The following is a 130,186-nucleotide window of genomic DNA, read 5'->3' as shown; positions in this document are numbered from 1 at the left end:
CAGCTTTGAGTGTCCTATGGACATGAACCCCAAGATCTCTCAGATCCTCCACATTGCCAAGTGACTTACCATTAATATTATATAGTATTCTCTCTTCAAATTTTACCGACCAAAATGAATCACTTCACACTTATCTGGGTTGAACTCCATTAGCCACTTCTCAGCCCAGTTCTGTGTCCTTTCAATGTCCCGCTGTTACCTCTGACAACCCTCCAGGCTATCTACAGTACCTCAAACTTTTGTGTGATCATCAAACTTACTAACCCACCCTTCTACTTCTTCAACCAGGACATTTATAAAAATCACAAAGAGGAGGGGTCCCAGAACAGATCCCTGAGGTACACCACTGGTCACCGACCTCCATGCAGAATACTAACCATCCACAACCACCCTTTGTAATCTGTGGTCATGCCAGTTCTGGATCCACAATGCAATAGTGTCACGCTAGCTGCTATGCTTGTTGCTGTTGTCCCATGCCTCATTACTTTCTGAATGAGCCTCTCATGGGGAACTTTATCAAATGCCTTACTGAAATCCATATACACTACATCCACTGCTCTACCTTCATCAATGTGTTTTGTTACATCCTCCAAGAATTCAATCAGGTCCATAAGGCATGACCTGCCCTTGACAAAGCCATGCTGACTATCCCTAATCAGATTATGTCTCTCCAAATGCTCATAAATTCTTCCTCTCAGGATCTTCTCCAACAACTAGCCCACCACTGAAGTAAGACTCAATGGTTTATAATTTCCTGAGTTATCTCTACTCCCTTTCTTGAACAAGGGAACAATGTTTGCAACCTTCCAATCCTCTGGTATTTCTCCCATCTTTATTGACGTTGTGAGTATCTCTTGTCTGGTCCCGGCGACTTATCAAACTTAACACCTTTCAAAAGCTGCAGCACATCCTCTTTCTTAAATTCTATACAGTCAAGCATTTCAATCTGCTGTAGGACATCCCCACAATTGCCAAGGTCCTTTTCACTGATGAATACTGAAGCAAAGTGTTCATTAGGTACCTCCACTACCTCCATGCACATGTTTCCACTATTGCACCTGATTGGTCCTATTCTCACACGGCTCATCCTCTTGCTCTTCACATACTTGTAGAATGTCTTTGGGGTTTTCCTTAATCCTGCTCACCTGGGCCTTTTCATGACCCCTTCTAGCTCTCCTAATTTCATCTTGAGCTCCTTCCTGGCACCCTTGTAATTTTCTAGAGATCTAATGGTACCTAGTTTCTTGAACCTTTTGTAATCTTTTCTTTTCTTCTTAATTAGATTTTCTACATCCTTTGTAGACCATGGTTTTTTTTACCCTACCATCCTTTCCCTGTCTCAATGGAACATACCTGTGCAGAACACCATGCAGATGTTCTCTGAACATTTGCCACATTTCTGCTGTGCATTTCCCTGAGAACACCTGCTCCCAATTTATGTTCCCAAGCTCCTGCCTAATAGCACCATAATTTCCCCTTACCCCAATTAAACATTTTCCCAAATTGTCTGTTCCTATCCCTCTCCAATGCTATGGTAAAGGAGAGAGAGTTGTGATCATTATCTCCAAAATGCTCTCCCACTGAGACATCTGGTTCATTTCCCTAACCAGATCAAGTACAGCCTCTCCTCTAGTTGGCTTATCTACATATTGCGTCAGGAAACCTTCTTGAATACTCTTAACAAACTCCACCCCATCTAAACCTCTCACTGATGGATACGCGGTGCACCCTGCATGGCCTCCCCCGTAACTCAGCAAGAACAACCTCTGTGGCACTTAGAGTATAACAATATTGTAATGAAATGCCAGAGGCTGATAGTGCAGCCATTAAACTGCTGCACTGGCATGGGACCTGAAGATCTAAGAAAGCTACTTAAAATTTCATTACAGTAGCTGGTGAACTTAAGCTTTAGAGTCAGATTTACACTCAATTGATACTTACTTAGGTATAGGTGTGGTCTTCTGCTGTTGTAGCCCATCCACTTCCTGGTTTGCCATGCTGTGCATCCAGCAATAATCTTCTGCACACCACTGTTGTAACGTGTGGTTATTTGAGTTACTGTCACCTTCTTGTCAGCTTCAACCAGTCTGGCCATTCTCCTCTGACCTCTCTCATTAATAGGGCATTTTTGCTCAAAGAACTGCCTTTCACTGATTTTTTTTTTTGTGTTTCACACCATTCTCTAGAGTCAGTTGTGTGTGAAAATCGCAGGATGATCAGCAGTTTCTGAGATACTCAAACCATCCCATCTGGCACCAGCAATCATTCCACTATCAAAGTCACTTAGGTGAGACCACACCTGGAGTATTGTGTGCAGTTTTGGTCCGCTAATCTGAGGAAAGACATTCTTGCCATAGAGGGAGTACAAAGAAGGTTCACCAGATTGATTCCTGGGATGGCAGGATTTTCATATGATGAAAGACTGGATCGACTAGGCTTATACTCGCTGGAATTTAGAAGATTGAGGGGGCATCTGATTGAAACGTATAAAATTCTAAAGAGATTGGACAGGCTAGATGCAGGAAGATTGTTCCCGATGTTGGGGAAGTCCAGAACGAGGGGTCACAGTTTGAGGATAAAGGGGAAGCCTTTTAGGACCGAGATGAGGAAAAACTTCTTCACACAGAGAGTGGTGAATCTGTGGAATTCTCCGCCACAGGAAACAGTTGAGGCCAGTTCATTGGCTATATTTAAGAGGGAGTTAGATATGGCCCTTGTGGCTAAAGGGATCAGGGGGTATGGAGGGAAGACTGGTGCAGGGTTCTAAGTTGGATGATCAGCCATGATCGTACTGAATGGTGGTGCAGGCTCGAAGGGCCGAATGGCCTACTTCTGCATCTATTTTCTATGTTTCTATGTTTCTAGATCACATTCCTTCCCCATTTTGATGTTTGGCCGGAACAAATAATGCACCACTTGGCCATGTATGCTCGCTTTTATGCATTGAGTTGCTGCCATGATTGAGTTGCATTAACGAGTAGGCAATGTAGCTAATAAAGTAGCTATTGACTGGATTTATTACACGTACATCAAAACTATTGCTCCATCTCTTCCCATCTATGCTGGCTGTCTCCCTTCCACCTTTCAGACTAGATGAAGAGACACAACAAGAAGTGCCACCTACCCATTTCTCTTTACAGATGCTGTGAACTATCACTGGTGGATTGCCTCCATGCAGTTTCTCCAGAAAACCCCCGAGCTGTGACTGAATCTCTTGTGCTTGTCATTGCAGCTGTGATCTTTTCAAAGATATTAAAGTCCATTCTGCTTTCTCTCCTTCAAATAATCAATTGTCATCTCACGATCAATATCCCAACCATATTCCATTGTCTCCATCAGCAGAAGCTGATGCTCAGTATGATAAACATTTTCTGTTCATATAAAAGCTCAATTTTTAAACAATTGGTCATTTAAAAGAAGGCACAACAGTGCCTCAACTTTCTTAGAAGTACACAATGATTTGGCATGCCATTTAAAACTGACAGACTTCTATAGACGTACGGTGGAGAGTATATTGACTGGATACATCATGGCCTGGTATGGGAACACCAATGCCCTTGAATGGAAATGCCTAAAAAATGTAGTGGATATGACCTAGTCCATCATTGGAATATGCCTCCCCACCATCACACACATCTGTAAGAAAGACCCCCACCATCCAGGCTATGCTCTCTTCTTGCTGCTGCCATCAGGAAGGAGGTACGGGAGCCTGAAGTCCCACAGCCACCAGATTCAGGAACAGTTTTGACCCCTCAACGATCAGGCTCCTTAACTAGAGGGAATGACTTCATTCACCCCAACACTGAATGATTCCACAGCCTAAGGACTCACCTCAAAGACACTACAACTCATGTTCTCAATCTGATTTATTTATCTGATATTATTATTTTGTTTTTCATTTTGTATTTGCATAATATGCTATCTTATGCCCATTGGTTGTTTGTTCACCCTTGACTGTGTGTAGTTTTCATTGATTCAATTATATTTACTGCGAATGCCCACCAGAAAATTAATTTCAGGGTAATATATGGCGACATATAAGGTAGGTATTTTGATAATAAATTTACATTGATGTTTGAATTTTGAAGTTACAATGTAGTAATGATAATTCAATGGTCATTCCTCATTCCAATGATGTTTATCATTGCCTTACAGCCACTTGGTGCTCTCTTTAGAAAATGTCCAATTATTTATTTTCTTCCATTAATGTCATTTTTATGTTTCATACATATTACAATTTATTATATTTATACAGAAATCTTAAGGAAACAAATAGCACTATCATTTAAGAACATAGAACATTACAGCACAGTACAGGCCCTTTGGCCTACAATATGCCAAACTTTTAACCTACTGCAAGATCAATCTAACCCTTCCCTCCCATATAGCCCTCCATTTTCCTTTCAACCATATGCCCATCTAAGAGTTTCTTAAATGCCCCTTATGTATCTGCATCTACCACCACCCCTGGCAGGACGTTCCATGCACTCACCACTCACTGTGTTAAAAAAAAACTAACTCTAGGAAAAAGTCTCTGGCTGTTCTTTCACTCTGTCTATGCCTCTTGCACACCTCTAACATGTCACCTCTCATTGTCCTTTGCTCCAAAGAGAAAAGCTCTCGCTCACTCAACCTATCCTTATAAGACATGCTCTCTAATCCAGGCAGCATCCTGGTAAATCTCCTCTGCACCCTCTCTAAAGCTTCCACATTCTCCCTATATGAATTTTGTTGACCTGCAACATTTCACCATGACTCTTCATCATCCTTTTCGTGTCTATTCAAAATTTCAAGAGCCACCACAGTCAGAGTGAATTCTAAATCTGGGTATTCTTCACCGAATTTGCCACGGTAGTGTAGTGGTTAGCATGACACTGTTACTGCTCGGGGCGGCAGAGTTTACAGTTCAACTCCAGTGTTATTTGTAAGGCGTTCTCCCTGTGGGACGCCTGGATTTTCTTTGGGTCCTCTGGCTTGCTCCAACAGTCCAAAAGACGTATGGTTAGTAGGTTAATTAGTCATTGTAAATTGTCCTGTGATTAGGCTAGTGTTACATCAGGTGGGGGGGAGGGGGCCGCGGGGCACAGCAACTTGAAGGACTGGAATAGTCTATTCCGTGCTGTATTTCTTTTTTTTAATACTTTATTTTCAAATTTTTCACAAAAAAACAGTGAAATCAACAAGAACATACCAGCTCAGACATGTATAAAAATGAAATAAGCAAAAAAAAAGGGACATAACATTAGAGGGATGCTTATTGTACAAAGTGCTCAAAAATACTAAAAATTAAATCTCAAATGAGGGCCATGAGAAATCAGCTGGGGGGAAATTGCTCATCCACCCCCGGCCTCGTCCAGGTAGGCAAGAAATGGATCCCAGATAGCCGAAATTTTTTTAATTGAATTGGTTCTCGAGAACCTAAGTTTCTCCATCTGTATGACTGAGATCATATCAGCCATCCATCTCTGAAAGGAAGGGGGAGAAGGTGATTTCCATTCCCTCAAGATAAGTCTTTTGGCAACAGTCATCCCCAGCATATTTCTAAATTAAATAAATTCAGCAGATATTCTCTGGTGCACATATGTGGCTAATTTTTCGTATCAGTTTATTATTGTCGCACCTCCTAATATAAAATGAAAAGTGTGCCTTCCAGATGGATCGTGCCAAACTCATTACATCAAGGTAGTAAAAAGAAAACACACTGCAAAATTATACTGTTGCAGCTACAGAGAAAGTGCTGTGCAGGTAGACCAATACAGTGTGAGAGCCATGATGAGATCAATTGGAAGATCAAGATTGCAAATGGCATCCTAATGTCATGAACCCTGCAGGCCTGTGCACCTGTATTTGTTAATTGTTGTTTCATGTAGTGTTGTTAAGCCCCTGTGCTTTCTCTTTAATCATGTCAAGTTTATTTTGACTGGCATGGGTTTTCCACATTCTGCAATTATTTAAAGCAGACTCCCAATTAGCACCTATCGCGGGGTCCTTGTGTTTCGAGAATGGTTCACCTCGCAGTATCACTCGGTCAAGCCACTGCTGTTCAGCTGGAATTCCTATGAATAAACTCTTGCTTCTGTCTCAACATGAGAGTCTGTCATTCCTCCACACCTGGGTTCGGTCATCTGTCAGCGCACACTCTGACATAAATGACACAGTGTGCATGTTCAGTGTTTAGGTCTTCATCTATAAGTAATGCCAAGCCTTCCATTCTCTGTCCTTAAAAGTATTAACCTATGCTGCTGCGTGGTTCACTGGTCACGTGGTCCTCCCCAAGTTTACTGATGAGCATTTAAAGCAAACATAGAATAGTACACAGGAACAGGCCCTTCAGCCCACAATGTTGTGCTGGACCAATTAAACGGGTATTCAAATTGACAACTAAACTGCCTACACAATGGCACATCCTTCCATGGTCATTAACATGAACGTTACCAATCAAGCACCCTGCATTGTGACTTGAAGCAAGTTAAGCAGCTGTACACGGCGTTGGTACGGCCACATGTGGAGTACTGCGTACTGTTCTACTGCTATTGTGTATTTAAACTAGAAAGGGTGCAGTGAGGATACACAAAATGTTAGTGGTACTGGACGGGTTTTGTTCGAAGAGCCTGGATAGACCAGAGATTTTTTCCATTGGAGCTGGAGCTAGATGGCTGGGGTAGGGGTGGGGGGGTAACCTTACAGAAGCTTATAAAATCATTAAGGGCATAAATATTCATTTTCACAGTGCCACACACCACAGAAGCTGGCCTTTCGGCCCACCGTGCGCATGTCGCCCATGTACCCATTACACATTCCATATGCCCACATTGTTTTCTGCTTTACCCTCTTCACGCTACCTGGTCCAGTTCCAATTCCCACGCTCTCCCCGCTTCAACCTGCAGCCCATCGCCCTGTCCATTCATGCTCCGGGCTCATCTTCAACAGCCCGGTAACCCTTTCAGGTACGCCTGAGCCGAGGCCCGCCTTTAACCCTTTCGGTCCGCTTCAGCATCACCCTGCCGCAGTTCACCAGATCCAGTCCAATCTACCCTGCTGCCTCTGCCCTTGTCCCTGCCGCCTGCTACCTTTCCTTTCACGATGCATCACCCGAACTCGGCTGCGCTTGGCTTGTCGCCTTGCGCGTCTTCACTTTGCCCGGTTCATGTACTGTAACAGTAACAGTACTCCTGCTACTGCTGCGCATTCCTTGGTTTGTTGCCCCCTCATTCTGTCCACCCCTGCTGCTGCTTCATCCTCCGTCTCTCTTCAGTCGGTTTGAACTCTACCCACCCTGCCGTTCCTCTTTCAGGACTGCCTGAACCACAAACTCCGACTTCTCCATTTCAGGTCCTTCTCACTTCCGCCCTGTCACGACCGCAATCAATCGGCAGATCTCTCCAGGGTCATCCTGACCGCCCGCTATCTTCGTGCCCTCATGACCTTACTCCCGCTCCATTCTGCCTTCAAAACAAGGCGGGTGCATGCTTCACCCGAATTGGCGAGCTAGCTCGTCGCCCGGCACCTCTTCGCATTTCACGCCCCACCTCCAGTCAGCCCGCTCATCCTCGATCACTTTGCGCCTCCCTTGGTTTGTGCTTCAAGCGTGCCCTACGTGGCGCGCTGGGCTGCCATGCTTTCACATGTGTGTGTGTTTTGGCGTCTTCATTTCAGGCAATAGTCAGAGGGCATTACAGCCCTTAAGAAGCAGACCTTGCGGACCATATAGTTGGCGCCGAACTAGTATTACGTTGGCTCCTGGACCGTAGCCCTACGTAACACACCTATCCATGTATTTATCCAAACTTCTCTTAAAAGTTGCCATGGAACCCGCATCCACCACTTCCGTTGGCAGCACGTTCCACACTCTGAGTGAAGAAGTTCCCTTTCAGGTTCCCCTTAAATATTTCACCTTTCATCCTCAACCTCTGAACTCTGGTTCTAGTCTCACCCAATTTCAATGGAAAAAGCTGGCTTGCATTAACTCTATCTTTACCTCTCATAATTACCTACACTCAGTGGCCAGTTTATTGGGTTCTTCCTTTACCTAACAAAGTGGCCACTTATTGTATGTTTCTCTTCTTCTGATAAGGTGTGGATCCTCCACTTCAAAGGTTGACATACTGTGCATTCAGGGGTGCTCTTCTGCACACCACTGTTGTAATATGTGGTTATTTGAGTTACTGTCACCTTCCTGTCAGCCTGAGCCAGTCTGGCTATTCTCCTCTGACCTCTCTCATTAACAAGGCATGTTCACCTGTTTGCTCCTTGGCCTTGCCCACTCATGGTGAAGGATGTTCACAGCATGTATTTTGCTTTTCACACCATTCTCTGTAAACTCTGGAGACTGGTGTGCATGAAAATCCCGGCGATAAGCGGTTTCTGAGATACTCAAACCACTCCATCTGGCACCAACAATCATTCCACAGTCAAAGTCACTTAGTTCACATTTCTTCCCCATTCTGATGTTCAGTTTGCTCAACAACTGAACCTCTTGGCCATGATTTCTGTATAAATTTTATGCATTGAGTAGCTGCCATGCAATTGGTTGATGAGATATTTGCATTAACGAACGGGTATAGCTAATAAATTGGCCACTAAGTTATATCTTGATCAACTCTCCCCTCACTCTGCTATGCTCCAGGGGGGGAAAAAAAACATCAAAGTTCAAAGTAAAATTCATTATCAGAGTACATACATGTCACCACATAAAACCCTGAGATTATTTTTCTGTAGGCATGCTTAGCAAATCTATAGAATAGTAATTGTAAACAGGAACAATGAACAACTGTGCAAATGCAAATATAAGTAAATGGCAGTAAGCAGCAAAAGCATGAAATAACAAGGTAAAGAGTCCTTAAATTGCGGCCATTGGTTGTGGGAACATCAGAAATAGTATGAGTCCCCTTATCCCCTTTTGTTCAACAGCCTGATGATTGAAGGGTAGTAACTGTTCTTGAACTTGCTGGTGTGAGTCCAGGTACCTTCCACCTGAGGCCAGAAGCGAGAAAAGAGCATGGCCAGGGTGGTGAGGATCTTTGATGATGGATGTTGCTTTTCTACGACAACACCCCGGTCAAAATTTCTGTTACTGTGAATAGTTAAGTGAGTAGAAGGTGAACTGATCTCCAAAAGTCATAAAGTTAAGGATGACAGCAACACACATCAAAGTTGCTGGTGAACGCAGCAGGCCAGGCAGCATCTCTAGGAAGAGGTGCAGTCGACGTTTCAGGCCGAGACACTTTAGGACGAAGGGTCTCGGCCTGAAACGTCGACTGCACCTCTTCCTAGAGGTGCTGCCTGGCCTGCTTCGTTCACCAGCAACTTTTATGTGTGTTGCTTGAATTTCCAGCATCTGCAGAATTCCTGTTGTTTAAGTTAAGGATGAAACATTCTCTTCAACATTTTAAGCAAGATTAGTGTATTATGATCCTCTCATATCCCTTTTGCCAATCACCTGTCCGGCTCTTGACTCCATCCCTCCCCCTCCTGTCTTCTCCTATCATTTTGGATCTCCCCCTCCCCCTCCCACTTTCAAGTCTCTTACTATCCCTTCTTTCAGTTAGTCCTGACGAAGGGTCTCGGCCCGAAATGTCGACTGTACCTCTTCCTATAGATGCTGCCTGGCCTGCTGCGTTCACCAGCAATTTTTATGTGTGTTGCTAACCTATTAAACATTTCCTTATAACTCAAGTCTTCAAGTCCCCACAATATCCTTGTGAATTTTATCTATGTAGACAGAAAATCCAAGGACAGGGTTAAAAAACATGCAGCAGAATAGCAAGTGGAACTTTTAAATAGTCAATTTATTTTTTGTCAGAGTTAAGTGACACATATTTCATTCTGTCTACCTCTTGTTGTAGCTTTCAATAAGACATTTAATAAGAAACATAATTACATTCCGGAGACAAGGTTCCTTAAGTTTGTTATAGCCGGTGAGGGCCTAGTGGGGATAAGCTCCTCCTACCTATTAAATGCTCCCAATGGCGTACGCCTCAACTAGCCTCTGACAACCAAGTGCAGCTCCTCGCCTTCACATGTGGCTTATGTACTAAACCTGGTGGAACCATTTCTATTAACAGAAGAGCAAAAGGCAGATTACTGGCACCAGTCACTTCAGTCAGATAGGGCTCGTCATCGTGGTTGGCAACTCATCTAGGAGAAGGAAAGCTCTGATCTCAAGACTCTGCTGCCTTGCAGCGATACCCACTTATGGGGAAGTAAGGGAATCTTTGGGGAAGAAATCCAGAGTTGGGTGCTTATGGCAGTCCTACGTTGAGTTCAATGCTGACTGGCAACCCCTGACACGCCGCTGGTGTCATACTGTATCAGTCTCCGCTGTTCCTTTGGGTTCATCAGCTGCATGGAGAGGGGGAGGGGAGTCTGCTGCATGGGCAACAGCTTGCTCTTCATAGCGTACTGCCCAGGCTTGCATGTCATGTAGACAGCTGAGACACAACATATATGGTTCATCCTGATCAAAAGAGGGCCATGGTTAGAAACATGAAATTCTCTGACATCTTTCAGCCCTCCCAGCTAAAATAAATATCATCTAATGAAATACTACCTTGTATTTGTCAATTAAATTCCAATGATGCAAGTTCTTAATCAAGTCAAGTCAAGTCACCATTTTTTTGTCATTTCAACCATAACTGCTGGTACAGTACACAGTAAAAACGAGACGTTTTTCAGGACCATGGTGCTACATGAAACAATACAAAAACTACACTGAACTACGAAAAACAACACAAAAACTACACTAGACTACAGACCTACCCAGGACTCATAAGTGCACAAAACAGTGCAGGCATTACAATAAATAATAAACAAGACAATAGGCACAGTAGAGGGCAGCAGGTTGGTGTCAGACTAGACTCTAGGTATTGAAGAGCCTGATGGCTTGGGGGAAGAAACTGTTCCATAGTCTGGTCGTGAGAGCCCGAATGCTTCGGTGCCTTTTGCCAGATGGCAGGAGGGAGAAGAGTTTGTAAGAGGGGTGCGTGGGGTCCTTCATAATGCTGTTTGCTTTATGGATGCAGCGTGTGGTGTAAATGTCTCTAATGGCGGGAAGAGAGACCCTGATGATCTTCTCAGCTGACTTCACTATCCGCTGCAGGGTCTTGCGATCCGAGATGGTGCAATTTCTGAACCAGGCAGTGATGTGCCTCTCTGTAAGCAGACAAGTCTCAAGGCTGTATAATTTATACATTCTTTGATAATAAATGTACTTTGGATCTTTAATGCTGCTGCAAAACAACAAATTCCATGAGATAGGTGAGTCAGTAATAATAAACCTGATTCTTTGCGTATTTTGTAGTTTGTATGTCTTCAGTTGAAACATATCTAATCTGCCAGTAAACATATCAAAATGGGATTGGAAAATACAAGGCAATAATTCCACTGAGAATGTGTTTAGCAGCCCACTGAAATCTCATCTCTTTTTTAACTTTAATGTTAACTCTGCTGTATTTCTGCAAGGTCATGTCTAAGATGCCCGCAAGAGAGAGTAGACAGGGGCGTGATGTCACGTTCATTGTGAAAGATGGCACCAATTGGAGGCAAAATCAGCTGCTATTATTCATCTGTCAATCATTGCACCACAGCCTACACAAACCATGAATATCATGCAGTTCCTTCTGCTATCAAGCGGCTCACTCCCTGTTCTCAATAATTACTTTCAAGAAGTTGTTCCACTGGAGCTGAGATCTGAAATTGATCCAAACAGTTTGTAATAGGAGAAGCAACAAGCCAATGTTTTACAGGAAGCACATTTATTTGCTTGACGGCTTTAAATTTGTTGCATTATTTGCTCTCCTGTCGAGCTTTGAAGCTGTCACAGTCTAATTCGACCAGACAACTGCCAGGTGTGATGCTTCTGCCCCATGGGATGTATCTGTCTCTGTGGGCTGGAAAAATACTTTATCCTTTATAGTCGCCAAACAGTTGATACTAGAGCGTACAATCATCACAGCGATATTTGATTCTGCTCTTCGTGCTCCCTGGAGTACAAATCAATAGTAAATATTAAAAATTGAAATTATAAATCATAAATAGAAAATAGAAAAGGGAAAGTAAGGTAGTGCAAAAAAAAATGAGAAGCAAGTCCAGATATTTGGAGGGTACGGCCCAGATCTGGGTCAGGATCCGTTCAGCAGCCTTATCACAGTTGGAATGAAGCTGTTCCCAAATCTGGAGTCTTCAAGCTCCTGAGCCTTCTCCCGGAGGGAAGAGGGACAAAAAGTGTGTTGGCTGGGTGGGTCGTGTCCTTGATTATCCTGGCAGCACTGCTCCGACAGCTTGCGGTGTAGAGTGAGTCCAAGGATGGAAGATTGGTTTGTGTGATGTGCTGGGCTGTGTTCACGATACACTGTGATCCAATGTGGGATGGATGTTTCATATTTGTTTTCATTTAGAGATACAACACAGTAAAAGGCCCTTCCAGTTCAACGAGCATGTACCACCCAACCACACCCAAGTGACAAATTAACCTACTAACCCGTACGGCTCTGGGATGTGGGAGGAAACGGAACACCCAGAGGAAACCCACACAGACATGGGGTGAATGTGCAAACTCCTTACAGAGAGCGGCAGAAACTGAACCTGGGTCACTGCGGCTCTGTAACGGTGTTACACTAACCGCCACGCAACCGTGCTGCTATCGAGATGAAGTCATTCGAGAGGCACCGAAGCTAATGGATATGAAAGAGTTTTATTCAACAAAAATGAGCAGCAGGCGTCATATTGAGACCCTTTCGGAGGAAGAGGTCTGTTTGACCTAATTTTCACACCTCCTTCGCACCCACACTCCAGAACAGAAAATGAATATAAATCAGTATTATCTGGTTTTTCAATTAACTGCTGTCCACAGCTCCAGGAAACAGGGCTGCATTTTAAATTTAATCTTTGATCCACATTCAGGTCTAAATATTGGTTGCTGAAATTAATGTTTGCTGCAGATCCAAATTCCAGAATATGCCCTGACGTTCACATCCATATTTTTATTTATTTGGATATTGGAATGAATTTGGTTTACAACTGCTTCAGACGATGAAGTTCAGCCTTTCACTCCAACATTTCCATACCAATTCACTTAATTCAGGGGAAGGCAAATGAGATATCAGATAATGGACACAGTGCTAACTCTCTCCATACTGTCAGCTCCATTTAACCAAACGGCAAACAGAAATGAACAGAAATTCAGGGAAGAATTTTTGCCAAACTTAATTTTCTTGCATTTTTCTTGTTGTCGGGAACACATCTAATAAATGAGTATGACAAATGGTGTTTGCACACCATTCTAGTCCAACTTCACTCTAAATCAGTTACGGTATTTTATACTCAGTGTGGCCAGGTGGTTTATGTGGGGAGATTAAGAGCATGTAAAGAATCTGGACAGATTAAATGAATGGGAAAAGGAATAGGAGGTGATTATAAATTGATAAATGATGATAGAGCAAGCATCTGACACAAGAATACAGACATTCAGTTTCACGTTGGAGAACTTGAGGCTGCCCTTCAGTAACAGTGGGAGAGAAAAACTACTTGCATTACTCCCTGCAAGTTCTTCACAGGCACTTCCCCCAAAGTCATGGACACTGCCATTCCACTTTTTTGGAGACTGAGGTAACTAATCAGACCAACTTCCACACACCTCCACAGGTGGGTGGGAGGAGGGCCAGTGGAATGGCACTTGGACACTTTTTGCGAGGGTGTGGTCTTCCTACTGCTTGCCTCAGTTTGACCTGGTGCGTACACAATCGATCCCTTCTCCACTTTGAATGGCATTGGTCAGAGGATCCCCGGAGGTGTGCTTGATGTCTCTGCAGTTGTACTAGATGGAGCTCAGAAGGATAGGCCAACACAGTCTTGTCGCAGTTAGAGTAATACTCTTACAGTGTCAGCAACCCAGGTTCATTTCTGCTGCTGTCTGTAAGGAGTTTGCATGTTCTCCCAGTAACCATGTGGGTTTCCGCCCAATGCCCTGGTTTCCTCACATGTTCCAAAGACATATGGGTTAGTAGATTAATTGGTCACATGGATGTAATTGGGTGGTGCGGGCTCAATGAATGTAGAGGCCAGTTACCGTGTTGTATCTCTAAATAAATTAAATACTATTGTAACCTGCCGAATTCTAAAAGGCCTAAATAGAGTGAACATGGAGAGGATGTTTCCATTTGTACATTTGTAGGAGAGTCCAGAATCCATGGAATGAGGAGACGTCCATTTAGAATTGAGATGAGGGGAATTATTTTCAGCCAAAGGATGGTGAATCTGTGGAATTCATCGCCACAGATGGCTGTGGAGACCAAGTCATAGGGTGCATTTAAGGCTGGGTTCTTGGTCGGTAAAAAAGCTACAGGGAGAAGACAGGAGACTGGATTTGAAGAAAGTCACACAAAATGCTGGAGGAACTCAGTAGGTCAGGCAGCATCTATGGAAATGAATAAGCAGTCGATGTTTCGAGCTGAGACACTTCTTCAGGACTCGAAATATAAATGATAAATTTCCATAGAATCCCGAACCTGCTAAGTTTCTCTAGAAATTTGTGTGTGTTGGTTTGGATTTCCAGTATCTCCACACCTTCTCGTGTTTTTGAAGAAAATCAGCTATCAATGAATGACTGGACAGATTCCACAGTCTAATTCTGCTCGTACGATGGTCTCATAGAGACATAGTCATACAGAACAGAAAGGGGCCCAACTTGTTCATGCTGAGCAGTTGCCAACATGATCTTCGTTTGCTTCATCCATCCAAACCAGAGTGGATGTTGCATTTCTTCATAGAGATTTTGACCATGTCCTTGACTCTTTTCTTCTGTCCTGCTGCTAGTCACTTCCTGTGACGGAGTAGAATGATTGTTAACAATAAGTTTAATCAAAGATGGAAATAACTTCAAGTATTTTTGAGCCATTGTGTAAACTGAGGCTAAACTTCTAACTGCTGCTTGCAGTGGGAAGGTATTCGTCCATGTGATGAAGGTCTTTGTAGACAAAGACTGAGGCAGCACGGTAGGGTAGCGGTTAGCATAATGCTTTACAGCACCAGTGACTGGGGTTCAACCCCCACCACCGTCTGTAAGGAGGTTGTTTGTTCTCCCTGTGGCCATGTAGGTTTTCTCCAGGTGCTCTGGTTTCCTCCCACGTTCCAGAGATTTACTAGTTAGTGTTAATAAGTTGGGGCATGCTATGTTGGTGCCAGAAGCATGGCAACATTTGCACCTGCCCCCAACACATTCATGGATTGTGTTGGTTGTTAACACAAATGACACATTTCACTGTATGTTTCAATGTTTCATTAAACGTGGGACAAATAAATAAAATCTCATATAAACATAATCTGTTTTGAAAAGATCACTTCAGTTTTTGATTGTCCTTGTTTATGTCAGGTTCACCTCAACTGTGTATTCTATACTGAGCCCTGTCATGTAAAAATATTACCATGCAGAGGGGGAAATGATTCAAGTGTCTGATCACTCCCATCAATTGGACAGACAGAACATTTCCATGCTACATTGAAGAACATTTAGTCCTGTGATCAAGTTTATCGCTCAGGGAGATCACATACTTCCAGAACGCCAAGGGCGACTCGTGTAGCAGCAGAACTCTCAATGGATGCGGTTAAGTATTCTCATTTCAGCCTGATACAGATAAAAACCACAACTGCTTCCAAGGTCAGTACAGTCAACAAAGATGTCTTAATGCATTTAAATGAACTATTGCTACTTAGAACTGATGGAAACAATGCTGATTGGGGACGGATTCCTCGCAGGATTCCACGCAGGAAGCATGGCTGCAGATCGGGGTTACATGTGCGTTTAAGGAAACAGGGTTTTAAACTCCCAATACCGACTATCTTGCTGGTAAACCTGCAGTCTTTGATGAATAAAATCGATGATATTAGAGCTAGGGTGCTGAATCAGAGGGACATTAGGACCACGTGTGTCCTTTGTTCCACAGAATCCTGGTACCGGACGCAGTGATTCGGATCGACAGTTGACTATACGCCATCAGGATAGATCTATAGAGTCTCTCAAAAGCAGAGGTGGAGGAGTATGCCTCATGATCAACTCTTCTTGGTGCACAAATATATCGGTGCTGTCCCAATTCTGCTCACCAGACCGGGAATATCTAGCAGTTAACTGCCATCCTTTTTACCTACCGTGGGAGATTACCGGGAACACTTTGGTAGCGGTATACGTTCCACCTCAGTCCAATGTCAATCAGGCTTTAGATGATCTGAGCAATCGGATCAACATGCACGAAACAGCACACCCTAACACCTTCACCATCACTATGGGCGATTTTAACCAGGCCAGTCTGGAAAAATCACTAAGCAATTACTATCAACAGATCACTTGCAATACCAGAAGAAACAACACACTGGACCATTGCTACACCACCATCAAGAATGCCTACCGTGCTATTCCACTCCCTCACTTCGGGAAGTCTGATCACCTGGCTGTACTTCTACTCCCTGAGTATAGGCAGAGACTGAAGACTGCAGCACCAGTAGTGAGGACTAAGAAGGTATGGACAAGGGAAGCACAAGTCCGCCTACAGGACTGCTTTGAAGTAGTGGACTGGACTGTATTCAGGGTTCATCTTCGAACCTGCATGAGAATGCTGCAGTTGTTACTGACTTCATTAAACCCTGTGTGGGTGAGTGTGTGCCTACAAAGACTTACTGTACATTCCCAAACCAAAAGCCGTGGATGAACCAGGAGGTACGTCGCCTGCTGAAGGCTAGATCTGTGGTATTCAAGTCTGGTGACCCAGGCCTGTACCAGAAAACCAGGTATGATTTGCGGAGGGCTATTTCAAGGGTGAAGAGACAATTTCAAACGAGGTTGGAGGCGACATTGGATGTACGACAACTCTGACAGGGTCTGTAAGACATTACTTCCTACAAAGTGAAACCCAATAGCATGAACAGCAGCGATGCTTCACTACCAGATGAACTCAATGCATTCTATGCATGCTTTGAAAGGGAGAACACAACTACAGCTGTGAAGATCCCTGCTGCACCCAGTGACCCTGTGATCTCTATCTTGGAGGCCAATGTGAGGCTGTCTTTAAAGAGGGTGAATCCTCACAAGGTGGAAGGTCCTGATGGAGTACCTGGTAAGGCTCTGAAGACCTGTGCCAACCAACTGGCGGGAGTATTCAAGGACATTTTCAACCTCTCACTGCTATGGGAAGAAGTTCCCACTTGCTTCAAAAAGGCAACAATTAAACCAGTGCCTAAGAAGAATCATGTGAGCTGCCTTAATGACTATCGCCCGGTAGCACTCACAATTACAGTGATGAAACGCTTTGAGAGTTTAGTCATGACTAGACTGAACTCCTGTCTCAGCAAGGACCTGGACCCATTGCAATTTGCTATCACCACAATAGGTCAACGGCTGACGCAATCTCAATGGCTCTCCACACAGCTTTAGACCACCTGGACAACACAAACACCTATGTCAGGATGCTGTTTATCAACTATGGCTCAGCATTTAATATCATTATTCCCACAATCCTGATGGAGAAGTTACAGAACCTGGGCCTCTGTATCTCACTCTGCAATTGGACCCTTGACTTCCTAACCAGAAGACCACAATCTGTGCAGATTGGTGATAACTATAAGACCATAAAACATAGGAGCAGAATTAGGCCATCTGGTCCATCGAGTCTGCTCTGCCATTCAATCATGGCTGATCCTTTTTTTTAAATCTCCTCCTCAACCCCAGTTCCCAGCCTTCTCCCCATAACATTTAATACAATGTCCAATCAAGAACCCATCAATCTCTGCCTTAAATACACCCAACAACCTGGCCTCCACAGCTGCATGTGGCAACAAATTTCACAAATTCACCACCCTTTGGTTAAAGAAATTTCTCTGCATCTCTGTTTTGAAAGGGCGCCTCTCTATCCTGAGGCTGTGCCCTCTTGTCCTAGACTCTTCCACCACGGAAAACAACCTTTCCACGTCAACTCAGTCCAGGCCTTTCAACATTCGAAAGATTTCAATGAGATCCCCCCTCATCCACACTTGAGGACTGGGAGAAATTCAGAGTCCAGCAGAGGAGGACAAAGGGCTTAATTAGGAAAGGGAAAAAAAGATTATGAGAGAAAACTGGCAGGGAACATAAAAACTGACTGTAAAAGCTTTTATAGATATATGAAAAGAAAAAGACTGGCTAAGACAAATGTTAGGTCCCTTACAGTCAGAAACAGGTGAATTGATCATGGGGAACAAGGACATGGCAGACCAATTGAATAACTACTTTGGTTCTGTCTTTACTAAGGAGGACATAAATAATCTTCCAGAAATAATAGGGGACTGCGGGTCTAGTGAGATGGAGGAACTGGAGGAACTGAGGGAAATACATGTTAGTAGGGAAGTGGTGTTAGGTAAATTGAAGGGATTAAAGGCAGATAAATCTCCAGGGTCAGATGGTCTGCATCCCAGAGTGCTTAAGGAAGTAGCCCAAGAAATAGTGGATGCATTAGTGATAATTTTTCAAAACTCTTTAGATTCTGGACTAGTTCCTGAGGATTGGAGGGTGGCTAATGTAACCCCGCTTCTTAAAAAAGGAGGGAGAGAGAAACCGTGGAATTATAGACTGCTTAGCCTAACATCGGTGGTGGGGAAAATGCTAGAGTCAGTTATCAAAGATGTGATAACAGCACATTTGGAAAGCGGTGAAATCATCGGACAAAGTCAGCATTGATTTGTGAAAGGAAAATCATGTCTGACGAATCTCAGAATTTTTTGAGGATGTAACTAGTAGAGTGGATAGGGGAGAACCAGTGGATGTGGTATATTTGGATTTTCTAAAGGCTTTTGACAAGGTCCCACACAGGAGATTAGTGTGCAAATTTAAAGCACATGGTATTGGGGGTAAGGTATTGATGTGGATAGAGAATTGGTTGGCAGACAGGAAGCAAAGAGTGGGAATAAGCGGGACCTTTTCAGAATGGCAGGCGGTGACTAGTAGGGTACCGCAAGGCTCAGTGCTGGGACCCCAGTTGTTTACAATATATATTAATGACTTAGATGAGGGAATTAAATGCAGCATCTCCAAGTTTGTGGATGACACGAAGCTGGGCAGCAGTGTTAACTGTGAGGAGGATGCTAAGAGGACGCAGGGTGACTTGGATAGGTTAGGTGAGTGGACAAATTCATGGCAGATGCAATTTAATGTGGAAAAATATGAGGTTATCCACTTTGGTGGCAAAAACAGGAAAACAGATTATTATCTGGATGCTGGCCGATTAGGAAAAGGGGAGGTGCAATCAGACCTGGGTGTCATTATACACCAGTCATTGAAAGTGGGCATGCAGGTACAGCAGGCGGTGAAAAAGGTGAATGGTATGCTGGCATTCATAGTAAGAGGATTCGAGTACAGGGACAGGGAGGTACTACTGCAGTTGTACAAGGCCTTGGTGAGACCACACCTGGAGAATTGTGTGCAGTTTTGGTCCCCTAATCTGAGGAAAGACATTCTTGCCATAGAGGGAGTACAAAGAAGATTTCACCAGATTGATTCCTGGGATGGCAGGACTTTCATATGATGAAAGGCTGGATCGACTAGGCTTATACTTGCTGGAATTTAGAAGATTGAAGGGGGATCTTATTGAAATATATAAAGTTCTAAAAGGGTTGGACAGGCTAGATGCAGGAAGATTGTTGCCGATGTTGGGGAAGTCCAGAATGAGGGGTCACAGTTTAAGGATAAAGGGGAAGCCTTTTAGGACTGAGATGAGGAGAAACTTCTTCACACAGAGAGTGGTGAATCTGTGGAATTCTCTGCCACAGGAAGCAGTTGAGGCCAGTTCATTGGCTATACTTAAGGGGGAGTTAGATATGGCCCCTGTAGCTAAAGGGATCAGGGGGTATGGAGAGAAGGCAGGAACAGGGTTCTGAGTTGGATGATCAGCCATGATCATACTGAAAGGCGGTGCAGGCTCGAAGGGCTGAATGGCCTACTCCTGCACCTATTTTCTATGTTTCTATGTTTCTGAATTCCAGTGAGTACAGACCAGAGCCATCAAACGTTCCTCATATGATAACTCTTTCATTCCTGGAATCATCCTTGTGAATCTCCTCTAGACCCTCTCCAATGCCAGCACATCTTTTCTAAGATGAGGGTCCCAAAACTGTTCACAATATTCAAGGTAAGGCCTCACCAGTGCCTTATAAAGCCTCGATATCACATCCTTGCTCTTGTATCCTAGACCTCTTGAAATGAATGCTAACATGGCACTTGCTTTCCTCCCCACCAACTCAACCCACAAGTTAACCTTCAGGATGTTCTGCACAAGGACTCCCAAGTCCCACTGCATCTCAGATTCCTGGATTTTCTCCCCGTTTAGAAAATACTCCGCACATTTATTTCTACTACCAAACTGCATGACCATGCATTTTCCAATATTTCATTTGCCACTTTCTTGCCCATTTTCCTAATCCGTCTAAGTTCTTATGCATCCTACCTGTTTCCTCAACACTGCCTGCCCCTCCACCAATCTTTGTAACTTGGTAATCTGCAAACTTGGTAACAAAGCCATCTAGTTCATCATTTAAATGATTGATATACAGCCTAAAAAAAAGTGGTCCCAACACCGGCCCCTGAGGAACACCACAAGTCACTGGCAACCAACCAGAAAAGGATCATTTTATTCGTACTCACTGCCTCCGTCCAATCAACCAATGCTCTAACCATGTTAGTAATTTTCCTGTAACACCATGGGCTCTTAACTTGGTAAGCAGCCTCATGGCTGGCACCTTGTCAAAGGCCTTCTGAAAGTCCAAACATACAACATCCACTGCATCCCCTTTATCTATCCTACTTGTAATCTCCTCAAAGAATTCCAACAGGTTTGTCAGGCAGGATTTTCCCTGAAGGAAACCATGCTGACTTCATACTATCTTGTCCTGTGTCACCAAGTACTCCATCACCTCATCCTTAACAATTGGCTCTAAGATCTTCCCAACCACTGAGGTCAAGCTAATTGGTCTATAATTTCCTTTCTGCTGCCTTTCCTCCTTTTTTAAAGAGTGGAGTGACACTTGTAATTTTCCAGTCCTCTGGCACCATGCCAGAGTCCAATGATTTTTGAAAGATCATTCCTAATGCCACCACAATCTCTAACACTACCTCTTTCAGAACCCTAGGGTGCAGTTCATCTGGTCTGAGTGGCTTATGTACCTTTAGGTCTTTCAGCATTTTGAGCACCTTGTAACAGTAACTGCATCCACTTCTCTTCCTTCACACACTACAACATCAGGCATACTGCTAGTGTCTTCCACAGTGAAGACTGACACAAAATACTCATTTATTTCATCGGCCATCTCCTTGTCCCCTGTTATTATTTCTCCTGCCTCATTTTCTAGCGATTATATATCCACACTCATTTCTCTTTTATTTTAACTTGAAAATAAAATTACTGTCCACTTTGATATTATTTGCTAGCTTGCTTTCATATTTCATCTTTTCCCTTCTAATGATTTTTTTAGTTGCTCTCTGTAGGTTTATAAAAACTTCCCAGTCCTCTGTCTTCCCACTAATTTTTGCTTTGTTACATGCTCTTTCTTTTGTTTTTACAATTGCTTTGACTTCCCTTATCAGCCTAGGTTGTGCTATTTTACTATTTGTGTATTTCTTCATTTTTGGAATACACGTTCTTCATTTTTCCCAGAAACACATGCCATTGCTGCTCTGCTGACATGCCTGCCAGCATCTCATTCCCATTTACTTTGTTCAACTCCTCTCTCATACCATTGTAATTTCCCTTACTCCACTGAAATACTGCTACATTAGACTTTACTTTTTCCCTATCAAATTTCAAATTGGACACAATCATATCGTGATCGCTGTGTCCTAAAGGTTCTTTTACCTTAAGCTCCCCAGTCGCCTCCAGTTCATTACATAACACCCAATCCAGTATAGCTGATCCCCAATTAAGCTCAACAACAAAACACTAAAAAGCCAAGTTTCAGGCATTCAACAAACTCACTCTCTTAAGATTCTTTACCAACCTGATTTTCCCAATTAACCCGCATGTTAAAATCTCCCGTAACTACATAACATTGCCCTTTTGACTCGCCTTTTCTACTACCTGTTGTAACCTGTGGTCCACTTCCCAGCCACTGTTGGGAGCCCTGTATATATCTACCATCAACGTTCTTTTACCATTGCAGATTCTTAACTCAACCAACAAGGATTCAACATCTTCCGATCCTATGTCACATCTTTCTACTGATTTAGTGCCATTCTTTACCAGTAGAGCCACACCACCCTCTCTGCCTACCTTCCTATCTCTCCGATATAACCCGTAACCTCAGACATTCAACTTCCAACTACAACCATCCTTCAGCCCCAATTCAGTGATGGCCACAACATCATACCTAGTAAACATCTCCTCCTTGCTGACGATCAACACTGGTGCACCTCAGGGGTGTGTGCCTAGCCCACTGCTCCACTCTCTCTATACCTATAACTGTGTGGCTAGGCATAACTCAAATACCATCTTTAAACTTGTTGATGATACAACTATTGTTGGTAGAATCTCAGATGGTGACGAGAGGGTGTACAGGAGCGAGATATGTCATTTAGTGGAGTGGTGTCACAGCAACAACCTGGCATTCAACGTCAGTAAGACAAAAGAATTGATTGTGGACTTTAGGAAGGGTAAGACGAAGGAACACATACCAATTCTCATAGAGGGGTCAGAAGTGGAGAGAGTGACCAGTTTCAAGTTCCTGGGTGTCAAGATCTTTGAGGAACTAACCTGGTCCCAACATATCGATACAGTTATAAAGAAGGCAACACCGCGACTATACTTCATTAGGGGTTTGAAGAGATTTTGTATGTCATCAAATACACTCAAAAACTTCTATTGATATATTCTGGAGAGAATTCTGACAGGCTGCATCACTGTCTGGTATGGGGGCGTTGGGTGGCTACTGCACAGGATCGAAAGAAGCTGCAGAAGGTTGTAAATCTAGTCAGCTCCATCTTGGGTACTAGCCTACAAAGTACCCAGGACATCTTCAAGGAGCGGTGTTTCAGAAAGGCAGCGTCCATTATTAAGGACCTCCAGCACCCAGGGCATGCCCTTTTCTCACTGTTACCATCAGGTAGGAGGTACAGAAGCCTGAAGGCACACACTCAGCGATTCAGGAACAGCTTCTTCCCCTCCGCCATCCGATTCCTAAATGGACATTGAACCCTTGAAACTGTAAAAGAGGGAAATAAAAAAAGTTTTCTTGCTTAAAATATTAAAGAAATGTGTCATCTTTAACTTTATGCCTTTTGGAAATCGGTTCATCTTTTACCCGCTTAGCTATTCACAGTAACAGACATTTTGACCAGGGGTGCCCAAACTTTTGCATGCCACTGTATATAGAACAGTTTCTATTATGAACAATATATGCCATTTGTCACCCACTATATTACCCTACAAGTTCATTTATCCGGCCGTAGTGTAGTGGCATTGGCACCAGACTTCCATGTGAGCAGTCCCGGGTTCGAATCCAGCCAGCTCCTTGTGCGCTTTTCGTTCATGCTGAGTTGAGTTGGCAACTCAGCCTGGTAAAAAAAAACAGACGAATGCTAAAGAAACAGCAAGATTGCTGACCAATGTGCCACAAGGCATGAAGAGGCACAACACGTTCTTTTTCGCGTGCCCCCTTCACGCACCACCACAGCTGCTACTCGACCCACTGAGTTCCTCCAGCAGATTGTGCGTTGCTCCGGATTCCAGCGGCTGCCATCTCTCGTGTCTCCTCTAGCACATTGCTGTTTGGCATGGGTCCATCTGTGCTGTGTGAGGCATGACAATCGTACTGAAGGAACTCCAGGAGCTTCATAGGAACGCCATCAAAAAAAAACCTGGCACTTGGCTACATAGGTTAGGGCAGGTAAACAAAACTAGCTCAAAAAAGTGAGATTTAAGGATTGTCTTAAAGTAGAGGACGGTAGAGATGTAGTGAGACAAACGAAGACCTTAAGGTTGAAAATTCAGTATGCGGGTTTGAATTGCAGTATGCTAGCTAATTTAACTTGATGGACAGACAGATCAATGCTGAATCAAGATCTCTATTAAGCTCAGGATTACTGACTTTACCATAGGATTATAAGCTATCTTTTATCTATTGACTGCGGGCTGCTGGTAAATTAACTCGACTGTGCTCCTCTAATGGATCATCTTTGTGTTTATATAAATATCTCTGAACTGCTTTCCCTAGGATTTATTTTGAAGCCGGAAGAAAGAAAACAAAGATTATTTCTGTCTTCAGCGTAACATGTAACCCTGAGGTGGCAGTTAGAAGATTTCTCATTAAGCAATTAATTGCAAATTGTGAGATAAAGTTGCCCTATGATAAAATAGGGAAGAAATCTGACCCAGTGTAAATGACTGAAGTTTCTAAGTCATGAATGGGATGTGAGGAACTTGGAAAAGTACATGTTGCCATGACATTTCTGGTCATCTTATTTTCTTTACTTCTTATTTTATTTTCCCGAAAATGCCTGCAAGAAAATTGATCAAGGTCAATAATGGTGTGATCACTCCCAAGTTGAGTTTGATCTTCTCCTAAGGGGGTAGTCTAAGGTGGATTCCTTTAATGGAGAATGCCTGTGCGTGACTTTGTTTAACGTAGAGAGACTGATGAATGGGCAGCCATCACACATAACAGATTGGGGTCAGACTCCTGTGACATGGAATGCAAGATGACTGGGGACCCTTCACTGTTGCAGCCTTCCTCTGTCTTGACTGCCGTTGTGATGTGTCATTATCTTCCACTGGCTCCATCACTGAGGTAATGTTTGGGTCATTCTTTGTCTGGAACCTCACCCTTGACCTTACCACCATGGGTGACCCTACCACGAGCTAAGCTTCATGTTGCATTGCTCTCGAGATTTCAGGAACTCACAAGCCTGTCCACAGTGAAAAGGAGACAACCCTCAGAGAAGATAGTATATGGTGAGCTCTACATACTGTACTTAGATAATAAATTTACTTTGCCTTTGACTTTAACTGCACTTTTTTTTTTAGTAGATACACGGCCTGGAGACTGTGGCACCATGGCACTGTCTCACAGCTGCAGTGACCCTCCAGGGTCATCTGTGTGGAGCTCTCTGCCTATAACTCATAGGTATATCCTGCTGGCTCTGATTTCCTCCCACAAATAAGGAAGGAGGATGAAAGCTGACTTGATAGAGGTGTACAAGATCATATGACAGAGTGGACAGCCAAAATCGTTTTTTTTTCAGGATGGAAATGGCTAATATGAGGAGGCATGACTTTCAGGAAATTATGGAATTTGGAGGAAAGTTATGGGGGGGGGGGGGTGTTGTCAAATATGCAAGTTTTAATTAAGTAATTAATCTTAAAGTCCCCAGCTGTGCAAAAGTCTTAGAAACATATAAAAAACCTGTAAAGTCAAAGAAAATATTCTGTCAGATAAAATGAAACCACAAGTTTCTAAATACTGAAAAGTTTACTAAAACAAGCCATAAACTGTAAAAGAACTAAATCAAATCAATATTTGGAGTGACCACCTTCAAAACTGCATCAATTCTCTTAGGTACACTGTCGTGCAGTTTTATAAGAAAATAGGCTGGTCAATTGTTCCATGTATCTTCCGCAAACTTTGGCTGCCTCACTTGCTTCTGTCTCTCCAGGTAATCTCAGACAGCCTCAATAATGTTGAGATCAAGGCTCTGTCGAAGCCATACCATTTGAAACCATATGAAAAATCGCAGGTCCCTAAATCTTTTGCACAGTACTGTAGGATTTAAACTCATGCCTTCTGGATTAATAATCCAGAACTCTGGTGATTTAACTCTTATGTATACCCCTAATAAAAAGGGGAGATTTGATAGAGGTTTGCAAAATCATGAGGGGAATAGATAGAGTAAGTGCAAGCAGGCTTTTTCCACCGAGGTTGACTACAACTAGAGGTCATGGGTTAAAGGTGAAAGGTGAAAAGTTTAAGGGGAAAATAAAGGAAAACTTCTTCCCTCGGAGAGTGGTGGGAGTGTGGAACGAGCTGCCAGTGCACATGGTGGATACGAGCTCAATTTCAACACTAAAGGGAAATTTGAATAGGTACATCAATGGTAGGGGCATGGAAGGCTATGGACCAGGTGCCAGTTGATGGAAGAAGGCAGTTTAAATGGCTTGGCACTGACAAGATGAGCTGAAGGGCCTATTTCTGTGCTGTACTTTTCTATGACTCTACGATTCTAACTGATTCTATGAGTTAACACCAAGGAAAATTTGAAAGCAATACTTTCAGTCAGAAGGGAATGCCCCTAGTGCACTAAATATATAATTTGTATTTTTATATTATCTTTAAAATTGTAAAATATCCCTAAACATATCACAGAGTGGATGAGCAGGTAAAAACTGACAATCTGTCAGAAGGAGATTTTCTTTGGTTGGGAGGTTCAGGAAGTCATAAGACCATAAGATATAGGAGCAGAAGTAGGCCATTCAGCCCATCGAGTCTGCTCCACTATTCAGTCATTGGCTGATCCAATTCTTCCAGTCATCCCCACTTCCCTGCCTTCTCCCCACACCCTTTGATAACCTGTCTAATCAAGAATCTCTGCCTTAAATACACCCAATGAATTGGCCTGTATTGCTGCTTGTGGCAATAAATTCCACAGATTTACCGCCCTCTGACTAAAGTAATTTCTCTGCATCCCTGTTCTAAATGGACGCTCTTCAATCCTGAAGTCGTGCCCTCTTGTCCTGGGCTCCCCTAGCATGGGAAATAACTTTACCATATCTAATCTGTTCAGGCTTTTTAACATTCAGAATGTTTCTATGAGATCCCCCCTCATTCTCCTGAACTCCAGGGAATACAGCCCAAGAGCTGCCATATACGATAGCTCATTTCCTCATACGGCAACACTTTCATTTCTGGAATCTTTCTCGTGAATCTTCTCTGAACCCTCTCCAATGTCAGTATACCCTTTCTAAAATAAGGAGCCCAAAACTGCACACAATACTCCATGTGGTTTCATGAGTGCCTTATAGAGCCTCAACATCACATCCCTGCTCTTATATTCTATACCTCCAGAAATGAACGCCAACATTGCATTCACCTTCTTCATCACTGACTCAACCTGGAGGTTAACCTTGAGGGTATCCTGCACAAGGACTCCCAAATCCCTTTGCATCTAAGCATTTTGAATTCTCTCCCCATCTAAATAATAGTCTGCCCATTTATTTCTTCCACCATACACTTTCCAACATTGTATTTCATTTGCCACTTCTTTGCTCATTCCCCCAAACTATCTAAGTTTCTCTGCAGGCTCTGTGTTTCCTCAACACTACCTGCTCCTCCACCTATCTTTGTATCGTCATCAAATTTAGCCACAAATCCATTAATCCCATAGTTCAAATCATTGACATACATCGTAAAAAGCAGCGGTCCCAATACCGACCCCTATGGAATTCCACTGGTAACCAGCAGCCAGCCAGAATAGGATCCCTTTATTCCCACTCTCTGTTGTCTGCCAATCAGCCAGTGCAGAGTCATACAACGTGGAAAGGAACCTTTAGCCCAACAAGTTGGCCCTGATCGTCGAACACCCCTTCACACAAATCCAAATTTTATCAAACGAAAGTTTGTTCAATTGGATTTTAGGTGATTAGAAGTAAAGATTAGCTTTATTTGTCACATGTAATTAAAACTTGAAATATGTCATTTTGCATCAACAGCCAACACAGTACTAAGATTGTGACAGGGGTAACCCACAAGTGTCACCATGCTTCCAGTGCCAATAACTGATTAAAAAAAGTAAAGGCATCCGTTAGTCTTGCGAGACCATGGATCTGCGCCTGGAAAGTCTTCACTCTCCAGGGCGCAGGCCTGGGCAAGGTTGTATGGAAGACCAGCAGTTGCCCATGCTGCAAGTCTCCCCTCTCCACGACACCGATGTTGTCCAAGGGAAGAACATTAGGACCCATACAGCTTGGCACCAGTGTCGTCGCAGAGCAATGTGTGATTAAGTTCCTTGCTCAAGGACACAACACGTTGCCTCGGCTGGGGCTCGAACTCACGACCTTCAGGTCGCTAGTCCAATGTCTTAACCACTTGGCCACGTGCCCACTGATTAACTCTAATGCTAACCGTACATCTTTGGAATTTGGGAGGAAACCCAGAAAACAATCCATGCGGTCACAGGAGAGGGTACAAACTCGTTACAGATAGTGGTGGAAATTGAACCCCTAATGGCGATTGCTGGTGTTGAGAAGTCCTGTGCTACCATGCCTCCCCTTGGGATAGAGAGAGACAGAGTGGGAGAGAGTGGACCCTAAAAGATCTGAAAGAGGAGAGGAAGCTCACTAGCTAGCAACCAACTTCTTGTGGGTGTGCACTCCCAATGATTTATGATACCTTTTCACGTGAAGGCATTCTATAATTGAGCTCTTGATTAAACCCTCACTTTTGTCATCATCAGTAAGATGGGTCCAGCATCAGTAGAAAAGCCATTTGAATGATGACCAATCTGCAAACCTGCATTAGAGCAGACAAGACAGAAAGTACATTGTACAAAAATACGTTCCACCACACTATCATTCCTCATGACAGTCTGTGATTGGGAACGAGGGTAAAAGTGTTTTGGAGACCACAGTGTTCAGTTGCATTTACTCAGTCATTAATTAGACCACACAAACAGTATAACTTGTAAAAATAAACGTTTTTGTACAGACTTTTCTGCAGATAGTAATATGGGATGTCAACCCAACTAATCACCACAACTGCAAAATTGACTCAAACTTCCACTTGGTTATGAAAGACTTGGCCTTTTGTACAAAGGTCATCCTGTCTTTGACAAGCTAATTCATCTCCCATTTCTCTTGCCAGTGTCAGCCTTAAATTTTATAGTGTTATTACTATTGAATGCTTTCCCCCACCTATCAAATTAACCGTAAACTTGCTCGAGAGATAATTGTTGGTTGTTAGGCATAATTTCCAATTAGTAATGTCAATAGCATGGAAGGTAGGACAGAACTTCTATTCCACACATTTAAACTTTGATTAATGGGACCCTTCCAGAGACCAGATATTTCATTTGGTGAGGGGTCAGTGAGATCCTGTTTCAGTGTTTGTTTCATTCAACAGAATCTTTATATACCAGTCTCAGGATTACAGTTTTAACACCCCACATTGCATCCTGAAGAAAAGAATACCTGAAAGCAATAAAACTATCTTAAACTATGAAGGAGAAGTTCTACGGACCCCAGCAAAAGGGAAATAAACTAGGATTGTTTTTCTTAGAACTCAGAAAGACTTAGGGGTAGAATTAATCGAGGTTTTAAAAGTCAGGTGAGGTTTCAGTAGACTGTTTGCTTGTTTAGCATATGCAATATGACTGAGACCTTTCTTGGATTCATTCTTCTGGTTGGATGATTTGTTTCCCTCTGCACCTGCCGCTTGTAGGTGGTCTCCCATACAAGTGCTGATGGGGCTGACTCTGCTCAGCTGGGCACTCAGAGGGAGCAAGATGAGAGGGCTGGTCCACAGTAGAGTAAATAATTTAGCCTATGAACCCAGCAAACCATTAAACCAAGCCATGGAAGAGACTTGAATCTTTAAACTATTCCTCATGCTTCTTTTTGCTTAAGTAACTTTTTATCATCTTATCCCTCACCCTTTCTGGTGCTGACTCAAAAACAGATGGTTCTTGCTAACATCAGCTCTATTATAACATTTCGGCAACATTATATCTTTATTTGAAACACATACACCGAAATATACAGTGATAGGCGTCATTTGTGTCTGATCAAGTCAGCGAGGATTGTGCTGGCGACAGTCCGCAAATGCTGCCACACTTCTGGTGTCTTCATGACTCACTAAGCCTAGCCGGTACATCTTTGGAATGAGGGAGGAAACTGGAAGACCCAAAGGAAACCTGTCACGAGGAGAACGTACAAACTCCTTGCTGACAGTGGTGGAATCAAGCCCCGATCTTTCAAAGAAGGGTTAGTGTAAGTTGAGGCTCAAGGTTGGCATGAGACCATAAGACATAAGACAAAGAGCAGAATACAGCCATTCGGCCCATCAAGTCTGCTGTGCCATTCCATCATGGCCGATTTAGTATCTGCTTAATTCTATTCTCATTCCTTCTTTCTGTACTCTTCAACACCCTGATTAATCAAGAACCTAGCAACCTTCGCTATAAATATACCCAATGACTTGGACTTCACAGCCAGCTGTGACAAAGAATTCCACAGATTTACCACCCTCTGGCTAAAGAAATTCCTCCTCATCTCTGTTCTAAGTGACTTCTCTCTATTCTGAGGCTGTTCCCTCTGGTCCTATACTCAATGGACCGAAAAGCCATCTTTTTCCATTTTCTATGACATTATGGCTTCATTTTGGCAATCATCTTTTACTGCTAATTAATTTCATTATTAATATTTATGTCCTAAAATATGATTCTTCTGTCAATGAAAATTGTTAGTTTATGATTCTGTTGCTTTGCTCTTAGTTTTATAATTAAGCACCATGCAATTAATAATCACCCTGACTGTGCTAAGGTTAGTGAATGCTAAAAATAGTGTGCATTTATTGAAATTAAAAAGTGTTTTGACATCACATTTGTAGCACTTGTACAGGGATTTCATTTCTGTGGAGAGAGAGCAGCTAAAGTCATTCAGAACAGAGAAGGTTAAGTGGAAATCTTACTGGAGAGTTCTGGTCACAAATGGGTTTAACAGAATAAACAAGAAGTCCAGTTAGAGAGTCTCAACCCAAAACATCGACTGTCTATTTCATGTTTGATTTATCAATTTACCTGAAAAATCCCTTGCATTTTATTTGTCCCCTATACTCTGCATTCTGTTTTTTTTATATGTACTATAATTGGGTGGCGGGGTGGAGATATGTTTCTACCAAAGAGACGTAAGGTGCTCCTTCCCTCTGCTAGTCTGCAGGTCACCCTTGGGCAAGGGGTGGCACCTGCTTAGCCCCAATCAGGGTCTAAGTGCATATGGTGCACATCACCAGTCCTGGTTATGCGACCACTGACGCCAAGGAGACAGTCTCTGATAATGACTAAGGTCACCTGTCTTGTAGAGACACTGCCCATAGGAAGGCAAAAGCAAACTGCTTTCGTAGATAAGTTTGCCAAGAACAGTCATAATCATGGAAAGACTACAATCGCCCATGTCATAAGTACGACTACTTTAACGTACTTATGAACAGGATGATCTGTCTGGATCGCATGTACAGCTTTTCACTGTATAAAACATAGCATGTAGAACATTACAGCACAGTACAACCCTTTGGCCCAAGATGTTACACTGACCTGTTAGCCTGTTCTAAGATCAATATAACTCTTATCTTCTACATAGCTCTCCATATTTCTATCATCCATGTGCCTATCTGAGAGTTTATCAATGCCCCTAACATATCTGCCTCTGCCGCCACCCCAAGCACAGCATATCTTTGCATATTTGACAATAATAAACCAATTACCCTCCAAACCTGCTGCCTGTCCTGTTATGTTCCTCCCATATATTTTTTCTCTTGTCTTAAACAATAAAAACTGATTCAAATAGGAGAAAGGTCTTATCAGAGTAGTATTTAAAGGTCTTGGGAAAACAACACGAGAACCCTATTCATTTACACAACAAATAGTTTAGAGACTAATTCAACAGTAACCTTGAAAGAAAAGTGGCAAAAAGATTTGAAGGGGAAATTGGCGGCAGAGCTGTAGGGAAAATGTGGGGTGGACTAGAATCAGATGGATAGCTCTTTCAAAAGACCAGTGCAGCAGATAATATTTGTCAAAGTTCAAAATGAACTTATTATCTAAGCATGTACTGTATACCATTAACAACCTTAAGGTTCATTTTCTTGCAGGCACCCACAGGAAAACAGAGGTCCAATAGAAAGCATGAAAAGCCAAAGACTAACAAGCATCCAATTGTGCAAATAATAATATAAAAGTGAACTAATAAAAGTGATAACATAAGCTGCAGAGCCCCGAAATTGAGTCCACAGGCCACAGGATCAGTTCAGCACTGTGGTGAGTGAAGCCAGTCCAGGTGCCCGATGGCTGCAAGGCAATAACTGTTCCTGAACCGAGTGGCTGGCGTGAGACCCACTCCCGTCCAATGGGAGTAGTGAGGAGAGAGGAAGGCAGCTCAAATGCAGGTAAGCGGGTTGGGCTCAGGTGAGGGATCTTGGCTGGCACAGAGTAGTGGTGCTCTCGAGCCTCAACATTTTAATCTGGCTTGAAGTCCACCCTAGCTCTCTCTCTTCCAGCAATGGCCAATCTTCATTTGCTTCAAGGTGCCGTGCCTGCATTCCTGAGAGCCAAGTTCACCAAATCTTTCAGGAGATCATAAAATCGCTAGTTCATTCAGGCCTGTGGTTCCCAAACTTTTTTGGGGTTACCGCCTCCTTGGCTTTAAAACTACAACCCCAGCACACCCCCTTCCTTTCTGGCCATTACATAAAAACTATAAAGAATTTTGATTTATGATGCACTGTGATAGATAATAGAACTGCAAATCCAAATAATTGCAAAAAGCTATTCAAATCTATTTAAAACTACAAAATAAAATAGAAGAATGAGGGGAGACCTCATAGAAACATTTCAAATAGAAGAATGAGGGAAGACCTCAGAGAAACATTTCGAATGTTGAAAGGCATGGACAGAGTGGATGTGGCAAAGTTGTTTCCCATGATGGGGGAGTCTAGTACGAGAGGGCATGACTTAAGGATTGAAGGGCACCCATTCAGAACAGAAATGCGAAGAAATTTTTTGAGTCAGAGGGTGGTGAATCTATGGAATTTGTTGCCACGGGCAGCAGTGGAGGCCAAGTCATTGGGTGTATTTAAGGCAGAGATTGATAGGTATCTGAGTAGCCAGGGCATCAAAGATTATGGTGAGAAGGTGGGGAAGTGGGACTAAATGGGAGAATGGATCAGCTCATGATAAAATGGCGGAGCAGACTCGATGGGCCGAATGGCCGACTTCTGCTCCTTTGTCTTATGGTCTCATGGACTAAAATTAATTCTTTATTTAACTACAGTAAAAACCATTTTCATCAACAATCTTAAAGCACAGAGTACATTCGTCCTCCAGCTATTCACTATTTCATTGGTTTTTCACCTTTCAGTGAGATGGATGGGCTTGGTGCAGTGACATCAGCTTCTGAACATCAGAAGGAGCCTCAGATCCCCACATTCAATAATGAAGAACATCTTGACCTTTTTCCACAGTGTAGGATAGCATTCTTTCTGCAACCAAAAGTACTGATATGATTTCTTGAACCTCAGTCATTTTGTAGTGATATCAGGTATTCCTGCATCCTTCCTGGTAATTTCTCATTGCAGGTATTCAGGAATGGATTTACTATGCAATCTGGAATTTGGATCGAGAGAGCCTCTCTTTCTTTCTTTCTCATATAGGGCCCTGGTGGAGGACTTTGTCAAATGGTGCAAGCTGAATCATCTGCAGCTCAATATCAGTAAGACAAAGGAGATGGTGATAGGCTTTAGGAAGACTAAGCCTGCATTGCTTCCTGTTACTATTGATGGTGATGACGTGGATGTGGTGAGGACCTACAAGTACCTGGGGGTCCACCAAGATGATAGACTTAAGTGGAGCACCAACACAGAGGCTGTGTACAAGAAGGGCCAAAGTCACCTCTATTTTCCGAGGAGACTGAGGTCCTTTGGAGTATGCAGGCCTCTCTTTCTCATGTTCTACCAGTCTGTTGTTGCCAGTACAGTTGTCTATGTGGTGGTGTACTGGGACAATGGCATCACCCATGTTGATGCCAACAGGCTCAATAAACTGATTAGAGAGGCTGGATCTGTTATAGGAGTCAAACTGGACACACTGGAGGCTGTGGTAGAACAATGGACCCTATGGAAAATTCTGGCAATTCTGGGCAATGTTTCTCACCCTCTGCCTGTCATCTTGGCTGAACAGAGGAGCACTTTTAGTAATAGACTAAGACAACTGTGCTGCTCCAAAGAGCGCTATATGAGGTCATTCTTCACCTTGGCCATTAGGCTTTATAATGAGATCTCTCTGACAGTTCTTCATGTAGCTCACCTGGGTGGGCAAAGTACATTTGAAAATCATCAGCTGGTATTCTTTTTTCCTCTTCCAACTCAGAGGCTCAGATACTGGAAAAGGTTGTGGCAGCCAGTTAAATTGGGTCAACTTGGACAGAAATGTGGAGACGATTGATTTGACTTTGGTAAGATTCACATCATTTCCTTGAAATTGAAGATAGATTTCATCAAACTTTTGCAAAAAATTCTGACAAATAAGCAAAGTCATGCCTAATGTTCTTCAGTTAATTACTGAATGAAGCATTTGAGTGTTCTAAGAGCTTTCTCACAATTTCAAAAAGTGCATAAAAGCTTCTCAGTTTCCTTTTGAGGGCCATCTGACTTCTGTGTGCAACAGCAAATATTCAAACTGTTCATCACACTCACTAAAAAACTCTTGAGTTTGTCGAGAATTGAAAGCATGGGACCTGATCTTATTTACCACTGTGACAACAGTACTTAATGATTTGTGCAGCTGATCACTCAGTTTTTTTGCGACAAGTTGCTGTCTGTGAATTACACGGTGAATGGTAAATATGTTCGGTACAGCTTTTTCCAAAAAAGTAATAACCCTACGATGGCATCCTGACATAGATGGTGCCTATCGGTTTCACAAGAAAGAATGTTGGTGAGCAGAATGTCCTTCTCTAAAAAAGTTTCTCAACAAGCCAAAATATTGACTTCCCCTTCATATCTAATCCCCTTTCAAATAATAGCTCTTGTACCATGCTTTTATCTTTTATGAAGTGAACATAACCAAGAAGCAAACATTCATTGCCTGGCGAAGTTGACTCATCCAACTGTAGAACAAATTCTGGTGCCCAAGTATGTTGCACAATGTGACTTCTGCATTCTCAGACATTTCATCTATTCATCTTTGAACAGAGTTTTCGCTGACCGGAATTGCATTAATTAATTTATCTGGTGATCTGTGCAAAACCATACTTAGAACCTCCCTTACTGCAGGCAGAATTAGCTCTTCTCCAATTGTATGGGGTTTTCCAAATTTAGCAATGAGGGATGAAGTGTTGTATAAAGCACACGAACCATCACTGCTTTGTTGTGAAGTAGTGGCAAACATGTTTTGAAGTGTTTTCCATTTCAGAAAGTTTTCACGATGACTGAAAATGAGCCAAGTTATCTTTTGCCTTATCGGTGTATATTCTCTTCAAAATTACAATGAAATAATTTTTCACTCAACAGACTCAGTGACTGCTGTCGTTTGCCTGATGCAGGCATAAATCCATATTTCAGATACTCCACTCTATACTGTCCACACTTCATTTGGTCTGCTTCTGCCATTTTCGTTATGGGTTAATGTCCACGGCCAATTTGCGATTTTTAAAATCTAGCCTTAAGCACTGCAATCAATAAAGGGGAAAGTTATGACATCATCATAGCTCAGACAAAACCTGATTCTCTGCCTGAAGATACATAAAGTGGGGCAGCGATATCTCACTTGGGCCATGGGCTAGAGAAGTGCAGTCAAGACCATTGAAAAAGGCAGATTCTGAACTTAATCCCATTGAACACCATACCCTAATTCATATGAATTCCATCACTCATCATTAGTGTATGGGAGTCGTACTACCTAACACTGTACTACAGTAGTGAACAGAAAAAATGCAAGGGCTGGATTCGGAAATAATACGATTCCTTCGGTCCAGATTTCTCATGATATGCCAAAAACAGAAAGGTTAGCAAGAGATGAGATGATTACGTGATCATTCTCATCAATTATGAGGCACTGAGGATCAAATGCTTATAATAGGTAATTCATTTCTTAAATTAGGCCTGTAATCCCTCAGCTTCCTGCTTTGCTACCGAGCAACACCACCCTGTCCCCCACTGCCCCCTTTATCTTTATAGCCCCCTTAGAAACTCACACCATTCCCAGAGGGTGATATCACCCACTTTGGGAACCATTGGTTTAGACACTTCAGCAGTACATTTCTTAAAGGGAAATTATAAACAGCAGATTGCAAAGACCATATTTCGGAAGAAGTATACCCAGTAGTTTTGTGAGACATCACTACATATCACCAGCGCTATTTTGTCACTCTTGGAGTTTGCGTTTAAAATCACACATCATCTTCAAAGATTTTTGGAACAAAATCCTCGAACTCCTCAAACATCAACACAAAGGTCCTTCAAAGCACAAACTGAGGCAATTCAATAATCAATGTAAACTGCAGCATTTCAAGTAAGAAACTAACATTTTGTTTCCTGTAACACACACAAAATGCCGGTGGAACGCAGCAGGCCAGGAAGCATCTATAGGCAGAGGTACAGTCGACGTTTCGGGCCGAGATCCTTCACCAGGACTAACTGAAAGAAGAAATAGTAAGAGATTTGAAAGAGGGAGGGGGAGGGGGAGATCTGAAATGATAGGAGAAGACAGGAGGGGGAGGGATGAAGCCAAGAGCTGGGAAATTGATTGGCAAAAGGGAAAAAAAGCTGGAGACATGGGAGAAAGAAAGGGGGAGGGGAGCACCGGAGGAAGTTGGAGAGCAGGCAAGGAGTGATTGTGAGAGGGAAAGAGAGAGAGAAAAAAGTGGGGGAATAATAAATTAATAAATAAATAAGAGATGGGGTAAGAAGGGGAGGTGGGGCATTAGCGGAAGTTAGAGAAATCAATTTTCATGCCATCAGTTTGGAGGCTACCCAGATGGAATATAAGCTGTTGTTCCTCCAACCTGAGTGTGGCTTCATCTTTACAGTAGAGGAGGCCGTGGATAGACATATCAGAATGGGAATGTGATGTGGAATTAAAATGTGTGGCCACTGGGAGATCCTGCTTTCTCTGGCGGACAGAGCGTAAGTGTTCAGCGAAACGGTCTCCCAGTCTGTGTCAGGTCTCACCAATATACAGAAGACCGCAACGAGGGCACTGGACACAGTATATCACACCAGCCGACTCACAGGTGAAGTGTCGCCTCACCTGGAAGGACTGTCTGGTGGTGAGGGAGGAAGTGTAAGTGGGGGATGGATCCATGTTTCAAGCCTATACTGGCATCCGTCCCCTCCAATGGGATCCTACCACCAAGCACATCTTTCCTTCCCCCCCCCCAACTTTCTGCTTTCCTCAGGGATCGCTCCCTACGTGATCCCCTTGTCCATTCGTCCCCCCCATCCCTTCCCACCAATCTCCCTCCTGGTACTTATCCTTGTAAGCGGAACAAGTGCTACACGTGCCCTTACACTTCCTCCCTCACCACCATTCAGGGCCATTCCCATTCTGATATGTGGAACATTGATTTCTCTAACCTCCGCTAATGCCCCTCCTCCCCTTCTTGCCCCATCCGATATTTTATTTATTTATTCATTTATTCCCCCCCCCCACTTTTTTCTCTCTCTCTTTCCCTCTCACAATTACTCCTTGCCTGCTCTCCATCTTCCTCTGGTGCTTCCCTCCCCCTTTCTTTCTCCCATGTCTCCAGCTTTGTTTCTTTTTTGCCACTCAACTTCCCAGCTCTTAGCTTCATCCCTCCCCCTCCCTCTTTCAAATCTCTTACTATTTCTTCTTTCAGTTAGTCCTGACGAAGGGTCTCAGCCGATAACATCAACTGTACCCCTTCCTGTTGATGCTGCCTGGCCCGCTGTGTTCCACCAGCATTTTGTGTGTGTTGCTTGGATTTCCAGTACCTGCAGATTTCTTCGTGGTTGCATTTTGTTTCCTGTGTTTGATTTGGATTCTGTAGAAGTAGTAGATGGGTGGCAAGCATGCAGTTACCTCTCTACCAAAGGACTGATAAGGTGCTCCTTCCCTCCACTAATGTGCAGGTCACCCTTGGGCAAGGCGTGGCACCTGCTTAGCCCCCCCCCCAACCCCCCAGTGATCAGGGTCACATGAAGCCATGGGAGCAGGTGGTGGATGGTCATATGAGAGCCAGTGCGTATCACAAGTCCTGGTTATGCAACCACTGACACCAGGCAGACAATCTGCGAAGAGTATTGATAATGCTGGGATTACTCGTCTTGTAAAGACACTGCCCAGAAGAAGGCAATGGCAAACCACCTCTGTCGAAAAATTTGCCAAGAACAGTCATGGTCCTGGGACCATGATCGTTCATGTCATACGACACAGTACATAATGATGGCGATGATGATAAGTGACAGAGAAAGATATAGTTCACGTTGTTAGGGTGATCCTTTGATTTTATTTTAATTATAAAACTAGAAATAAGAAAGGGCCTATGGTTCAGTGGTTTCATCGTGACAGAGAAGTTAAACGCAGGTAATTACATCAGTTAGTGGTCGAGGTGATGATTACAATCAGGAGTAGGAAATTGATCACCTCATTTTGTCACAGTTGATTGCACATAATGAAGCAGGCTGTAGGCCCATGATTAAAAAATAATTTTGTTGCTGTTTACTGTAAACATTTGTCATTTAGATCGAAGTTTTTTTTTTCTGATGCTGATGTGGAAGACTTCAGTAATCAGAAATAATTTGAATAATGATCGAAGCATTTCTGAGCCGAACTGAAGTTTCTAATCAATGGATCTAAACACGACACAGCACAGGAACAGGAACAGGCCCCTTGGCCCACAATGTCTGCAGCAAACAAAATGAGTGAATTAAACTAAATCTCTTCCACCTACACGCATACTGCATATCCCTCCATTCCCTTCATATTCATGTGTGTCTCTAAGAGCCCCGAAACACCACATCTGTTTCCACCACAGCCCCCAACAGTCTGTTCCAGTCACCAATCTCTGCTCATCTCTTTTAAACTTTCCCCCTCTCACCTTAAGCACCTGTCCTTTAATACACAGAACATACACAAGAGATTCGGCAGATGCTGGAAATCCAGAGCAACACACACGAAATGCTGGAGGAACTCTGCAGGTCAGGCAGCCTCTGTGGTAATGAATAAACAGTTGATGTTTTGGGAGCAGAACGTAGAATATAGAACATTGAAGAGTACAGCACGGGCACAGGCCCTGAGGCCCACCGAACCAATTAAATTTGTAATCAAACTTGATCGGTATTTGGCATTTCAACCCTACCAGGAGCTGATTGCATATTTTACCTTTCAAACTTCATGAAAGCACTTAGGCTGAGTGTTAAGGCGAATTGTAAGGATATGGGTAGTTAATCACAGATTCTTTAAGAGGCATTACAGTCAGAATGGGTCAAATAGCCATGACCTTAAGACATAAGAGCAGATTTAGGCCGTTCTGCCCATTGACTCTGCTCCGCCATTCCATCATAGTTGATCTTGGATCCCACTTAACCCCATGTACCCACCTTGCCCTGACCAATCAGGAAACTATCAACTTCCGCTTTAAATGTACCTACGGACCAGGCCTTCACTGCAGTCTGTGGCAGAGCATTCTACAGATTCACTACTCTCCGGCTAAAAAATTCATCCTTACCTCTGTTCTAAAAGGTTGCCCCTCAGTTTTGAGGCTGTGCCCTCTAGTTTTGGATACACCCACCATAGGAAACATCCATCCACATCTAGTCAAGTCCTTACCTAGTCTTTTCAACATTTGGAAGGTTCCAATGAGGTCCCCAAGCATTCTTCTAAATTCCAGTGAGCAGAGACCCAAAGCTGCCAAACGTTCCTCATATTCCGGCCTTCATTCCCGGAATCATCCTTGTGAACCTCCTCTGGACTCTCTCTAATAACAACACATTTATTCTGAGATATGAGGTCCGAAACTGTCGACAATACTCTAAGTGCGGCCTAACTAGTGTCTTTCAAAATTCTCAACGTTATCTCCTTGCTTTTATATTTTATTCCCCTTGAAATAAATATCAACATTGCATTTGCCTTCTTTACCACAGACTCAACCTGTGAATTAACCTTCTGGGAGTCTTGCACAAGGACTCCTAAGACCCTCTGTACCCCTGATGTTTGAAGCTTTTCCCCATTTGGGTAATAGTCTGCACTATTGTTCCTTTTACCAAAATGCATTTCCCAGCACTGTATTCCATCTGCCATTTTTTTGCCCATTCTTCCAATTTGTCTAAGTCCTGCTGCAATCACATTGCTTCCTCAGCACTACCTACCCCTCAACCTATCTCCGTATCATCCGCAAACCTTTCCACAAAGCCATCAATTCCATTATCTGAATCACTGACAAACAATGTGAAAAGTAGTGGTCCCAATACTGGCCCCTGAGGAGCACCACTAGTCACTGGCAGCCAACCAGAAAAGTCCCTTTTATTCTCATCACTGCCTCCTGTCTGTCAGCCATTCCTCTATCCATGCCAGTATCTTTCCTGTAAAGCTATCAGAATTTATCTCGCAAAGCAGCCTCAGGTGTAGTGCCTTATCAAATGCCTTCTGAAAATCCAAGTAAATGAATCCAATGCCTCTCCTTTGTCCACCCTGCTTATTACTTCCTCGAAGATTTGTCAAGCAAGATTTCTCTTTCAGAAACCATGTTGACTTTGACTTATTTTATCATTAGTCTCCAAGCACCCTGAAACCTCATCCTTAATAATAGACTAAAACACTTTCCCAACCACTGAGGTTAGGCTAACTGGCCTATAAATTTCTTTCTTTTGCTTTCCTCCACTGCTAAAGAGCGGAGCGACATTTGCAATCTTCCAGTCCTCCGGGACGGTGCCAGAGTCAAGTGGTTCTTGAACGATCATGACACAACATAAACACAGGAAATTCTGCAGACACTGGAAATCCAGAGCAATATACACAAAATACTGGAGGAACTCTGCAGGTCTGTGGTAACGAATAAACAGTTGATGTTTTGGGAGGAGAATTTAGAACAGTACAGCATAGCTCAGGTCCTAAGACCCACCAAAGCAATTAAATTTGTAATCAAACTTGAATAGTATTTGGCGCTTCAACCCTACCTGGAGCTGATTGCGTATTTTAATTTTCAAACTTTAGGAAAGCACTTAGGCTGAGTGATAAGGTGAATTGTGCCTCACTTTTGTCCCAACAAAAAAGTTAGCTGCACTAGGCAGGAATACACAGTAATTACGCACAATGACAACTATAAAAATGCTTCATTAGAAATAAGGAAGGATGAGGCAGTTCTGTTTCTTGAAGCAATTGTTGAGTAATTTTTTTCTTATTTCGAGGCAATAGAAAGATTGTAGGATTAGGAGTGACTAAAGACTGATCTCATGAAAAACAGACAGTTTTACCACTGATTCTGAAGTTAAATAAGAAGTTGAAAATCTAATCAACGTCATCCACAAAACAATTTAACACCCATCGTCTTCTCTAACTTTCACTATGAGGTTTCAAAGGCATGAAATAAGCTTTTAACTTTGTATCAAAATTGATTTTTCTGATCAGGACTGAACCCAACAGAGAGAGCGAATCAGAACAGGAAATGCATTTTTACCTCAGAGAAGATAAATACTCCATTTCTAGCGCTCTATTTTCCAGCTAACTTTCGGCAGGCTGCAAAAGGCTCCACAAGAGGTTATCAGTTGATGAGGCTGCACAAGGATTGAAAAGAGCCTGGGGCCTTTCAGAACTTGTTAGTGGACCGCCCTCCTCATGACAGGTTGTTGGTTGGTGAGGGGGTACAAGATTTAAAAAGAGCTTGGGGCTTTCGGAAAATTTTGGCGAGCTGCAATCATCATGAGAAGTCATTGGTGGGTGAGGTAGCACGAGGTTTTAAAAAAGCATGGGGCCTTTCTGAGCTTTTCAGCGGGCTGTAATCATTGTGATCTTTTAGGCACTCGGCAGGGCCCAGTAAAATGAAGCAGAATGGCCATTGTGTGAATAGAGCGGTCAGACTTTGGCTCAACAGGCGCAGGCTAGAACTTAAACTTGAGAAGTTGAAGATATAACAGTGCCAGCAAGATGGTAGTTCAGGGACTGGAACGCTCCACCTGTGAAATGTTGGATCTCAGGGTACCTACTGGTCTTTCTGATGACAATATCAACAATACTGATTGGAACAAATACTGGACTCAAAGTATTGTATTTAAATGCACACAGCATAAGGAATAAAATGGACCATCTTGAAATTCAGCTACAGATTGGCAAATATGACGCTGTGGCCATCTCTGAAAGTTGGCTAAAGGATGGCTGCCATTGGGAGCTGAACTTCCAAGGATATACAGTGTATTGGAAAGTGGGTTAGTAGGCAGAGGAGGTGGTGTGGCCCTGCGTATAAGAAATAATATTAAATCATTAGAAAGGGATGACATATGATCGGAAGGTATAGAGTCTCTATGGATTGAGTTAAGAAATGGCAAGGGTAAAAGGACCTTAATGGCAGTTGCATACAGACCTTCAAACAGCAGCCGGGATGTGGATTACAAATTACAGCAGGAGATAGAAAAGGCATATCAGAAGGGCAATGTCATGATAATCGTTGGAGATTTTAACATGAAAGTGGATTGGGAAAACCAGGCCAGTACTGGACCTCAAGAGAGAGAATTTGTAGAATGTCTATGGGATGGCTTTTTAGAACAGCTTGTTGTTGAGCCCACTAGGGGATTGGGCGTTGTGCAATGATCCGGAGGTGATGAGAGAGCTTAAGGTTAAGGAACCCTTCGCGAACAGTGATCACAATATGATCGAGTTCATTTTGAAATTTGAGAAGGAGAAATTAAATTCCAATGTGTCAATATTTCAGTGGAATAAAAGAAATTACAATGGCATGAGAGGGGAACTGGCCAAAGTTGACTGGAAAGGGACACTAGCAGGAAGCACAGCAGAGCAGCAATGACTGGAGTTTCTGAGAAAAATGAGGGAAATGCAAGACAGATATATTCCAAATAAGAAGAAATTTTCGAATGGAAGAAGGACACTACCATGGCTGACAAGTGAAGTCAGAGCCAAAGTAAAAGCAAAAGAGGGGGCATACAAGGAAGCCAGAGCTAGTGGGAAGATAGAGGATTAGGAAGCTTATAAAAAATTGCAGAAAGAAACTAAGAGGTCATTAGGAAGGAAAAGATGAATCATGAAAGGAAGTTGGCAACTAATATCAAAGAAGATACTAAAAGCTTTTTTAAGTATATAAAGGGTAAAAGAGAGTTGAGGGTAGATATAGCACAAATAGAAAATGACGCTGGAGATATTGTAATGAGAGACACAGAGATGGCAGAGTAACGGATATGCATCAGTCTTCATAGTGGAGACATCTTCAGTATACCAGACATTCAAGAGTGTCAGGGAATTGAAGTAGGTGCAGTGAAAATTATGACTGAGAAGGTGCTCAGGAAGTTTAATGGTCTGAGGGTGGATAAATCTCCTGGACCTGATGGAATGCACCCTTGGGTTCTGAAGGAAGTAGCTGGAGAGATTGCAGAGGCATTAACAATGATCTTTCAAGAATTGATGGATTCTGGCATTGTACTGGATGACTGGAAAATTGCAAATGTTACTCTGCTATTTAAAAAGGGTGGGAGGCAGCAAAAAGGAAACTATAGACCTGTTAACCTGACATCAGTGGTTGGGAAAATGTTGGAATCGATTGTTAGGGATGAGATTACAGAATACCTGGAGGAACATGACAAGATAGGCCAAAGCCAGCATGATTTCCTGAAAGGAAAATCCTGCCTGACTAAAATGCTGCAATTTTTTGAGGAAATTACAGGCTGGGTAGACAAAGGAGATACAGTAGATGTGCTGTACTTGGATTTTCAGAAAGCCTTTGACAAGGTACCACACACGAGGCTGCTTTGTAAGACAAGAGCCCATGGAATTACAGGAAAGTTACTAGCATGGGTGGAGCATTGACTGATTGGCAGAAAACAGAGAGTGGGAATAAAGGGATCCTATTCTGGCTGGCTGCCGGTTACCAGTGGAGTTCCACAGGGGATGGTGTCGGGACCGCTGCTTTTTACGATGTATGCAATGATTACGACTATGTGGTTAATGGATTTGTGGCTAAGTTTGCCGATGATACAAAGATAGGCGGAGGAGCGGGTAGTGTTGAGGAAACAGAGAGACTTAGATAGTTTAGGGGAATGGGCAAAGAAGTGGTAAATGAAATACAATGATGGAAAATGTCTGGTCATGCACATTGTTGGAAAAAATAAATGGCAGACTATTATTTAGATGGGGAGAGAATTCTAAATGCAGAGGTGCAAAGGGACTTGGGAATCCTTGTGCAGGATACCCTAAAGGTTAATCTCCAGGTTGAGTTGGTGGTGACAAAGGTGAATGCAATGTTAGCATTCATTTCTAGAGGTATAGAATATAAGAGCAGAGATGTGATGTTGAGGCTGTATAAGGCACTCGTGAGACCACTCTTGGAGTATTGTGTGCAATTTTGGGCTTTAGGAAGGATATACTGGCATTGGATAGGGTTCAGAGAAGATTCACAAGAATGATTCAAGGAATGAAAGGGTTACTGTATGAGGAATGTCTGGCATCTCTTGGGCTGTATTCCCTGGAGTTCAGGAGAATGAGGGGTGATCTCATAGAAACATTCTGAATGTTAAAAGGCCTGAACAGATCTCATCTCATAGAAACATTCTGAATGTTAAAAGGCCTGAACAGATTAGATATGGCAAAGTTATTTCCCATGGATGGGGAGTCTAGGACAAGAGGGCAAGACTGAAGGATGTCTTTTTAGAACAGAGATGCGGAGAAATTAGTCAGAGGGTGGTAAATCTGTGGAATTTGTTGCCACGAGCAGCTGTCGAGGCCAAGTCATTGGGTGCACTTAAGGCAGAGATAGATAGGTTCTTGATTAGCCAGGGCATCAAAGGGTATGGGGAGAAGGCAGGGGAGTGGGAATGACTGGAAGAATTGGATCAGCCCATGATTGAATGGTGGAGCAGACACGATGGACAGAATGGCCTTCCTCTGTTCCTCTATCTTACGGTCTCAGGAGGGAGGGTGAGCAGCCAGAGGTCATGGTGCATGTTGCCTCCATTGGCATAGATAGATAGGGGGAAGAGGTCCTGCGCAGTGATTATAGGGAGTTAGGGAAGAGGCGGAAGAGCAGGTCCTCCAAGTAAGTAATTTCTGGATTACTACCAGTGCCACATGCTAGTCAGGGCAGGAATAGGATGGTAGTACAGATGAATGAGTGGTTGAGGAACTAGTTCGGGGGGGCAAAGTTTCAGATTTCTGGATCATTAGGATCTCTTCACAGGAAAGTATGACCTATACAAAAAAAATGGGTCACACCTGAACCTAAGGGGGACCAAAATCATTGTGGGCAGATTTGCTATAGCTGCTGGGGAGGGGAATTTGCAGGGGAATAGGAACCGGAAGGAGAGGGCAAAGGAAGGCACAGCTGGTATCCAGGTTGATGCAGTGTGTAGTTGAGATTGTGAGGAAGGATAAGCAGATGATAGTGCAAAATGGCAGTCAGTGGGATGAGTTGAAGTGTAACTTGGAAGCAAAATCAAAAAGGATGCTGAATACAGGACTGGAGGTGTTATATCTGAATGCATGCAGTATACAGAAAAAGTTAGATAATATGGAAGCGCAGTAAGAGATTGACAGGTATGACGTTGTGGGCATCACCAAGTTGCAGCTGAAAGAAGATCACAGGAGCTTAACATTGTATCGAAGTGACAGCCAGGTAGGCAGAGGAGGCAGGGTGTCTGTTGGTAAAAAATGAAATCAAATCCTTAGAAAGATATGACATAGAATCAGAAGATGTAGGATCCGTTTTGGTAGAGATAAGAAACTGCAAGGACAAATAGACCCCGATGGGAGTTATCACAAACATGAGAAAATCAGGGGATGCTGGAAATCCAAGCAACACACACAAAATGCTGGAAGAGCTCAGCAGGTCAGGCAGCATCTATGGAAAAGAGTAAACAGTCAACGTTTTGGGCAGAAGCCCATCAACAGGACTTTTTTTTCCAGTACTGATGAAGGGTCTCAGCCTGAAACATCAATTGTTTACTCTTTTTGATAGATGTTGCCTGGCCTGAGTTCCTCCAGCATTTTCTGTGTTGCTGATGGGAGTTATATACAGGCTCCTGAACAGTAGAAACATAGAACACCTACAGCACAATACAGGCCCTTCGGCCCACAATGCTGTGCCGAACATGTACTTACTTTAGAAATTACCTCGGGCTACCCATGGCCCTCTATTTTTCTAAGCTCCATGTACCTATCCAGGAATCTCTTAAAAGACCCTGTCATATCCGCCTCCACCACTGTTGCTGGCACCCCATTCCACGCACTCACCATTCTCTGTGTAAAAAACTTACCCCTGACATCTCCTCTGTACCTACTTCCAAGCACCTTAAAACTGTGTCCTCCCATGTTATCCATTTCAGTCCTGGCAAACACCCTCTGACTATCCACACGATCAATGCCTCTCATCATCTTATACACCTCTATCAGGTCACCTCTCACCCTCCACTGCTCCAAGGAGGAAAGGCCAAGTTCACTCAACCTATTCTCATAAGGCATGCTCGCACAGTAGCTAGAATGTAGAATATAAATTTCGATGGGAAGTGGAAAGGTTCAACGTTCAGGTTTCAAAGTAAATTTATTACCAAAGTACATATATATCACCATATACAACCTTGAGGTTCATTTTCTTGCAGGCGTACTCAATGAACCCATTATTAAGGATGAGGTTTTGGGGTACTTAGAGGCCACTGATTAATTAGGCCAAAGTAAGCATGGCTTCTTTGAGGGGAAATCTTGCCTGGCAAACATGTTGGAATTCTTTGAGGAAATAACAAAGGAGAGTCAGTGGATGTTGTTTACTTGGATTTTCAGAAGGCCTTTGACAAGGTACCGCACATGAGACTTCTTAACAAGATAAGGGCCCATGGTATTACAGGAAAGGTACTAGCATGGATAGAAGATTGGCTGACTGGCAGAAGCAAAGGGGTGGGAATAAAGGTAGCCCCTGCTGGTTGGCTGCCCATGACTAGTGGTGTTCTGCAGGGGTAGGTGTTGGGACCGCTTCTTTATACATTATATGTCAATGATTTGGATGATGCAATAGATGACTTTGTGGTCATATTTGCAGATGATACAAAGATAGGTGGAGGTGCAGGTAGTGTTGAGGAAGCAGGGAGTCTGCAGAAGGACGTGGACAGATTGGGAGAATGGGCAAAGAAATGGCAGGTGGAATACAGTGTTGAGAAGATGATGGTCATGCACCTTGGTAGAAGAAACAACAGTGTAGACTTTGTTAAATGATGTGAAAATTCAAAAATCAGAGTTACAAAGGGACTTGGGAATCCTTGTAGCCGCAGAACAGAGAGAAGTCCACTTAGAGCAGAGATAAGGAGGAATTGCTTTAGCCAGAGTGTGTATCTGTGGAATTCATTGCCATGGACAGCTGTGGAGGCCAAGTCACTGAGTATATTTAAAGCAGAGTTTGGTAGGTTCTTGGTTAGACAGAGCGTCAAAGTTTACTGGAAGAAGAAAGGAGAATGGGGTAAAGAAGGATAATAAGTCAGCCATATTTCTGCTCCTATGAATAATGGTCTATGGTTTTATGGTCTAATTGAGGTGAAAACTAACTTTAAGGCTTGTGGCTCACGTGTACAATTTAACATAGAACAGTATAATCAAAGGAACAGGCCATTCAGCCACAATGACTGTACTTACCATGATGGCATTGTAAATAATACTATCTGACTGTACATGGTCCATATCCCTCTATACTCTGCCTGTTCATATGTCTGTCTGAATGCTTCTTACATGCCTCATTAAGAGTCTGTGGGCATGTTAAAGCTGGTGGGATGTGAAGGCTGATGTATTGGCTTGATCTAGTTTCACTCTCAATTGCTAGAGTTTTCTGATTCAAAAGATGACACCAGTTTAAGTAACACACATCAAAGTTGCTGGTGAACGCAGCAGGCCAGGCAGCATCTCTAGGAAGAGGTACAGTCGACGTTTCAGGCTGAGACCCTTCGTCAGGACTAACTGAAAGAAGAGCTAGTAAGAGATTTGAAAGTGGGAGGGGGAGGGGGAGATCCGAAATGATAGGAGAAGACAGGAGGGGGAAGGATGGTGCCAAGAGCCTTGTCCATTCGTCCCCCCCATCCCTCCCCACCGATCTCCCTCCTGGCACTTATCCTTGTAAGCGGAACAAGTGCTACACATGCCCTTACACTTCCTCCCTTACCACCATTCAGGGCCCCAGACAGTCCTTCCAGGTGAGGCGACACTTCACCTGTGAGTTGGCTGGGGTGATACATTGTGTCCGGTGCTCACAATGTGGCTTTCTATATATTGGCAAGACCAGACACAGACTGGGAGATTGTTTCGCTGAACACCTACGCTCTGTCCGCCAGAGAAAGCAGGATCTCCCAGTGGCCACACATTTTAATTCCATGTCACATTCCCATTCCGATATGTCTATCCACGGCCTCCTGTACTGTAAAGATGAAGCCACACTCAGGTTGTAGGAACAACACCCTATATTCTGTCTGGGTAGCCTCCAACCTGATGGCATGAACATTGACTTCTCTAACTTCCACTAATGCCCCACCTCCCCCTCGTACCCCATCGGTTATTTATTTATATACACACATTCTTTTTCTCTCTCTCCTTTTTCTCCCTCTGTCCTTCTCACTATACCCCTTGCCCATCCTCTGGGTTCCCCCCCCCCTTTTCTTTCTCCCTAGGCCTATTGTCCCATGATCCTCTCATATCCCTTTTGCAAAGCAACTGTCTAGCTCTCGGCTCCATCCCTCCCCCTCCTGTCTTCTCCTATCATTTGAGATCACCCCCTCCCCCTCCCACTTTCAAATCTCTTACTCACTCTTCCTTCAGTTAGTCCTGACGAAGGGTCTCGGCCTGAAACGTCGACTGTACCTCTTCCTAGAGATGCTGCCTGGCCTGCTGCGTTCACCAGAAACTTTGATGTGTGTTGCTTGAATTTCCAGCATCTGCAGATTTCCTCGTGTGTACCAGTTTAAATAAATATGCTTTATGCTAGAACTTTAACTGTGTTTTTATGCTTCTGAAACAAAAGATAACACCTATATGAAATTTAATACAATTTTGCCAATGTCAGTTATGTGTCTAATTGAATAGATGGCTTTCTGCAGATCATGTTCAGCTGGTGCAGAGCAAGGCTTTGTTTGTTTTTTTTTATTGCATTATTGCTTAAATTGTGATATATGAAGAACTTGATCCATTTTGGAAGGTTTTCTCAATTGCCAAGGAAAACACTCCCTCTTGATCTTTTTTTAATGCAATGGAAATGGAAGTAGTAATTTAATCTTTTACAGCTGTATCATCAGCAGGAATGATGATGCAGCCTGGCTGTGATTCTTTTTAAAATGTTTCTTCCAATCTTCTTTTAAAAGACTTGAATGGACCTCTTATATGTTAAAGATGAACTCCTGTCCTCACAATCTACCTTGTCATGGCCTTTGAACCTTATTGTCTACCCACACTGCACTTTCTCTGTAACCATAACACTATTATTATTGCTATATTTTTTTCTCGGCTCACGCTGGTAAAACCTGTGGTGCGGGCGTAGCTAAGCACGCTTATTTCTCAATTGCTAGTAACTTTGTCTATTTTAGTGTTAAAAAAATTATCTCATGCTTTCCCGGCGTAAATGACGAATAAACACTTCTCCGTCTTCCAGCTGTGTACAGGTATCGATTATAACTGATGCTTTGATGACAAACTCCTATTGTAACTGGAATTTCATTGTAAACGAGTTGGGAGAGCCAAAACCTGATTTTATAAACAGGGATGGACTATGGGGGTATAAATACCACAGGACTGGACAAGAAGATGTCAGAGTTGTCATTAAAATGACGGTTATAATCAATACCTGTACCCAGCTGGAGAAGAGTTTATTCAATATTCTAGTGGTGTTTAGTATTGTGGCTTTCTGAAGATTTACATAGATATTGCTGTGTAGCCCTAATTGTTTAATGCTAATGTGCAATACCTTTGGGATGATAACAATTGTTTCAATACCCTGTTCATATACCACAGGCTTTCAATTTACTCTATTATTATTCCGAGATACAGTGCAATAACAGGCCCTTCTGGCCCTATAAGTCCACACCTCTCAATTACATCACACCCGTGTGACAAATTAACCCACTAATCTGTAGAATTCAGTATGTGGGAAGAAACTGGAGCACCCAGAGGAAACCCACATGGTCACGGGTAGAACATACAAAATCCTTACAGACAGCAGCTGAATTGAACCCGAGTTGCTGGCATTGGAACAGCATTATCATATCTGCAAGCTTGCTTTTCTCTTGTCCTATCTCAAGTAGTTGATGGGAAAATAGGAAAAGGTGATTAATGAAAGATTAGTGTAAATGTGTGATTGATGGTCAGCATGGACATGATGGGCTGGTTTCCATGTTGTTTGTCTCTATGACTCTACATTGGAGTGAAAAAATTGGCTGCAGAGTGCCTTCTGGAAGGAATCTCAGGAAAGAGTCGACATGAATCATCCACTCAACACCATTATAGCTTCCAATAGCTTTGATAGTTGTGCCAGAAATGGGATATAGTGCGAGATATCCATTGTGCAGATGCATTAAAGCCAGATACAAGCTGTGACCCCTGTGGCAGCCTATGTCTGTGTGTTCATGCTCAGTTGCTCTTGTCACTGCAACAGAGGTTGTCCTTATGGTTTTTGAACAACCTAATAATCCTGAGAGCTTTGCGGCACTGGACAGTTCCTGTCAGTTTCCTATGCTGATGATAAATCTTTGAAGCAGCTCCAGTTTTTCTCTGCCTTGGGAACTGTCTCAAAGTTGGTTGTAAGTGCAGGATCTGGAAACTAGTTCCCTCTTCCCTTTCCAAAGCCCACGTCCTCTCGAGGGAGAAGACCTTCTACCTAATAATTCAAATCGCCTGTCCAATTGCTAAATATTTTTTTTAAATTAAGCATTTAACATGCTTGTTATCATTATCTAATCTCAGGGCTCTATACTCTTGTACATTTTCAAAGCATTGTCCCATTCCACACTGACACCATTACAGTCACCGTTTTGTGTTACATGTTTTCACACATATCAAGGAAGAATCAAATACGATTTCTGGAAACCTTAATCCTCTTTTTGCAAACTCCCATGTTCCCAGAACGCAGATAAATAAGAGATTAAGTTCCTCTTTGTTTTATTTCTTCAATTTCTGACTCACACCATCATATCTATTGGTTGCAATGACCCTCTGCATTGTTATACTGTCTGTACAGTGGGTTTTTACTTCCAGATTTTTTATCTCTCACATCTGGTTTGTTCCTTGTTTCCAAATAAGGGATTGACACTGCATCCCTCCAATTCTCTCACACAACTAGCAAGTTCAATCAGAATCAGGTTTATTATCACTGGCATATGTCGCGAAATTAGTTTTGTGGCAGCAGTACAGTGCAATATATGAACTACTACAAATTACAATAAAGAATATTAAAAAATAAATTAGTTGTTCAAAAAAGAGCAAAAAATGAGGGAGTATTCATGGACTATTCAGAAATCTGATGGTGGAGGGGAAGAAGCTATTTCTAAAACATTGTGTGGGTCTTCAAGCTCCTGTACCTCTTCCCCAATGGTAGCAATGTGAAGAGGGCATGTGCTGCACGGTGAGAGTCCTTCATGTTGGATGTTGCTTTCTTGAGGCAGCACCTTTTGATGATAGTGGGAGGCTAGTGACCATGATGGAGCTGGTTGAGCTTGTACTTGCTGCAACTTCTGATCCTGTGCATTGGTGCCTCCCTTTCAGACAGTGATGCAACCAGTCAGAATGCTCTCCACAGTACATCTGTATAGAAATTTGCTAGAGTTTTCAGTGACATACCAAATCTCCTCAAATCCCTAATGAAATTTAACTGTTCGTATCAACTCAAAAAAGTGCTGGAGGAACTTAATAGGTCAGGCAGCATCTATATACAGGAATGGACGGTCACCAGTTCTGGTCGAAAACATAAATGCTGCCTGACCTGTTGAGGTTTCCCAGCACCTTTGTGTGTGGCTTCAGGTTGCCAGAATCTGCAGTCTCTCATGAGTCCAATTAGCTATTTGCATGACGACAATCAGAATATGTTATTAAGTTTTCCGACTTACCTCCTGAATCATAAACAACTTCACAATGTAAGCAAGAGAAGGAATCGATTATGGACTTCAGGAGAACTAGCATCCTCATTGAGGGGTCAGTGGTGGACAGGGTGAGCAGTTCAAGTTCCTGGGTGTCACCATCTCAGAAGATATATCCTAGGCACAACATATTAATGTAATCAAGAAAATAGCATACCATTGGCTCTTCTGTTGAGAGTTTGAGAAAATTTGGTCTGTCACCAAAAAATTCTTACAGAATTTCCATAGATGTACAGTGATGAAAGTTCTGACTGGTTGCATCTGTGGTTGGTAAGGAGATTCCAATGCAGGGATCCCAAGATACTCAGGAAGTTGTGGACCCAGCCACCTCTATCACAGGCACAACCCTCTCCAACATCGAGGTCACTTTCAAGAGTTGGTGCCTCAAGATGATATCCATCACAAAGTACCCTCCCTATTTGGTACATGCTCTTTTCCTCAGACCATCAAGGAGGGGTACAGGAGCCTGAAGGTCACACTCAATTATTTGCAAAGTTTCTTCCCCTCTGCCAGCAAATTTCTGAACAGTCAATCTACCCATAAACCTCTACCTCAACATTCTGTATTTTGCACTATATATATTTGTAACTTACAGCAATTTTTAAGTTTTTTTTACTGAACTGTTACTGCAAAACAAATACCACCTCATAAATAATAATAAACTTGATTCTGACATTTATCACTGCTTCGTACGCTGCTTACACATTGCATCATTGCTTATATTTGTAATAGTGCAATCTAAATGTTTCACCCCACCCCCTTGTAATCTCACCTTTCCATTGCCAGATACATTTCTGAATGCAAAGCAAAGTCCTCATACTTTATTTCTGCCTCAGTCATCGTGGTTTCTATTTGCTGTCTAATTGGCCTGCTGTTCTTAACAAATCATTTACTTTATAAATTTTATAAACTGGAGCAACTGTAACGAAAACCAATTTCCCCCAGGATTAATAAAGTATGACTATGACTACTATTTTTGTTTGGAAGATGAGTCTTAATTATTTATCCATAAAGCAATTACTTTGAGGTTATACTGTAGCTTACAGGAGTAAGAGCAAATCAGATGATGTGGTGTTTTTGGGTCATCAGAAGGCCTTCAATAAGGTGCCACACAAGATGAATGAAAACATTTAGAGTGCATCGGAGGATCAGAAGTGGGGCGAGTCAGCAACTTTAAAATTCACTGGTGTTATCATTTTAGAGGCCCAGCACATAAGTGCAATTATGAAGAAAGCATGGCAGAGTCTCTACTTACTTAGGAGTTTATGAAGATTCAGCATGTCATCTAAAACTTTGACAAACTTGAGTAGATTTGTGGTGACTGGCTGCATCACAGCTTGGTATGGAAACACCCCTTGAATGGAAAATTCTACAAAAGGTGATGGATACGGCCCAGTCCATCACAGGTAGGGCCCACCACACCATTGAGCACATCTACACGGAGTGCTGTCACAAGAAAGCAGCATCCACTATCAGAATCCCCCCTGCACCCAGGCCACCCTCTCTTCTTGCTGCTGCCATAAGGAAGCCTCGGGACTCTCAACACCAAGTACAGAAAGTTATTACCCCTCAACCATTAGGCTCTTGAATCAAAGGGGATAATGTCACTCAACTTCACTTTCCCCTTCATTGAAATGTTCCCACAACCTGTGGACTCTCTCTCTTCATCTCACGTTTTTGATATTTATTGCTTATTTATTATAATTATTATTTCTTTCTTCTTGTATTTGCAGTCTTTTGTTGGTGTGGTCTTTCATTGAGTTTATTATAATTATTATTTTATTATGGAATCTCAGTTGTATATGGACTAATATCTAGTTACTTTGATAATAAATTTACTTTGAACTTAGTTTTCAGGTAGTATTCTAGCATGGATTGACGATTCGTTGATAGGAAATAGAAAGTAGAAATAGTTTTAGCTTGGGAGATTATAAGTGGTGTGGTGTCTTGAGGGATTAATGTTGGAAGTCCAGCTTTCCATATTCTTCACATTTGTCCCTTCGTTGCCTCACTACATTTTCCAGATTCCTTTCCCTTAACACCATGCCTGCCAGTTAGACCTTCTGACACAAACAAGTTCACCTTTTTTCAATACATTTCTTAAAATCCATTGCTCAGCTAGGTTTATGGACATCTCTTTCTCTTTGGATCAACCTCCACTTAAATCTACCACTGATGTCCTTCTGCATTAAAAGTGCTCTGTGAAAAACATTATTGCATTGGCGGCTCTTTCCTGTATTGTTACCATGTCCTTACATTGACTCTAATCTTGATCTTTACCATCTCGAGTCAATACCAGACTTCAGAAAATACCTGCTCTTCGCTTACATTAATCCAGTGTCTTTTTTCTTATGATGGAACAGGTGCCCTCGCACGTAAGAATTCAATCTTTAATTTGCAATACTGTAAAACTAAAAAGCTGGACTTTGAATACACCTACTAATTTTCAAATAATAAATTATCTTCTGCTCAGTCATTAACTTTGTTTTAGTTAAATCAAATAAACAAGGTCACACTCTCTGTGCCTTTGGGACAAGTTAAAGGATTTTGCAACCAGAGTTCCTTTTAAAGATTCATCATTTTTGCAACACTGGAGAATGCAGCAGACAGTTCCGCAAAAAGCACTGAAGTAAGGTGAGGTAGGTTAAGAGAAAGAGATTAACTTTATTTGTCACATGTACATCAAACATACAGTGAAATGTGTCAAATCAAATCAGCAAGAATATGCTGGAAGCAGCCTGCAAGTGTTGCCATGCTTCTGACACCAACGTACCATGTCCACAACTTACTAACGCTAACCCATACATCTTTTTGGAATGTGGGAGGGGGAGGAAACCCACATGGTCACAGGGAGAATTCCAATCGGTGATCGCTGGCATGGAAATGATTGCAGTAACCACTCCGCTACCATGCCACCTTAAGAGATAACTTCTGGCCAGAATATTAGAAAACCTCATTGTTTCGATAGTGCTGTGGGGCCCTTTGCATCCAATATAAGAATAAGACATGATTACACCAGAATTTCACATAAATGATGCTTGTGAAGAAGTTGGATATTTACAGCACAGCAAATATAGTTGTTGTAATGAATGGGATATAAACAGTAGTTGGGAGAGGAGATGGTTGTGGTGAGGGGGGAATATCTAGGCAAGGGGATTAAACAGTTGTGAGATTGACAGGTATGGTTGGAATTTGGGCAATGGAACTTCCATGGGAGTCTGTTAAATTGGCCGGGGGGGGGGGGGGGGGGGAGAAAAACAGCAAGGTAGTGTAGCCGTTAGCACAACACTTTACAGCGCCAGTTGTGAGATCAGGGTTCAATTCCTACCACTGTCTGTAAGGAGTTTTACATGTTTTCTCTGTGACTATGTGGGTTTCCTCCCACTTTCCAAAACTGTACAGTTAGGGTTAATGAGTTACGGGCTTGCTATGTTGGCGTTGGAAGCATGGTGATACTTATTGGCTGCCCAGCACAATCCTAGCTGATAAAACAGCACATTTTACTATTTCAATGTACAAGTGATAAGTAAATATAATCTTTAATCTTTAAATATGTTACTTTAGGGGACCTAGACTTAACCGAAGGGGAATATTGGGGGAAGAGACAGTTGATTTCCTATCACTGGCCTTTTGACTATGTTCCTTTTTAAGTAATATTCAACTAAAGCAATGGCATGGTCCTGCCTTTGCAGACCATGGATTTCACAAGCTTTGTACAAGACGATCAGAAACCTACAAGTGAATTCGATGAATGTGTTATATGGCATAAAAATCATTATACTGTACACGGATTAACTCCCCTGAGACACTGAAGGAAATTTTCAGAGCAACCTTAAGCCTCAATTACCATGTTCTATGTTTAGAACACAAAATATGAATCTGATCCATTTTCTAGGCAACTATTTTCAAATGACCTGGTTTAATAAAGAATTGTAAGTCATGACTGAAATTGGTCAGTGAAACAAAACTAACTTAAAATTCTGAGTTTAACGATGGGGTCATGGTCGACTTTTCATTTGTGTTCATCTTATGCCTCATGATTAGAGAAAGAAGAAATTCCACTGACCAAAAGTTAACAAGAAACTCTATGGCAAACATGAGGAAACATATTCTAATTTAAATAATTTCATGGACATTTATTATTGTAACTTCCAATGTTATACATCTTCATAATTGGAAGTTTAGGTGCAGGTGAATAAGTTAAACTTATTATAAATTAAGTATCTGCAAAAAATATATAATTGTACTTTTATCAACAGTGATACATGTAAATTTCAAAGTATTGTAATGAAGCAATTAGCTGTATCAACCAACAGGCATCAACTTGAAAGGTTAATTCTGCATGTTTCTGCACAGTTACTGCCTGAAGTGCTGAAAATTTCCATCATTTTCTATTTTTGTTAGATTTTCGGCATCTATGGAATTTTGCCTGCGAATCAACGACGTGCCTGCATTATTAGTTACAGCTGAGCTCTCTCTACACTTCAGCAGTTCTGATGTGTCTTCAATCCTGGGGAAGAAATAATAAAAAAAAAACATTAATGCAACTCCTCCCTCCTGGCTTGAGATTCTGCACGTATTGGGAATATGATCAAATTAACTTTATTCTTACAACAATGTAATCTAAACGTTAAGCATCTAAACATGATGGCATAATGATCATTCTTTCAAATAAATACTTGCTGAGCCACATCAGATTCTTCAGTGCAGAAAACTGTTGTCTTGAAGTCTTAATTCAATTTTAAGGCCCTTTTAATTTTATTACAACCCTGTCTAGTAAAGTGCTAGATGTTTCATAAATGATGCATTATTTAATACAGGTTACAGCATCTTAGAAACACAGAAAAACTACAGCACAATACAGGCCCTTCGGCCCACAATGCTGTACCAAACATGTACTTTAGAAATTACCTAGGGTTTCCCATAGCCCTCTATTTTTCTAAGCTCCATCTACCTATCCAGAAGTCTCTTAAAAGACCCTATCGTATCCACCTCCACCACCGTCACCAGTAGCTCATTCCACGCACTCAACACTCTCTGCATAAAAAACTAACCTCTGACATCTCCTCTGTACCTACTTCCAAGCACCTTAAAACCTTGACTTCTCGTGTTAGCCATTTCAGCCCTGGGAAAAAGCCTCTGACTATCCACACAATCAATGCCCCTCATCATCTTATACACCTCTATCAGGTCACCTCTCATCCTCCATCACTCCAAGGACAAAAGGCCAAGTTCACTCAACCTGTTCTCGTAAGGCATACTTCCCAATCCAGGCAACATCCTTGTAAGTGTCCTCTGCACCCTTTCTTTAGTTTCCACATCCTTCCTGCAGTGAGGTGACCAGAACTGAGCACAGCACTCTGTGCGGTCTGACCAGGGTGCTATATAGCCGCAACATTACCTCTCAGCTCTTAAACTCAATCCCACGATTGATGAAGGCCAATGCACCGTATGCCTTCTTAACCACAGAGTCTACCTGCGCAGCAGCTTTGAGTGTCCTATGTACTCAGAACACAAGATCCCTCTGATCCTCCACACAACCAAGGGTCTTACCATTAATACTATATTCTGCCATCATATTTGACCTACCAAAATGAACCATCTCACACTTATCTGGGTTGAACTCCATCTACCACTTCTCAGCCCAGTTTTGCATCCTGTCAATGTTCCACTGTAACCTCTGACAGCCCTCCACACTATCCACAACACCCTCGACCTTTGCGGCATCAGCAAATTTACTAACCCATCCCTCCACTTCCTCATCCAGGTCATTTATAAAAATCACCAAGAGAAGGGGTCCCAGAACAGATCCCTGAGGCACACCACTGGTCACCGACCTTCATGCAGAATATGATCTGTCCATAACCACTCTTTGCCTTCTGTGGGCAAAGCAATTCTGGATCCACAAAGCAATGTCCCCTTGGATCCCATGCCCCTTTACTTTCTCAATATACCTTGCATGGGGTACCTTATCAAATGCCTTGATGAAATCCATATACACTACATCTACTGATCTACCTTCATCAACGTGATAAGTCACATCCTCATAAAATTCAGTCAGGCTTGTACGGCATGACTGCCTTTGACAAAGCCATGCTGACTATTCCTAATCATATTATGCCTCTCCAAATGTTCATCAATCCTGCCTCTCAGGATGTTCTCCATCAAGTTACCAACCACTGAAGTAAGACTCACTGGTCTATAATTTCCTGAGCTATCTCTACTCCCTTTCTTGAATAAGGGAACAACATCTGCAACCCTCCACTCCTCTGAAACCTCTCCCATCCCCACTGATGATGCAAAGATCATTGCCAGAGGCTCAGTAATCTCCTCTCCTCTCGCCTCCCACAGTAGCCTGGGGTACATCTCATCCGGTCCTGGAGACTTATTCAATTTGATGCTTTCCAAAAGCTCCAGCACATCCTCTTTCTTGATGTCTATATCCTCAAGCTTTTCAGTCCGCTATGTCATCCCTACAATCGCCAAGATCCTTTTCCGTAGTGAATACTGAAGCAAAGTATTCATTAAGTACCTCTGCTATCTCCTCCGGTTCCATACACACTTTTCACTGTCACACTTGATTGCTCCTACTCTCTCACATCTTATCCTCTTGCCCTTCACATACTTGTTTCATATCTTACCACTCAATGCTACACCCACACATTTCAGCACTTCCCTGACCTGCTAATTATCTCCCAACCTTATCAGATGAGAATCAGACGGAGGTGTTTTAAAGTTGGTAGCCCAATACACTCTTACACAAGTTTAACAAGATCTTTACAGTGTTGATGAGCAGAGGGATATTGGAGTCCAAGTTCATAGCTTCTTGACAATGGCTACACAGGTTGATAGGGTGGTTAAGAAAGCATATGGCATGCTTGCCTTGATTAGTCAAAGCACTGAGTTCAATAGTCAGGAAGTTATGTGGCAGCTTCATAAAACTCTAGTTAGGCCACATCTGGAGAACTGCATACAGTTCTGGCTGTCCCATCATGGGAAAGATGCTGAGGCTAAGGAGATGGTGCAGAAGCAAATTAACCAGGATGCTGTGTGGATTAGAGGTCATGTGCTACAATGAGAGGTTGGACAAATCTGGGTCGTTTTTTCTGGCATAGTAAACAGACAGTATCCAATACCAGAGGGCATGCACTTAAGATGAGAGGGTAAGTTCAAAGAAGATGTGACAGGCAAGTTTATTTCACACAGAGAGTTGTGGGTACCTGGAATGCACTGCCTGGAATCATGGTAGAGGCACATACATTTGGACTTTTAAGAGATGTTTAGGTAGGCACATAAATGAGAGGAAAATGCAAGGAAATGGACATTGTGAAGGCAAAAGGAATTAGTTTAGTTGTACTAACCTAACTGGTTGTTAAAACATAGAACATAGAAAACCTACAGCACAATACAGGCCCTTCGGCCCACAAAGCTGTGCCGAACATGTCCCTATCTTAGAAATTACTAGGCATAGCTATAGCCCTCTATTTTACTAAGCTCCATGTACCTATCTAGAAGTCTCTTAAAGGACCCTATTGTAACTGCCTCCACCACTGTTGCCAGCAGCCCATTCCACGCACTCACCACTCTACGAGTAAAAAACTTACCCCTGACATCTCCTCTGTACCTACTCCCCAGCACCTTAAACCTGTGTTCTCTTGTGGCAGCCATTTCAGCCCTGGGAAAAAGCCTCTGACTATCCACATGATCAATGCCTCTCATCATCTTATACACCTCTATCAGGTCACCTCTCATTCTCCGTCACTCCAAGGAGAAAAGGCCAAGTTCACTCAACCTATTCTCATAAGGCATGCTCCCCAATCCAGGCAACATGTTCTAACAACCTTGGTAAAATGGTGTAGCTGGTTTCTTATTGCCTTTACTTGATTTCTCCCACAGGGTGGTGCTGTGCTGAAACTCATCTGTCACAATCACCAGTGTGTGTACAATGCTATCTATCAGTGTAGAAATCTGTGTTACCCAGTGGCTATTATCAAGTAGTGCCAAAAAAAACTGACACTATTTTTCAGTGGGCTTCAATGTTTCTAAAAGTGCACAGAAAAATCATGGAATCAGGGCAGACTTGTCATCAAGTAGAACAGTCAGTGACAATCCTACACTCACTGTGCTAAGCAGGATGCACCCTGAACCCCACATCTCAGCACTGAGTGACTGTTTTTTTTTTCCAGTCAAGTCCACTCTCACAGGCATCCTCTTCCAATTGCCTAAGTGACTCACCCCACACTGAATCATGCAATGTTGAGATTACGGTTCACTGCAGCAGGTGTACCCTAGAGGTCCCTGGCACATAACCGTGTAGCTTGAGTGGTTTTCCCCCACCTCTCAAATACAGAGATATGTACCTGTGAGAAATCGGACTCTGGAACCAGGAATCAATGCTCTAAGTGTTAGTGCCAAAAGCACCAGCAAACAAAGGACACTGCATTCATATATTTGTAACAAATCTTAGAACAAATCAAAAGATATCCTGGTTGGCTATACAGCGTTTATATATAATCATAGTTGTTGTAGTAACAGGAAAACAGCAATTAATGATAATTCTATCAGATCTCCTAATATCAAATCATAAACAAAAATACAATTGTACTACTAGTTGGAACACAAATGCAAAAGTAGCACCTCTGTTTCAAGACAAGAAATACTTACATTTTGTTTATCCTTTCCACTTTATGTTTCGTCTCTGACTGTAAAATACAAGACTTGGCTTTAAATGGAGAAGCATGCTGACTTTTACATATCAAGGATAAACTTTATTCATATTATACATTTACACTTATTAGGAATTTGTTGTGACATGCTGCAATAAAGACAACATTTAAAAATTATAAAGAATTACATAAAAATGTTAGAGTACAGATCAGTAATACAGTGTACATAAATATATAAATCCCGCATGTATTTACAATGTAAACAGCATTATAAAAAGTGGCTTAAAGTGCAGTGACTGAAGTAACAGATGGGGAGAGGGTCAACTTAACCGCTTGGGGAAAGAAACTTTTAAGATGATGTGACGCTTTTGTTTTAATAGCCTTACAGCATTTCCCAAAAGGTAATATCCACGATGATTTCTTTCCTGCCCACATTTCTGGCCTGGATACGTAGAAGTTCTGCATTGATGGTAGAATGCAACCAATGGAATGCAGGAAAAGATTAGCTTGTACATTAAGAACAACACTTAACTGTTTTCTAATATCTGCTGATATAATTAGTCATCTTCAGCAGAACACATTGTCCAACCACAGGCAGAGGAAAGATGAAATACATGAGGAATTACTTCTGTAAGTCATCATATTAGGAATGTATCAGCATTTTCCGAAGGAAAGTATAACCCGGAGACAATACACACACTCATTATGATCCAAACTTGCACATGTCATGGGTGGTTTTGGTAGCAGACAGGAAAATATTGTATTTGAGATTAGAGACAAAGGACAAAGATAAATAACAATTAAAGAAAAATCCACTTACTTAAGATTAAGTTTTCTTCCCTACAGGAAAAACAGGACACAATATACTCTGTACCCTGTAATTTCATGGAATAATGTACTTTGGTCATTAAAAAAAACTTTCTCAGATGCATTTTCAACTACCATCTCCAAAGTTTGTGTCTGGGCTTGCAGTCAATAGTTGAACCGGCTCCAATAACAAGCATCCAAATCAATTTTCTAATTAAACGAGCAGGGTATCTCAAATAACATTCCATAAAAACATCAGCTAAAATTCCTCGTGAATAAATCCAATATGTTTATCTCAGATGATATTCTCTGTAAACTTCTCCCACTGATGTTAAATGAACAAATTTGCGCTGATCACAGTGAATACTGATTTCTCTGTTGGGCACCTGGAATGAAGGCCAAACTCTTGATATCTTAGATAAATTGCTTCATTGTATAAACTTGAAATATGTTATATGTGAAGTAGTGTCCCATGGTCTTCTGACAGTATTTCCCAAGATTTATTGAGAACAGCCTTCCTGAACTCACACGGTCTAGAAAATGCGGAGATGCATAAATGCTAATTCCATTCTATTCTCATCACATTGCCACCAACTCTCCCCAGATTCTACTACACACACTTTTCTCTTGTATTAAATCAGTGCAGTGATGTGATGATCAATATCAATGGCATGTATAACAAATGTTTTACTGTACCTCAGTACATGACAATAGTAAACCAAAAAAAGAAGTCAGTCTGCAGATGCTGGAAATCCAAAGCAACAGACACAGAACACTGGAGGAACTCAGCAGCAACAAACAAAGAGAAAATTGCAGATGCTGGAAATCCAAGCAACACACACAAAATGCTGGAGGAACTTAGGAGGATGTTGGCACCTAACAGCAACTCCTTTGCTTGCATCTTCGGAAACAGCTCTATCTCTATTTTTCCCTTTCAGGGTTCTTATGAAGGCTTCGGTTCTTTGCGGGAATAGGACCCTCTCTCAGGGTCTCACGACTGGCCGCTATTCGATATGCCATGGACGCGGCCTAGAAGACCAGTGCACCTTCAGGGTTCTGCAGGAAACTGGTGTATCGTGGGAGACGGAAGATTGAAAGCAACAAGCTGACTGCTGGCTGTGTGCCCAGAGACCCGAGTTCTTTGGGCACAGAGCTTGGAAAAAGCAACGCAACAGACTTTTAACATTGTAAATGCGCGAGTTGTTTGTTATGTCTCCCCTCTCGTTGTGAAATGGGGACACCTCTTTTTCCCTTATTGGGGGGGAGGGGAGAGAGAGAGAGAGAGACGGACAGCCTGTGGTATGTCGAATTACCATGTGAACAAGTACTCTTTGGGATACTGCAAGTCTGTGTCTTTATTGATACTTTGCTGCACGCTTGAGTGCCTGTGGGGGGAGGGAGTTGATGTTTGTTTTTTTTTGTTGGTGGGGGGGGTCACTGCTTTGCTGCTGCTCATGCGTGGGTGGGGGGAGCTAGGGGGGGCTTTAGCGTTCTAACATTTAACTTGCATTCATTTTTTGGGGCACTCCTGTTTACATAGATGGTTGCGAAGAAAAAGAATTTCAGGATGTATAGTGTATACATTTTTCTGACATTAAATGTACCTTTGAACTCAGCAGGTCAGACAGCATCTATGGAAATGAATAAACAGTTGATATTTCAGGTCAAGACTCTTCTTCAGGACCATAAAAATTGTTTTCAGGGTGTGGATACTGCCAGCAAGGTCAGCATTTAATATCCTGCCCTAATTGCCCAAGAACTAAGTAGTTCACCAGGGAATGCTTCAGAAGGCAGAGACTGTTCCCATATGTTATTAAATCTGCAGTTGCAGTTAAGCAAGGATGGCAGAATTCTTCCCCTAAAGGATATCAGTGAACCAGCTAGTCCTGTCAGTTTTCATAGTCATTAATTCTAGATCTGTAGTTCAATTTGTTAATTTCCTTAATTTAAATTCCCCAGCTATGTAGTAGAAACTTAAGTTATATACCTAAGTAAACAAAAATCCAGCCCTCCGGATCTCAGTAATTTAATTACTATTTAAGTAATTTGCTATTATATCCTGCATTATATTATGCATATTGATTTGTTAATTTTTGGGACTTGTGCCAAACTGGCCTGACCTCAGTGTTCAGCTGAGAAAAGAAACTTGCATGCTTAATGGTAGCCTTCTTTATGCTTTGGGAAAAGGTGTTCTTGATGTACTATGGCAGTAACATTTTCTGCAGGAGCATTGTTTTCGTTATATCCACTCAGTACTCAGCTGGTCAGGCAGCATCAGTGGAGAAACTGAGTTAACGTTTCAAGCAAAGACCTTTCAGAAAAACTTAGCCATCACCCTGAAATATTAACTGCTCCCTCTCTCAAGAGATATTGTTAAACTTGCTGAGCAATTTTTACTATTTTTATTTCTATTCACTGCTCCCTCAATAACTCTAATCTATCTCCTTTTTCCTGTTCTACTGGTTACCATTTTCAGACATTGCCAAATTATCTTACAATCTTTAAATTGTTCTAGAATGCTGAGCTTTGAAGCTTGGTGAGGTCTAATTTGGAGTATTGAAAGATTCAAAGTAGATTTATCATCAAAGAATGTATAAATTATACAATCTTGATATTTATCTGCTCACAGGCAGCCTCAAAACAAGAAAGCTGTAAGAACCCAATTAAACAAAGAAAGACCAACACTCAAGGTGCAGAGAAAGAGGAAAAACACAAATCATGAAAACAATAGAAGCAAGCAACAGCATTCCGAACCAAATTGAGTCCACAGATCCGATTCCCCCAGAGCAGCCAGAGTACGCTCAAAGTCTCGGTGTCAGTTCATCATTTAGCAGGGCAAATCACCGCAAAGCTCATAAACACAAAACACAGCAACCACAGCAGTCTCACAGCCTTAGGGCCACGGAGAGAGGAGTGCACATTGCAGGACAGCAAGTGAAATCGGCCCAACTCTCACCTCCGGTCTCGATACCCTGCCTTTCCAGTCTATCAGGGACGGCATTTAAATTGTACAAACATCGAGTTGTCCCCCACACCAGGACCCAGGTCCTGGCGCAGTGATATGCTCCGGGCCTAGACCTTGCTGCCTAGCCTGAAGCTCTTCTTGATCTCTCCGAATCGGCTCCGTGCTTAGTTTCATCCAACCTCACTCCTTGTTTAGGTAGATGGGCACCACGGCTCCTCTCTGAATCTCTCACTCCAATCTCTATCTGCGACCTTGTCGTGAACATGTTACACTTCAACTTTGCAACACACCAACACAGTTCATCCCTCAAATCGGCTTTGTCTTCACTTGCCTCTTCATTGTTTGTGATGATAGTTTACCACAATTTACTTCAGGAAAGTTGTACTTAATAATGTTTTCAAATTTCTTGCCCTTTGAACTACCAGTAGGCTGTCACTTGATTTCAGTAGTACCATCTTAAACTGGAATACAGTTCTAGGTACCTACCTACAAGAAAGATATCAATAAGATTCAAAGAGTACAGAAAAAAATTACAATGATGTTACAGGACTTGAATTATAGGGGAAGGTTGAATAGGTGGAACATCCGAGAATGAGAGGAGATTTGATAGAGTGATACAGAATTATGATAGGTACAGACAGTGTAAATGCAAGCAGGCTTTTTCCATTGAGATTGGGTGAGACTAGAAATAGAGATTATGGATTAAGGGTGAAAGGTGAAATGTTTAAGGGAAATATGAGGGAGAATTTCTCTACTTAGAGGTGGTAAAAGGGCAGAACAGGCTGCCAACAGAAGTGGTTGATACAAATTCAATTTCAACATTTAAGAGAAGTTTAGATAAGTACATGGTTGGAAGGGATATAGAGAGCTATCGTCCAGGTGCAAATCAATGGGAATAGGGAGAATAAATTTTCCAACCTTGGTATACATCTGTGTTAAGATTCTTAATATAAAATTTAGATTCAATGATTCTCTTGCCACATCAGGCTGTTGGTGATCTCCCAAGGTCAGTTTTCAGGCACCCACTACGCTCCACAAAGCATGGATGTGCGCGTTCAGCTCTGGAAATTGCCAACGCCTAGGATTCTGTTGCACTGACATGCAACTGTTAATTTTTGTAATACTGATGCGTCAGACACTGAAGAAGTCTTAGTCCCATCGATTCACCAATAGACTTGACTGAAATAGATCCCCATTCCACTTTAAAGATTGGGTCTATGGCACTGACCCTGGTGCCGTGGTGCAGAAGGGAAAGAGGAAGATGAAGAATGCAATGAAGAATGCTGTAGTTATAGGGGATTCCTTAGTGAGGGGAACAGACAGGAGGTTCTGTCAGCCTGAGAGAGGTACCCACATGCTTCCCAGGTGCCAGGGTACAGGGTGTCTCAGATCAGGTGCAGAGTATTCTGAAGGGAGAGGGTGATCAACCAGAAGTCTTGGTACACATTGGTACCAATGATAAAGGTAGAAAAAGGGAGGAGGTCCTGAAGAGCAAATTCAGGGAGTTAAGTAGGAAGCTGAGAATCAGGACGTCTAGGGTAGTAATCTCAGGATTGCTGCCTGTGCCACGTGCTAGCAAGTACAAGAATAGCATGATCAGGCGTATTAATGTGTGGCTGAGAGACTGGTGTAGAGGGCAGGGCTTCAGATTCCTGGATCACTGGGGCCTCTTCTGGGGGAGGTACCACCTGTACAAAAAGGACTGATTACACCTGAACCCAAAGGGGTCCAATATCCTAGTGGGCACATATAATAGAGCCGTTAGGGAGGGTTTAAGCTAACTTGGTAGAGGGATGAGAACTGGACTGATAGGGATGAGGAAGGGGAAAACAGAAATAAATCAAAAATAGTGTGCAACAGAGATCATTGAAAGAACAGGCAGGAGATGAGGCTTAATCATAGCCAGTGGCATGAGTTATAGGGCAAGAGGTGTGGTGCAGTTGAAACAAAAAGCGACAAATACTGCACTGAAAGTGTTATATTTGAATGCATAAAGCATAAGGAATAAAATGGATGATCTTGAAATTCAGCTACAGATTGGCAAGTATCACGCTGTGGCTGTCTCTGAAACTTGGCTAAAGGATGGCAGCCATTGGGAGCTGAACGTCCAAGGATATACGGTATATCCAAAAGATAGGTTAGTAGGCAGAGGGGGTGGTGTGGCTCTGTGTATAAGAAGTAATATTAAATCATTAGAAAAAGATGACATAGGATTGGAAGGTGTAGAGTCTCTATGGATTGAGTTAAGAAATAGCAAGGGTAAAAGGACCCTAATGGCAGTTGTATACAGGCCTCCAAACAGCAGCCAGGATGTGGATTACAAATTACAACAGGAGATAGAAAAGGCGTGTCAGAAAGGTAATGTCATAACAGTCGTTTGGGATTTTAACATGAAAGTGGATTGGGAAAACCAGGTCAGTACTGGACCTCAAGACAGAGAATTTGTAGAATGTCTAAGGGATGGCTTTTTAGAACAGCTTGTTGTTGAGCCTACTAGGGGATCGGCTGTGCTGGATTGGGTGTTGTGCAATAATCCGGAGGTGATAAAAGAGCTCAAGGTTAAGGAACCCATTGGGAACAGTGATCACAATATGATCGAGTTCACTTTGAAATTTGAGAGGGAAAAAATAAAATCCAATGTGTCGGTATTTCAGTGGAATAAAGGAATTTACAATGGCATGAGAGGGAAACTGGCCGAAGTTGACTGGAAAGGAGCTTTTGCAGGAAGGATGGAAAAGCAGCAACGGCTGGAGTTTCTGCGAAAAATGAAGGAAGTGCAAGACAAATATATTCCAAATAAGAAGAAATTTTCAAAGGGAAGAAGGACACTATCATGGCTGACAAGTGAAGTCACAGCCAAAGTAAAAGCAAAAGAGAGGGCATACAAAGAAGCCAGAGCTAGTGGGAAGATAGAGAATTGGGAAGCTTTTAAAAACTTGCAGAAGGAAACTAAGAAGGGCAATTCCTTCATTAGGAAGGAAAAGCTGAATTACGAAAGGAAGCTGGCGACTAATATCAAAGAAGATAGCAAATTTTTTTTTAAGTATATAAAGGGTAAAAGAGAGTGGAGAGTAGATATAGGACCAATACAAAAGGACGCTGGAGATATTGCAATGAGAGATGCAGAGACAGCACAGGAACTGAATGCATATTTTGCATCAGTCTTCACAGTGGAAGACGGCTGCAGTATACCGTACATTCAAGAGTGTCAGGGAAGTGAAGTTTGTGCAGTGAAAATTACAACTCAGAAGGTGCTCAGGAAGCTTAATGGTCTAAGGGTGGATAAACCTCCTGGACCTGACGGAAAGCACCCTTGGGTTCTGAAGGAAGTAGTTGGAGATTGCGGAGGCATTAACAATGATCTTTCAAGAATCGATAGATTCTGGCACTGTACCAATGACTACAAAATTGCAAATGTTACACCACTATTTAAGAAGGGTGAGAGACAGCAGAAAGGAAACTATAGACCTGTTAGCCTGACATCAGTGGTTGGGAAGTTGTTTGAATCGATCATTAGGGATGAGATTATGGAGTACCTGGAGGCACATGACAGGATAGGCCAAAGCCAGCACGGTTTCCTGAAAGGAAAATCCTGCCTGGCAGCCCTACTGCAATTCTTTGAGGAAATTACAAGCAGGGTAGACAAAAGAGATGCAGTAGACATGGTGTATTTGGATTTTCAGAAGGCCTTTGACAAGGTGCTACACATGAGGCTGCTGAGCAAGATAAGAGCCCATGGAATTACAGGGAAGTTACTAGCGTGGATGGAGCATTGGCTGGTCGGCAGAAAACAGAGTGGGAATAAAGGGATCCTATTCTGGCTGGTTGCCAGTTACCAGTGGAATTCCACAGGGGTCGGTGTTGGGACCGCTGCTTTTTACGATGTATGTCAATGATTTGGACAACAGTATTAATGGATTTGTGGCTAAGTTTGCCGATGATACAAAGATATCATCTTTGAATGGGTATAGGTAGTGTTGAGGAAACAGAGAGCCTGCAGAGTGACTTAGATAGTTTAGAGGAATGGGCAAAGAAGTGGTAAATGAAATACAATGTTGGAAAGTGTATGGTGGAAGAAATAAATGGGCAGACTATTATTTAGATGGGGAGAGAATTCAAAATGCAGAGATGCAACGGAAATTGGGAGTCCTTGTGCAAGATACCCTAAAGGTTAACCTCCAGGTTGAGTCAGTTGTTAAGAAGGTGAATGCAATGTTGGCATTCATTTCTAGAGCTATAGAACATAACAGCAGGGATGTGATGTTGAGGCTCTATAAGGCATTCGTGAAACCACATGGAGTATTGTGTGCAGTTTTGGGCTCCTTATTTTAGAAAGGATATACTGACATTGGAGAAGGTTCAGAGAAGATTCATAAGAATGATTCTAGGACTGAAAGGTTTACCATATGAGAAATGTCTGGCATCTCTTGGGCTGTATTCCCTGGAGTTCAGAAGAATGAGGGAGATCTCATAGAAACATTCCGAATGTTAAAAGGCCTGAACAGATTAGATATGGCAAAGTTATTTCCCATGGTAGGGGATACTAGGACAAGAGAGCACGACTTCAGGACTGAAGGATGTCCATTTAAAACTGAGATGCGGAGAAATTACTTTAGTCAGATGGTGGTAAATCTGTGGATTTGTTGTTACGAGTGGCTGTGGAGGCCAAGTCATTGGGTGTATTTAAGGCAGAGATAGATAGCTTCTTGATTAGCTAGGGCATCAAAGGGTAAGGAGTGAAGGCAGGGAAGTGGGGATGACTGGAAGAATTAGATCTGCCATCGAATGGCGGAGCAGACTTGATGGGCCGAATGGCCTACTTCTGCTCCTATATCTTATGGTCTAAAGTGGTCATAGACCATGATCATACAGGTGGAGCAGGATTAATATGATCTTAATATTTTCTTGCTTACTGACTCTTCAAATCTCATCCCTAGCTATAAGGCTCCTAAATGCAATGAATGGGAAAATTAGAACATAGAACATTACAGCAGAACACAGACCCTTCAGCCCATGATGTTGTGCTGACCTATTGTGCCGTACTTTAAGATCAATCTAACCCTTCCCTCCTACATAGACCTCTATTTTTCTACCTCCATGTGCCTATCTAAGAGATTCATAAATGCCCCTATTGTATTTTCTTCCACCACCACCTCTGGCAGGGCATTCCATACACCCAACACTCCTATGTAAAAAATCTTATCTGTGACATCCCCCCTATACCTTCCTCCAATCATCTTAAAATTACACCCCTTGGTACCAGCCATCTCCTCCCTAGAGAAAGTCTCTGGCTTTCTACTCAATCCATGTCTCTTACCTTCTTGTGCATCTCTTTTTAAAATTCAAATAAAAATTTTGAAAACTGTTGTTCCATTCATTTTGCAGGTTCCTTGGATTTCCCAGAGCTAAATGACCCGGGCTTTGAAGTTCTAGCAACAGCAGCCCCATCAGTACGGAACAGATTGCTTAAGGAACCACATTTATTATGAATGAGTGCCAAGGATACATGCATCAATTGATCTGTGTAATTGTCAGAAACAATAGATACCAGTTATAAATGCTCAGGACACAGACAATGATGGAGTGGTACCCTAAGAATGCAGCTCTACATCGATGGCACAAAGAACTATAAGGAATAAGCTGTTAGTTGTTGTTCACAATGTGTTTTATCCCACCTAAACAAACAGTAAAACAACATTCATCGATATGGGTCAAAGTGGAATCACTTGAATTGGATATTAAGAGTATATTGATAGTTATTGATGTTAGGAATAAGTTAGCCAAAACCCAACACGGCTCCTCAATCACTATCACACTCCAATATGTATTCATTTACTCAACTTCTAGGGTTGTTTGTGCAGTCTCTGGACACTAATATTATCAATTCCCCTTGCATTTACCATCTTCCCTCTATCATTTCTAAATAAAACCCTTCCCGATAACCCTGCGTAAGCTACAAAATATTCTTGATTCTAACAACTATTGCAATGCCAGTGGAAATCATCTTTGTGTGTGTGTGTGTGTGTGTGTGTGTGTTTCTTTCCCCCTTTTCTGAGAAAAATAAGGTTGAACGAAGGACCACAAGCTGACAATATCTTCAGGACAAATTTCACCTTGAATGTTCAAGTCTTAATCCTGCATTCTAGAGGCAATTCTACTTTGGATATATGTAATCTGAATAAAAGTATATTTAATATCAGCAAATTCCCTGGCTTAAAACAGGACATAAGGGGATCTCTTCCAATTTTACCTACCTTTGTGACTTCTGTCAGACATAATGAACTAATGGTCATTGCTTTGGGCGATTCGTCTGCTGATAACAGTGAGTTGTATCCAGATGACTGATGGCTAAGACTCTCTGGCGTCTCGACTCTCAGTTCTTTATCTGTAAAGAAATATTCAACCTGAGTCAACTCTTGCCTTTCGACATGCCTATGCAAGGTCAGACACCAGACACTGATTTACAGTGAAGAGAAAACGTAGGGCAGGAATTGTTTGGAGTTACAGACATTGCTGCTTGAGCTTCACTATGCAGTCATTTATGCCTCTTGCCAATAATTGGTTGATAATTCGATTTTTCAATGTTGGCTGGGAAGTATCTTCAGAATTCCAGTGTTATCATAGTTTTAAGACAAGAATGACATTTTACAGAAGTATAAATATCTAAGATAACTAGATGATGTGCAGACAAACCACAAACTCCACTATTGTGTAGTACAACGATTATCTAATTTATAGATAGTGATGCCATCTCTGACTAGGATCAAACCCATCATTCCTGCAATGACTTGTTAGTAATAAGTTAGGCATTTCCTTAATAATCATATTCAATTTGAAAATACAAAATCGTTAAGCAAAAAAAAACTTTAAATCATTAAAATTGACAGCAAAGATGTTATTTGGCAACATCCATACCAACCAGAGAAAATTTATCCAGTTCAACTTCTATTTGCTGTGTTTAGTTTCATAATATGGTACAAAGTGAACCTTTGAGTAATTTTTAAATGCAGTGAAAATTTCTGCTTCCAATAATCACCAAGGCAATGGGATTTATGTCCTCAGGAGACTCTTGGTGAAAACTTGCCTATCACCATGCTACCAGTTAGCTTAAAACTATGTCTCAGTTACTGAATCTTCTGCTAAGGGAATCTCTTTGTCCCTTTGAGCTCCTTTTGAGTCTTAAATAACAAAATATCACTTGGCCAGTCTTTTCTTGAAGTATTCTAGTCCCCGTTATACCCTTGTTCAACTTCACAATAACTTCTTTAGTATAACCATCCTTCCAGTGATGTGTTGAATAAAGCTGCAAAAGCATATATTTTGACCTAACTAGTTATTTTACATACTTCTAGCAGGACATCTCCGCTCTTATATTACCATATATCTCAACCATGTTATCTGTCCTGGTTGTATTGCATTTGAGACTGGTCTTTTTGTCCTTTTGAAATGCCACTACAGATTCAATTCCTTTTGCTAATTTTCTGGCCACCCAAACAATCCATTGCTTTCTTCATCACTATCCACTACACAATTTTCATATCATCTGTAAACCTCCTGGTTGTGCCACTGAAGTCTGAATCAGTTGAAACAAAATGCCACTGAAAGCAGCCATTCAAGTACAAAATACCCAATCATCACTGTGTTCAGTTTCTCACTTTCCCTGAGATCCTACTGACGTTTACATTTCTAGCTCATCTCTCAGTTTAAAACATTTGTCAACCCTTTAACCCTTTCCAAACACTAGAAAACACTTGCAATCATTTGTCACATTCCTGGATTGAAACATGACAGCTGGAGCTGGCACTACTTCCTCTCTTGCCTCGACCTCAATCCACTAATGGACAGTGAGAGAGGAGACTATTATGCTACTTTCAGCTCCAGTAACTTGTGGAGACCAGAGGAAAAATATACTATACTTCTTTGTTATACCTGATTTCATATTTGATCCCTAGTCAATGTGCCTCAATCACCTTCTCTTGGTCTCTGTCAAGTAAGAGTCTCCTTGTTCACTCCATCACTCCTCTTTTCCTGTATATTTAATTGTATAGCTTTTGAAGCATACACCATTCCCAAGTCACTGATCTGAAATAAGAAGTTTCTCTATCTGAAGATACTGTCCAGTCTACTGAGTACTTCCAGCATTTTGCTTTTTTCCAAATTTCAGCTTCTACAATGTTTTGCTTTATAATTACTGTTGAATTCGCTGCCACTTTTCAACCAGAAGCACCTACTTAGCAGCTCTGCACACCTCACTGCAGGAAATTCTGCAAGCCTTTTAATCTGTTTATTCTCAATAGATTTTGCTTTTCATTTTGTTTTGAGTTTCAGAAAAATAAATGAAGAACAGATTAACCATATTTGTCACATACACATCGAAACATACAGTGAAATGTATTATTTGCATCAAATCAAATCAAATCAGTAAGGATTATGCCCGGCAGCCTGCTAGTGTCACCATGCTTCCAGTGCCAACAAAGCATGTCCACAACTTATTAACCCAAACCCATACACCTTTGAAATGTGGGGGAACTTGGAGCAAACCCACAGGGTCACAGGGAGAATGTACAAAGACCTTACAGGCAGCGTTGGGAATTGAACCCTGATCTTACAGCTGGCTGCTGTAAAGTGTCATGCTTACCACTATCTTATTGTGCCGCCCTTCCAAGACTCACTTCCATAGCGACAATTCTTTCCTTAGGAAGTTATTCCAGCTCCAACTTATCCACATGGATCCCCTTTGTTTACACTTTCTCAAGATAGCTTAGCTGCAATTGGCAAACTTTCCGCACCCTCTCCTGGGTGCTGCCAGCCTGTTTCTTCACCCTATTGCAGGCATTCACTTTCTCACCATGTCTACTTAAATCAGCCTATTTTTCTTTATTTACCCACTTCTGATGAAATGCCAGTTCTGTTTTTCTCCCACAGCAGAATGTGAGGCCCTTCGGCCCACCCATCCATGAAGACCAACAAATACTTATCTATACTACTCCCATTTACCACTACTTAATTCACTGAATTCTACGCCTTGGTATTTCAAGTACCAAGTACCTTGGTATTTCAAATGCTAAGACACCACCTGCCTCCCTATTCTCTAAGGTAGTACTTTCCAAACGTCAATCTTCCTCCAGGTACAAAAAAAATCTTCAGTACATCCCCTCTAAACATCTTGCTCCTCTTGTTAAACCTACATCCCGTGGTTAGACACCTCTGCTATGGGGGAAAGTTTACTGCTGTCTACTCTATGCCTCACAATTTTGTACACTTCTATCAGATCACCCGAAGCATTCTCAGCTATAAGGTAAACCACCCACGGCAAACCCTCCTTCTCAGGCAGCGTCCTAGTGAATGTCCTCTGCATCCTCTATAGACTAGTCGCATCATTTTCCTTTAACTTTATTGCAGAGCAAATTCACTGGGTTGTTCCTTGGGATTATGTGGTTGATGATTATAGGCTGGGCAGGCTAGGCCTTTACTCATTGGAGAAAGGGAATAGAGAGATGTGACCTTACTGTAACAAAGTTTTGAGGGGGTTGCTGAAAATGGGTTTCCTTTAGTGACGCTCTCTGGAACTGGAATAAGGGGTTCACATCACGAATTTTTGAAATTGTCTCTCCCAGTATACCATGGAGGCAGTCATTGAATGCATTCAAGTCAGAGACAGATGGACATTTAAACTACAAGAGTGCCAAATATTATGGGAAGACAGCAGTAATTTTTGTCACTGATAATTGGCGTAAAATAAGCAATAAGACAATGTAGAACTGTTTTTGCTCATGGTGGTTTCAAGAATTAGGCTTGGAGATGCCAGAAATGGCCAGAAGTGAAAATGAAACTATTTTACTACTTCAAGTTTGGAATTACAAAGAATTTGAAGGATCAACAATCATCTTTAATGTTACAATGAAAATGAAGATTTGGAGGATGCAATCGTTGACTGCTGTGACTGCACTGATGATGTGAATGGTGGAACAAGCTTGAAGTTTCAATTGGCTTCGGTTTTTTTCCTAAAACTAACCATTTGTTCTACCAGGCACCTCCTACCCCATCTATGGACAAACCTGCGATTTTCAATTGGTCTCATTAGCCACCTCAGAACCCATAAAGGAGGAGTGAAATCATCCTGGATCATAAAAGATTGCCTTAAAAGAAGATAATTTTTTAACCTTTACAAGTTTACCTGAAGAGTTACGACTTGTCAGTTGGCACAGGGTATATTCATTATTCCCACTGATGGAATCAGAAGGGAAATTGTTCTGGAGATAAGAAAAGACAAGCCATGCAGTGATTTGAAAACAATTACAAACAAATGCTAAATTATGCTTATTTAGTTATTATGAACTTGTTTAGCAGGAATTTTGCTGAATAGAAAATTGACTCAAAAATTATCAAATGATTCATTTCAATACAAAATTTATATCATTTGTATAGAGAAAATAGCACACTTTAAGAATTATTGCAAAGATGTTTCAGTATGCTGTTATATTTAATTTGCAAGATACAGATTGGCAACAGTCATGGAATACAGTGGAATCCATTTAACTGAGCCACTGATTTATCGGGGGAGCCGCTTATTTAGGATAACACTTAAAGAACAAAAACTAATCAAGAAAATTGCTGGCATTACCTTCACTTATTTGGAACAGGATACTATTGCCAAACAGTTTCTAACTAGCGTCAGTTGGATGCACTAGTGTGGCCATTAGATACTACACTGTGCCTAGAGGGAACAGTTTTTAAAAAGCGTCAGTTGTGTGTGTTTGTGTTCAAAAAGCAGTAATTTTTGTCACTGATAATTGGCGTAAAATAAGCAATAAGACAATGTAGAACTGTTCCTGCTCATGGTGGTTTCAAGAATCAGGCTTGGAGATGCCAGAAATGGCCAGGAGTGAAAATGAAACTATTTTACTGCTTCAAGTTTGGAATTGCAAAGAATTTGAAGGATCAACAATCATCTTTAATGTTACAATGAAAATGAAGATTTGGAGGATGCAATCGTTGAAAGCATTGCATAAAGGCAATTCATTATCTGCATTAGTTGTTGCCAGTGATTTTGCTCAGTCACAGTCAATCAAAAGAACATGGCAGCCTACATTGGATGAATTCTTAGTTGATAAATACTAAGAACTAACACACAGTTTTATAGTACTGTAGTAATATTGGTAGTGTTCTAATTTGTTCCGTATTTCATTTAAATGTATAATTTGTTACTCCATTAAATGGTAGCTTGTCTTTTTTTTCATACATTTTAACTGTTTCTGTGAAACTTTAGCTAATTGGAGCAGCTGCTTAATTGGGCAAAAATATATTGTTGCTGATGTGTGCAATTAACCAAAATCTATTATAACTGCTGCATAGCTACTACTTGAAAATCTACTACTCTTACAAATGATTTGTCCGTTTCTTCATTTTTGTATCTACTTCATTATTCCTACAGAATATGCACGGGTGATATTCAACCAAGCCTGCTTATGCCAGCTCTCTGCAAGTGACTTCTCAACAATCTTTCATTTTATTTGATTTACTGTGAATATCACAAACCAAGAAATTACAAATGATTCTGCAGATGCTGGAAATCCAAAGTTACACACACAACGTGTTAGAGGAATTCAAAAGGTCAGGCAGCATCAATGAAAGGAATAAACTGTCAACTTTTCAGGCAGGAGTGGACCGATGAAGGGGCTCAACCCGAAACGTCAGCTGTTTATTCCTTTCCACAGATGCTGCCTGACCTGCTGAGTTCCTCCGGCATTTTGTGTGTTCAAGCAAAAAAATTACATTTGGTTTGAAGCACATTAAACTTTTGGTTCTAAAAACTGTACTAAAACATCAAATAAAGAACTTGTGTCTCTTAATAAGTGTTCTAATAAAATCATTCCGCATGTGTTGCTATGACATTTGATATCATTTATACCATTAAGTAGCTCTTTTAATACAACTTAAAATTCAAACTTCCTTCTTTTACTTGGAATACCAAAGGAATTTTTAACAAGAACATATGGAAAGCAACAGCAACTACTTCACTGAGTAAGACATGTGCATGGCATACACTGGATGCTTCCATTTCAAGGATAAGCTTGACTCTAAAGGTAGACAATGTAACCTTATTCTTAGCTAATGCTTCGGGGAATCTAGATAAGCAAAAGGCGGTAAATAGATATGGTCAATGTTGTCAATAGCAAAACTGAGGATTTAAACAAGGAACAGCTGCACTACAGCTGGGATTTCTGATCTTTGCAGTGCTGGCTTCACCTGGTATCAATAGCTGAGGTGGAGGAAATACAGGAGATGGGTTGGGGTTGACAGCAGAGTCAGCCAGAATTCTCACTATCCGGTGAACCATGTTAGAAGTAGTCAAGTTGAGTAAGAGCAGTGCCAGGTTTGCTTGTGAGGCTGTCTTTAGTTGAACGGCAAGCCTACAGACATGCTGACGAACAAAGCACATCCAAAATAAAACTCTGACTCACCTTTTTGGAATGTAGCAACAGTTGAGTTTCCAGCAGAACAACACGGCTTAGCAGATTGTTCCAATCCCTCGCATCTATAATCACCTTCCCAGCTGTAGCACACTCTAAAGCTTGTAGTTTACTCTGTATCACATCCAATACTTGGAGCTTCTCCTGACATTTGGCAATCTGCTGCTTAAGAATGGCAATCTCCAGTGCATGTGACTGTCAAGCAAGAAAAAAACCATAAAGGCAGAGTTCTACAGCATGGAAACAAGTCCTTCAGCCCAACTCATCCACGCCAATCAAGATGTCTATATGAGCTAGTCCATTTGCCTGCATTTGGCTCATTTCCCTCCAAACCTTTCCTATCCATTTATCTGCCCAAAAGTCTTTTTAAAATTGGAATTTATTTATTTAGAGATACCGGGGGGCGGGGGGGGGGAACAACCCTTTTGGCCCAACAAGCCCTCACAACCCAATTTTACCCATATGACCAATGAACCAACTAACCCGTACATCTTTGGAATGTGAGAAGGCACTTGATCAGCTGGAGGAAACCCACATTGTCACAGGGAAAACATACAAGCTCCTTACAGACAACTATTAAATAACTAGGTAGCAGGCTGAAGAACAGAACCTCAAGGGTGGTGTTCTCAGGATTGCTGCCAGTGCTACGTGACAGTGATGGTAAGAACTGGAGGAGATGGCAGTTGAATGCGTGGCTGAGGAGTTGGTGCAGAGAGCAGGGTTTTAGATTTTTGGATCATTGGGATCTCTTCTGGGGAAGGTGGGACCTGTACAGATTGGATGGGTTGCACCTGAACTCGAGGGGGAGCAATATCCTTGCAGGTAGGTTCGCTGGCATGGGTCGGAAGGGTTTAAACTAATTTGCAAGGGGGATGGGAGCCAGAGCGATAGAGAGTGAAAGAAGTGCATGGAGTAAGGCCAGATCTAACATATAGAGAGGCTTTGAGGAAAGAGAAGCAGAATAAATGGTGTAAAGACAGTAAGGTAGAAGGGCTGAAGTGTGTGTACCTCAATGCAAGAAGCATCAGGAACAAAGGTGATGAACTGAGAGCTTGGATACATACATGGAATTATGATGTAGTGGCCATTACAGAGACTTGGCTGGCACCAGGGCAGGAATGGATTCTCAATATTCCTGGATTTCAGTGCTTTAAAAGGGATAGAGAGGGCGGAAAAAGGGGAGGAGGAGAGGCATTACTGGTCAGGGATACTATTACAGCTACAGAAAGGGTGGGTAATGTAGCAGGATCCTCTTTTGAGTCAGTATGGGTGGAAGTCAGGAACAGGAAGGGAGCAGTTACTCTACTGGGGGTATTCTATAGGTCTCCTGGTAGCAGCAGAGATACAGAGGAGCAGATTGGGAGGCAGATTTTGGAAAGGTGCAAAAATAACAGGGTTGTTATCAAGGATGACTTTAACTTCCCTAATATTGATTGGCACTTGATTAGTTCCAAGGGTTTAGAGTTTAAGTGTGTCCAGGACGGATTCCTGTTACAGTATGTGGACAGGCTGACTAGGGGGAATGCCATACTGCAGCGGTCCCCAACCACCGGGCTGCGGACTGGTACCGGGTGGCAGAGCATGCGCTACCAGGCCGCAAGGAAACAATATGATTTGGCGATATGAATCAGCTGCACCTTTCCTCATTCCCTGTCACGCACTGTTGAGCCATTATGCGCGCGTCATCCATGTCAGCGCGGGAAGTAGATCAACTCCTCGAGCTTGCAAATGACGGCGGGCTGAGAAGTCTGTTTGACATAACATCTCTGCCGGCATTCTGGATCAAAGTCAAGGCTCAATATCCTGAGATAGCCACGGAAGCACCGAAAACATTGCTTCCATTTCCAACATATCTCTGCGATGAATGTAACAAAAACTAAATTGCGGATTAGACTGGACATAAGGAACCCCGTTCGAGTATCGCTGTTCCCCCATAACCACTCGATAGGACCGTCTTGTTGCAGGAAAGCAAGCCCAGGGCTCCCACTGATTCAGCGATATTGGTGCGTTGCAATAATTTTATAAGTTCATACGGGGAAAATATGCGCTGTGTTTAATATCCAAACGTTACTTAAAATGTTATGATGCTATTGATTTATATAACCATATAACAATTACAGCACGGAAACAGGCCATCTCTGCCCTCCTACTCCGTGCTGAATGCTACTCTCACCTCGTCCCACTGACCTGCACTCAGCCCATAACCCTCCATTACTTTCCTGTCCATATACCTATTCAGTTTTTCTTTAAATGATGATATTGAACCTGCTTCTGACAGTTCTACTGGGTTTGTTCAACACTTACTTCAAGCTCCCCTGTCCTCCCCTGATAATTGACTTATCGCTATATTCATGCGAGGAAAATGCGCTGTGTGTTTAATTTTAAATTCGTTAGATAAAGCCTTTTAGAAACGAAATTGAGTGTGTTAGCCACTTATCACCGATATTCCGGTCGTGATTAACACTCCACTCCGGACAGAATCGCCAAAAATGATTTGTAGAAAAATAATCGGCAGGTGCGCGCATGCGCAAATAACGCGTGCACACTGGTGCCCACGCAAGGCTTCATGGTCATTGAAGTCTTTCTCTGGGTAAATGCAACATATTTGACCGCTACCCTTGTCCATTGGCAACCATCCCCATCCCCCGCAGTTGGCCGGTCCGCCGTTCCGCAAGAATATTGTCAACATGAAACCGGTCCGCACTGCAAACAAGGTTGGGGATCCCTGCCATACTGGATCTAGTACTAGGTAATGAACCGGATCAGGTCACAGATCTCTCAGTGGGTGAGCATCTGGGGGACAGTGACCACCGCTCCCTGGCCTTTAGCATTATCATGGAAAAGGATAGAATCAGAGAGGACAGGAAAATATTTAATTGGGGAAGGGCAAATTATGAGGCTATAAGGCTAGAACTTGTGGGTGTGAATTGGGATGATGTTTTTGCAGGGAATTGTACTATGCACATATGGTTAATGTTTAGGGATCTCTTGCAGGATGTTCGGGATAAATTTGTCCTGGTGAGGAAGATAAAGAATGGTAGGGTGAAAGAACCATGGATGACAAGTGAGGTGGAAAATCTAGTCAGGTGGAAGAAGACAGCATACATGAGGTTTAGGAAGAAAGGATCAGATGGGTCTATTGAGGAATATAGGGAAGCAGGAAAGGAGCTTAAGAAGGGGCTGTGAAGAGCAAGAAGGAGGCATGAGAAGGCCTTGGCAAGTAGGGTAAAGGAAAACCCCAAGGCATTCTTCAATCATGTGAAGAAAAAAAGGATGACAGGAGTGAAGGTAGGACCAATTAGAGATAAAGGTGGGAAGAGGTGCCTGGAGGCTGTGGAAGTGAGCGAGGTCCTCAATGAATACTTCTCTTCGGTATTCACCAATGAGAGGGAACTTGATGATGGTGAGGACAATATGAATGAGGTTGATGTTCTGGAGCATGTTGATATTAAGGGAGAGGAGGTGTTGGAGTTGTTAAAATACATTAGGACAGATAAGTCCCCGGGGCCTGACGGCATATTCCCCAGGCTACTCCACAAGGCGAGGGAAGAGATTGCTGAGCCTCTGGCGAGGATCTTTATGTCCTCGTTGTCCACGGGAATGGTACCAGAGGATTGGAGGGAGGCGAATGTTGTTCCCTTGTTCAAAAAAGGTAGTAGGGATAGTCCGGGTAATTATAGACCAGTGAGCCTTACGTCTGTGGTGGGAAAGCTGTTGGAAAAGATTCTTAGAGATAGGCTCTATGGGCATTTAGAGAATCATGGTCTGATCAGGGACAGTCAGCATGGCTTTGTGAAGGGCAGATTGTGTCTAACAAGCCTGATAGACTTCTTTGAGGTGGTGACCAGGCATATAGATGAGGGTAGTGCAGTGGGTGTGATCAATATGGATTTTAGTAAGGCATTTGACAAGGTTCCACACGGTAGGCTTATTCAGAAAGTCAGAAGGCATGGGATCCAGGGACATTTGACCAGGTGGATTCAAAATTGGCTTGCCTGCAGAAGGCAGAGGGTTGTGGTGGAGGGAGTACATTCAGATTGGAGGATTGTGACTAGTGGTGTCCCACAAGGATCTGTTCTGGGACCTCTACTTTTTGTGATTTTTATTAACAACCTGGATGTGGGGGTAGAAGGGTGGGTTGGCAAGTTTGCAGATGACACAAAGGTTGGTGGTGGTGTAGATAGTGTAGAGGATTGTCAAAGATTGCAGAGAGACATTGATAGGATGCAGAAGTGGGCTGAGAAGTGACAGATGGAGTTCAACCCGGAGAAGTGTGAGGTGGTAGACTTTGGAAGGACAAACTCCAAGGCAGAGTACAAAGTAAATGGCAGGATACTTGGTAGTGTGGAGGAGCAGAGGGATCTGGGGGTACATGTCCACAGATCCCTGAAAGTTGCCTCACAGGTGGATAGGGTAGTTAAGAAAGCTTATGGGGTGTTAGCTTTCATAAGTCGAGGAATAGAGTTTAAGAGTTGCGATGGAATGATGCAGCTCTATAAAACTCTGGTTAGGCCACACTTGGAGTACTGTGTCTAGTTCTGGTCGCCTCACTATAGGAAGGATATGGAAGCACTGGAAAGGGTACAGAGGAGATTTACCAGGATGCTGCCTGGTTTAGAGAGTATGCATTATGATCAGAGATTAAGGGAGCTAGGGCTTTACTCTTTGGAGAGGAGGATGAGAGGAGACATGATAGAGGTGTACAAGATAATAAGAGGAATAGATAAGAGTGGATAGCCAGCGCCTCTTCCCCAAGGCACCACTGCTTAATACAAGAGGACATGGCTTTAAGGTAAGGGGTGGGAAGTTCAAGGGGGATATTAGAGGAAGGTTTTTTTTTTAAACTCAGAGAGTGGTTGGTGCGTGGAATGCACTGCCTGAGTCAGTGGTGGAGGCAGATACACTAGTGAAGTTTAAGAGACTACTAGACAGGTATATGGAGGAATTTAAGGTGGGGGCTTATATGGGAGGCAGGGTTTGAGAATTGGCACAACATTGTGGGCCGAAGGGCCTGTATTGTGCTGTACTATTCTATATTTTAAGTTGTTCTTGCTTGTTTATCCTGTAATATTATATTTAGATGGCTATTATGGATTGTCTTATCTGTAATAACTGATCAGTCATAATATAATTTGTGGTATTCTGACTCTAAAATTGGATCAGGCTTGTATTTATAGCAAGGTGTATAATTATTATTGTGCTCATTATCTATTGTGTTTCTGTGATGCATCTGATCCAGAGTAACAATTATTTTGTCCTCCTTACACTTGTATACAGGAAATAACATTAAACAATCTTGAATCTTGTAGTAATGGTTTAAGGTTCAACTCCACAACCAGTGCATCTGTAGATGTGAACTTCCTACTATTCCCACATTTACAAAACCAGGTGTGTAAAAAGGGCCCAAAGGATCATTGATGACCCGAGTCACCCCGGCCACAAACTGTTCCAGCTGCTACCATCCGGGAAACGGTACCATAGCATAAAAGCCTAGACCAACAGGCTCCGGGACAGCTTCTTCCACCAGGCCACCAGACTGCTTAATTCATGCTAACGCTACTGTTTTTCTATGTTATGTTGACTATCCTGTTGTACATAATATTTATTATAAATTACTATGACTATACATTGAGCATTTGAACTGAGACGTAACATAAAGATTTTTACTTCTCATATCTTTGAAGGATATAAGTAATAAAGTCAATTCAATTCAATTCCAAGATGCATCAACATCAAGTTCCAGGGTCAAAGCTAAACTTGCTTGTGTTCAGTTTTTGGTCTGGATGGCAGTAATTAGAGGTCTAAACTGGTGCCTGCAGTGAGGGAACATGGTGGTCAGGGATGTGGGCATGTGCATACTGTGAACTAGCTGTCCATACAGAATACACAAATGGTGCAACTTTGATTGATACTAACATTGCTATTTTGGATCTCAGCATTCAGATTAAAGTCCTCCCAAACACACATGGTTGGTGGAACACATATTCAGGCAGAGAGAGAGAGTACAATAAGCATGGAGAAAGCTAAGTAGTTGAAAGGATTAAAGGTTTCCATGTGGTATAGGAACAACAATGCACATCACTTTGAAAGTGCTACATGTCACCTACTGGAAGGAAAAGCTATTTTGCTTGCTACTGGTGTAAAATGGTAGGCAAATCAATGAGATAACAACATAATTTTTTCAGGATCACTATAGTTTAAAACTCAACTTCACAACTTCTCCAAGGCCCATCAACATCAAGTTCCAGGGTCAAAGCTAGACTTGCTTGTGTCCATTTATTGGAGTGGATGACATCACTTAAGAGGCCCAGACTAGTGTTTCCAGTGAGGGAGCATTGTAGATATGGATGTAGGCATGTGCATACAGTGGATCTGAATAAGCAAAATGTGTAGTTTGATTGATATTAACACTAACTTGATAGCATCCTGACTGCCATTGCAATGTCTTCATTTCACCACAGTGGGAGAAAAAGGTGACTACTAATGAACAAGAGCCTCCAGCGAGACTCTTGAATTCAGTGAATAACCCACACTGGCACACAGTAAAATCCATACTGAGGTACAAAAATGTGATCGACCACTGGCATACTAAAACATTACTGTGGCTGCCTGGAGTTCCTTGTAGCAATCAGCAAAACAGGCATTAAGATATCCCGTAGTCTGCTGCTCTTTATATAAAGCTCACCCTAGTCACCATTCATAATGTAATAAGCTGAAAAGGAGGATGGAAATAGAGCACCCAGGGTTTTCCAAAAAGGACTTAACCTAGTCACCACTTCACCTACAATAATTTCACATTCACCTTCAGACTCACATTTCACTGACACCGTCATCAAAAGAAAAACTCGTGCCAAGTTGGTGCCAGATTCCTCTATTCTTCAGGCTGGCACTTTAACAAGAATATCAATGCATTAAACATTTCATCATGCACATCAGTTTTCTTCTGTAAGCTGTAAGTTTATAGAAACCATAAACTCAGTGCCTCACAGAATGTTGTAACCCACGTGTGTTTCCACTATTCAGTTTGTAGAGAAGGTGGGATATGAGGAGGATTAGGATATATAAGTTTTAGTCCTCTTCTGGCAACAGATGTCACAATGCCAACAAGCACTCTTTCATGATAAGAGGAAAAGAAAATTTACCTGCTCTCTCCCAATTAGTTGCAGCTGCATGTACTTGTACACTACCTTGTCATGCAGGAAAGATGGATGTGTGTGCCAAATAGTGTTTGGGTGGTGTTGCTACAATGCTGAATTACTGCAAACCTGTGCAAGCATGAGTATGTGGGTAATGTCTGCATGCAGCGAAGTCTGAAAGAGTGTAGTGAATCACACTAATGTTGGTTAAGAAGTCAAAATCATAAAAGGTTGTTGATAGGTAAGTGAATGGCTGTGGTCAAGGGAGATCATCATTGTATTTGGTAGGATATAGCACTTAAGCATTTCATGGGCCTGAATCATTCAAGGGACATCACTGATCTATATGCAGTAGGAGAACCAGATCTTCAGGGCTGGACTCCTGACAGTGACCGCAACAGTATCAGCTCCCACTAGCACATGAACATGTGCCAGGACGGCTCTTGCCCCAGGATCCCTGCATAACTACAGGACATCAGTATCCCATTCCACCTCCCACACAAATCTTTGTCTTTTCATTTTGGTCATGGTCTAATTCTATTCATCCAATTCCATCTGATAATTTAAAATTGCTATATCAAATTGTCTTGTAATTTGCTAACGCCAATGAAAACAAGACCCAATTCCTCCAAATCTTTCTTTGCATTTTATAATTCCTTATAGTGGTGTGTATCTCAGTGAATCTGCATTTTGCATTATCATTGTTCGATATCCATCCCATAATGGACCAATTATATAAAAATACATCCCAAAAGAGAAGGACGACTGCTGATCCTCAACTGAGTCAATGGTGGATGTTGTGAGAAGGACCAGGAGGAGGGAAATTGAACTGTTGGTGCTGCTGTTACTGTAAAGGAGAACCAATCAATGCTTTAAAAGGTTCCTGGAGATGATTATAGGTTCACACTGAGTAGCTAAAGGTATGAGCGTGGGAAATTCCTGCTGAATGCATTAGAAGACACTGGGAAGGCAGAATACTTGATAAAATAAAGTTGGGATTTGGCAGGACAAAGGTGTTCAAAATGGGATAAATAATTGTCTACCATTGGATTCACAAGAAAGGGAGAGAAAACAAAACAGGATAAAAAAAAACTCAGAGCAAATTCAGTGTCATCAACAGTATGCAAACTATCAGCCCAAAGACAAACTTGGACTTTCTGGGAATAGTAGAAGTTATTCAAATTTATCAGGAAAGAAGCAGATGAATGAATCTAAAATTTGATACATGACGCTAGGATTAAGTCAATATGCAATCGGTGTGGAGTCACTTTGGTATGCTCACAACCCATATTTAGATTTAGACATAACTACATAGAAGTTATTTGAAAATGCCGAGAGATTGTTTAGTGAGACCCAAATAAGGATAAATCAATAAGAAACTGAACATACCACATTAACTTCTTTGTGGTTACATATTTACTTTATCTATTAAGTATCAATCCTCCACATCCCCAGTTCCCCATGTCCACCTGGGCTGATTCCTGTCTGTGCACCTGGCCAGGTTCCACTGCATTATACCCATACACCTAGCCCCATTTCAGCCACACATTTACACTCACACTTAGCCACACTTAACCAGCACAGCAGACTTCAATCCTGCTATATTCTTATCTACATATAAATTATAATGGAAGTACATAATATACTCATCGTACTCTAACTTAAATAGTTCTGGTCATCTTCCTCTGAAAATCCATCAACTTTTAAAATATAGGTTTTACAGGTGTAATCCATAACTAATGTTTAGTTTGGCTTACTATCCACTAATTTCCACCTTGAAGTTGTGACAGATTAAATCTCATTTTGTTCAAAGTAAAAAAAAACTTACTTCATGTGAAGTTGGTGGCTCCACATATTCTCCAAGAACAAGAGACTTGTCTTCAATAATATCATTTTCACAAATGGATGAAATACCAGTTGTTTTTATATCATTACTAGGTAAATGACGCTCCACTAAAGGTCTTATCTAAAAATAAACACAAGTTTATTCTATTTTTCCTCCATACATCTATACACGCATAATGGTTCTTTCTACTCGGTTATGAATTGTTAGATGCTCCTTCACATGAAGTGTTTACTGAGAAATCTTAAGCATAGGACTGATTTTTATTTCACTAGTTTAAACATACAGAAAGTCAGGCACTGATCTCCACAATCATCTCCTTCAAAGCTCCCTGATGCAAGTCCTGACAATTTATTGCTTTTTAGCCTCGTTATTTAATCCAATACTAATTTCTTACTATTGTTAATTCCTTTCAGCTCCTCATTCACACTGGACTTTCATAATTCTGTAAGATTCTCTGTAACTTCCTCAGTGATGACAAATGCTTTTTTGAAACATCGTTATTTTCTTTGATCTAAAGCTACCTTTTATTCCTCATGTACTCTTCTACTATAAGTACTTTCTCAAACCTAGATTTTATTAGATTTAGATTTAGATTTTTTTTTCTCCTGTCCCTGATCATAAAGATGTCACATTGGAGACTGTCAGAACTACATGCAAAGGGATACAGAGAAAGCTTGGTGCAGCTACCACAAAGGATTAACACAGAAAAGCCAGGGATTAGCACCCTCCTGCCACTGAACACATATAATAATATCTTGCACTTGTCACTTTTGGAATATAAACACAAGAGATTGTGCACATGCTGGAAACCCAGAGTAGCACACACAAAATGCTGGAGCAGCATCTATGGAGAGGAATAAACAGTCAAAATTTCAGGCCAAGACCCTTCTTCTAGAATTTTCTGTGTCCCTTATGGAATGGTTGTTTAAAAGAAAATAACTATAATAATATACAGTGGATTCCAGTGAATTGGGCCATCAGTTAATCAGAGCAGCCGCTTATTTGGGACAGCACTTAAGGAACAAAAACTAATCAAGAAAATTGCTGGGATTCCCTTCGTTTATTTGGGACACTATGCCACTTAATTTGGGCAAGAGACTATTGTTAAACAGGTTCTAGCTAGCATTAGTTATGCACACTCGTGTGGCCATTAGATGCCACAGTTTTTATATAGCACCAGTTACATGCATTTCTGTTCAAAAAGCAGTGATTTTGGTCATTGATAGTTGGCGAGAAATAAGCAGTAAGACAATTCTGAACCGTTTTGCTTACTGCGGTTTCAAGCATTCAGGACTGAAGATTCCAGAAACTGCTGGGAGTGAAAATGAAATGATTTCACTATTTCAACAAGTAAGCAACTATGAAGAATTTGAAGGCAGTGATAAATATCTTGAATGGTACAGTGAAAATGAAGATTTGGAGGATGCAATCGTCAACAGCATTATATGAAGGCAGCCCATTATCTGCTCTAGATGTCTGTGTTGTTTTATTCATTGCGTACACTGGATGAATTCCACTGTCGATAACTATTAGGAACTAATACAGTTTATAGTACTATAGTATTATTTGCTAGTGTGTTAATTTGTTCAGTTTTTCATTTAAATACATAATTTTTAAACTAAATTTGTCTTTTTAAATGCCTTTTAACTATTTCCATGAAACTTCGGCTAACTGGGGCAGTCACTTAACTGGGCCAAAATGTACTGTTCTCAAGGTGTCCCAATTAACCATAAGATATAGGAGAAGGCCATTCAGCCCATCGAGTCTGCTCCACCATTCAATCATGGGCTGATCCAATTCTTCCAGTCATCCCTACTCCCCTGCCTTCTCTCCACACCCTTTGATGCCCTGGCTAATCAAGAACCTATCTATCTCTGCATTAAACTAATCTAATGACTTGGCCTCCACAGCTGCTCGTGGCAACAAATTCCACAGATTTACCACTTTCTGACTAAAGTAATTTCTCCACATCTCTGTTCTAAATGGACATTCTTCAATCCTGAAGTTGTGCCCACTTATCCTGGACTCCTCTACTATGGAAAATAACTAGGATCTACAGTTATTAAATTTTATTTCAAGATTTATAATAGGTCTTGTAATGTGAATGCTAACAAGTATTATATTTTTCCAACTTTAGAAACAATGTATGTCTTTGTAAAATCTCCAACAATATTACTAATAAGTAAAACTTTAAAAAAGTGAAAAGGCTGAAAAGTCAAAATAAAAAAAGCACTTAGATCAGGCATCATCTGTGGAAAGAGAAACAGAGTTAACGTTTCAGGTGGTTGACCCTTTGTCCAAATAAGGTCAATCTTTAAACTAAATACCATATAATGTTAAGGGACGTGTGTGACTTGCTTATAAAGTTTAGTGATTTTTTACTTGTAATTCAGCATTTGCACATATAGATGGCACTGTGATACAAGTTTTCAGTGCTAAAATTATCAGATTATCACAAGATTTATCCATTCTGTTGCCCAGAAGCAGGCATTGTATGTGTGCGGTTCTGGCCAATTTATGGGGCAGTATCTCACAGGTATAATGCATAACAAGCGATTAATGTGACAGCTAATCAGCACATCAGGTGTGCAGAATGCTCCTTCCATAGCAGCTCAGCATTTCGAGTTTAGCATATTAATCCAAGAATAATACAAACTTCAGAAAATGTTGAACACTGGCTCTCACAGTACTGATGGACATAATCAGAAACTGCATGGTAGAACTGCAAGAAGTCAGAAATTTATGTTACAGGAAGCAGGCCAATCAACACCACCAGAAATAAAGCTTTAGTTTAAGCCCACCTTCAAGCTCTCAACCCACAGCCTTGCAAGTTATGGTTTTTCAGGTGTTCATCCAGGCTCTTTTCAATGTGATTACAGTTTCTAACTCCACCACCCTTTCAGGCAGTGAATTCCAGCATACTTGCACTGCAGTGAAATAACTTTTTCCTCAAAACATTTTCCCATAAATTAAAATTTATGCACTCTTGTTACTGACACCTCTTGTAAGGAAATTAGGTCCTTTCTGTTCAACCTAACTAAAACTAGTAAATTTATCTAAACTTCCATTAAATCTCTCCATAGTCCCTCTTTTCCTAAAGAAAACAAACCTTGGCTAGACAGTTTTTACTCAGAATAGTAATCAAAAGTCCTGGCACAATGCTTGAAAGTCTCCTCTAGTGCTGTCACATCACTCAATGGCAAAATAAGCAGCACACAGTATTCCACAGATCACTACATACAACACAGTACAGGTGCTCTGGGCCACGATAACCTTTTTGACTTCCTCTAATATCAATATAACCCTTCCTTCCAACACACCCTCCATTTTGCTATTATTCACGTACCTACCTAAGATTCTTCTAAATGTCCCTAATACATTTGCTCTACCACTACCTTTGAAGCACATAGCACTCCGTGCAAGAAATCTATCTCTGATATCCCACCCCATACTTTCCTCCAAACATCTTATGCCACCTTGTATTTATCTTTTCTGCACTGGGAAAAAAAATTCCTGCTGTTCACTCTATCTATGCATCTTATCATCTTGTGGTGGTGGTGGCTGTCTGGCACGCTCAATGATAAAAATAGAGTAAGTAGCAACACGAGCAACCCTTCAACCCTGTGCTGCCATCCAGCATGACCACAGTTGATCAGCCAGTACTATGTTCTTTCTTACTCCCAACGTCCCTTGATTCTAGTTCCAAGGATATAATCTAATTTCTTCTTGAACGTTTTTAATAATTGGCTTTGATTTGCTTCTCTCTCAGCCATTCAGAAACAGCTTCTCCCCATCCACTGAGAGCTATGAATGGTCCATGAACACTACATTATTCTTTTTTTGCACTATTTTGCAATTTATAGAAAAATTGTATATCTTTGTACTGCTGCTGCAAAACGACAATGGCCCCAGGGGCCATGTCAGATTTCAAAGGGGCCAGATGTAAAAAAACAAGAAACTTTAGGTCATAGAAGTTTGAATGGGCTGTTCTTGTTACTAAAATATGCAAATAAAACAGAAATGAATATATGTAAATTAGTTGGAACCAAGAACAAAAATGGGAAAATATGCTAGATGATGCAAATGAGGCAGCAAAGCAACTTAGCTTGTGTGTGTGTGTGTGTGTGTGTGGGTGGAGGGTGGAGGGGGGGAGGGGGAGGCAGGAGGCAGGAGGCAGGAGGCAGGAGGGTGGAGGGTGGAGGGTGGAGGGTGGAGGGTGGAGGGGGGAGGGGGGAGGGGGGAGGGGAGGAGTTTTGCTGCACATCAATTGTTATCTCTACTCCACATCCAGCCCCAAATCACAAACTGCAGACTGCACAGGGCCGTCTGCAGCAAGGCCAATCAGCGAGTATGCAGAAGGATTAATTAGATTTCCCACCTCTTATCCAGTTGAATGTGATTTTAGTTATGCTCTTCACCTATCAGAAGATTTCAAAAAAAAAATCAATCAAATTCATAAGACAACTTTTCCCAAAGTATTATTTCATTGACTGGAAAGTTAACAGGATACACCAACAGTTTCCTGAATACAAGTAGAAGTGTGCCTCCACTCATTCAGTAACATTTTGTATTGCTGTTTACTAAATTACTCTATATCAAAAACCATACCCAACCCTTTGACATCTACATTTTGGATATCATGGAGGTGGATGTAGGATATCCTGGTTATGGAGATCATGGGATAAGAAACTCAGTCACTCAATAGGAGAAACTCACATTCCAATATGTTCCTTCTGCCTAATGTTGCTCTACCACTGTAAACTGCAGCATCCTGTTTGTAACGTTATTGGAAAACAAATAAACTTTTTTTATTAGCAAGGAACTTGAATTTACTGACAAAGCCAGACTTCATTTCTCACCCACAGCTGCCGGCAAGTACACTACGATGATGAGCTGCTCTCTTGAATGGCTGCAATGCTTTTGATGAAGGTACTTTAAAATGTCAGAATCAGAATCAGGTTTATTATCACCGGCATATGTCGTGTTGGCGCGTGGCCAAGTGGTTAAGTCATCAGTTTAGTGATCTGAAGGTCGCTAGTTCGAGCCTCAGCTGAGGCAGCGTGTTGTGTCTTTGAGCGAGGCACTTAACCACACATTGCTCTGCGATGACACCGGTGCCAAGCTGTATCAGCCCTAGTGTGTTGCCCTTCCCTTGGACAACATCGGTGACCTCGAGAGGGGAGACCAACAGCATGGGCAACTGCTGGTCTTCCATTCAACCTTGCCCAGGCCTGCGCACTGGAAACCTTCCAAGGCGCAAATCCATGGTCTCACGAGACTAACGGATGCCTATACGTCGTGAAGTTTGTTAACTTAGTAGCGGCAGTTCAATGCAATACATAATATAGAAGAAAAAATTAAAAAATAAAATAATAAGTAAATTAATTACAGTATGCATATATTGAATAGATGAAAAATCATGCAGAATACAGAAATAATATATATTAAAAAAGTAAGGTAGTGTTCAAGGGTTCAATGTTTATTTAGGAATCGGATGGCAGAGGGGAAGAAGCTGTTCCTGAATCGCTGAGTGTGTGCTTTCAAGCTTCTGTACCTTCTACCTGATGGTAACAGTCAGAAAAAGGCATGCCCTTGGTGATGGACATCCTTAATAATGGACACTGCCTTTCTGAGACACTGCTCCTTGAAGATGTCCTGGGTACTTTGCAAACTAGTACCCAAGATAGAGCTGATTAAATTTACAACCCTCTGCAGCTTCTTTTGGTCCTGTGCAATAGCCCCCCCCCCCCAATACCAGACAGTGATGCAGCCTGTCAGAATGTTCTCCACAGCACATCTATAGAATTTTTTGAGTGCATTTGCTGACATACAAAATCTCTTCAAACTCCTAATGAAGTATAGTCGCTGTCTTGCCTTGTGTTGGGACCAGGTTAGATCCTCAGAGATCTTAACACCCAGGAACTTGAAATTGCTCACTCTCTTCAATTCTCATCCCTCTATGAGAAATTGGTATGTGTGGCCAAAAAGTTCTATTTTAACTTCATCAGTCCACAGGACTTGTATCCAAAATGCATCAGGCTTGTTTAGAAGTTGCTTTGAACCTTTTGAATAGACCTTTTTGGCTGCAATGAGCAAAGATATGTTTGGAGAAAAAAAGGTGCAGAATTTCATGAGAAGAACCCCTCTCCAACTGTCAAGCACGGGGGTGGATCGATCATGCTTTGGGCTTGTGTTGCAGCCAGTGGCACGGGGAACATTTACTGATAGAGGGAAGAATGAATTCAATTAAATACCAGCAAATTCTGGAAGCAAACATCACACCGTCTGTAAAAAAGCCAAAGACGAAAAGAGGATGGCTTCTACAACAGGATAATGAACCTAAACACACCTCAATATCCACAACGGACTACCTCAAGAGGCGCACACTGAAGGTTTTGCCATGGTCCTCACAGTCCCCTGACCTAAACATCATCGAGAATCTGTGGATAGACCTCAGAAGAGCAGTGCATGCAAGACATCCCAAGAATCTCACAGAACCAGAAGCCTTTTGCAAGGAAGAATAGGTGAAAATCCCCCAAACAAGAATTGAAAGGCTCTTAGCTGGCTACAAAAACTGTTTACAGGCTGTGATACTTGCTAAAGGGGGTGTTACTAAGTACTGCTATGCAGGGTGCCCAAACTTTTGCTTCGGGCTCTTTTCCTTTATTGTTATTTTGAAACTGTAAAAGATGGAAATAAAAAAAGCTTTCTTGCTTAAAATATTAAAGAAATGTGTCATCTTTAACTTTATGCCTTTTGGAAATCAGTTCATCTTTTACTCACTTAGCTATTCACAGTAACAGAAATTTTGACCAGAGGTGCCCAAACTTTTGCATACCACTGTATAGATGGTATTTCAGCTGTGTATAGCCACACAGTCATTTGTATAGAGAGAGAAGAGCAGTGGGCTAAGTGCCATGGTTAATCGTCAGCGAAGAGGATACGTTATCACCAATCTACACAGACTGTGTTCTTACAGTTAGGAAGTCAAGGATCCAATTGCAGATGGAAGTACAGAGGCTCAGGTTCTATAGCTTCTCAATCAGGATTGTGGGAATGATGATATTAAATGCTGAGCTACAGTCGATGAACAGCATCCTGATACAGGTGCTTGTGTTGTCCAGGTGGCCTAAAGCCTTGTGGAAAGCCATTGAGATTGCATCTGCCATTGACCTATTGTGGCGATAGGCAAATTGCAATGGGTCCAGGTCCTTGCTGAGGCAGGACTTCAGTCTAGTCATGACCGACCTCCCAAAGCATTTCATCACTGTAGATGTGAGCGTTACCAGGCAATAGTCATTAAGGCAGCTCACATTATTCTTCTTAGATGTAAAATTGCCTTTATCAAAAGCATGGCAGCCATTCATAGTCATAATATAAGTGCTTCAACACAAAAATAACAGTAGATTTAAATGAGCTGCTACTCAGCTCTCAAATTCTAATTTACTTAAACTGAAGAAAAACTTACTGCTTCATTTGTTTCACATGGGAAACTTTCAGTAAGGTGCCTTTCATATTTAAATCGTGATGAAACTTTTACAGGATAATGTGAATTTTTACTTGAGTGTGCCTTATCCTGTAAAAAAAAACAAGGAAATAATTTTTTATCACTCCATTTCAGTTATAGTGACCTTTGGCATTGATGAACTTTTATATATTTTAACAGGATTATTTAACATTATAAAGCTATGATTAGTAAAAGGTAATTTAAAAGACTAAAATAATGTTGGCTAATGAAGTTTGTAACCCATCAAGACCAACACCAAATATCAAAATAATACACTGGCCTAGAAATTGATTTGTGTTTTTATTCAGCATTATTAAATTACTGCATGTCTTCTTAATGCTGTGTTAACAAGCTCCAAATAGATTGTGAAGTTCAACGGTGTTTTCATGAAATAGCACTGTCAGGTTTCCTCATTTAATGCCAAAATATTTCAAAACAGCAGATGCTGCTGAGAAACTAGTCAAATTTCTAGCAGCTGCCAGCACTTCAAGAAACATTTGAAATCCCGTAAGTCAGCTCTTAAAAACACAAGTACACAACATCACTAACAGCTACAACAACGTATTCAAGGTCAGTGGCAAGTCCAGTGATTCCTGAGGGCATCAAGCATACTTCTAGGATTATGGAGAAGAACCTCAAAAGGCTAAAGGATCATATCATTTGAAGAAGGCATGTTCACTCTTCAAGTGAGACAGTGACCTATCAGGGCCAGAAAAGGTTGTTCTAATTTACATCCAGAGAGACAGGTCAGTGTGGGAATGAAGAATGACATACAACTGGAAGCTCAAAGCTGGCCACTGCAGATAGAGCACAGGTGCTCTGCAAAATGACTGCCTCATCTATGCTTAGTCTTGCTAACGTAGATGTGGCCATTTCACAAATAACAAATAACAAATAGGAGATTAGGTTGGAGGAGGTGCACGTGAATCTCTGCCTCACCTAGAAAGGCTGTTTAGGTGAATGGAGATGATGAAAGGACAAGTGATGTCCCTCCAATGGGTACAGAGGAAAGTGCCCAGCAGAAGGAAACGTGGGTAGGAAGGAATGAGTAGGGAGTCACAAAGAATGTGGTCTCATTGGAAAGCAGAAGTGGGTAAAAAGGGGAAGCTGTGACAAGTCATGAAGTTTAGTTAGAGCTAACAGAAATAATGAAGGATATGACGCTGGATGTAGAAGCTATTGGGGTGAATCTTTGTTCTGTATGAGGGTGAGGGTGTGTGAGATCTTACAGTCGGACAGACAAGCACTTTTGATGGGAACTTACCCAGGAAATGTTTGTAAGCACAAAGGTTCTGCACTTTGGGGAAACCCCCAGTGGCAACAAGTGTTGGTGGGTGGCTTATCCATCCTATAAGTTGATGGAGAAGTAGTAGAAGTTTTATCTCATGAGATACAGCATCAGTGACATCGTTGCCACAGCAGCCATCAGAAACTATTAAGGTGGAATGTTTCAGCTGATGGAAGCTTGAATGATCTCCGAAGTAGGAAAATGAAGGCAAAGGAGAGCAAGCTCCCACTTGTCTCTGTTGCTCTTGAGGGAGCTGAAGTGAGGATTACCATGTAAAAGCATATCCTGTGTATCTCAAAGTTCAAAGTAAATTTTATTATCAAAGTACATATATGTCACCATATATATCATGCACTTATCAAAGAACACCAGTTATGATTTTAACTCTCAGGAGATCACCTTAGACAGGGTCAAAATCTTTAGAAGACCTAATTGAACTCTTTCCCATCCAAACATTCAGTCACAAGCAGTAAGAACATTAAGTCCCAAAATACTAGTCTTCTCTTTAAATCTGCATACTGGCCCTCATTTAAATATAAAGTCTGATTAGACATTTTCACTGGACTCCTGAGCCATGGAAAGATGTCAAAGTCCCCTTTAGGCCAAGTTTGCTATGTTTGGCCAACAGACCATGAAAGACAAGTCTTGGATGGTGGAATTGAACTCCAATATCCTGAGCTACAATAGAGTCGCGCTAACTGCCATGCAACCATCTTACTATAGGTTGAGTACCCCTTATACAAAATGCTTGGGATCGGAAGTCATGATTTCTGAGTATGCTACCAGTAAGCAGCCTTTATCTTACACTTGTAAAGAAAATTGTGCCAGCAAACTACGCTACCACAGGTGACATCCTACAGATGGTCCACGAAATTACTTCTTATACTTCTTTATCTTTCAAATATGGTTCTGGTACTGATGGAGCCTGTGATCTAGTTTGATGATATTTTTTCGGGCTGACTGAGTGATTGACCTGGCACTTAGCTGTCTCTGAGAGGGTTCCAGGAGGTGGGTGGCCTTCTCGAGGCCAATAAGTTTGGAGATGGGGTGTGAGTCCATGATCAACTTCATTTATCACTGATTAAAGTATCAAGATTGAAATCATCCAGGTGAGTGCAGAAGGCAAGCAAGTGTTCAGCACTGTCTGCCAGCCTCTTGCGTGCTGCTGCCAGAGAAGGTGTCTGCGTGTGTTGGTCTCTCTCTCTCTCTTCCTCTCGTTCGCCACTCCCGAAGGAAGGTCCCTGCTTTTGAAAGATCTCTCTCTCTCTCTCCCTCTCAATGCTGTTGCAGGATGGTGCAGCAGTTCTGGGTCTGCTGTTTGTGAAATGGATTGTAGTGCACATTATGATGTGTTTTCTGGCTCTGGTCGCTCCTTTTTCTGTTGTTATTTTGGGTGACCTTGAATCAGGGTGGCCTGCAGATAATGAACACAGAGCTGAACTGAATTTGACATTTTTATGTTTTATATTCCGTGTTTTCACTCATTCTTTTTTGTTGTTGTTTGCGTGACTTGTTGTTTGTATTTTGGGGGAGGGGTTGATGATTTTCTTTGAAGTTTTCTTTTATTCGTGGCTGTCTGTGGGGGAAACATATCTCAGTATTGTATCCTGCATACATACTGGGATAATAAATGTAATTTGAATCCTTTCATACATACTTAACAGTAAATTTATTACATACCATTTATATAGTTGAAATATAATGTGTGCAGGGAAACAAAAGTATCACAGCAGCATCGGGAGAATATCTGAATCAGCTGTTGAACAACAAACAACGGTAGGCTTTCAGTCTCCACCTACAATGCCGTGTTATGATTAGAAGGTTACAGTACAACTGCATTTGTATTTTACTATTTTAGGTTTTATGTAAGGTACAAAAACAATCAGCATTGTAGATTTGTTCTGGTGTTAGATTTTCATCAGCGATGATCTCCACAAACTTATCAATAAATTTATCTGCTATTTCATGATTAGCAGAGGCTTTATCTTTAAAATTTTTTAATCTTTAAAAATTTAATGCCAGGCCTTTTCTTAAATTTCTGCAACCGACCTCCTGAATATTCAGTTACCTTCAGTTTTCGATTGATCGTGATAGACCGTTCCTTGCTTCATGATCAGCATACTGTTAAGGGGCATATGTTCACTATTACGCTGATGAATCCATTCTTTCAATACATGATCTCAATCTTCATTTCTTGCTTTACGCAATGTTTTTCTATTTTTCATCAACTTCAACATTATTGGCTAGAAGGGCTATTTTATTAAAATGGAAAGATGCCTCTGCTCCCAATTTGATACAATGGTTCCCTCAGGTGATGTTATGTCTTAGTTTGATAAAAAATTAGAAGTCGAACTTTTGATCCTAGATTTGACTTCAAGGTGGGGTTCTTTTGCCCGTTATTATCATTTGATTTGAGTTAATAAAGATGGTCCTTTTCTGACGCCTGGGTATATGGATTTGGTTGGCGGATTGATGTCTTTTTTTATGGAAGCTTGTATGGTCATAGCTCCGGGTTTGTGCTCCAAGTGGGTTTTTTTTCCCCGTTTTTTTTGTTATTTGTTTTTTTTTGTTTTAGTTAGTAGAGGTTCTCTTTTCTTTCTTTCTTTTTCCTTATAAAAAAGCTTTAACATTTTGTTTTCTTTTATTATTATTATTGATATACTGTTCAGTTTGGTTCATAGTTTAACTCTTATTCTACATATGGACATGTTTTTATTTTGATGTATTTTCTCTGTTGTTGATTTTCAATAATAATTAATAAAAAAGATTTAAAAATGAAAAAAAAACTTCTGCTTATTACATATGCAAGGTCACTTCTCAGAACTGTCTGTGATGCACAGAGATGTGTGCATCACCTGGGAACCTCTGCAGTGCCTTGTGGAACTTTCTATTTGTGATTTCATGTCAGTGCTCAAAAAAAATGTGGAATTCTGGGGTTTTTGGATTTTGGAAATTCAAATAAGAGATACTCAACCAGTATTTATTTCTGTTTTGTTCAAGAGAAGCCAGAGTGAAGCTCAAATGCTTTAAGGAGAATTAATTGACAACCAAGGTAAGTCACTTGCAAAGTGGCTGGCTGCCAATTTGGCATAGAATCAAAACTGTAACCTCTGCAGTATCACAGATGAAAATAAAAAATTAACATGCATCAAATTCCAGTTTCTGCATTCATACAAGTATGATATTTAAAATAGAGATGTACTTTGTTAATAGACCATTTGTTTAAAAAAGCTTCAGAAACTGAGTTTGATACACTGTCTCTCTCATTGGCCATTACATGGGGAAAATACTGCAAATAGCTTCAGTGCACCTTATTTCAGAGAATAAAATTTAGCCAGAGCATTTGCTCCTACTAGAACTACAGGTCATGGGTCAAGTGTGAAAGATGATATGTTTAAGGGAACATGAGGGGAACTTCTTTGCACAGAGGGTGGTAAGAGTGTGAAATGAGCTGCCAGTGGTGGATAAGGGCTCAATATTAACATTTAAGAGAAATTTGGATAGGTACGCAGAAGGGAAGGGTATGGGGGGCTAAGAACAATAGTTCAACACGGACTAGATGGACCAAAAGGCCTATTTCCCTGCTGTAGTATTCTATGACTCTATTAATACCCACTACCCTTTCTAGATGTACAGAAGATATTATTTTCAAAGGGGAATAAACCAGGGAGAAAAAGGAGTAAAGGCACAGTGGCAAGCTGATTTCAAACAGCAAAAGGCATGTGCAGAAGTAATGGGTGGGCTGCAGTATTAGGGCTTGCGTTCCAAACTCAGCATCATAAACTAGGGATACAGTCTTCTATAGCTACCTTCCCTGGCCCAACAACCAGCAGGAAAAAAGAAATCAAAAAGACATAAGAAAATAAATCATTGACAAGCAGTGACAAACACAGAATCAAATATTAAAGGGAAAACAGCTTATATATAAGGTTGGGAAATAATATACCACATCACTTGAATTTGCATGAGGTGTTAAGAACCTTTAATTAGTATTTATTCTCAGAAAATCAGTACCTTGTTGAGGTTGCTTAACTCCTTGTGCTTTTTTGTCACAAGGCTTATTATGTCACATAAAAGCTGTATCTTCCGTTCTGCAAATCCACAGTGCAGAACTTGTTCCTTTAAAAGCAATGGTTTATACTGGAACTGGTCTCGTAACACCTAGAAAAGTTCATGTTAACAGGAAAAAATAAATGTCACAATGTAAACTACATTATTTTATAGAATATTTACATTAGATTTCATTCAGGCATATTCATTCATCCTGAAAGTTTCAGTAACTTAATCTGGCTATTTAATTATCAACCAAATAATTCACCATCTACAAATTTAAGACATAAAAATGCATAGTAGCGCACTATGTAATTCTAAAAGTATAACCTGAGTGATTTCCTATTCAGTATTTTTGGTACTATATATTACACTAGGTTTCAATAAGCTCTACAAGTTTACTTTTGCTAATATACCTCACAAGCACATCAATAGATATAAGCACATTAAAAAAAAGGAAGAAAAAATGTTTAATGGCAAAGAGGCATTTCTGGATGAAATCACAACAATCATATCTTTGTAAGTTGAAAACGTACGTTAAAAACCATATGTTAAAAACATGGATTATGACCTTAATTTTACCAAAGAAAAAACAGCTGAAGTCGCTTAGCACTTCAGTGCAAGGGTATTGATCAGGTGCATCAAAAAAATCAAACGAGTGAAAATTAGTGAAAAGAGTGAAAAAATGCCAACGTTTACAAAAAGATATCTACAAGCAACACAATAATAGCTTCGCACTTATTCTTGTCCAATGGTCAACGCCTGGCAGCCTCTTTCTCTCTCTCATACTGAGGGCGATGAGCTCCTTTTAATTACCCACAGAGTTAACTTGACACCACGCATGAATTAGAATATGATGCACCCCACAATGTAGTTACAATCATATTACAAAATAATCAGAATATCTACATTAAATACAGTAATGTAAACAACATATATACCTTACTGAAAACTCAAGATATATTGTACAAAAATTTTCGATCAAGAGAAAGTTCAAACAGTGAAAAATAATTACTCTCAAAATTTTTCTCTCTATATAAATCTCCATTTTGTTGTTGGGTTTTCCCTTTGTAGTCTTATGTAGAAATGCATAAAAAAATTAATTTTAAAAAAATTTCCAGATATACAGCAGCATCTTGTTTTCAATTAGGACTACTCAAAGATAACAAATACTGCAAAAAAAAAGTAAGAGAAGTATGCACAGACTGCACTGAATTTAAAGAATGGACAATTGGAGAAGAATAACTCAGACGTAGTCTAATACACTGATCAACTGTAAATGGAGGAAGAAGTGGAATATATTTAGTTACAACAGACATTCAAGAGGATTATGAAGCAACGTAGAATAGGTTTATAAGGTTAAGATTCATGGCATGAACTAATGCTGCTGAAAACCCAGTCCAAAAGAACTCAGTGGAAACTTCATGCTCATAATCTCCATTTGGACAAGGGATGCTTAAAAATGAAATATTTACTGAATATGTCACATTCAGATTCAAAGGGAATGTTGAGGCAAAAGTAATACAAATGGAAGTAAAATGCAAGTTTATCTCTAACTGGCAGAAAAGATTACAAACTGAGTGAAATAACAGATAAAGTAAGGACTAACATTTATACAGAATCTTAATAATACGATCACGCTTCCAAAAAAACAAATGTTCCAACTGGTCAGGCAGTATCTATGCAAATGAATAAACAGTTGACGTTTCGGACCACTGCCTGACCAACTGACCTCCTCTAGCATTTTGTGTGCATTGCTCTGGAATCCCAGCAGCTGCAGATTCTCCTGTGTTTATAATATTCCAATTGCTTGGTCTCTTTAAACAACCTAAAATTTACCAAAAGCAAATCTAAGTGTTGCTTCCTCAGAAATTTCTTTTGTTTATGATAATTTCCTTGATGCTGAACACAAATATAATTTCAGACTACTTGTATCATGTAGGAATTTGGAGAAACAAGAAATTAACTTTTATTAAACATATGCATTTAATTGCATAATAGGTGTTGACGCTTTGCAATAGTTAACTGAGCTCAAATTGTTTTGTTGATGACTTTTGTCTGAGGCGTCTCGCTGAAGTGTCCAACAATAATCAGCCAGCATTGACGAATTCCAGTTGCCCCAATACCATTTCTCCATGACTGCAATGTCCTGGTGAAACCTTTTACCATGCTCATCACTGACAGTGCCAAGATTTGCAGGAAAGATGTCTAAGTGGGAATGCAGAAAATCAATCTTTAGTGACATGTTGCACTTCATGGTTTTGTATGCTTGAACCATGTTGTCAATCAGCTGTATGTAGTTTGGTGTTCTGTTAATTGCCAAGAAATGTTCCAACAACATCCTTCAACGCCTTCCACGCGATTTTCTTCGTTCCCACTAGAAATGCTTCAAATTGCCTGCTTGATTTGTGGACCAACAAAAATGCCTTCCTTAACCTTGGTCTTCCTCAGTTATTCTGACTTGAATTATGAGTTGAAATAACAAATACAGACAATTTCAAAAACAATGGTGCATGATAGGGAAATTTCATGGTGATTTACATGATCAGCAACCCAAAACCCATAAGGTACACACAAAGGTATTCAGGAAGCAAAATCTTTGTTGTCCAGTGTAATCTGCTGCTATAGTGAAAAAAAAGTTTTAAAAAAAGCCAAAGCAAATGGACACTTCACAATTAGATATTCCAAACATGGTGAGCAGAAGCTTGCCAGAACCATCACTTCTTATAGATTTATTGATTAGTGACTTATATGATGTTTGACTTATATGACTGTTCACTTCAAGAGCAGGAAACTGGAAGTCCATGAGCCAGTCCTCATCAGGGATCAGAGGTGGAGAGGGTCAGCATCCATGAATTCCTTGGTGCTATCATTTCAGAGGATCTGTCTGGGTCCAGCATGTAAGGGAGGAGAAGATGGAGGCGTGGCGCAGCTTGCAGCGGCCACTCCGGTGAATGATATCTGTTATCTGTCAAGTAAGGTGCCGTGTACAATCCTGATTTGATGGAGACAGACGTGAGAGCACGGAGGAACATTTGGTGAAACTTCTGAAACGCCTGTTTCGCTGCCACTGCTACTGTGTGATCCAGAATCTCCAGAGGGGAAAGCCCCGAGTCCTTGGCTTTGCGTGTTGCTCAGCGGCCGGGGCGGGGTCGAAGCGCTCGGCAGAGATGGTGCTCAGTGCTCAGTGTTGGAGGGCTGGTCGGAGGCTCGAAATTTTCGGATGGACTCAGAGTCGGCTGTGGTCGGGTGCATCCAATGCATCGGCAAGTTTGCGGTGCTTCTGTCTGCGTGAGGTGATGGGGTTATCGGGACTTGAGACTTTTTTTTACCGTGCCCACGGTCTGCTCTTTATCAAATTACGGTATTGCTTTGCACTGTTGTAACTATATGTTATAATTATGTGGTTTTGTCAGTTTTAGTCTTGGTTTGTCCTGTGTTTCTGTGACATCTTTCTGGAGGAACATTGTATCATTTTTTAATGCATGCATTTCTAAATGACAATAAACAAGGACTGAGTGTCCTCATAATCTAATCTAAGTATCATTACAATGAAAGCAAAGAAGTGCCTCTACTTTCTTAGGAGCTTGATTTGGCATGTCAAGCTTTGAAAACTTCTACAGATGTGTGGTGGAGAGAACACTCACTGGTTGCATTACGGCTCGGTATGGAAACACCAATGCCCTTGTATAGAAAAGCCGACAAAAGGTAGTGGATATGGCCCAGTCCATCACGGGTAAAGCCCTCCCTACCATTGAGTACACCTACATGGAGCGGCGTTGCAAGTAAGCAATATCCGTCATCAAGGGCCCCCACCATCTAGGCCATGCTCTCTTTCCATTGCTGCCATCACAACGGAGGTACAGGAGCCTCAAGACCAACATCACCAGGTTCAGGAACAGTTATTACTCCACAGCCATCAGGATCTTGAACCAGAGGGAATAACTTCATTCGCCCCATCACTGAACAGGACTCACCTTCAAGGACTCTTCATCTCATGTTCTCAATATTTATTGCTTATTTATTATTATTATTATTATAGTTGCTTTTTTTCTTTTTGCATTTGCAGAGTCTGTTTTTTTTGTATGTGGTTGTGCACCCTGTTGGGTGTTGTCTTTCACTGCTTCTATTATGCTTCTTGTATTTACTGTGATTACTCACAAGAAAAGGTATCTCTTGGTTAAGTGGTGATATATACTATATGCACTTAGATGATAAGTTTACTTTGAACATCTGAGCACCATGAGGAGTTGATATTTCAAGTCATGAACCAACTCAAAGATGCTTTCAAAAAAATTACCTATAATTTGTTTATAGTTACCCCATTATAACATAGGAGGAAATTATTTGGCCCATGGAGTCCATTCTGTTCCCCATGAGTCCCATTTCCCTCTTTTTATATCTGTTTGCAACATATTCTCTCGCATAATGAAATTGAGAACTTATTGATCTATCAGCATTATTTTGGGATGTGGAAGGAAACCACAGTACAGAAGGAAAGAGGAAGAAAATGCAAATGGCAAGCAGACAGCACCTGAGGTCAGGATCTAATCCAAGCCTCAGAGCTCCAAGGCAGCAGTGTTAATTGCTGTGCCACTGTGTCATCCCCAGCCTTGGTGTTTGGCGCAACAATATTGCCAGTAATGAAGATTTGATTAAATTGTTGTGTATAGGAATAAATTTTGAAGGAATATAGGGGTAAGATGAGTGAATGTAAAAGAGGAGCAGAGTGTAAATCAATCTAGATAGTTTGGTCTAAATCAACATAATTACCTATTATAACTTTATGCTTATCTGTGCATCTGAAAAAAATGGGGAAAAATTATTTGTCAAAAGGGTTTTAAGTCCCAAGTATTGAATTTAATTGTTTAAAGTAATACAAAGTTGCCAGTTACAAAAGCAAGGAGGAAATTATTGGAATTAAAAACCTGAAAATATAATTATACAGCTGCACAGCACTTGGGCCCAATTTGTCTTTGCCAAACTATATGCTTTTCTGAGTTAGTCCTATTTGCCTGTTTTAAGCCCATATCTCCCTAAACCTTTCCTATCTATGAATGTGTCCAAATGTCTTTTAAACATTATAATTGTACCTGCCTCCATCACTTGCCTCTGGCAATTCATACCATATACACACTACCCACTATATATGAAACTTGACATTCAGGTTGACTTTGAATCTTTTCCTTCTCACCTTAAACCTGTGCCCTCATATTTAGCCTCCCCTCTCATGGGAAAAAGACAGTGTTATTTTACCATATATATATGCCCCTCATACTATTATAAATCTCAACTTCCTTCACTCCTGTCCCAGATAATCCAGTTTCTCAGTCCTGTCAGCATTGCTGTGAATCTTTTTTGCACTCCCTCTTAATCATATCCTTCCTATTGTATGGTGACTAAAACTACACAGAAAGCAGGATTTCCAGCGTTCTCCAGGTGTTTGGAACATACAAGCATGATATGGCACCAGATCCCAGGCAGCTAGGAAGGTCAAAAGAAATCTCTATGTGATCTTCCTGGACCTTGCCAATGCATTCGGCTCAATTCCCCATGCACTCCTCTGGGAAGCATTTGCCTTCTTACAGATACCAGAGCCCATCACAACCCTGGTGAAGTTGTACTTTTAAGACCTGCAATTGTGCTTCACAACAGCAGATTTTATCAGAGACTGGAAGTAGGCACTATGGCAGGTTGCACTCTATCACCCCTGGCCTTCACAATGGCAATGGAGGTCATTATCAGGGCTTCAAGATGGATGGTAGGCGGTGAAAGAACAAGTGCTGGACTTTGTCCTCCCTCTATTAGGGCATAACAACATGGACGACATAACAACAATGACCAGTACCGCAGCATGCACCAAGCAACCACTTGGTAAGCTGCAGGAAAACATCAAGTGGGCCAGAATGAAAATCAAACCAAGCAAGTCACGAACTATCTCCATAGTCAAAGGAATGCAGGAAGACAAAGTTCTTCATCAGTGATGACCGAATTCCAACAGTGTCTGAACAGCCTGTCAAAAGCCTAGGTAGATGGTACAACACCGGCCTCACAGACAAAGAGCACGTGCAGCAACTAAAGCAACACATCGCCAGCGGCCTGGATAACATCAACCAACAAGACTATGCTGCCTGGAAAACTGGAGCTCTGGTGCTTTCAGTTTGGACTCCTACCCTGGGTGTTGTGGCCCTTCACTGTCTATGAGGCCCTGCTAACAACCGTGAAGAAGCTCAAGTGAACCGTCATGTCACTTGTAAAGAAGTGGCCTTGTGTCCCAAGGTGCATCAGTAACATCAGTCTCTGTGGCAAAGGAGTCCTTGAATTACATTTCAGAGGCCTTACATTGGAATTCCAAGGTTTCTAAGGTGAATCTACTCAAAGACTCTTATGACAAGACCATCAGTAAAACTGCATGGAACTTATCAACTGGGCAAAAATGAACCCCAGCTTATATGGTGCAGCAAGCAATGGCAGCCCTTAGGCAGAGGCATTGTGGGCCAAGTCCAACAGGGCAGGGGCGGCTTTCTTCTGACAGCAAGTGGACCCACCTTGCAAAAGGCCACAATTCCAGAGCAAAGGAAAATGGTTGTCAGGGAAGTGCGGTAACAAGAAGAGTCAGACAGAAGTGCGAAGGCTGTTTCTCTGGCTAAGCAGAGGCAATGGATGCAGTGGGGAAGCACTGAGAGGAGGAATATCAACTAGAAGCACATATGGGAGATAAAAGCAAAGAGACTAGTTTTCTCATCAGAGCTACACATGATGTGCTTCCCTCACAAAAAAACCTCCACTGGTGGTTCAGTGAGGACCCAACTGGTGCCCCGTGCCTGTTTCTGGCAACCCTCAAGCAAATCCTGGCAAGCTGCAAAACAAACCTCACACAAGGTAGATACATGTGATATCATGATCAGGTTTTGAAGGGTTCAGCAGCAGCATCAAGACCAAGAGGATAACAACCATCTCCTTGCCCCCAAGAACGACTAACACTCTGACACCAGCAGCATCCATCTGGGATGGAGGGAAAAGACCAACTAACCTCCCTTCTAAGCCAGAAACAGGACAGATGAACATGGCCCGTAACTGGAAAATGTTGGTGGATATCAATAAACAATTTGTTTTTCCACCAGAAATTGCTACCACCAACCTTACGCTAGACTTGGTTCTCTGGTCCAATTCATTACAGACTGTCTACATCATGGAACTCACAGTCCCGTGGAAGGATTCAGTGGCTGAATCATATAAGTGCAAGAGGCTATGCTATGAAGCTGAATCTCAGCGACGGAGGTTGTCCTGTGGAACTGGGCTGTAGGGGAATTATAGCCACATTCACCATCAAATTGCTCAAGGAGCTAGGGATCCATGGTCAGACTCCACGGCAAATAGCCATATCAGAGGCAGCGGAAAGAAGTAATCAATGGCTTTGGATCAAGCAAAAAGGACCTCTCCTGGGCTCCAAAAGATCATCAAAAGAGTGGGAGAACACCGGGGGGGGGGAAGACTCTGGGACGCCAGAAGTCATTGTTGAGCCCTCCAGAGATGTAGTGGGCTAATCGCGTAAGGAGGGTGCCCACTTGAAAACCCCTGCGTGTCACTCCTATGCCACTCCCAACATCAAGGCAGTCTCGAGCAATTGCTCACGACCCATTGGCACAGGGGATATTAACACCTTATCCTGTTTTTTGATTTTCAAATGCAATCTCACCAAGGTCATACACATTATCACATGATGTCCCAACTCTTACCCTGTCTGGATAAAGGCCAGTGTGCCAAATGCCTCTTTCACCACCTTATCTACCTACTTTGCTACTTTTAGGGAACTATGTACTGCAGCCTTAAGTCTCTCCGTTTCACAATAACCGCACCCCTCCCTACCCCAGTTCTTGTCCTTCACTGTCTGATGTCCTTTCCTAGTTTAACTTCCCAAAATTATAATTAAATTCCAACTACCATTTTCCCAATTGATCTAAATCCTGTTGTGACCTTAGACAACCATCTGCAGTCGACCCTACCACCAAGTTTGATATTATCTGCAAATAGGTGCAGAGAACTCCAATATGAACTATTAGTTAAACTAGATGGGATCACAGGTTCATTTTCTATGTAATTTCTATGTTTCTACAAGACAGCACAGTAGCACAGCAGTTAATGTAATGCTATCACAGTGCCAGTGATCCAGGTTCAATTCCATCAAGTCAGCATGTAAGGAGTTTATATGTTCTCCCTGTGACCATGCGGGTTCCCTCTGAGTGCTCTGGTTTCTCCCATATTAGTAGGTTAATTGTTCACATGGGTGTAATTGGGTAGGGTGGGCTTGTTTGGCCGGAAGGGCCTATTAACATACTGCATCTCTGGAAATAAAACACTCACTGACAATCATAAAATTACTAGAATAAATATGCGCTGTCTGGTGTGGTAAACCTTTGCTGACATTTATACAATTACAACACAGTGAAATTTTTCAAATTAGTTTACAGATGTAATATTAAAAAGGTCATATAAAATGTTTGGACAAATAACCAACATTGTGTCCAGATACATAATTTTTAAGATTAGTTTTCAGTCGTAGAGGGTTTAGCAATGAAATTCCAGATACTGGAATCTAGCCAGCTGAAAGCATGGCCAAAATAACAAAAGTTATAACTGTTGTAGAGCTGTCCAACTGAAACAGGCCCTTTAGCTGACCACATCCAAGGAAACAGTACAGGGACACCAGAGGGCTAGAATAGGTTGAGGTAAATGATTGTGAATTTATTGAGGCATATTGAAAACAACTTTTAAATTTAAACTTTCCTGCATTGAGAATGTCAGCAACACAACAGTTACAGGCAGCTTATATCAATGATAATCCAAAAATGACTTTATGCTTCTTAATGTAAATAGTAAAACTATTTCTATTATTCAATATTTATTTCCCAGGTCAGCCAACATTGTATTGTTCATTTAGAACCAATGCATAAAATATACCAAGCAGATATGTTCTGTAATTTTGAACAGCCCTGAGAGAAAGACCCTTCTGTGCTAGTGACCCTTCACAACTGACGGCTTAAAAGCTTGTACTCGTGGCAGCACAATTTCATCATTTCATATTAAGGTAATGAATGACTCAAAGTTGAAAGCATACAGTATCTTACTAATGGAGCATGTTTTGACAAATTAGTCTGTATTACTTTGAAAAACGACTTTGCCAGTAAAGGATAAATGCAATAGCCTTTGTAAATGTATTTAAGTTAAACAAGAGTCCCTGACTTGGACAGTCATGAGAGCATTCTGTTCTAAAACAGCATTCATTACTAATCAAAAGAAAAACATTTGTGTTCAGTTCAACTTGACTACATGTAACATTTAAGAAAGATGAAAGTGCTCTGCTTTTTAGATGCTGTTAATTTTATTGGAAGTTTCAGGGCTAGTTTGTAAGTAATCCCAAGTCTAACTAAACAAGATATAAAATTTAAACATAGAATTGATCTGGCCAGGTAGCACAGGCTCCAAAACACCCAAGAACAAAATTATATCATGTTTTGAGACTCTGGAGAGTTACATATTCTGTCAACTACATCCTACTAGCGCTGAAGTGCATAAACTAATCTAAATAAATTAATTCTATTTTATTATTTTATTTCATTTATTTTGATAATGAGCATATGGCTAAGAACAAGAGGAATAATTGGTTGCTAAAAAAATAAGCATTTAGTAGTGCTATCAGAATTCCTCAAAAATGCATTTGGCTTACTTATGCAGTTATCCAGAATGTTAATGATAAAGGTGGTTAATTTCTATTCACGTTCCACACCATTTTTGATAACAGCACATACAGGAAGAGAAATATTTTGACAGATAAAATTGATTAAGTTCAGAATCAAAACAATTGTAATCTAGGAAAATAAATCAACATCACTTTGTGATCAATAAAACAGCAAGTCTACTTCTGGGTCTCCCCAATTTAATTGTTTCACCATTTGGTGGGAATCAGCTACCTTAGCCTTAAGTTGTGAAACTCTTTTCCAAAATCTCCTTATTGCCCTTTCTCTCCCTCTCTCAAAAAGCAAATTTGTATAATAAAGGTGCTTTGTCGAGCACTTTCACTCCACTCTCAACAGAGAAGATATCCTGGTGGCCAACCATTTTAATTCCACTCCTCATTCCCATTCCAACATGTCAGTCCATGGTCTTCTCTACTGCAACAGTGAGGCCACTCTCAGGTTGGAGGAGCAACAACTCATATTATGATATTGTAGCTTCTAACGTAATAGCATAAACACTGTTGCCTCCAGCTTTTGGTGTTTCTGCACCTCCCCCTTCCTCTCCTTTTCCACTTCCCATTCTGGCTCTTCTCTTCTCCTTATCTAACTATCACCTCCATCTTCCTTTCCTTTTTTTCATGGTTTAACTCTGCTCTTCTATCGGATTCCTTTGCCTTTTTCACCTGTCACCTCCCAGCTACTTACTTTATATTCCCTCCCCCACGCACCTACCTTCTCCTTCAGCTGGCTTCACCTATCACTTTCCAGCTTGTACTCCTCCCCCTCTGCCTATCTGGCTTTTTCCCCCTTCCTTTCCAGTCTTGATGAAGGATCTCGGCATGAAACACCAGCTCTTTATTTCTCTCCATAGATGTTGCCTGATCTGCTGAGTTCCTCCAGCATTTTGTGTGTATCACTCTGCATAACACAGAACTTTAAAAATATTTTTTGTGCATTACCAGTTAATATAAATTCTTATGTTCCTAATTGTGACAGTAGATAATTAAGAACAAGAGAAGGAATATATCTCAATTTCTAATTCTAGAAACAAACACATTAGGGAGGGTGTGAATATTTCTTAATACATTAATGAGTAAAAATGCAGGCCTATAAAGTGGCAAGATAAAATTAGAAGACCTTAGCCAGAGAGACAGTGAACCTATAACAAATAACATTAGTACTCCAGAGCTAGGTGAGCACTGACAGTGTAAGTTCCATTTTATTCCACTCCTTGTTGTTTACAATATCCACACGGCCATCACGATCCCCAAGTATACTGCCTATATTTTAAGCTTGCACTGTAGTACTACTGCACGACATTCCAATATCTCACACAAAAGGCATTCTTCACAACTCTGAAACCACAGTGTACAACACATGGCCTGTAGGATAGTTCAGTTCAAGCGAGCTGTTCACTGTCTCCTCTGTCCTCTAAGCACATTAACGTCCAACAGAAATTGTTCCCCAAGCCCACTGTAGATTGATGATGCTCTTTACAGGGCAATTCTGCCTAACTGGAGGGCAACGGTGCCCATCTCTGACACTAAGCCCCTCCCACATCTAAGCTGTGGCATTACACGGACTGAATGACAAAACTTCAAATGTCTTCAAGTGTTGATACACTATTCCGTGATATTCACAAAGATAAAAAGGTATTGGAACAAGAACAACTATTAACATCTGAATAAAAAATAAAATATAGTGGATTCCGGTTAATTGGGACACATCTGGACTGGTACATTTTGCTCCAATTAAGCTGCTGCCCCAATACCTGAAGTTTCATGGAAATAATTAAAAAGACAAACTGTCATTTAACTGAGTAACAAATTATGATTTAAATGAAATACAGAACAATTGAGAACATTATCAATACTACCAAAGTACCATAAAACTGTGTATTAGTTTCCTATAGTTACCAATGGAGGAATTACGCTGTCACGTCTTTTGGTTGACTATAAATGAACAAAATCAGCACAAACACCTAGTGCAGATAATGGACTGCCTTCATACAATGCATCCACCAAATCATTTTTATTGTAACATCAAGATAGCTGTCAATACTTTCAAATTCTTCATAAATCCTAACTTGTTAAAGTAGGGAAATGATTTCATTTTTACTCCTGGTGAATTCTGGTATCTCCAAGCCGGAATGCTTGAAATTGCAGTTCTGAAAAACAGTTCTGAATTTTTTACAGACTTGCAAAAGGTGATCCAGCTGCCTTTCTGCCAATTGTTTCTGAAATATTTCTTGCCAACTATCAGTGACAAAAATACTGTTTTTTTGAACACACATGCAACTATCCATTGTAAGCAAAGTGTAGTGTTTAACGGCCACTCAAGTGCATACGATTGAAGCTAGTTAGAACTTGTTGGGCAACAGTCTACTGTCCCAATTAAGTGGCATAGTGTCCTAAATAAACTAAGGGAATGCCAGCTATTTTCTCAATTAGATTTTGTTCTTTAGGAGTTGTCCCAAATAAGTGGCTGCCTTGATGGTCCAATTAACCAGAATCTACTGTACTTAAAACACTAGAAAATAGTACAATTAAATACACTAAAATAAACTCAACTTTTTTTCAATTAACTATATATAACTTGCCCTTCTCCTTTGGAGCCTTTCCTCATCATGTCAACCAATACAGTGGTAAAGTTGAGCCGTGCTTAAAGGGATTTCCCAAGATAACTCCTGAGAAACTACTTGAAGTTGGCAATTCATCATAGGAGTTCATGAAAAGTCCAATGTCAAAGGCAGCTACAAAGATATTTTAGAAAGTCTGGGATTCTTATGTTCTTGACCATGGGTTCTCAGAAGTGACACAGATCATTAGCCTGGCTTTAACTGCAAAAAAAACTTCTCCCCTACTATTCCAAACCTATCAGAATCAAATTAGATAAGAGTACTAATAGTACTATAGTACCTGTTAACTTCACTGCAGCAAATACATGGATAAAGAACATATAGCCTAATTTTTATTTCATTCCACCTTTCTCCTAATGTGGTACAGTTAGCTAAGTTACCCATTTCCATGCAGATCAGTGATAGTTGGGGATTCAACATCTCCTGTCATGGGTGTGTACCATTATAAATGAGTTTGTCCATGCATGGGAGTGGGGAGAAAGTCAATGTGTGGCCAGGAGATATATTACCCATTGGTTGCATAAATAAGAACTATGGTTGAAAGAACCTAGAAATTTGCTGGCACCAAAATATGATTTATTGTTAAGGAAATTGAGTGATGTGGGGGAATAGTCAAAATAAAGAATTCAAAATAAACCAGAAAATAGTGGATGAAATATAAGCATAGAACATAGAATAGTACAGCACGGTACAGGCCCTTCCGCCCACAATGTTGTGCCAACCGTCAAACCCTGCCTCCCATATAACTCACCACCTTAATTTCCTCCATATACCTGTCTAGTAGTCTCTTAAGCTTCAGTAGTGTATCTGCCTCCACCACTGACTCAGGCAGTGTATTCCATGCACCAACCACTCTCTGAGTAAAAAACCTTCCTCTAATATCCCTCTTGAATTTCCCACCCCTTACCTTAAAGCCATGTCCTCTAGTATTGAGCAGTGGTGCCCTGGGGAAGAGGCACTAGCTATCCACTCTATCTTTTCCTCTTAATACCTTGAATACCTCTATCATGTCTTCTCTCATCCTCCTTCTCTCCAAAGAGTAAAGCCCTAGCTCCCATAATCTCTGATTATAATGCATACTCTCTAAACCAGGCAGCATCCTGGTAAATCTCCTCTGTACCCTTTCCAGTGCTTCCACATCCTTCCTATAGTGAGGCGACCAGAACTGGACACAGTACAGTACTCCAAGTGTGGCCTAACCAGAGTTTTATAGAGCTGCATCATTACATCGCGACTCTTAAACTCTATCCCTCGACATATGAAAGCTAACACCCCATAAGCTTTCTTAACTACCCTATCTACCTGTGAGGAAACTCTCAGGGATCTGTGGACATGTACCCCCAGATCCCTCTGCTCCTCCACGCTACCAAGTATCCTGTCATTTATTTTGTCCTCTGCCTTGGAGTTTGTCCTTTCAAAGTGTACCACCTCACACTTCCATCTGCCACTTCTCAGCCCACTTCTGCAACCTATCAATGTCTCCCTGCAACCTTTGACAATCCTCTGCACTATCTACAACACCACCAACCTTTGTGTCGCCTGCAAACTTGCCAACCCACCCTTCTACCTCCACATCGAGGTCGTTAATAAAAATCACGAAAAGTAGAGTTTCTCCCAATGGCATGTCGCCCAAATCTAAGAATGTACACAGGGATGGATCCTTTAAATACACAATTGATTTTCCATAAAAACTGTATTTAAGTTCTACAATTTATTATTCTAAATTCACTATTTAATTTGACTCATCAGCAAGAAAGAAACTGTACCTTGTAAACAGCATCAAGAAAACGAGTGTCATTTTTTCCCACAAGTTCCACTCCAGATGCTATTAGCTGCTCAGTCACATATGTGGAATATGAGGTGAAGGCATAGCTCATGATTGGCAGAAAGGCAGCTGGATCACCTTTTGTAAGACTGTAAAAAATAAAATTAAACCTTAAATACAGTTTAAATTCCCAACAACCATTAACTGACTTCCCATGCTAAACTCACAGAAAACAGTTGAATGTCTGGATCCAAACAAGCTAGTAATTTGCACTTCATTCAGAAATGACAATTTACATAATCATCCAGGTGGGGTAACTGAACAGAGCAAGAGTCCTGAATGCTCAAATGTGCCAAGTGATCTTATACTGAGTCTTGACAGACTCACGCTTGAAATACACAGTCAAAAATGCAGAATAAAAAACACTTAAGTCTACCACTACTAACAAACACAAAATACTGGAGAAACTCCAGCATTTTCTGTGTTTTGATTTGGATTTCCAGCATCTACAGGTTTCCTCGTGTTTGAGATCTACCACTAGTACATGTTTGATGTATTTATACTGTGACGTGTCTTTTTTGTAAGTCATTCTGCATCAGCAGACCATTTTTCCTGAACTGTGCAATATGAAGAGAAAAGAAGCTGGAATCTAAAAAATCAGAAAATGCTAAAAATATTCAGGTTAGATAGCATCTTTGAAGAATGAAACAGAGAAGGTTTCTCTTGACCAGAGAGAGGTAGAGATAACCAACCTGAGTTCAATATAATCATCATAGGAGAGCTTTGCAACTCATGAAAGGTTATCAGCCTAGATCTTAACTCTCTTTCTATAGAACAAGAAACATTACAGCACAGTACAGGCCCACGATGTCATGCCAACCTTCTAACCTACTGTAACTCTTTTATCCTACATAAAGCTCCATTTTTTATCATCCATGTGCCCATCTAAGAGATTCTTAAATGCCGCTAATATATCTGCCTCTATCACCACCCCTAGCAGGGTGTTTCACACACACACTGCTCTCTGTGTAAAGAACTTACCTCTGACATCCCCCCTACAATCCCTTCTCTCTATATACTTTCCTTAAAAGTATGCCCCCTTGTATTAGCCATTTCAGCTCTGGGAAAAAGTCTCTGGCTGTCCACTCTATTTATGCCACATGATTTACTTAATATTTCCCATTTAGGTTCCATTAAATATCTGTTAAAATTATATGTTTAATATAGGCTAAGAAAAACAGAGTGCAACAATTGACTCCAACATCTGCACAATAGTAGAGAAGTAATGATAGTTAACCACAGGATCTATGTAATAGTTTTCTTCCCCAAATTCAGATTTGTTCACAATCCGCACCGTTCAAAAGCTGTAAACTTGGATTTAGGATATCTGCCAATCATTGCCTGAAGCCAGGCCATGTTGAAATTCCATCCAATTTAATCAGCTTCTAATTCAAATCAGGAGGGAAAAAAAGGGCACAGGAAAACACAGGAAAATGATGTTGAGGTAAAAGGTCAGCCATGATTCTATTTTTTACATTCTCATGAAACACATGCTTCTGAATTTCATCTAGTTTTAACACACATCACACATGTGAATGAACTAAGCTTCCTTAATGGAAAACATACCTTAAAAATTATCTATAATATTTAAATATTAAGCACAAACATTTAACTCATTATCTTCAACTTTTTGTACTAAGATATTTAAATCATTTTATTTTAAGTGCAAATTTGTACCACAATGTCATGTCAAAGCCAAATAATTCAAAATAACCAAATTCTGAGCTTTGGTTTTGAATCAAATTACAATATAAAGATATTAGGTTGCTACATTTTAATGTAACTAGCACTATAAAATAGTGCACTAGAGACAAATAGTAAAAGCTTAAGGACCATTTATATTATTCAATAAACTATCTACATTGATATGTAACTAATCCGAGCTGCATCTCTCAATAATGACATCAACAAATGGCAACTCTCCACACTAAAATTAAACTAAAATCAATTTAACTAAAATTAATGTGATAATAAAATCTTCATATTCTGTGGTTCAAATCATTTGGCTATTGGAGTTTTTGACATTTTAATATAATTGTTCTACTGCAATGACAAAAGCTGTCTAATAAACTTAGTCCAAACATCCAATTAAAAATCTACCAAGTCTCCTTTTGAAAGTATTGAATTTGCTACTGTGGTTGGCCTTTAGTTCAATCTGAAGATCCAGTTACTATGCAATAAATTTCTACTCTACAGCCATTAACCATGTGTATAAAAGCAGAATCAACTTCAAATGATGTGAACTTCAAAGGCATTAGATATTTGATGTTTAATTCTGTTCTATTTTATTTGCAGTGCTGGTTAATGTAATCCTGATCTTATTTACAAAAACTATCCCATAATTATCAGAGAACGTAATCCTTCCTCCTCCTTCAATAAAAACATTCTGAGGCTAAGCCATAAAAGCGAAAGTTGTTGGCGAAGTTTTGGCTTTGTCCAACTTGAATGATACCAGCTGACATTTCCTCTACTGTAGCCAAACAGAAAGCATCTGGAAAAAGTACACTATTGGGACACCCCTATTAAAAGCACCAACCAGGAATCAAATTATTAACCCCTGATTGTTCAATCATACGTCTGCTCCATCAGCTGCTGAGTGATATCATGCACACACACAAAAAAATCTAAAACACTGATATTGATGGCTTAAAAAATGTGAGCATTTGGAGTGTTTCATTGCTCTGGATCTGCACTCACTGGTGTATAGAAGAATGGGGGGGAAGGGAGGATCTCATTGAAACCTATCGAATATTGAAAAGCATACCTAGAATGGACATGGAGAGAATGTTTCCTATGGGGGGGGGAAGAAGGGGGGAGTCTAGGATCAGAGGGTACAGTCTCAGAGAAGAAGGATGTCCTTTTAAAACAGAGAAGAGGAGAAATTACTTTGGCCAATGGGTGGCGAACCTGTGGAATACGTTGTCAAAGACAGTTGTGGAAGCCACGTTATTGTGTCTATAAAAGTGGTTAGCACAACACTTTACAGTACTAGTGACCTAGGTTTCAATTCCCTCCTCGCATGCATGGAGTTCGTACGTTCTCCCCATGACATGAGTTTCCTCTAGGAGCGCTGGTTTCCTCCCACATTCCAAAGACGTACCGATTGGTAGGCTATTTGGTCATTGTAAATTGTCCCGTGATTAGGCTAAGATTAAACTGGGTGATTGCTGGGCAGCATGGCTCAAAGGGCTGGAAGGGCCGACTCTGTACTGTATGTCAATAAGAAAAATATTCACTTGGACATTTTCATGTTTTATTGATTTCAACATTGAATCACAGTAGATTTAATTTGGCTTTTTTTGACACTGATCAACAGAAAAAAACTCTTTCGTGGCAAAGTGAAAATAAATCTCTACACATATAAAACACAAACTAATTGATTGCAAAAGTATTCATTTTCTTTAATATGGCACAACAAAACATCACTAGTGCAACCAATTGGTTTTAGAAGTCACATAATTAGTTAAATGGAGATGTTTCAATTGCTTGCAATATTAATACACCTCAATGTGGAAGGTCCAACTGCTCGTGAGTGGGTATACTGGCGAATCAGTATCCTGGCAAAAATCACACCATGAAAACAAAAACAACTCCAAGCAATTCCACGAAAAGATTATTGAAAAGCACAAGTCAGGAGATGGATAGAAGAAAATTTCCAAGTCACTGAATATCCCTTGGAGTACAGTTGAGTCAATCATCAAGAAATGGAAAGGATATGGCAGAGCTGTATTCTGCTTAGAGCAAGCCTCAACACTGCATAACCGTGCAAGAAGGAGACCAATGAGGGAGGCCACCAAGAGACCAATGGCAACTCTGGAGAAGTTACAAGCTTCAGTGGCTGAAATGGGGGAGACTGCACTCAACTGCTATCCAGGTGCTTCACCAGTTGAAGCCTTATGGGAGAGTGATAAAGAGAAAGCCATTATTTTAAAAAAAAACCACATGAATTCTCAGCTGGAGTTTGTCAGAAGGCATGTGGGAGACTCTGAAGTCAGCTGGAAGAAGGTTCTATGGTCTGATGAAAGCAAAATTGAGTTTATTGGCCATCAGGCTAAACACTACATTTGGCATAAGCCAAACACTGCACATCATCAAAAACACACCATTCCCACTGTGAAGCATGGTGCTAGCTACATTATAATGTGGGGATGTTTCACTGCAACAAGCCCTGGAAGATTTGTGAAGGTGGAGGGTAAAGTGAATGCAGCAAAATACAGGGAAATCCTGGAGGAAAGCGTGATGCAGTCTGCAAAGAGAACTGCAAATTGGGAGAAAATTTGTTTTCCAACAAGATAATGACCCCAAATATAAAGCTAAAGCTATACAGGAGTGGCTAAAAGCAACAAAGTTAATGACCTGGAGTGGCCAAGTCAGAGTCCACACCTCAATCCAATTGAGAATTTGTGGTTGGATTTGAAAAGAGCTGTTCACGCACAATCCCCATGCAATCTGACAGAGCTTGAGCAGTTTTGTAAAGGAATGGGGAAAAACTGCAGTGTCCGGATGTGCAAAGCTGATAGAGACCTGTTCACACAGACTCAAGGTTGTAATTGCTGCCAAAGGTGCATCTACTAAATACCAACTTGAAGAGGGTGAGTAATTATGCAATCAATTATTTTGTGTTTTATATTTGCAATTCATTTGGATCACTTTGTAGAGATCTGTTTTTATATTTACATGAAAGAGTCTTTTTCTGTTGATCAGTGTCAACGTTGTAAAACAATAAAACATGAAAACTTCCAAGGTGGGGGAGATGAATACCTTTTATAGGCACTATACATATTTAAAATTCTATATTTAAGATTTTGTGGGGCCTGATCTAGGTATCCCAAGTCCCAGAAGTACATGTTGCCCAGTAGACCATGAGTTTTGTGTGAGGTTTGATTGTCTTCATCTTGAACCACCAACTTTATTCCAACAATCCGTAGCCCTCAAGTAAAAAAATAATCTTTAGCTGAATTAGAACTTAACTTTAGAACTCAAGAGTAGCATCCCCTCACCATCCCCTACCTGCTTTGTGAAGGTAGCGAAGATTTCAGAATTTTTTCTTTTAGTGAGTTAACCTTTTATTTTTTAAACCTCTGACAATCTAAAGCCACTGTACTTCATCTCACTTCTTAGGTCAATGTCTTTATCCCAAGTATGAGTAAATCCTTGTTACATTCTGACTAAGGCAACTACTTCCTTTCTTAGGCAAGGACACCAAAATCATACAGAGTCTTCCAAGTTTGGTCTCAATAAAGCAAATATAATTTGTAGGAGGTCTTTTGCAGCAATAAAATAACAATATTGAAAATGGTTTGAGTTCTTCTTTCTTGAATTTTTAAGGTAGATGATGAGCTGTACAAGTCAATTTAGTGGCTCTGGGTTAGGAAATTGCAATGTTGGCAAGGTTCCAAAAAAAGGAATTCAAGTTGGATTCCCTTTTCTGAGTTCTAATCAGTAAGCTCAACTGCAAAATGCATCTGTACAAACTACAGGTCAATTTAAAAGGTCTGTTTCTTACATCACTGATTAAAGTGCCAAGCTAGATTAAAGCATCAAGGCCCATGAGCGGAAACGGCCTGAGAGCAGAAAATGAACTGATGTTCAGCCTCACTACTCTACACCGATTAAAGTGTCGAGCCAGATTAAAGCGTCGAGGTGCAAGAGCAGAAAACAAATTGGTGTTCTTCTGCACGCCAGCCAAGATCCCCCAGCTGGGCCCGCCCTGTCTGTCTGTATTTGACCCATCTCCCTCTCCTCTCACTACCACCATCGGGTAGGAGATGCAGGAGCCTTGGGTCCCACACCACTAGGTTCGGGAGCAGATATTGCTCTGCAGCCATCGGGCTCCTGGACCGACTTCACTCAACTCCGCACTGAACTGACTCCGCAGCTTATAGACACAGTTTAGGGAACTCTGCAGTTCATGTTCTATGTATTATTTGTTTACTTTTTAATTATTTACACAATTTGTTCTTTTTTCACATACAGTACTGAATGCTTGTCAGTCTTTGCTCTGTGTGATTTTATGTATTTCTTTCTTTTGTGGGTACCTGCAAGAAAATGAATCTCAAGGTTTTAAATGGTATATGTACTTTGATAATAAATGTACTTTAAACTTTATGCATGATATCTGGACACAGAATCAGTTTCTAGCAAAAAATGGATGGAACAAGAGATTAATAGTATTTTTTCAACTGCATTCCTTAGACTTAAGGACTTGCTTCCAGGCCGGTTCAGTGGATTATGATGAGTCCTATATGTGCTTTGGCACAGATGAGGCATATAGTTTGAGACAGTGCATCGTTCTTCAGATATTGCCTCCGGTACTCCCACAGAAAATCAAATTAGCAATGATAAAGCTGTAGAATACAGAGAACAGCCTATTGATTTTGGATACCCACACCACATGTAAAAAATATCACCAGCTATAGGGAAGAACTTGCACTATTCAAATTAATTACATTGAACAAAATCTTGTAGAGTTATCAGAGTTTCCTTTAACTAAAACTGAGATTTTGTTTAGGCGTGTAGAAAATGATTATTTTCTCTATTGGGCTGGTCAGTGATTAGATGCACATCAATTTAAACATGTCAAACAATAGTGTGAGGAAAGGCTAGGATAATTTTTTTTACACTTAGACAGCTTGTGATTGATGCTTGGCTGCAGGAAGTGATTTGAGACAGAGACCACTGCATTTTATGCAAGGAAATTAGACAATATTAGAAACAGAGGGAAAAAATAGCCTGTGGTAACAGTGTGGGACAGCTGGATGCATTTTGGATTACTTGGCAAAGGGGCTGGCAAAAAAATGATTTTTTTCTTACTGGAAATCTACTTTGAGCATCCAGCAATCTGTTTAAGAACCCCACCTGGTTACCAGCAGTGGTTAATGATTATCAGTTCCTGGAGATTAGATCATTAGCGCCACTTTCAGTAATCAAGTTAGAAGAATTAAGGAACCTAAAAATGCAATAAATACATTGAAAATAATACTTTCATCTAATAGACACATAGACAGGAAATCAAACTGAACATTGGCACGCTCCTTTCATAAAGTGAATTTCAAATTTCCCCAGAGAGCCTAAGCAATGTGGAAGATATTGCTTTATAGACTTAGATAGTGCTTGAGTTCAAGTTCAAATTTTTGGCTTCATATGCAAGAATGTATCCCCATACTTGGATGATTACCAAAGGACAAACTTCATCCATTTGGTATTATTGGTAGAATTTGAGTAACCCGTTATAAAGGCTAATAAATTACACGTCTCGCTGGTTATTGGTCAAGAACAGCTCTGCGATTTCCTGATTAAGGCAGTCAAAACTGCAGTTCATAAAAGATTTTGCTCTACAACCCACCAATATAACTTGTCTTTCGGTCCTTTAATGCTAGCAATACCAACATGGAATGCATATCCATAATTGCCCCAAATCTTTATGTGATACACAGGACTGGGTTTGTAGAAAAGCTTATTGGGAATGATGACTGGTTCTTCCAGGAAGCAAAAGAGAATAAATTGTGATCACTTATACAACATTATCTCTTCCTGATTATTTTGCACATTGTGTAGGTGTATTATTGCAAATAATACATACTATTAGAATATTTTTTTCATAGAATAAATTGTTAATTTGTATATTATATTCATCAGAGCAAACTATTTGGATTCTCACATTATAATAAGCCTACTGAGGCCTTACAACATATAGTCCCTATAAAAAGCTTTCATCCCCCTTGGAAGTTTTCATGCTTTATTGTTTTACAATATTGAATCACAGTGGATTTAGTTTGGCTTTTTTGACACTGATCAACAGAAAAGAATCTTTTGTGTCAAAGTGAAATCAGATCTCTATAAAATGATCTAAATTAATTACAAATATAAAACACAACAGTATTCACTCGCTTTAATATGACATGCCAAATCATCACTGATGCAGCCAATTGGTTTTAGAATTCACATAATTAGTTAATTAGTTAAATGGAGATCTGTTTTTGGAGAGGTGTATGAGGTTAAGGTGTTTCAATTGATTGTAGTAAAAATACACCAGTATCTGGAAGGTCCAACTGCTGGTAAATCAGTATCCTGGCAAAAACAACACTATGAAGACAGTAGAACTCTCCAAGCAACCCCACGAAAAGAATATTGAAAAGCACGTCAGGAGATGGATAGAAGAAAATTCCCAAGTCACTGAATATCCCTTGGAGTACAGTTAAGTCAATCATCAAGAAATGGAAAGAATACAGCACAGCTGTAAATCTGCATAGAGCAGGCTGTCCTCAAAAACTAAGTAACCGTGCAAGGAGACTAGTGAGGGAGGTCACCACGAAACCGCTGACAACTCTGGAGGAGTTACAAGCTTCAGTGGCTGAGATGGGGGAGACTGCGCATACAACAACTGTTGCCCGGGTGCGTCACCAGTCGCAGCTTTATGGCAGAGTGGCAAAGAGAAAGCCACTGTTGAAAAAACTCACATGAAATCTTGGCTAGAGATTGCCAGAAGGTATGTGGAAAATCCTGAAGTCAACTGGAAGAAGGTTCTCTGGTCTGATGAAAACAAAACTGAACTTTTTGGCCCTCAGACTAAACACTATGTTTGGCATAAGCCAAACACTGCACATCTTCAAAAACATTCCATCCCTACCATGATATATCATGCTGTGAGGATGCTTCACTGCAGCAGGCCCTGGAAGAACTGTGAAGGCAGAGGGTAAAATGAATGCAGCAAAATATAGGGAAATCCTGGAGGGAAAAAAAAAGAACTGCGACCTGGGAGATTTATTTTCTTACAAGACAATGACCCCAAGCATAAAGCCAAAGCTACACATGCATGGCTTCAAAACCACAAAGTTAATGTCCTGGAGTGGCCAAATTGGCATCCAGACCTCAATCCAATTGAGAATTTGTGGCTGGATTTGAAAAGGGCTGTTCACTCACGATCCCCATACAATCTGACCAAGCTTTAGCAGTTTTGTAAAGAATGGGGAAATATTGTAGTGTCCAGATGTGCAAAGCTGATAGAGACCTATCCACACAGACTCAGGGCTGTAATTGCTGCCAAAGGCATATCTACTAAACACTAACTTGAAGGGGGTGAATACATATGCAGTCAATTATGTTGTGTTTTATATTTATAATTAATTTAGATCGCTTTATAGAGATCTGTTTTCATTTTGACATGAAGTCTTTTTCTGTTGAGCAATGTCAAAAAAGCCAAATTAAATCCATTATGATTCAATGCTAGAAACATAGAAAACCTACAGCACAATACAGGCCCTTCGGCCCGCAATGCTGTGCCGAACATATTTTAGAAATTACCTAGGGTTACCCATAGCCCTCTATTTTGCTAAGCTCCATGTACCTATCCGGAAGTCTCTTAAAAGACCCGAACTGATCCGTCTCCACCACCATCACCGGCAGCCCATTCCACGCACTCACCACTCTCTGCATAAAAAACTTACCCCGACATCTCCTCTGTAACTACTTCCAAGCACCTTAAAACTGTGTCCTCTCGTGCTAGCCATTTCAGCCCTGGGAAAAAGCCTCTGACTATCCACACAATCAATGCCTCTCATCATCTTGTACACGTCTATCAGGTCACCTCTCATCCTCCGCCGCTCCAAGCAGAAAAGGCCGAGTTCACTCAACCTATTTTCATAGGGCATGCTCCCCAATCCAGGCAGTATCCTTGTAAATCTCCTCTGCACCCTTTCTATACTTTCCACATCCTTCCTGTAGTGAGGCGACCAGAACTGAGCACAGTACTCCAAGTGGGGTCTGACCAGGGTCTTATATAGCTGTTACATTACCTCTCGGCTCTTAAACTCAGTTTACCTCTCAGCTCTTAAACTCAAAGTTGTAAAACAATAAAACATGAAAACTTCCAGAAGGTGGGGTAAATACTTTTTATAGGCATTCTATATACAGAACACCACAATAAGACCTTACCACCTATATACATGTATGATTCATTCCGGATATGAACTACTCTGGAATCTTGGCTCATAACAAAGACAATATTTAACTTCTTTTTCAAAGTAACTCTCCTTTCAATTTGGAAATAAGACATATTATTGTAATTTTAAAAGTTCAAAAGTAAATTTATTATCAAAGTACATATATGTCACTATATACAATACTGAGGTTCATTTTCTTGCGGGCATACTCAGTAAATCCAAGAACCATAATATAATCAATAAAAGACTGTATCCAACAGTGCAGGCAAACAACCAATGTGCAAAAGACAACAGATTGTGCAAATACAATAGAAAAAAGAATAGTAAATAAATAAGCAATAACTTTTGAGAACATGAGATGAAGAGTGCTTGAAAGTGAATCCATACGGTGTGGTAACAGTTTAGTGATAGGGCAAGTGAAGTCGAATGAAGTTATCCCCACTGGTTCAAGAGCCTAACAACTGAGGGGTAATAACAGTTCCTGAGCCTGGTAGTGTGAGTCCTAAAACCTCTGCACCTTCTTCCTGACAGCAGCAGCAAGAAGAGATCATGACTTGGGTGGTGGGAGTCCCTGATGATAAACGTTGCTCTCCTGTAGCAATGCTCCACGTAGAAGATGTGGTCAGTGGAGGAATGCAGGAATGGGCTTTACCCATGTCAGACTATAGGATTTTGTAGGATTTTTCATTCAAGGGCATTGGTGTTTCCATTCCAGGCTATAATGCAGTGAGTTAACATACCCTCCATCACACAACTATAGAAATGTGTCGATGTATTAAATATCATGCTGAAGCTTTGCAAACTTCTAAGGAAGTAGAGGCAATTCTTCACACTTATATCCAAGGCCCAGGACAGGTTGTTGAAACGAAAGCACCCTCCTATATGATGATCTGTCACCACCTTTGATTCAGCCCACAACAGTGATATCATCAGAAAACATAAATATGGCATTAGAGCTGTGCTTAGCCACACAGTCATAAGTGTAGAGCGAGTACAGCAGGGGCTAAGCACACAGCCTTGTAGATGGATATTGTGGAGGAGGTGTTGGTGCCAATCGAAACTGACTGGAGTCTGCAAGTGAGGAAATCAAGGATCCAACTGCACAAGCAGGTATTGATGCCAAGGTCTTCAAGCTTATTGCTTCATTTTGAGGGGCCTATGGTATTGAATGCCAAGCTATAATTGATAAAAAGCATCCTGATGTATGCAACTTTGCCATGCAGATGTTCCAGAGTTGAGTGAAGAGCCAATGAAATAGCAGCTGTTGTGCCACACAAGTATTTTTATTCAAATGGCCATGTTGGTTTAGATGATATATTGAACAATCTAATAGTTTTTGATAGCCATGTTATGATAAACATACTTTTATCACCTATACAGAGAACATTACCGTTAAAATGAGAGGTTTGGAATAATGGGACGAGTTCCACTCCTGTCTTGTGAGTTCCAAGACAGCTAACGAAGTCATTATGAAACACAGATACTTCAACAGATGGAGCAGGTGGACAAGTAGTTTGAGGTGGTCTGCTTTTTCTGCCACTTATGCAGAGCTTCCTTGCTTGTGTTCCTGATGCATGCCTTGAACATTCTCAATACCATTGGGAATTCTTCTTCACCACTTTGAGTGGTCATAGGCCAGGAATTCCTAGGAGTCAGTACTTATCAAGCACCATCCCTCAACTTCAGAGCAAAGAGATAACATTCTCAGGTAGATGTGAAACATCCCAAAGGGACAAACAGGAGGTAAAAGGCACTAGCATCAATGTATAACATGAAATTATCTAAGAAACAAATTATATTGCCACTGCTTCTTAGCTGAAAAATGGTTGCCATATTTCTTACACTGCAAGTAACCTTAATTCAAAAATGCTTATTTAGCTGTACAATTACTTCTGATATTAATACAAAGAAAATCACAATATAAATCATAAATCCATCATTCTATATATTTGATTCTAAATCCTGAGCTTAAGCTTGCACGCACAAAACAAGTCCATTTCAAAGCAGAAAAATCTCTCATGCTGATGAAGGAGAAGGAGACCATCCTGTGTTTATTTTAACCATCACACAGTAGTGTGAGAGTCCCTTACTTACCCATTACAATCAATATCTTGAGGATAATTCAATGAGCGAAGTCCTTGTTCCAACTTTCGAAGGGATCCCCTCAAGTCACCAGTTGTCATCTTGATCCTACAACTTGATAACAAATACATAAATTTTTCTTAATTTATCGCAGTTCATAAAAATTATTTAGTGTCTGTTGTTTTATTTCACTCCATAGATCTCAATAATAGCAGTGGTAGAATGTATAAATTTGATTTGTCTATTTAAGAACTGGTATAAGCCACTCAGCTCTTTAAGCACAGACATTTAATTGTTTTACTAGATACATCCTCAATTCATTTGCCACAACTGTTTTAAATCTATATTTTCTGGAATAATGAAAATAAAATTATCTCAGCACTGTTAACTTCAATTATCAGCAGTATTTCTGGGTTAAAAAGTATCAATGTCTCATTCCTAGTGCACATATTCAGATTTCTCTAAGTGTGTGATGCCATACAAAAGAGAGATTAGCTTTATTTGTCACATATGCATCTAAACCTACTGTGAAGTACATTGTTTGCATCAATGACCAACACAATCCAAGGATATACTGGGGGCAGCACATTGCCATTCTGGCAAGCTCCTTCAAAAGCAGAAGTAACTATATTCAACAACGGCTTACTACTAAATGATGCTGGCTTTCTCTGCTGAGATACTTCTGCATGAACTCAATCAATGTTATTAAGTATATTCCTGATATCACTCTTCAAACTACAAGTCTGCAAACTTACTATATTTTTTATATCACACTTGTAACATTATAAGGTATTTGCAACTTTCTGATTCAAAGACAATTCCAGAACTCTTGGAAAACTACTGCAAACACATCTGTAATTCCTTCATTGAATTTAGTACTCAGGAATACAAATCATTATCTCTTAAAATTTTTTACACCCCCAAAAAAATGTATTTTTCCTTGAATTTATTCTGAGGCTATTTTGCATTGCTGGTTAGCAACACAAGCTAATAGGAGGATGCAATACACACAAAATGCTGGGGGAGCTCAGCAGTCAGGAAGCATCTACGGAAAAAAATAATCGACGTTTCGGGTGAGACCTTTCATCAGGACTGGAAACAAAGGGAGAGAAGCCAGAATAAGAAGTTGGGGGAGTGGAAGGAGTACATGCTAGAAGGTGAGAGGTGAAGCTAGGTGGATGAGGTAGGAAGTAAGAAGCTGGGCGGTGATGGGTGGAAAATGTAAAGGACTGAAGAAGGAATCTGATAGGAGAGAAGAGTGGACCATGGGAGAAAAGGAACAGGAAGGTGATAGGCAGGTGAGGAGAGAAGAGCTAAGAAGGAAGGGGGGAAAAATTACTGGAAGTTGGAGAAATCAATGCTCGTGCCACCAGGTTGGAGGCTACTCAAACAGAATACGAGGTATTACTCCTCCAACCTGAGTGTTCCCTCATTGTTGCAGAGGAGGAGGCTGTGGACTGACATGCCAGAATAGGAATTGGAATTTAAGTGGGTGGCCAGTGGGAAATCCTGCTTTTTGCAGATGGAGTGAAGGTGCTCGACAATGCAGTCCCCCAATTACATCAGGTCTCACCAATCTAAAAGGAGCCACATTAGAAGCACTGGATAAAATAGATGACCCCAGTAGATTCACAGGTGAAATGCTGCCTCACTTGGAAGGCCTATATGGAGGTGAAGGAGGAGGTGAATGGGCAGGTATAAAAAGCTGGAGTGAATGGAATAACAGGAGAATGTAGTGTTTATGAAGAGATTATAAATAGGTTTTGTGAGGAGCAAGCACAAAACAGCAGCCAGATATACAGTCTATTGAGCCTGTTCTAGCTCCATTAAAACAGTGGGTAATCCTCTACCTTTAGACATACTGGCTATGCTGTTTCTAGTTCTCATATTCACATGTAATGAGATTTCATGTTTTTAACCATAAATATGACTTGGTGGAAGCATACACAGTTAAAGCAAATTTCTTTTCAGATAATCCTTCAGGATCAAGGAGGACAGGGATAGGGAGGCAGAATCATCGAGTGTATTCAAAGTAGAGGTTGAAATGGGTTATAGAGAACGGTCAACACTAGTATTAAACTCGTTGCCATGGTAGTGTAATGCTTAGCATGATGCTATTACAGTTTGGGCCAGAGTTCAGAGTTCAATTCTACTGTCATCTGTTAGGAGTCTGTACATCCTCTGTGTGAATGTGTGGGTATTCTCTGGGTGCTGTTTTCCTTAACCACACTCCACAAACATACCAGTTAGTAGGTAAGTTAGTCATTGTAAATAGTCCCACAATTAGGCTAGGGTTAATAGGGGGTTGCTAGGTGGCACACCTGCCACCCAGCTCTCACCCGTGGCTCCAAGTAACTGTTTGCACGCGATAGTGGCCACACCCCAGGACAGCGCTTCGACAAGTTGGTTTCTCAGGAGCATGGTGACTTAAGGGGAGACCTGACGGAAGTACTGTGCTGTGCAAGTCTTAGATAGATAGAGCTCGGGTACCCAAGACCCTTCCACAGTAATGCATTTGTCAACGTGGAGCGGAGAGCAAGTTTCTCAATCTGTTGGGAGCAAAGGATGCTGGGAATAGCAAGGGTGGAGCACCATAGGCGGGGTGTGGGACAGGTGGGAGAGGAGTGCTGGGGCAGGGGTTGGCGCAGGTGCAGACACATCCAACCCTGAGACACCAGGAAAGGTCATTTCATTCCAAACAATTGGTTTATTGATCATTGCAGAATCTCTCCCCGTTGCTTCCCACTCCCTCCCACATTTTCCGAACCATGATTCCTCTCTCCCTGCCCCTTTCCACACTCAGTCCACAATAAAGACCCAAATCAGAATCAGGTTGTCATATGTCATGAAATTTGTTTTTGTGTGTGGCAGCAGTGCAGTGCAATACATAAAATTACTACAGTACTATGCAGAAGACTCCCTAGTTAAAGAATTGCAAATACACTTGGACCTGTGCTATCACCAGTGGGATCATCAGTTGATCTGCCACCTGTCTTCAGGAGTTTCGGCCCACCTATGATCAAGACTCCCTCGAGGTGGTGGGCCAGCAGAGCTAAAGCACCACCTCCCACTGGTGAGCTCAAAAACTTGGCATCTGCCTCTATCAGAGCTGTTGGTGGCTTCCCTCCAACAGATAGCCTGCTCTTCAGGTGTCTATGCAACTACTGAAGAGTTTGCAGAAGTCCAGTTATCTGCCCCTCTGGACGTACTTGGTCCACACCCGTGATGATCCTGTCTCTGCTGCCTCAGCTACAGCCCTACTGGTTGACTTGCTCTCTCTTCTAGTGAAGCCAATATATGTGCCTAATATATGAAGCCTATATATGTGCCTAAGACTTTTGCACAGTACTATTTATAACACTGAGAGGCATAGAAAGAGCAGACAACTGGCAACTTTTTCCAAGGTTGGTAATAACAGAGGGCATAAGGTTAACGTGAGTTTTTAAGTTGAAAGGACAACTTTGCCAGACCAATTTTTTTAAACATAGAGAGCGGTGGGGTGCTTGAATGCGCAGTTAGGTGTTGTGGTGGAGGCAAATACGACAGAAACGTTTAAGAAGCTCTTAGCATATGAATATTCAGAGAATGGAGGGAACACGGGCAATTTCTAGGCAGAAGGAATTAGTTTAGTTAAGTATTTAACCGCTTGCTTAGTTCATAACATCGTGGGCCGGAGGTGTACAATTCTAAAGACATTTAGACAGGTACGTGAATAGAAAATATTTTATGGTCCAAAGGGACAAGCTTGGAGGTTGGCATAGACGATGTAGCCGAAAGGCTATTTCTCTACGAAGTTGACGCGGTGAATAGGAGGGAGTTGTGGGCAGCCTAAGTGGGCGCAAGTAGAGGATAGGAGAAGACTAGGACAATCATCGGTCCATAACAAAACGATCATTTAAAGACCCTAACCCTCCCTTACCCCACGAAGCGACCTCCTGCCTCACCTGCGGATCCACTGGCACCGTTGAACCGCCTCTCCCGAACTTCTGAATGACGGAGGAGCCTCTACGTCGCTTGCGTCGCCTACCGCCTACGGCTGATTGGTGGGTTGGCGTCGCGGAAAGCGCCGATTGGTAGGAGTAGAGTCACGCCCTGCCCTCCTAGCAATTCGATAGGCTGCTCGGATCCAATCCTGCGGGGGGGAAATTGGGCGACCCTCTCGCGCCGCTGCTTGAATTTGGTTGGTGCTTCCCCGCTCGCGGTCTGGAACTGGAGCTCCTCGCGCCGCTCCTTGAATCTCATTGGCAGGCGGGCTGCCCTCCAACGGTTTGGTCTGGCCTCCCAGATTGGCGCGCGCGTTCTGGCGGACGGATGTCTGCGGAGCGGTTTGTAGTTCCGCGTCGCAGATTCAGTGACCGATTAATTTGCAGTCAGACACCCAAAAAAACCCACTCAGGATGAATTATTCTGCGTTTAGGTTTTTAATAGTCCACGTGTATGATGCAAACAATTTCCTGAGCGTATTCCTGTAATTGGGCGAATTTGCAACAACAGAAATGAAAATAGGAAGCTTTAATCCTTATACCTATGCAGAAGAACTCAGTAAATTAGGCAGCATCAATGGAGGACAATTATCCCTCCAGTAAACGTCACATAAGGGTGCAACTGAATAAAACAGTAAATACAACAGGAGCCCACTGCAATATATTGTTGCAAAGATAACTGAAAACAGGTCGAGAAAAAAAGAAATGCTAAAGATACAATTATGGAAGAGCTGAATTAAGGGTTCGAGAATATGGCAGTCCCGAGGGTAAGAGATGTGCAAATGGTGATTGGTTCAGGAGTTGATAGCAAAGGGTAAGATAGTTTTTCTTAAGTCTTGATGTCTCACCCACCACCCCATGAGCCTTCATGTCCAACACATCATTTTCTGCAACTTTTGCAGTCTTCAATAGGACCTTCCCAACAAATACATCTTAACTTACTGCCCACTCTCCATTTTCCGCAGTGTATGCGCCCTCTGTGATTCCCTTGTCTCCCTCACCACGAAACTCCCTCCTGGCACGGACCCCAGCAAGCAACATGTCCATTCACCTGCATTCAGGGCCCCAAACAGTCCTTCCATGTAAAGCAACACTTCACCTGTAAATTTGTTGGGGTTGTCTACGGTCTCCAGTGCTCCCGATGCAGCCTCCTGTGCATTGGTGTGACCCAACGTAGATTGGGGGAGTGCTTTATCGATAACTTCCAATCCATCCA

At 41.3% G+C, this 130,186-nt stretch overlaps 1 protein-coding gene across 5 annotated transcripts; it reads right to left on the bottom strand.

Annotated features, from left to right (window-relative positions):
* Window positions 1-56,135: 56,135 nt before the first annotated feature.
* On the bottom strand, window positions 56,136-129,013 carry cep44 (centrosomal protein 44). 5 transcript variants are annotated; one of them, XM_072257662.1, is made up of 11 exons: window positions 128,932-129,013; window positions 125,000-125,101; window positions 112,906-113,053; window positions 98,729-98,875; window positions 93,388-93,495; window positions 85,902-86,039; window positions 76,929-77,132; window positions 74,642-74,717; window positions 70,719-70,849; window positions 60,691-60,728; window positions 56,136-56,536 (listed from the first exon to the last, which is right to left on the bottom strand). In XM_072257662.1, exons 2-11 carry the CDS (start codon window positions 125,086-125,088, stop codon window positions 56,383-56,385), a joined length of 1,233 nt encoding a protein of 410 aa, XP_072113763.1. In that variant the 5' UTR covers window positions 125,089-125,101; window positions 128,932-129,013; the 3' UTR covers window positions 56,136-56,382. The 5 variants fall into 5 exon arrangements, with proteins under 5 accessions (XP_072113763.1, XP_072113764.1, XP_072113766.1 ...); XM_072257663.1 differs by having other exon boundaries at window positions 125,000-125,095; window positions 128,932-128,970; XM_072257665.1 differs by lacking the exon at window positions 85,902-86,039.
* Between the last annotated feature and the right edge of the window lie 1,173 nt (window positions 129,014-130,186).

Source organism: Mobula birostris, chromosome 5, assembly GCF_030028105.1.
Source record: "Mobula birostris isolate sMobBir1 chromosome 5, sMobBir1.hap1, whole genome shotgun sequence".
NCBI classification, from domain to species: Eukaryota; Metazoa; Chordata; class Chondrichthyes; order Myliobatiformes; family Myliobatidae; genus Mobula; species Mobula birostris.
Note: the sequence above shows the minus strand (reverse complement) of the source record. Positions and strands in the feature narration are given on the sequence as shown.

Excerpts from the sequence above, each read along its gene's own strand:
- cep44 (XM_072257662.1), bottom strand. The coding sequence starts at position 125,088 with ATGACAACTGGTGACTTGAGGGGATCCCTTCGAAAGTTGGAACAAGGA. Across the intron at positions 98,876-112,905 it reads TTCTTGATGCTGTTTACAAG|GTGTTACGAGACCAGTTCCA; the intron begins GTACAGTTTCTT and ends GAACTTTTCTAG. Across the intron at positions 93,496-98,728 it reads AGTTAAGCAACCTCAACAAG|GATAAGGCACACTCAAGTAA; the intron begins GTACTGATTTTC and ends TTTTTTTTACAG.